Here is a 132,274-nt window from a genome sequence, read left to right as displayed (position 1 = left end):
GTACTTAAGTCACCAACCTATGTCAATAGTTTTTTCTTGGGACATCAAGTTTACTGATGAAACAAAGCCAAGTGACAACGGTGAGTGGCGATGAGAGCATGAAGAGGTTTCAAATGGATGCAGACCAGGAGCTTGGCAGATGGAGTACTAAGTGGAAAAGTGGGAACTCATCAAAGGGGCCTTGGTGTTGTAAGTAAGTCACCAAAAGAAAACAGGTAGCTATAGACAAGTGGTACATTGACCTTCACTACAGTATGCTATCTAAGATTACAATGGGATTCAATCTGATCTCTGTGAAATGGCAAATAGAGTTTAATGCAGATAAATATGAGGTGTTGCATTTTGGTCAGAATATCCAAGGCAAACTTACATAGTAAATGGTAAGGCCCTGGGAAATGTATAGAACACAGCGAAATTGAAGTCCATGTGAAATTGGCAACACATGCAGAAAGGGTGGTCCACCAATTGGGATATTCAGCACAGGAGCTGGCATATCATGTTACAGTTGTAAAAGATGCTCATAAGGCCAGATTTGGAACAATGTGTAGGGGCTGGTCACCCCGCTGTAGGAAAGATGTAATTAAACTGAAAAGGATGCATATTACCAGGAAAAGAGGTTTTCAGTTACAAGGAGAGGCTGGATAGGCGAGCACATTTTTCCCTGGAACATTGGAGACAGATGAGGTGACCTTATCGAGATTTATAAAATCATGAGGTGCATAGATGAGGTGAATACCAACAGTCTTTTCTCTAGGATGACGAGAATACATAGACTGTAGGTTTAAGGTGAGAGGAGAGGGGAAACTTTTCCACACAAAGGATGCAAACAACAGGAATTCTGCAGATGCTGGTAATTCAAGAATTTTTTGGATTCCAGACCTAATCAGTTCCCCTCTACCACCACTCTGCTCCGTCTAGCGGAATTAGTCCTTACTCTTAATAATTTCTCCTTTGGCTCCTCCCACTTCCTCCAAACTAAAGGTGTAGCTATGGGTACCTGTATGGGTCCTAGCTATGCCTGCCTTTTTGTTGGCTTTGTGGAACAATCTATGTTCTGTACCTATTCTGGTATCTGTCCCCCACTTTTCCTTCGCTACATCGATGACTGCATTGGCACTGCTTCCTGCACGCATGCTGAGCTCGTAGACTTTATTAACTTTGCCTCCAACTTTCACCCTGCCCTCAAGTTTACCTGATCCATTTCCGATACCTCCCTCCTCTTTCTAGATCTTTCTGTCTCTATCTCTGGAGACAGCTTATCCACTGACGTCTACTATAAGCCTACCGACTCTCACAGCTATCTGGACTATTCCTCTTCTCACCCTGTCTCTTGCAAAAATGCCATCCCCTTCTCGCAATTCCTCCGTCTCTGCCGCATCTGCTCTCAGGATGAGGTTTTTCATTCCAGGACAAGGGAGATGTCCTCCTTTTTTAAAGAAAGGGGCTTCCCTTCCTCCACCATCAACTCTGCTCTCAAACGCATCTCCCCCATTTCACGCACATCTGCTCTCACTCCATCCACCCGCCACCCTACTAGGAATAGGGTTCCCCTGGTCCTCACCTACCACCCCACCAGCCTCCAGGTCCAACATATTATTCTCCGTAACTTCAGCCACCTCCAACGGGATCCCACAACTAAGCACATCTTTCCCTCCCCCCCGCCTGCTTTCTGCAGGGATCGGTCCCTGTGCGACTCCCTTGTCCATTCGTCCCCACCGATCTCCCTCCTGGCACTTATCCGTGTAAGCGGAACAAGTGCTACACATGCCCTTACACTTCCTCCCTTACCACTATTCAGGGCCCCAGACAGTCCTTCCAGGTGAGGCAACACTTCACCTGTGAGTTGGCTGGGGTGATATACTGCGTCCATTGCTCCCGATGTGGCCTTCTATATATTGGCAAGACCTGACGCAGACTGGGAGACCGCTTTGCTGAACACCTACGCTCTGTCCGCCAGAGAAAGCAGGATCTCCCAGTGGCCACACATCTTAATTCCACATCCCATTCCCATTCTGACATGTCTATCCACGGCTTCCTCTACTGTAAAGATGAAGCCACACTCAGGTTGGAGGAACAACACCTTATATTCTGTCTGGGTAGCCTCCAACCTGATGGCATGAACATTGACTTCTCTAACTTCCGCTAATGCCCCACTTCCCCCTCATACCCCATCCGTTATTTATTTTTATACATACATTCTTTCTCTCACTCTCCTTTTCTCCCTCTGTCCCTCTAACTATACCCCTTGCCCATCCTCTGGGTTCCGCCTCCCCCCCCCGTCTTTCTCCCTGGGCCTCCTGTCTCATGATCCTCTCATATCCCCTTTGCCAATTACCTGTCCAGCTCTTGGCTCCATCCCTCCCCCTCCTGTCTTCTCCTATCATTTTGGATCTCCCCCTCCCCCTCCAACTTTCAAATCCCTTACTCACTCTTCCTTCAGTTAGTCCTGACGAAGGGTCTCGGCCTGAAACGTCGACTGTACCTCTTCCTACAGATGCTGCCTGGCCTGCTGCGTTCACCAGCAACTTTGGTGTGTGTTGTCCACACAAAGGATGCTGGGTACGTGGAAAGAATTGCCAAAGCAAGTGATACAAGTGGGTTCAATTGTGATATTTAAAAGGCATTTGGACAGATGCATGGGTAGGCAAGATTCAGAGGGATTTGGGCTAAAAGCAAGCAACAGGGACTGGTAAGTAATTTGATTGTCATGGATGCGTTGGGCTAACATCCCAGTTTCCATGTTGTATGCCTCCATGATTTAATGACAAGACGATTTGAGTAAAAAATGTCTTATACAATTCCACAGGATCTGGAGAATTGTGTACAATTTATGTTTCCTTAATTAAAACCAGTTTATATTTATTTTAGGTAGAGTGTAGTGATATTGGTTCCTGGCATAGCAGGTCTGTCATATGAGGGGAGATTGAATTGACTGACTTAAAGACTTTAGTCAGGAAGAATGGGAGCTGGTGTGATTTGAAACACACAAAATCACTAAAGGGCAGAACGGGGTAGATACTCAAAGGATATTTTCCCTTGAATGATGACTATAGAACTAGGGGTCAATAAGGAGTCCACATTCAGGACTCTTAGGGTAGTGAATCCTTAGAATTCTGTACTACGGAGGGCTATGGTGGCTCAGTCCTTGATTGTGTTCAAAACAAAGATCACTAGATTCTGATGTTAGAGAAACAACAGACAAGGGGATAAGACAGTAAAGCAGTGTACTTTAAAACTAGAGGGAATAATTGATTATGGGCTGGAGTTCAGACCATATATCAGGTCATTCATTATTAAAAGTCAGAGCGGGTTCAAGCAACCTATTCATCTCCCCATTGTCTTTTCACTCAACCCTGAAACATCTGGACAGCAATGATCTGTACATCAGGATGCTGTTTATCAACTACAGCTCAGCATTCAATACTTTCATCCTCTCAAAACTAATCAATAAGCTTCAAGACCTCAGCCTTGATACCTCCTTGTGCAATTGGATCCTTATTTTCCTCACTCACAGACCTAGTCATTTCAGATTGGCAACAACATCTCCTCCACAATCTCCATCAACACAGGTGCACCACAAGACTGTGTTCTTAGCCCCCTGTTCTACTCACTTTATACATGACTGTGAGCTAATCACAGCTCGAATGTCATATTTGAGTTGCTGATGACACCGCTGCCATTGGACAATTTGGGTGATTGGAATGCTGGTTGAGTGATGCCACAACAACAACCTCTCACTCAATGTCAGCAAGATCAATGAGCTGATTATTGACTTCCATCTGTCTGTCTAGGTACCATATCTGGTGACCATGGTTTTCCATATAGATCTATCCTTCATTTTTTGGATGACTTCCATTTCCTCAATGTGTAGCCACCTGGCAATGCTTTTGATGTACATAAGCCGAGGTCTTCCTCTAGGTTTACTCCCCTCAATCTTTCCAGAGAGTATGAGTTTTTCTAGCTCATCTTTCCACATGATGCGTCCTAGGAATCTGAGTTGTCTTTCTCTTATTGTTGGTATGAGTGATCGAACTGTTTGGGCTCTTCTGAGAACTTCTTCATTTGATGTGTGTGTGGTCCATGATATTTTTAATGTTCTCCTGTAGAACCATAATTCAGCTGCTTCTAGTCTCTTTTCCATTGCTGGAGAAATGATCCAGCACTCACTTCCATAAGTCAGGATAGAATAAATGTAGCACTGCAGTATTCTGTTTTTAGTGTACATGCTCATCTTTCTGTCTGTTAATATGGTCCTCATTTTTTGGAAAGCTTCTTTCGCCATTGCTATTCTGTATTTGATATCTGTGTCACACCTGCCATTACTTGTTATTAGGCTGCCAAGATATCTGAATTTGTTGACTTGTTTGATGTTTGTATTTCCGATCTTGATATTGTGGGATTATTGACTTCAGGAGGAGGAAACTGGAGGTCCATGAGGCAGTCCTCATTGAGGCATCAGATGTAGAAAGGGCTAGCAAATTTAAATTCCTCAGTGTTAGCATTTCAGAGGGCCTGTCCTGGCCCAGCATGTAAGTGTAATTCTGAAGAAAGGATGACAGTGCCTCTACTTCCTTAGAAGCTTGTGAAGAACTAGCATGACATCTAAAGTTGAGAAACATCTATAAATGTGGGGTGGAATTGACTGCTGCATCACAGCCCAGTTCGGAAACACCAATGTCCTTTAATGGAAAATCCTACAAACAGTACTGGATACAGCCCAGTCAATCACAGTTAAAGCCCTCCCTACCACTGAGCACATCTACATGGAGCATTTTTGCAGCGAAGCTACATTCATTATCAGAGACCTCACCACCCAGACCATGCTCTCGTCTCACTGCTGCCATCAGGAAGAAGGGACAGGAGCCTCAGGACTCATACCAACCACCAGGTTCGGGAACAGTTATGACACCTCAACCATCAGGCTCTTGAACCAGAGGGGATAACTTCACTTGCCTCATCACGGAAATGTTCCTACAACCTATAGATTCACTTCCAAAAGACTCTTCATCTCATGTTCTTAATATTTATTGCTTGCCTGCTTATCTTCCTATCCCTCCGTTTGTTTGCTTGGCTTTCTATTTATTTATTATGTTTTTTTTCCTTTTATTTTGTATTTGCATAATTTGTTGTCTTTTGCACACTGATTATCCACCCTGTTGGTACAGTCTTTCATTGATTCTATTATGGTTATTGGATTTATGGAGTGTACCTGCAAGAAAATGAATCTCAGTGTTGGATATGGTGACATATTTCTACTTTGAGAGTAAATTTACTTAGAACTTTGAACGGTTCTGTGTGTTCTTGGTGACCCACAATGGGTGGTTCCCGGTTAATCAAACTCTTGATTATAAAATTTTCACCTTGATTTCAATCCTTCCCACCTCCCAGTTACTTTACTCTTCCAATAGCTTTATTAACTTTATGATATAATTATCTTCATGTAACCCTCGTGTTCTGTCGGCTGTGAAAGTCTAGGGAAGACAATCTCTGGCCCTGCCAAATGGGTGAGATTGCGATGCAAGTCCACCCTGAAACCCACCCCCCCCCGTTTGTGTGGATGCTGCGTGATTTGTTCCTGTTACAAATCAGTACCACAAAATAACAAACAGTACGACACATAAAATTAAATGATTTAGCTTTATAATTTACAGCGTTAATGAAGAAAAAGCAAAAAAAAGAAAAGGGCACAGTCTAATGTGCACAAGTTGGAGTTCACGGTTTCCCCTTCGCTGATCCTCCTTCGGTCTCCCCAGCCCTTGTTGGGTCATGGACTCGCTCCGGCATCTTCTCTCTTCATCTCCTGCCGAACAAAAGATCCAGACCACCCTGGTGTCAGGCACACGGCACGATAACACCCTCCCGTCATTGGACCATTCACATTCCAAAGCACCCGTTATCTCTCACCATAACCCAAACACTGCTTCTACAGAAAGACCATCACGTTAGCAGTAAAACCTTTCCCAGGGTGTTATATTCTGTTAAAAAGATCTCACATTTAAGAAGAATACTGAACTGCCAAAGCACAGAAGGCTACAGACCAAGCAGTGGTAAATGGAAATAGCAGACAAATAATGACATAATGGGCCAAAAAGACCTGTTTCTGTACTTAACAATCAATGGCTCAAATTCTCAGGAATTAATCACTGCATAATTGATTATATCTTTAGCTGTAAAAGGTCAAAAACACAAGGTACCACACACAAAATGCTGGAAGAACTCAGCAGGTCAGGCAGCATCTATGGAAAGGAATAAACAATTGCCGTGTTGGACCAAGGGACAAGACACCAGAATAAGAAGACAATTGCAATGTTAGCATTCATTTCAAGGGGGCTAGAAAACAAGAGCAAGGGTGTGATGCTGAGGTTTTATAAGGCACTGATGAGGCCTCACCTTGAGTATTGTGAACACTTTTGGGCTCCTCATCCAAGAAAAGATGTGTTGGCATTGGGGAGGTTTCAGAGGAGGTTCACAAGGATAATTTTAGGAATAAAAGGGTTATCATATGAGTAATGTCTGATAGCTCTGGGTCTGTACTCACTGGAATTTAGAAGGATGAGGAGGGACTTAATTGAAACCTTTTGAATCTAGAAAGGCCTAGACAGAGTTGATGTGGAAAGGATGTTTTCCATGGTGGGGGAGTCTAGGACAAGAGGGCACAGCCTCGGGATAGAGGGGCATCCATTTAAAATAGAGAAGCAGATTTCTTTAGCCAGAAGGTGGAGAATTTGTGGAATTTACTATCAGAGGCAGCTGTGGAGGCCAGATCATTGGATGTATTTAAGGCAGAGCTTAATAGGTTCTTGACTGGACACGGCATCAAAGGTTACAGGGAGAAGGCTGGGGAGTGGAGCTAAGGAGGGGAGGATCATCCATGATTAAATGGCGGAGCAGACTCGATGGGTCAAACGGTCTAATTCTGCTCCTATGTCTTATTGTCTTAACAAACTTTGCACTTTGCTTTTTCACCATAAGTGAGTCTGCTCTGATTTGTTGAAAGCATTTATACTTTTGGCAGAGAGAAAAATAATCAAATGAGGTATGGCAGGCCAATAGCAATTTCAAGTCTGACAATTATGTAGCTGCTCCCCTTTTTGTAGTAATTTCAGAGCTGAGGAGGCAAAAAAAAGAATCAGCAGGGATTGAATGGTGGAGCAGACTCAATGGGCCAAATGCCCTAATTCTGCTTTTATGTCTCATGGTCTAAGAAGGTGGGGGTGGGGAAAGGAAAGTGTCACGTACGCCGTGACGGGAATAAAGAACCAGCAGAGATGGAAAACACTTTGGAGTCCAGTATTGCTATAAACTGACAATATTTATTAGTAACTATGCAATACAGTAATATCAATGTAAATAAATCACACAGGTTAGCAATGATTATATATAAAAGTAAGTGTGGAATATATATGTATGAAAACCAAGCTTTTTTAAGTCTAGGGGTAAAAAGATATAGACTTACGATGTTGAGTAAAGTTCAGTTCAGTTCAGTTCGTGGTATTTAGTTGAGTAGCGATGGGGAGAGAGAGAGAGAGAGAGAGAGAGAGAGAGTTGAGTCTTCAGGTGAGCTGATGCCGTCGATCTTCTCGTCGTCCTCCGAAATCCTTTACAGGTCACCGACTGTGACTTTAACCAGGGGGACCGGTTTTCCTGTGGTGGAGCTATCACCCAGGCAAGGGTGGACACATAGACAACTCCCCACCAGTCAACCCCTTCATCAGCGGTGGAATAGCAAGTTGGATCAATCCTCCAAAATCCACTTTCTCTGCGGGCACAACACTGCTCATTCAGTGTCCAGATCATGTGTCTGAGGTCTGTATCATCTGACCTCCCATTTACTTCACCAGGCTGAGCATCACCTGTCATTCAAAGAGTCCCTCCTTCCTTTGTCTGCAAAGAAATGCACAAGCAGGCAACCAGTCCTTGAAAGTAACATCAACAACCTGCTGAAAATCACAACATTGAGTCTCCATTAAATAACACCGCCTTCGGTCACCGTAGCAACTTACGAGCTGCTCAGTGCTGTCTCCAACTCCAAACTCGGTAAAAATCCAAAGTTACTTCCAATGCCTTAAAATGACAGTCCAACCGTTAATCTTCGTCTCTCTCTCTTTTCCAAACAAACCATCACTGATGAATGTCTCTCTCTGTCTCTCTTCAAACAGTTAATAGGGGCACTCCTGGATCCCCTCACAAAAGGAATAGGTGGAAAAGGTCTGTACTGAAGAAGAAGGAATCTGATAGTAGAGGACAGTGGAACAAGGGAGAAAGGGAAGGAGGAGGGTCGCTCCTGGGAGGTGATAGGCAAGTGAGGTGAAGAGAAGAGGCAAGAGGGGAACCAGAGTGGGAAATGAAACAGGGAAGGAGGAGGGGAAAATTACTGGAAGGTAGAGAAATTGACCTTCATACTATCAACTACAACAATTGTTCATCCCAGTTTGGCAAAAGAATAAATCAAGGAAGGTAGTGCACCCGTGGCTGACAAGAGAAATTAGGGATAGTATCAATTCCAAAGAAGTAGCATACAAATTAGCCAGAGAAAGTGGCTCACCTGAGGACTGGGAGGAATTCAGAGTTCAGCAGAGGAGGACAAAGGGCTTAATTAGGAAGGGGAAGAAAGATTATGAGAGAAAACTGGCAGAGAACATAAAAACGGACTGTAAAAGCTTTTATAGATATGTAAAAAGGAAAAGACTGGTAAAGACAAATGTAGGTCCCCTGCAGACAGAAACAGGTGAATTGATTATGGGGAGCAAGGACATGGCAGACCAATTGAATAATTACTTTGGTTCTGTCTTCACTAAGGAGGACATAAATAATCTTCCAGAAATAGTAAGGGACAGAGGGTCCAGTGAGATGGAGGAACTGAGTGAAATACATGTTAGTAGGGAAGTGGTGTTAGGTAAATTGAAGGGATTGAAGGCAGATAAATCCCCAGGGCCAGATGGTCTGCATCCCAGAGTGCTTAAGGAAGTAGCCCAAGAAATAGTGGATGCATTAGTGATAATTTTTCAAAACTCGTTAGATTCTGGACTAGTTCCTGAGGATTGGAGGGTGGCTAATGTAACCCCAATTTTTAAAAAAGGAGGGAGAGAGAAACCGGGGGATTATAGGCCGGTTAGCCTAACGTCGGTGGTGGGGAAACTGCTGGAGTCAGTTATCAAAGATGTGATAACAACACATTTGGAAAGCGGAGAAATGATCGGACAAAGTCAGCGTGGATTTGTGAATGGAAAATCATGTCTGACGAATCTCATAGAATTTTTTGAGGATGTAACTAGTAGAGTGGATAGGGGAGAACCAGTGGATGTGGTATATTTGGATTTTCAAAAGGCTTTTGACAAGGTCCCACATAGGAGATTAGTGTGCAAACTTAAAGCACACAGTATTGGGGGTAAGGTATTGGTGTGGGTGGAGAATTGGTTAGCAGACAGGAAGCAAAAAGTGGGAATAAACGGGACCTTTTCAGAATGGCAGGCGGTGACTAGTGGGGTACCGCAAGGCTCAGTGCTGGGACCCCAGTTGTTTACAATATATATTAATGACTTGGATGAGGGAATTAAATGCAGCATCTCCAAGTTTGCGGATGACACGAAGCTTGGCGGCAGTGTTAGCAGTGAGGAGGATGCTAAGAGGATGCAGGGTGACTTGGATAGGTTGGGTGAGTGGGCAAACTCATGGCAGATGCAATTTAATGTGGATAAATGTGAAGTTATCCACTTTGGTGGCAAAAATAGGAAAACAGATTATTATCTGAATGGTGGCCGATTAGGAAAAGGGGAGGTGCAACGAGACCTGGGTGACATTATACACCAGTCATTGAAAGTGGGCATGCAGGTACAGCAGGCGGTGAAAAAGGCGAATGGTATGCTGGCATTTATAGCGAGGGGATTCGAGTACAGGAGCAGGGAGGTACTACTGCAGTTGTACAACGCCTTGGTGAGACCACACCTGGAGTATTGTGTGCAGTTTTGGTCCCCTAATCTGAGGAAAGACATCTTTGCCATAGAGGGAGTACAAAGAAGGTTCACTAGATTGATTCCTGGGATGGCAGGACTTTCATATGAAGAAAGACTGGATGAACTGGGCTTGTACTCGTTGGAATTTAGAAGATTGAGGGGGGATCTGATTGAAACGTATAAGATCCTAAAGGGATTGGACAGGCTAGATGCAGGAAGATTGTTCCCGATGTTGGGGAAGTCCAGAACGAGGGGTCACAGTTTGAGGATAGAGGGGAAGCCTTTTAGGACGGAGATTAGGAAAAACTTCTTCACACAGAGAGTGGTGAATCTGTGGAATTCTCTGCCACAGCAAACTGTTGAGGCCAGTTCATTGGCTATGTTTAAGAGGGAGTTAGATATGGCCCTTGTGGCTACAGGGGTCAGGGGGTATGGAGGGAAGGCTGGGGCGGGGTTCTGAGTTGGATGATCAGCCATGATCATAATAAATGGCGGTGCAGGCTCGAAGGGTTGAATGGCCTACTCCTGCACCTATTTTCTATGTTTCTATGTTTCTATCAGTTTGGTGGCTACCCAGATGGAATATGAGGTGTTGCTCCTTCAACCTGAGAGTGGTCTCATTGTGTCAGTAGAGGATGCCATGGATGAACATGTTGGAATGGGAAAAGGGATTGGAATTAAAATGGTTGGCCACCAGGAAATACTGCTTGTCATGGTTGGAGCAAAAGTGCTCGACAAAGTGGTCCCCTGATCTACATTGTCTCTCACTGATACAGAGGATGCTGTATTGGGAGGACTGGATATGGTAGATGACACTGACAGATTCGTAACTGAAATGTTGCCTCACCTTGAAGGACTGTTTGGGGCCCTGAATGGAGGTGGCGGAGGAGGTGAATGGGCGGATGTAGCACATCCTCCACCTGCAGGGAAAAGTTCCAGGAGGGAGATTAATGGGGAGGAATGAATGGACAAGGGAATCACAGAGAGTGATCCCTGCAGAAAGCAGAGAGTGGGGGATGAGGTAAAGATGTGTTTAGTGGTAGGGTCCCATTGGATTTGGGCAAACTTCCTGTCCCAACTAATTCAACTCAATCTCATATGTTGTAGGAAACCTGTCATTTGACTTACTATTGGTCAACTGCCCTTGTGTGGAGGCTATCTCATGTGGAGTGACTTGACACGCTAGTGCCCTTGCTGTGGATAGTTTAAAGTGCTGCAAGTCTCAGTGATTGAAAGGGTTTGTTTAGTTGGATTAATTCAATGCATTATAATGGGTTGAGATTTGGTTTTAAATAATTCAAGGTTTGGTTTGTGATACTGGTAGAAGGTTTTTTTTCACAAGATTAATGTGCTGCATTATTTCTAGCATTTATTGGTTTGAGACTATTATCTCAGTATTACATATTCCTTAACTTGTGTGATATTAGGTGCTGTATTCATTTGAGATTTATTAGAGGTGTCTAGAAATGCTCCAATAGGTCGAGTTCTTACGGTAGAATTGCAGAACCATAGACGTACAAAGACCTAAAAAGAGGACATTTGGCCAATCAAGTCTGAGCCAGATCCTCATGGAACTATACAATCAATACCATTATTCCACTCTTTCCCCATTAACTCTGTAAAGTGTTTTTCTATATGTTACATTTTGTAACTTTAAAACATTAAATTAATTCAAGAGAAAACCCAGGAGTCCGAGAATGCAGGTTTAACTGCGTCTTTTACTTTAAGCGAGACATGTATGTATCACGTGGTAGCATGATGACATATGCAATTGGTGTATTTTTACACATAACCTGTAATTAATTATTTAAACATGAACCCTCAATCAAACTATATACAAGATTATCAAACATTACTGAAATATTAAATACACAACACTTAATGCCTCTTTTTTAAAGGTGTCCTTGGGATGGGGAGGGTTGTACCATGATGGGTCTGGCTGAATATACAACTCTGTGGGGCCCCTTCTGCTCCTGTGCATTGGAGGCTTGATATTAGTCTGTTATGCCACCAGCCAGAATGCTCTCTACCATACATCTACAGCAATTTGTAAGAGCTTAGCCAATTCCAATTGAAGAGACCGATCCTGTTTCCACCACCCATCAAGCACTGGATTCATATCTATTCCAAGTGAAAATGAAAGTCCTCACATCCCCTTTGTATCTTTCAGACAAGTTTTAAAATCTGTGACCTTGAAACAGCCACTTTTGGAAATAGTTTCCTTTCTTTACCCTTTCTAGCCTCCAGGAGGACCACAATCTACTGTAGTTTGGAGGCTTGTGCGACTCAATGACCCGGAGAGCTATATTGGCTGGAGTCAGGGCTTTATGCTTCAGCTCTTGGTAGGGTCACCCATACCAAATGGGTCCAAGGGTAGGGGCCAGACAAGCATGGTCCACTGGTCCTCCAGTTTTGGGCATTCAGCTCAGGATGAACAACTGTGAGGGGGAAAACAAAACTGTTACAGGAACACCAGTGAAGACTCCTTCTACTTATGAGTGCCCAAGGGCAGGCAGAGTTGGAGGACCTTCATTGCTTCCGTACACGCCAGTGGCATAACAATCAGTAAGTACCCTCTCTAAACCAGCTAAGATCTTTTATATCTCCATCCAATCCTCCTAGTTTCATTTAAGACATCACAAGAACATAAGAAATAGGAGCAGGAGTAGGCCACCTGGCCTATCGAGCCTGCTCCACCACTCAATAAGATCATGGTTGATCTAGCCATGGACTCATCTCCACCTACCTGCCTTTTCCGCATAACCCTTAATTACCCTACTATGCAAACATCTATCCAACTTTGTCTTAAATGTATTTATTGAGGTAGCCTCCACTGCTTCATTGGGCAGAGAATTCCACAGATTCACCACTCTCTGGGAAAACCAGTTCCTCCTCATCTCTGTCCTAAATCTACTCCCTGAATCTTGAGGCTATGTCCCCTAGTTCTAGTCTCACCTACCAGTGGAAACAATTTCCCTGCCTCTAACTTATCTATCCCTTTCATAATTTTATATGTTTCTATAAGATCCCCTCTCATTCTTCTGAGTTCCAGCGAGTACAATCCCAGGCGACTTGATCTCTCCTCAGAGTCTAATCCCCTCATCTCTGGAATCAACTTGGTGAACCTCCTCTGCACCGCCTCCAAAGCCAGTATATCCTTCCTCAAGTAAGGAGACCAGAACTGCACTTAGTGCTCCAGGTACGGTCTCACCAGTACCCTGTACAGTTGCAGCATAACCTCCCTGCTCTTAAATTCAATCCCTCTAACAATGAAGGCCAGCATCCCATTTGCCTTCTTGATAGCCTGATACACCTGCAAACTCTTGCCCACTCACTTAACCTATCTATATCTCTCTGGAGACTCTCCATATCTTCTGCACAATTTGCTTTTCCATTCAATTTAGTATCATCAGCAAACTTTGATACACTGCACTTGGTCCCCTCTTCCAGATCGTTAATGTATATTGTGAACAGTTGCGGAACTAGCACCAAGCCCTGTGGCACACCGCTCACCACTGATTGCCAACCAGAGTAACACCCATGTCTCCCAACTCTACTTTCTATTGGTTAACCAATCCTCTATCTATGCTGATATATCACCCCCAACTCTATGCATCCTTATCTTAGGGATAAGTCTTTTATGCGGCACCTTATCAAATGCCTTCTGGAAATCCAAGCAAATAACATCTATCTGTTCTCCTCTATCCACTGCGCTCATTATATCCTCAAAAGAACTCCAGTAAGATTGTCAAACAAGATCTGCCTCCATGCTGCATCTGCCTGATGGATCCATTTCTTTCCAGATACCTTGCTATTTCTTCTTAAATGAAAGCTTCAACTACTGTTGTTAAAACTAACTGGCCTATAATTACCTGCCTTTTGTCTACATCCTTCGACCTCATAATTCTACCTCCTTTCGTTATTTCATTCTCAAAAGTTTAGCTTTTATTTTGCATGACTTTAGCTCGCATTACTGTTGTTCCAGTCTTAGGTTGTACTTTACATCAGTGTTGTTTTGCACTTATTGCTGAATTTATTGTTGTCTTTGTGTACTGTTCAGGCTGTGAACTTCACATGAGCAAAAATTTTCATTGCACCTTACCATTACACTAATCCAAATCTGGGAACAACACAAACTTCTCCAGTCTAACCTCGGGGTTGAAACTCTTCAACCCTAGAAACATTTCAGCAATTTTTTTCTACATCTACTCCATGACAGTCATTCTTCTTAAGTCAGATGAAATACTCCAGTTAGGTCCAACCAGTGTTGGGTATAGTCCAATATAATTTCCATACTTTTGTCCTTTGTGCCTCTAGTTATGAATCCCACAATCCCAAAAATTTTTTATGCTCTTCATGCAGTCTGTCACTTTGACAGTTACGTAAACACCCGGGGAGTTTTATTCTCGTTCATTCTACAGAATTGTGTCATTGCTATTTCTTCATGTTAAGAAATGCTACCATGTCACACACGTCTGTACTTAATTTCACCTGTCTCATGACTTCTCATTCTGCCAATCTAACATATCACCTCTTGCAGTCGATCACTGCGGTTCCCAATTTCCAAGCATTTCTTTAAACTTTATTTGATCTTGAAAATTTAGATTGGATATCCATGAATAGAGAACATCACTGTCTATCACAGGTTGGGGGGTTTGGTGGGGTAATTATTTTACATTATAGATGAGGAGGAATTTCATAGATCTAGAATCTTAGAATTCTCCATTCCAGTGAACTATGGAGATGGAATTATTGAAGTTATTCTCAAAGCTGAGATGACATTTTTTAGTCTCCAAGAGAGTCAAGGACTTAGAGGAACAGCAAGAAGATGGAGTTGAGGCAAAAATCTGATCAGTCAGAATCAGATTTATTATCACTGACTTGCATCAAATTTGTTATTTTGTGGCAAAGTACTATAAATTACAAAAATAAATTGTGTAAAAAAAGAGGTAGAAAAGTGATGGCAGAGAGAAAGAAGCTGTTACAGAATCATTGACTGTGGGTCTTCAGGCCGCTATGCCTCCTTCCTGATGGTGGTAATGAGAAGAGGATATGTCCAGGATGGCAAAGGTCTTTAGAGATGAAACACCACTTCTTTAAGGGTGTATTTGATGGTGAGGAAGAATGGAGCTGGATGAATCTACAACTCTCTGGAGCCCCTTGTGATCCTGGGGGTTGGAGTCTCCATATCAGTCTATAATGCAACTAATCAGAATGCTCTCCACTATACATCTACAGAAATTTCCAAGAGTCATTGGTGACATACCAAAACTCCCCAGACTCCTAATGAAATAGAACCAATGATATGCCTTCTTTATGATAGCATCAACTGTGTTGAGCCCAGAAAATATCCTCTGAAATGTTGACATTCAGGAATTTGAAGCTGGTTACCCTTTTCACCCGACCCCTCAATGAGATGATACCATTGACAGCAGAACAGGCTCAGAGTGTGTATGTAGTCTCTGTTTGTACTTTTATGCATGTGTGCACATTCTGTGCATGTATGTGAGTGTGGATGAGTATACACGTACTTTTTAAGCACGTGATTATATTTCTGTTTGTGTGTGAATACAATGAATATATGGGTGTGTGTTGTGTGAGTAATGTCTTGTTTCAAATTTCAAAGATCAAAGTAAAAATTATTATCAGAGTACATACATGTCACCACATACAACCCAGAGATTCTTTCTCTATGGGCATATTTAGCAAATCTATAGAACAGTAACTATAAACAGCATCTGTAAACTGTAAACATCAGAAACTGTAAACAAACTGTGCAAATGCAGATAGTGAATAAATAGCAATAAATAATGAACATAAAATATCAAGATAAAAGAGTCCTTAAATGAGTGTAGTTATACCCTTTTGTTCAAGAGCCTGATGGTTGAGGGTAGTAATTGTTCTTGAATCTGGTGGTGTGAGTCCTGAGGCAATTGTACCTTCTACCTGATGGCAGCAGTGGGAAAAGAGCATGGCCTGGGTGGTGAGGATCTTTGATGATGGATGCGATGCTGCTTTTCTATGGTAATTTTTCATGTACACATGCTCAGTGGTTGGGAGGGTTTTACCTGTGATGTACTGGGACAAACCCACGACCTTTTGTAGGATTTTCCACTCAAAGACGTTGGTGTTCCCGTACCAGGCTGTACTGCGGCCAATCTTTCCACCACACATCTATAGAAGTTTGCCAAGGTTTTTGATGACGTACCGAATCTCCGCAGACTCCTGAGGAAGTAGAGGCTCTATTGTGTTTCCTTCGCAATTATACTTTTGTATTTATATGATGGGTCCAGTACAGGTCCACTGAGATAGTGACACACAGGAAGTTAAAGTTACTGACCCTCTCCACCTCTGATGATTACTGGCTCATGGACTCTGGTTTCCCCCTCCTGAAGTCTACAATCAGTTCCTTGGTCTTACTGACATTGAATGAGAGGTTGTTGTTATTACACCACTCAACCAAATTTTCAATCTCCCTCTTGTATGCTGATTCATCACCAGCTTTGATACAGCCACAACCATAGTGTCATCAGCAAACTTGTATATGGTATTGGAGCTGTACTTAGCCACACTGTCATGGGTGTAAAGCAAGTAGAGCAGGGGGCTAAGTACACATCCCTGCGGTGCTCCTGTACTGATGGAGACTGTGGAGGAAACGCTTTTACCAGTCCGAATGGACTGGGTCTACAAATGAGGAAATCCAGGATCCAATTGCACAAGGGGGTATTAAACCCCTGGTCTTGCAGTTTACTGATTAGTTTTAAAACGCAACAGTCAAAACCCAATTTGTCAACACCCAAACCCACAAACATCCAACCTGTCAACACCCAACCCATCCAAAACACCCAACCAGTAAACACCCAATCCCATAAACATCCAACCTGTCAACACCCAACCCATAAACACCCAAAACACTCAACCAGTAAACATCCAACCGGTAAACACCCAACCAGTAAACACCCAATCCCATAAACATCCAACCTGTCAACACCCAACCTGTAAACACCCAATCCCATAAACATCCAACTTGTCGACATCCAACCGGTAAACACCTAACCAGTAAACACCCAATCCCATAAGCACCAACCTGTCAACAATCAACACTCTGTCAAAACCCAACCTGTCAACACTCAACTTGCCAACATTGAACCTGCAAACACCAAACTTATCAATAATGAATCTGTCAACATCAATCCATAAACACCAAACCTGACATTAACCAAACAGTGACACTGAACCTGCCAAAACCCAAAGAGTCAACCTGTCACTATCCAATTTGTTACAATGCCCACTATCCCAATAATTGATCAGTCATCATGGACTTTGGATTTCAAAGGCAAGAAAATTAGAATGGAAAATTCTATGGAAGATGCTGGAAATTTGAAATAAAATGAATAATGCTGAAAATAATCAGATGATCATTCAGCACTAAGGAAAAGAGAAACAGAATTTAAAGTTTCCAATAAAAGGTTATCCATCTAAAATGTTAATTCTGTGTCCCCACAAATTCTGCCTAAGTTGGTACTTCCTGTATTTTTTTTAATACTGTCACTATAATTTGCAGCTGATTGAAGACTTGGCACAATTTAACCGTGTTGCGAGCTATCTTTTCTCGATATGTATGGTCCTAACTTATATGTGGGTGATTGGCAGTGAGGGAATACATCTGCTCTTATATTTCCTTCACCCAAGGATTCCACTCAACTTTCCTGGAGCAGAGCCATTGGCAATTCTGAATGAGTTTGTTCACAAGAGTTTGGCACTCTAATGGGATGCTCACTGCAGCTGAGTGCCAGACGCAGAGTGGAGTATTAGCCAGGACTCCTCTGCTCAATGCTCTTGGGTCAAACCAACGTTTGACTGATAGATTTCTCATTACTGAGCTACAAGTTTCCATATGTGGACAATTGGGATGTGACTGCCGAACTGAAGTAATTGGAATAATAATTCATAGCAATATAAAAGAGGGTTGAAGGAATGAGGTTTGCAGACCTCATGCGGGAAATCCTGGGGGTGGAGAGGCGATAACAGAGGTAAGGGAGGGCTGAGGTTGATGGGGCTTTTAGGAAGAAGGTGTGAATGTGCAAATTTGGGGTCATGGTGGGTGTCAGGTTTAGGATAACCTCAGTATTAATGGCAGTAACATCTGGAATTTTGAAGGGGTGCATGCACGTTGCCCAAGTAATGAAACAAACCCTTCTCCCTGTGTCCCCGCTCACGACGTAGAGCGAACAGCAAAATAAATCAAAGCATGAGAGAAACGGGCGCGAAGAAAACAAGGAGACAGCGAATACCACTTGGAGTCACGGACTACTACCAGGACGCAATCTGCGTGCGCGGGCTGACGGCGTGACGCAGGCGTGCCGCTATGTGCGCGGTCTGGCGGCGTGACGCAGGCGTGCGGCTACGCGCGCGGTCTGGCGGCGTGACGCAGGCGTGCGGCTACGCGCGCGGTCTGGCGGCGTGACGCAGGCGTGCGGCTACGCGCGCGGGCTGGCGGCGTGACGCAGGCGTGCGGCAGGCGTTCGGCTACGTGCGCGGGCTGGCGCTGTTGTTCCGGGAGCGAGGCAGTGCGAAGGCCGGGAGTGGCGCCGCTGCACACCGTGAACAGGCCACTGCATCGTTGCAGCAGCCACACTTTCTTCGTAGATCGGGTCAGTCCGCACCGGTAAGTCTGGCGGTGGGGGTAGAGATGGTGTGATTGTATTGCTACGAGCTGGGTTCCTGGTCGGGCTGAGGGTTGGGTTGGAGCCGCGAGTGCGAAGAGTCGTGGGGGATGGGCTTTGCAGTCCCGGGCCCGAACTCGGCCTCAGGCCCAGGCTCCTCCTCAAGCCCGACGAACAGCTTTTCCATAGTGGCTACTGTCTGAGGAGGCACCGCTAAACTGGCGGAGAATGGGCCTCGCGACTCCCGGCCGCCGGGGAATGAACTCCCCACCCCAAAAAAACGTTTCGTCCTGACCGACAGCGGCACTGCTTGTCGGTTCATTCGAGACAAGGTTTGGTCAGGGATGCGGGTGTCTGCAGACGTATCGCTTATTTTCAGAGCCGTGGCTGCCCTTACTTACATATTAGTTTTTTTTCTTGCCGGTGTGCCTGCCCTTACTTGTCTTATAAAAACAATATAAACATTCATTTTAATTGTAGTTAGAACTCGATTAAAAGTGCTTTGTATTTTTAGTCCCGCACTCTTTAATGCGACAGAAAAGTTTTTTTTCCCCTAATTGGGACTAAGCATTTCGCCATTTTGTTTGCTGTTGCCACAGTATTGAAAGGTTCACGGAATTAACGTTCCTACGGTGAAACCTGGCTCAATTCGATCCCTATCCTTCCCCACATTATTTTGTCAGTATTTACATATAATAAGACGTGAGTGACGAAGTGTCATTTGTGAACCCAAGTCAGACTTTTCAAACGTATCACACACGAATGATACGCTGGAGTAAAAGTTTATGGCAGTGGAGAACGATTTACTGCAACAAATGTGAATTGCTTTGTCAGATGTTTCGCTTTTGTCTACATCAAGAAAAACAGACTAGTCCTTACAAATTAACTTTATTCAGTGACGGGAGAGGGAGAGAAATGAAATTTGTGTTGTTTCTGGTTAATTTGATCAACGTGAACATTTATACCATTGTATCACTGAGAGTATGGAAACAGGATTGTAGATGATAAATGAGATCATAATTTTGTAAGAGCAGAGCTTGATCTATAAAATATTACAGGAAAGTAGGCTGCATTGGGGAATGATTTTCAAGATGGTGTTTCAGTAGAAGTAACAAATATAGAGTTCTAGTGCATCAAATTTATGACCTTCATCCTTGAGGGTGACTGGCTTCCTCTGCAGTTTTTGAGTCCTGAAAAATGGCTGATGAGACCAATGTGAAGACTTCCACTCTGTCAAATTGGAAATCTGTTGCCTGGAGCCTAAAGTAGAGTGTATGTTTGGTGTGAACAGTGAGGCCTGTCTGTCAGTTCAGTGACCAAGAGTGGAGAAACATTTCTTGTGTGGACGTGCTGAAATTGAACAGTTTCTAGTTTTTCCATTGCAGTTGGAAATTTAGAAGCAAGGTACAATATAGAAACAATAGTGAGATGGATATTTGGTCAACTAAACACCAGTCTGCCTTGAGATTTATTTGTGAACTCGTTAATGAAATCTGTGGCTTGTGCATTGCAACGTATTGTGGGAATAAAGTTCTGAGGCAGCTGAATTTGAGAAGGATAAGTTGCTCCTGATTCAGCCAAAGGTTTTTGGAGATGAAAAGAGAGGCAATTGATGTTCCTCCTTTGTGGAGCTGGAGTTGAAGATCTTTTTCCATTGTGTGCATTGATCTTTGATGCTCAGTGGAGGATCTCAAGCCATTTGTGGCTTTTTGCATATGGTTTCTAGCTCTTTGTCCTCGTTTCTTGTTGGAAATTTTGTCTATTTTGAAATCTGATGGCAGAGAGGAAGAAGTTGTTCCTAAAATCCTTGATGGTAGCGATGAGAAGAGGGTATGTCCTAGGTGGTGGGGTCCTTAATGATGTCACCTTTTTGAGGCATCGTCTTTTGAAGGTGTCCTGGATGCTGGGGAGAATAGTGCCCATGATGGAGTTTACAACTTTCTGAAGCCTTTCTGCTCCTGCGTAATGGCCCCTCCATACCAGTTAGAATGCTCTCCAGCTTATATCTGTAGAAATTGTGATTGTCTTTGGTCTCTTCAGACTCCTAATGAAATATAGCTGCTGTCATGCCTTCTTTGTAATTGCATCAAAATATTGGGCCCAGGATAGATCTTCAGAGAGGTTGACACCCAGGAACTTGAAACTGCTCACCCCCTTCAACCTCTGATCTCTCGATCAGAGAGTGTGTGTTTCCCCCTTCCTGAATCCACAATCAATTCTTTGGTCTTACTGGCATTGAGTGCAAGGTATTGGTGCCACACCAATCAACCAGCTCATCTATCACACTCCTGTATGTTGCCTCATCACCATCTGAAATTCTGTAAACAATGGTTGTGTCATCAGCAAATTTCTAGATGGCTTTTGAGCTATGTCTAGCTGCACAGTCGTGAGTGTTAAGGGAGTAAACCAGTGTGTTAAGCAATAATCCTCGATGTGCGCTAGTGTTGATGGTCAGTGAGGAGATGTGGCTGGTTTCCCTGTGAGGAAGTCAATGATCCATTTGTGGACAGAAACTCAGGTTTTGGAGCTTGTTGATTAGAGCTGAGGGTATGATCTGAACTGTGATTAATAAGCAGCAGCCTGATGTAGGTATTGCTGTTGGTGATGTAAGGCCTAGCAGAGAGCCAGTGGGATTGTATCCACTGTAGACCTGTTATGGCGATAGGCAAATTGCAGTGGGTCCAGGTCCTTGCTGAGGCCAGAGTGCAGGAGTTTATTCTGGCCATGGCAACCTCTTAAAGCCCTTCATTACAGTAGATGTGATAGTTGTTGAGGCAGCTCACCCTGCTCTTGGGCACTGGTATGATTGTCACCCTTTTGAAGCAGGTGGGCCTTTTGAATGCAGCAGTGAGATGTCCTTGAACACTCGGGTTTTCAGTGCCTTTACATGTACACCATCACAGACTGACGACTTATAAGGATTTACCCTTTTGAAAGTTCTTCTGACATCAGGATCTGAGACAAAGATCACGGTCATCGGATGTTGCAGGGATCTGCACTAGTGTCATTTTATTCTCCCTTTCAAAGTGTGCATAAAAGGCAGTGTGCTCCTGGGAATGAAGAATTACAGGCATTTATGATGTTAGGTTTCGCCTTGTAAGAAGTAATGGCCTGCAAACCCTGCCAGAGCTGACATGCATCCAATTCCATCTCTAACTTAAATCAGAATTGTTTTCTTGCTCTTAAAATAGCCTCCCATAGGTCATTCCTGGACTTCCTGTTTGGTTCTGGATCACAGATCTTGAATGCCACATATCTAGCCCTCAGCAGACTACAGATCTGGTTTTGTTTTGGTTCTGTCTGCTTGTTCTCGAAGGCACACACTCATACACGCGGGTCTTGATGTGACAACTGTGTCATATTCATTCAGATTCAAAGATGGGTCCTTGAATATTGTTCAGAACACTGACTGAATGCAGTCCTATAAGCACTCCTCTGCCTCCTTTCACCATACCGTGGCCCTCACCATTGGTGCTATGGATTTTAGTTTCTGCCTATACGCCAGGAGTAGAAGTACAGCCAGGTGATCAGACTTTCCAAAGTGTGGGTGTGGGGTGGTACAGTAAACATTCATGATTTTTGGTGTAATGGTAGTTAATGTGTTGGTAGTTGTTCAGAGATTTCCTCAAGCTGGCCTGGTTGAGATTTCCCGCAATGTTAAGGAAAGCATCCAGGTGCACAGTTTAGTTACTGCTGATCAGTGCTCAACTCCTCCAGTACCTGCATGAGGTTGGGCAGAGGTGGAATATACTCCGCTCCAGGGTGATGTCAGAAATCACTCTGAGCAGATAAAATGAATGACACTTGGCTGCTAGATGTTTCAGTTCAGGTGAACAGAATTGAGGCAGAACCACCACGTCTGTGCACCTCTGAGTTCATCATAAAGCATATTCCATGCGATATAGGAGCAGAATTAGGCCATTTGGCCTTTTGAGCCTGCCCCGCCATTTCATCATGGCTGATCCAACTTTTTCCTTAAATATTCGTAAAGACTTGGCCTCCATAGTTGCCTTTGGCAACAGATTCACCACTCGAAATATCTCCTCATCTCTGCTGTAAAAGGACACTCCTCTATTCTGAGGCTGTGCCCTCTGGTCCTAGGCTCTTCCAAACATCATCTCCACATCCAAATTATCAAGGCCTTTCAACATTCCACCTCCTCTACCTGTAGAAAACTCACCTTTAGAGTCTGCAGACAATTGTGAAGCCTTTGGGCTTCAGTGCTGCATCTAAAATGGTGGTCAGCCATGTCTCTGTGAGGCAATGTACATAGCAGTTCCTGATGTCCCTCTGGAGTCAGGAGTGCAAGTTTAAGGCTTCTGCATTTCAATCGCACCTATAGACCAGCACACCTTCCCCGCTTCCATTTTTGTCAAGATGAGCTGCACTCGCAACCCAAGAATGCAGTCCAAGATTCACTGATTTTGAGTATTGATAGATGTTTTTAGCATCTTAAAACGATGTGCTTACTGAAGTACCCATGGCTGTGATAGTGGATTTAACTGTAGTAGTCCTAAATAGGTCTTAATGATTCCCATCGGAGCTGCAAGCAAACAGTCACCACTTATCGGCAACACAAAATACTCTGCAGATGCTGGGGTCAAAACAACATGCACAACACGCTGGAGGAACTCAGCAGGTCGGGCAGCATCCGTGGAAACGAACAGTTAACGTTTCAGGCGGAGACCCTTTGTCAGGACTGAAGAGGGAGGGGTCAGGGGCCCTATAAAGAAGGTGGGGGGAGGGTGGGAAGGAGAAGGCTGGTAGGTGCCAGGTGAAAAACCAGTAAAGGGAAAGTTCAAGGGGTGGGGGGGGGGAGCAGGGAGGGGGTAGGCAGGAAAGGTGAAGAAGGAATGGGGGGAGCACAATGGGTAGTAGAAGGAGGCGGAACCATGAGGGAAGTGATAGGCAGCTGGGGGAGGGGGCAGAATGAAACGGATGGGGGAAGGGGATTACCAGAAGTTGGAGAATTCAGTGTTCATGCTAAGGGGCTGGAGACTACCCAGACAGTATATGAGGTGTTGCTCCTCCAACCTGAGTTTGACCTCATCATGGCAGTAAAAGAGGCCATGTATGGACATATCTGAATGGGAATGTGAAGCAGAGTTGAAGTGGGTGGCAACCGGGAGATCCTGTCTGTTGTGGCGGATGGAGCGGAGGTGCTCGACGAAGCGGTCCCCCAATCGTCGTCCGGTCTCACCGATGTAGAGGAGGCTGCACCGTGAGCACCGGATGCAATAGGTGACCTCAGCAGGCTCATAAGTGAAGTGTTGCCTCACCTGGAAGGACTGTTTGGGGCCCTGAATGGTGGTGAGAAAGGAGATGTAGAACTTAAGCTTGCAAGGATAAGTGCCAGGTGGGAGATCCGTGGGGAGGGACCTGTGGACCAGGGAGTCGCAGAGGGAATGATTCCTGCGGAGAGGGGTAGAGAGGGAAAGATATGCTTAGCGGTGGGGTCCTCTTGAAGGTGGTGGAGGATAATGTGCTGGATCCGGAGGCTGGTGGGGTGGTAGGTGAGGACAAGGGGAACTCTGTCACTGTTGTGGTGACAGGAGGATGGGGTGAGGGCCAAAGTGCGGGAAATGAAGGAGATGCGGGTGAGGGCATCATTGGTGGCGGCAGAAGGGAAACCACGATCCTTAAAGAAAGAGGATATTTGAGATGTCCTGGAACAGAAAGTCTCATCCTGGGGGCAGATGCAGCGGAGACAGAGGAACTGGGAATAGGGAATGGCATTTTTGCATGTGGCAGGGTGGGAAGAGGTATAGTCGAGGTAGTTATAAGAGTCAGTGGGCTTATAGAGGATGTTAGTGGACAGTCTATCTCCAGAGATGGAGACCGAGAGATTGAGAAAGGGGAGAGAGGTGTCCGAGATGGACCAAGTGAATTTGAGGTCTGGGTGGAAGTTAGAAGCAAAGTCGATGAAATTGACGAGCTCAGCATGGGTGCAGGAAGCAGCACCAATGTAGCGAAGGAAAAGTTGGGGAGCAGTACCAGTAAAGGTTTGGAGCATAGTCTGTTCCATATAACCAACAAAGAGGCAGGCATAGCTGGGGCCCATGCGAGTGCCCATAGCTACACCCTTGGTCTGAAGAAAGTGGGAAGAGCCAAAAGAGAAGTTATTAAGTGTGAGTACCAGTTCTTCCAACCAGAGGAGGGTAGTGGTGGTGGGGAACTGGTGAGGTCTATTGTCCAGAGAGTAGCGGAGGGCTTTGAGGCCTTCTTGATGGGGAATGGAAGTGTATAAGGAGTGGACATCCATAGTGAAAATGAAGCCGTCGGGACCGGGGAACTGGAAGTCATTGAAGAGGTGGAGGGCATGGGATGTATCCCGGATGTAGGTGGGGAGGAACTGAACTATGGGTGACAAAATGGAGTCCAAATAGGCAGATACAAGTTCAGTGGGGCAGGAGCAGGCAGAAACTATGGGTCTTCCAGGACAGTCAAGCTTGTGAATCTTGGGGAGGAGGTAAAACCAAGCGGTACGGGGTGTGGGAAATATGAGATTAGCGGCGGAGGATGGAAAGACTCCGGAGTTGATAAGGGCGGTGATGGTACGGGAGACAATGGTTTGATGTTTTTTGGTGGGGTCCTGTTCCAGGGGTAAGTAAGAGGAGGTGTCAGCTGCCGTTTGGCCTCAGTGAGGTAGAGGTCCGTCCGCCAGACTACTACAGTGCTACCTTTGTCTGCAGGTTTGATGGTGAGGTTGGGATTAGTGCAGAGAGAGTGGAGGGCAGTGCATTCGGAGGGAGTGAGGTTGGAACAGGAGAGAGGAGTGGTGAAATTGAGACGGTTGATGTCTCGGCGACAGTTGGAGATGAAAAGATTGAGGGCAGGTAGAAGGCCTGGGCGGGGTGTCCAGGAGGAGGAGGGTTGAAGACGGGAGAAGGGGGTTATCAGTTGGGGGAGGGGAATCCTTGCCAAAGAAGTAGGCTTGGAGACGTAGGCGATGGAAGAAGAGTTCAGCGTCATGGTGGGCATGGAACTCACTGAGGTGTGGACGGAGGGGGACAAAAGTGAGGCCCTTGTTAAGGACAGAATGTTCTACCTCAGAGAGGGGAAGGTCAGAGGGGTTGGTGAAGACACGGCATGGGTTGGGGCTGGGGTCAGAGTAGGGTAAAAAGTTGGAGGTCTCAGGAGGGAGGGGGGTTAGGATGTTCAGGGAGAGCAGGGTTAGGGGAGGATGAGGAATTAGAGGAATGGGGGGGAATGAGGGATAGAGTGGTGTTGTGCGCACCACTTACCGGCACCATTTCTGCACTAAAAGTTTAAACAGCATTTAAGCAGCGCTTTAACCACTTTTCACTAAAATGAATTTTTTGTAAAAATTGTGTATAATTTATTTTTCTCGTGAATGCTGCTTATATGATGTAATGTGACTGTGATGCTATTGCAAGAAAGTTTTTTAGTGCACCTGTGCATATGCATACTTGTGTATATGAAATTAAACTTGACTTTGATATTTAGTTTGATTGTATTTGTGATTTTGGAAGGGCATACACTAGTCATGTGTCTCCTGGTTATTGTGAATGTGGCTGCAAAGTGTATATTGTATGTACCAGTGTTCCAGATGGACAGGATCCATCCGTGTAGCTGTATTTTACTGGAACAGCATTCGTGGCAACAATCTTCCCCTTTACAGAAAGCAGCACAGCTTCTTCCTAGTTGGCACACTCAGATTTGTTACCATTCTTGAAGATGATTGCAGTTGTGATTGAGGACATGAGCCATGTCTTCCTCATCAAAGACATAAGAGATGAGTTTGTGGGTTGATATTCAAGTTCATTTCTGTTAAATGTTAGAACTTAGTCAACCTCACCATCAAACCCACAGACAAAGGTGGCGCCGTAGTAGTCTGGTGGACGGACCACTACCTCACTGAGGCCAAACAGCAGCTCTCTGACACCTCTTACTTACTAGTGATACCACCTGCCAGGCCTTTTTGTTTTTCATTCGTCACAAGGCCTCTTCAACATTCTTGGTCAAGGTTGACAGCATAGAATAATTTTGGGTGGTTTGCTGTGGAATAGAATTGTTCACTTGTACTAATGACAAGCCCATGGTTGATTTCTTTGAAAGCTACAGGCATTATTCGCCCAGACATGGGGAAACCTGAAGGGATTTCTGCTGTTTTTCAGACTGCGCAGAACTGGGACTGGAGAGAAGTTGCTCAGCTGGACTTGGGTACTGTTGAATCTGCAGGCTGTAAGATGGCTGTTTTTTTCCAACCATTGTGGTCAATAAAGATGATCTCAGAGTGACCAAGAGTGTACAGAGATGTTGCCTTTCATCCTTCCTTACTCTTCTGTAATAATTTGCACCAAATGACAGGATACAAGAAAGAGGGCAAGAAGGGTAAGGGTTAATCGGAAGCTGGGAGAAACTTGGGTAGGGAGAGATATTGAACAAGGAGAAATGAGAAGTCTAAGTAAAGAAGGTTCAAATGGAAGGACAAGGTAGAGACAGCAAGGATGTGAGCATGAGCTTAATATGTATGTGGAAGTGCATACATGATGGCAAATGTTGATGGGCAGGTCCACCCGTATTTGTGCAGTGACAATGTAATATAGTATGGTTTCCAGTCAAGTTGGACCCAGATAATTTACACTAAAGACCAGGATATACGTGGACACCCTCAACAATAATAGACTTAAGTTTCTTCTGTCATTTATTCCCAAGACTTTTGTTCAAAAAATTAAGTCACAAGTTAGGAAATTAGTTCCAAAATTCACTTGAATTTTGAAGACTAGGTAGAGGTGGAAGGATGCTTTTCTGACTGGAGGTCTGTGATCAATGGTGATTCGCATGGATTTAGTGCTGGGATCCCATGCCCATGCACACACTTGAATGGAAATTTGTAGCTGATATGAGAATTGGAGTTATAGACAGTTGTGAATGGATACAGCAGGATATAGATCAGTTCGAAGTTTGGATTAAGAAATGGCTAATGGTATGTATTCCAGACAAGTGTGAGATGCTACATTTTTTGAGATGATTGGCAGTCTCAGTGTTCCTGACAATTGTTGGTAAGCCTATTTCTCCTTCGGTTAGAAACATCTGCTTTTATAGCTACTCACGTTGTATTATTTCACATAGGCTTGCTATAATTTGTAGAATGTTTTATACAACTGCCAGAGCTGTTAGGTCATGTTTCAAATATTGTGTGTAGTTCTGGTTCACAGACTAAGGAAGTATGTGGAGGTTTTGGAAAGGTTCACCAGGATTTGCCTGAAAGAGAGACTGGACAAAATTGGTTTGTTTTCTCTCAAGCAGTAGAGACTGAGGTGGGGTGTGTGATGAGGTATATAAAATAATGAGAGGTTTCGATACTGTAGATGATCTTTTTCCCAGGGTGGAAATGTCATACTAGAAGGAATATCTTTAAGATGAAAGGGGAAATATTTAAGGGAAATTTGGAGGCAAGCTTTTTTTTTTATAACAGTAGTAGGTGCCTGCAGTGTGCTTTCGGGAAGATGGTAGATTCAGACACAATAACAATGTTTAAGAGGTGTTTGGACATAGAAGTAGAAGGATACAGACCATGTGTAGGCAGATGTGATTAGCTCAATTTGACATAAAGGTTGATGCAGATGTGGTGGGCTGGAAAATCTGCTGTACTATTTTGCACTCAGTCACAATTTGGGAACCCAGGCTCTTTCTCACTGCTATTGTGGCATCTAAATGGCAGAAAATGATGTACTTGGTGCAAGGCAGTGGCTGCATCACCTTCTGCAAGGCTGGAAGAGCAATGTCATCACCTTCAGTTGAGATTTTCCATTAAGATTCTGGTGTCCCAACAACTCTTGCTGTAGGATAAGTGCATATCTCACACAGAGCCAGCACCGCATGGTAATTGATGCGAGCTCCAGCCCTGGCAGCAGTAGATGAGACTGAGGAAGACCTCTGCTTTGACCTTGAAGAAAGGCCCTAGCTTGTGTCCCAGAGGGAGAGAAATTAATCCTCTGAATTCAGTGCTAGGTTTGGAAAGAACATAATCCCTTGGAGAGGGTTGCTTAACTAGGAAGAGGAAGTTAAATGAAGTCCTTATCCTGATAAAACACTTGAAATTTAATCTTAAAGTATAGTCACACAAACACAAGGCCTCTTGTAAATACCCATAATCAAGGCACTAGCATCTCTTACATTATATTTTTGGAGTAGTAGACTGCAAAGATGCCTGTGTTGCTCACTCTATAATAGATAATAATAACTGGCAGGCTGAACTCTTCCAAGTCTGTTCTTACCTGTAGCTGTCAGAGTCCAGACCACAATTAGGAGTGGAAAAAACTGGTCATGGATATCAATGTTTACGGCCCTGAAAATCCCATGAAGAAAGCTACACGCACAAAATGCTGGATTTCCAGCAGCATCTGCAAATTTTCTCATGTCCACAAAGAAAGCTGTTCACTTCAAAGTTGCTGGTGAACCCAGCAGGCCAGGCAGCATCTCTAGGAAGAGGTACAGTCGACGTTTCAGGCCGAGACCCTAGTCCTGACGAAGGGTCTTGGCCTGAAATGTCAACGGTACCTCTTCCTAGAGATGCTGCCTGGCCTGCTGCGTTCACCAGCAACTTTGATGTGTGTTGCTTGAATTTCCAGCATCGGCAGAATTCCTCATGTTTGCGTTTTTAAAGAAAGCTGTTCCCTTGTTTGGAGTATGATAATTGTCAAGGAAAATTTTAGTACTGTCCTTCCGTAACATTTACGAATGTATATTGAAATGTAAATTATATTCTTAAAAAGCATTCATATGTGAAATACTTGGGCTGTTTGTGTCAAAATATTGAGATGTGAGAGCCAAGCCCACTGAGTGGCACTTGCAAAGTAATGTTTAGTACATTTCAGGTTGCATTGGTAAAGAACAAGACAAACCATCAGTTTTATCATCAGCAAACAACAGGAATTCTGCAGATGCTGGAAATTCAAGCAACATACATCAAAGTTGCTGGTGAACGCAGCAGGCCAAGCAGCATCTATAGGAAGAGACACAGTCGACGTTTCAGGCCGAGACCCTTCGTCAGGACTTTTATCATCAGCCTATCCATGAAGGGAATGCCAAATATATACATTCCAGCAAATGGTATTCCAAAGGGCTATGCAATTTAGCAAGATGTATGTTACAAAAGACAGTTAGTGAAGCAAATTAAGTTTGGAATGGAAAAATTCTCAAGTAGATTAAGGTTAAAGGAAGTGAAAACCTATTGTGTTAATGGCTGCCAAGCTAATTTAGTATGAAAACTGAAAATGCTGGGAAGATTCAACCACTCAGGTCAAATCTGTAGAAAGTTAAATAGCATTTCAAATCAAAGCTCCTCCTCGCCATCACTGGAAAAGAGAGAATGGCTTAAGTTGAGAAAAAATGGGGGTTGGGGAGGTGTGGGAGAAAAATGGGCAAAAGAAAGGACTATTTGAAATATGGCTGGGTCAAATGGGTTAATGGGAGCAGTAGGATTGTGATTTGTGCTCCTGTCTGATTTGGCTAATAACAGGGCTACAGTAAGTGCCTAGTTTCACGGTTGGGATAACAGTGAACAGAGATGGTCAATTTTGTTTTAGTCACAGGAAAGCTATTACCTTAAGTTGGAGAATTTGACATCAAGCCTGGAAGGTAATGATATCCCCTGAAAATAGTGTTGCTCTACGTGCTGAAATTGGGTTTTGCCATAGTCATGTGGGAGGGTACAGACTGATGAGAATTGGGCACAGAATTAAAATAGTCAATAGCAAGAACCGCCTGTGGACTGAATAAAGCTGCTCTTCAAAGCAACCCTTGAGCCTGTGTCTGGCTTCTCTGTTTGTAGATCACATTGAGAACACCACATGCTCTACACAAGACTGGAGCAAGTGATTTGCTGCTTCAACTGGAAAGACTGTTTCGATGCTTGGATAGTAGGAAAGCCAGGGTTTCCATCACTATGGTTGCATGAGTGTGTGCTATAAGATGGAGACTAAAGTGAAGATATAACTCGTATCCCAAGTATTAGTACTTATAAATACTCTGATGAAAGGGGAAATGTAAGATATCCAAGCATGCTAATGATGCAAAATAGAGCATGTTGTGAGCATATCATGAATGATATATCATGAATTAAGTAATGGAGGAAAAGCTTAGCATATGGAGTTCAATTTGGGGAAGTGAGATCTTGCTGTTGGATAACAGGTTTCAAAATACAGATTATTATTAAATGGAGAAGGACTGCAAGTGAGTGATGTCAAGTCAAGTCACTTTTTATTGTAATTTCAACCATAACTGCTGATACAGTACACATTAAAATGAGACAACGTTTTTCAGGACCATGGTGCTACATGAAACAATACAAAAACTACACTGAACTACGTAAAACAACATAAAAACCACACTAGACTACAGACCTACCCAGGACTGCATAAATTGCACAAAACAGTGCAGGCATTACAATAAATAATGACAAGACAATAGGCACAGTAGAGGGCAGTAGATTGGTGTCAGACTAGACTCTGGGTATTGAGGAGTCTGATGGCTTGGGGGAAGAAACTGTTACATAGTCAGGTCGTGAGAGCCCGAATGCTTCGGTGCCTTTTGCCAGATGGCAGGAGGGAGAAGAGTTTGTATGAGGGATGCGTGGGGTCCTTCATAATGCTGTTTGCTTTACGGATGCAGTGTGTGGTGTAAACGTCTGTAATGGCGGGAAGAGAGACCCTGTTGATATTCTCAGCTGACCTCACTATCCACTGCAGGGTCTTGCGATCCAAGGTGGTGCAGTTTCCGAACCAGGCAGTGATGCAGCTGGGTCAGGGTGCTCTCAATACAACCTCTGTGGAATGTAGTAGGATGGGGTGTGGGAGATGGACTTTCCTCAGCCTTCGCAGAAAGTAGAGACGCTGCTGGGCTTTCTTTGCTATGGAGCTGGTGTTGAGGGACCAGGTGAGATTCTCCAGCAGGTAAACACCAGGAAATTAGATGCTCTTAATGATCTGTACAGAGGAGTAGTTGATGTTCAGTGGAGAATGGTCGCTTCGTGTCCTCCTGAAGTCAACAACCATCTCTTTTGTTTTGTTCACGTTCAGAGACAGGTTGTTGGCTCTGCAGCAGTCCGTTAGCCGCTGCACCTCGTCTCTGTATGCTGACTCATCGTTCTTGATGATGTGGTTCGAGCTGTGTGTTGCAGTACAGTCGTGGGTCAGCAGAGGGAACAGCAGTGGACTGAGCACGTAGAGGGATCCGAGTATTCTAGTAGATGAATCTCAAAGTTCACAGTCCAGCAGGTAGTTAAGACAAATGGCATTATTGTCTATATTGCAAGTGGGTTGGAGCTTACAATTACAGAGGTTTTGTTACAGTTGTACAAACAAGGTACACACCTGGGATATCGAGCCCAGATTTGGTCCCATATATTTAAAAAAAAAGATGGACTTGCATTGGAAGCAATCCAAAAAAATTAACGAAGCTAATTCCTGTGATGGAGTCTGAACAGTTTGGATCTGTGATCTTTGAAATTCAGAAGAAGAAATTTCTTTTTGCAGTAGTTGTGGTTCTCTGCCCTGTAAGATGTGGAAGGTAGATCAGTGGAACTACTTAGATACATATTTTGAAGGATCAAGGCCTTTTAGAAAGTTGGTACAGAGGAACTGGGGTAGCCTTGATCAGTGATTTCATTGAATCATTGCTGATCAAGGCTGGCTTCAGTTAGGTGCCTGCCGATTTTCTCCTATTTTGACCAGGGAGTCTCAGGGTGTAAACGTAACTACTAGATCAAATAACGACAGCACAAAAAGATCGTTACTTATCTTTTCACCCGTTTATTTCTTCGAGCTCAGCGGGCGAGTGAACTCGCACCCGACATCAGGGAAAGACCCTTTCTCATCTCCCCGGTGGTTCTACAAGTTCACTGCCCGATGTCAGAATTGTCAGAAGTTATAAGGCCACTGATACAAAAGAACAATCAGTTTGATAACCATTCCGATCAAGTCAATGGACTATTGATACAGAGAACAATCAGTTTGATAACTGTTCCGGTCAGGTCAATGGATTCGATACAGAGAACAATCAGTTTGATAACCATTCCGGCCAAGTCAATGGACTATTGATACAAAGAACAATCAATTTGATAACTATTCCGGCCAAGTCAATGGACTATTGATAGAAAAGTACAATCAATTTTTTTAGACACTCCAGCCACCTTAATTAAAGAAAAGAATGTCCTACCTGGTTTGCTGGAGCCACAACTTAATTACAAAGATGAGAACATCTGTCAAATTTATGCTTTAATTAAGAAAGGAATGTTCTGTCCAATTTCCATCAGGTACTGCTTTTTGTCAAAATCAAAAGGTGTGAAAAGCCCAGAGAGATCTATGTGGATCTGGGCGTACTTTAACCCTTATCTTGCTCCAAAGAAGGCAGCTGTGAGACATTATTCAAACACACTGCAGTCACAGACATGGTCAGTACTTAATTCATTGTTTACAGTGATCTGAGAATCCCCCATTCCCTTAAACTTTATCGGGGGGGGGTCCTTCAATGCTGAGGGTGGAGTATGTCTGCTGGTGGAGACTGCTGTTTGTTAAAACCCATATGTGTCAAAGGATGATTAGTTGAATGTGAAGGCTGGTGATAGTGGGAGCTTTTCTTACTCTGCCCAGGACAAAAAGGAATTAGGAGCAGAAGTATAGGAAATAGATTGTGGTCAGGGGCTCTGCACTCTGTGGTAGTGGCAAATTGACCATTTAAAAACAGGCGCCTGTGCAAAATAACTCCTCAGCAGATACATTGCAGACAGAAGAACTGGGCAAATGGAATGGTAGTCTTTGGGGAGATTGGTTGAAGTATGGTGAAGGTGACTGTGGGAGCCCGTAGATCAGCAATAGGTGTTTATTCTCTGAGATGAAGACAGGGATTCTGGAAGGAATCAAAATGGACCTTGTAAAGGTGGGATCAGCATGGTAATTGGGCATGAATGAAATAAGTTTTTGAGTTCTCTAAGCAGGAAGCATACATGTTTCTGTTACCAGTCTTCACTGTGCTCACTATCTTATGATACTCTCATGTCATGCTCGTCCTTTTGCCCCTACCTTAGCCACCATCCAGTGACTCAAACAGCCTTTCCATATGACACAGCTAATCATTTGCACTTCCAAGCTGGTGTATTACATTTGGTAAAATCACAGTGATTTTCTCAACTTGTCTGCAAGGGAGACCTTAACCTTCCTGTTGCCTGCCATGTTAACTTTCTATTCCACCTATTCTGACTTAACCATATAATGCCCAGTGAAGGTTTGTAGATTAACACCTCGTCTTCTATGGAGGCATGTTTCAACCTTCGAGACGCAATCGTCTAGCTTTGGGTAGTTTGCTTTCTGTGTGTTACTATTGTCATTTCTGTTGTACGTCATCTGTTTGTGGTTATGGCTTGGTTTTCTTCTCTCCATTAATAATCTGATTGTGCTGGGCATGTAGCACAGCCCTGCAACTTGCAGAATACTACACAAACAAAAGTGTAATCACCGTGTAACCCGACCTGTATGCCATGGAACACACATAAAAATTGCTGGTGAACGCAGCAGGCCAGGCAGCATCTATAGGAAGAGGTATAGTCAATGTTTCGGACCAGACCCTTGTCAGGACGAAGAGTCTCAGCCCAAAATGTTGACTGTACCTCTTCCTATAGATGCTGCCTGGCCTGCTGCGTTCACCAGCAATTTTTATGTGTGTTGCTTGAAATTCCAGCATCTGCAGAATTCCTCTTGTATGCCATGGATTTGTTTTTTATTTTCTTCCAGTTCACACAAGAGGTTTTTTACTTTTTTAAAACAAGTCAGTTTCTCTTTCCACAGATGCAGCCTGATTTGTGTGTTCCCAGCATTTTCTGTTTTTGTTTCAGATTTTCGGCATCTGAAGTATTTGACTTTCATTTAAGGTAATTTAGTGGGTGAGTACTTTTTAATATTCAAGATATAGTAAGGCTAACAAAAGTTAAAACCTTGGGACTTAATAAACTTACTTAGAATTGTGGTCTTTCACAGCTCATAATTAAACATGCAAATTACTAATATAGTACACGAAAGGTGACAGAGAATTTTGAATACCATATGCCTGTCAGTTTTGGGAAAGCCAGAAGAATCCCTCATTGGGAATAGAGTGACTTAAGTTGATTAGCATGGTTCTGTATTAAAATTAATCATATCTGCCTAATTGAAACTTGAAATGAATGTGGTGGAGGAATGCATCAGCAAGTTAGCTGGACGTGCATAAGGTGCATATTTGGTATGTGGGAAGCAACCAGAGCAGCTGAAGTTCAAGTTTAATTGTCATTCAACCCTAGACGTGCATACAGCTAAATGAAGCATAGCTGCATGGGATGTTGTCCTGGAGCCACGTTTCGCAAAGAACAAGCACGCAGCAGTTCCTCATCTCTTGCAACCAAATGTAAAATGCAGCTTGTCTTCTAGGGAGTGAACACTGGGAGAGCTGGGCTGCAGGGCCAACCCCCATCTCAGCATGGATGCCTCTGTTCTCTCCCATACTGCCACTGGCGCTTCCTCCTCTGGTTGGCTGCAGCTTGAGGGCCTGGTCCTCAGTCAACAACTGAGGCCACGCAGTTCCTCTGCCCTTGGTCTTGCCAATCAACTGGACTTACAGTATTTTGTATTACTAAATCCATCAGGGTCTTATGATCACAAGAAAAATGTTTAAGGCAAACATTTTGCCCCAGAAAGGCTGTTTGCAACCAAGTATGCCGTCATCTTCTCAGCAACTGAAGGAAGTCCATGTTATCACAGTAAAAATGTGCAAACTGCACTCAGCACCCACAGTCAGGGTTAAACCCAGATCCCTGAGCTACAAAGTAGCAGCTCTACTAACTGCACCACTGCCAAGCTGTCAATAGCCCATGGTGAAATTGGGGTGTGTTTTTACAAACATTTTGATCTAGAATTATTTTCCTTGCTGAAAACTGCAAGACAATTCAATTTTTCTAAACTGAGTAAGTTTGGAAAGACCAAGATAGGGAATAAAAATGAGCCAAATCAGAAGTATAATATACTGGAAGTAGTCAAAAGTTCAGGCAGGGTTTGAGGAGCAAGAAAAATAGAATAAATGTTTAAGATCAGTGACCTTTAATTGGAAAAATGAAAGGTTAGAATTGTAACATGTTGTAAAGTAGGTGACTGTGCAGATGGCCATGTTCTAAAGGCTCCATTGGTTTCTTACATTATTTTACCATCATAGCTTGTAATATTCCATATCTGCAGCAAAAATCCCCAAACCTCAGTTTCATTAACATGATCTTAAAAGTGACTTTTTCTGTTTCATTGTTTTCTTCTCCTTATTTTATTAGAAGTTGAAGTTTGAATGTGTCAAGAGTTTGCTCTGACTTGGTTGCAAACAGAAGTTACCTGCACCGGTTTAACTCTGAGCTCTGTTTTGCAGATGGTCCTTTGGTTGGGCTCTGGAACTCGTTGCTTAAAAAAGTGGTGGAAGGAGAAACCTAGAAAATTATCTAGATGAGCACTTAGCCATTGCCTCAGGAGCTATGGAATGAAAATTGGGAGTTGGGATCATCTTAGTACTTTTTGGCAGTGAAGCACAGTATGGATTGAATGATCTTGCTGGGTACTGTAAATTTGTTTTTCTATAATGATCCTGGACTTCAAATAATCTACCAGTGACCTGGGATTGAAACTAAGAAATCTTTTTTGCAATGCTTAGTGTTAACTAGTAGGGCGTATGTCTGCAGGTAGTAGTGTGCAGGGATGTGGAAGCTAGGAACAAAAGTGGAGTAAACAGTGAATCAGTGGGTGGTAAATATCAGGTTGCCCTTGAAACCAATGAAAAGGTTTATTAATACATTTTTCCTTTAATTTGTGCTTTTATGTAAGGAGTTTCAGTATTTTACCCGATAGTGATGAATGGATGGTAATATATTTTCAGTGGTGAGGTGAATTGCTTCCATGTATGTGTTGCTTTTTTCATGATCGATGGTGTTGATTTTGGGAGACACTGTTGAATTACCAGAGCTTAATTTAAAAGGTGTGCTTCAGTAGTTGGCCAAGATGAAGGTTTTGGTAGGTTTGGATCTCTGAAGCTCCATACAACAGAACTATAATTTTTAACAGCTGTTATTAATACTCTGGTACTCATTGTGGCTGACCTTTTAGCTTAATTCCCTGGAGTTCATGTGAGAAGTTATTTAACTGAGAATGTTTTTCCTTGTGCTTCCCAATTTTCTCCCAGCCCTACATTGTGAGTGGAGTTATGCCACTCATCTGCAAGGGGCAATCCATGTGAATATCATTCTGTCTAGCTTTGGCATCTATATAAATGCATGCATCTATAAATACCTTACTAATTTCATAAGAATCTACTGTTTCAGTTCTATCAGGTCTTCGTATTTTTAGGATCTGTCTTTAGCCATATTTACTTTTAATTGACCAGCCAATAATTTGCCTGGCCTGTCTCCATGTATATAAAATTGACTTTAGATTTAAGAAGTTGCTGCTCATTGGGAAAAGTCAAAAGCAAATCATGTTGTGCTTGGAGTTCCACCCTTTCCTTAAAGAGATCTTCACTAGGCATTACTGAATAAACTTTATCTATTTCTTTAATCCTATTAGTAATCGCTAAGAGTTCCGCCTTGGTCTTCCTCCTTAAACCTACTGAGTATGAAATTATCTGTCCCTTAAGAAAAGATTTCTTCGTATCCCAAATAACCAAATTTGACATTCCCTCAGTTGTATTTAATTCAAAAATTGAGGAATTTGCTCTTTAATAAAAATTTACAAAGGTTGAATCTTGTAGCAATGAAACATTAAATCTCTACTGAAGTAACTTCAGAATATTATCAGAAAACTTCAAAATTAGTTTCATAGGTGCATGATCCGACAACGCAATCACATCATAGGAACAATTAGCAACAGAGGGCACCAATTGCATCTCCAGCAAAATATAATCAATTCTTGAATATTTATGGTATACATGTGAAAAAAAAGAAAAATCTTTTTCTTTAGGACGTCTAAATCTCCAAATATCCACCAAACTGTATTCTAATAAAAAAGAATTAATACAAGTCGCAGCTTTATTAGGAGGTGAAGGATTGGTGGACGATCTCTCAATCGACGGATTGAGACGGCAGTTAAAGTCACCACCCATAATCAACTTATATTCATTTAAATTTGGCAGCACAGAAAATAGCTTCTTAAAAAATTCAGGGCTATCTATATTAGGTGCATAGACACACACCAAAGCCACCTTTTGACCACATAACAGACCAGTAACAATTAAATATCTTCCGATTAAATCAGTAACAGTATTAAAATGAACAAAAGGGATTTTAGAATTAATAAAAATAGATACCCCTGTTATTTTATTTACTGATAAAGAATGAAATAAGGGTCCCTACCAAAATTTTTTTAAAAATTGATTTTCATTCTGCCTACGGATATGCCTGCGGATATGAGTCTCTTGCGCAAAAATAATATCTGCATGGTGTTTTTAATTTCTTAAAAATCTTTCTGCGCTTAATAGGTTGGTTCATACCGTTCAAATTCCAAGATATTATATTAATTTTATTAAGATCCATATTTAAAGTTGAATTTTAAAAGTTTATAAAGTAAGCTAATGCGCAGGTGCAAACTAAATCTGAAGAAAGGAAAAAGCATGACTCGATCAGAAAGAAAAGCAAGATAATTGACAAAAAGAACCTCCCAGGACTGCCCAGTCAAAAAAAATCTAGTCTAATAGACCCACCCCTCTATCCTGAAAACCCGGAAACCATCCAATAGATGGACAGCATGCTACTCTAATGACCCTTGACCCCTGTTTCCAGATAGCAGCCCTTGCTTACAAAGTATACGTTACCACCACCAAAAAAAACATAACAAAGAGTACATAAAGAAATAAACAAACTCCAAATATGTTCATATTATGTCTAACAATAGTTAACAGGGAACTAACAACGGCCATCTTAAATCCATTTAAAATACGTACCCATGTATTCAGAAAAAGATAAATCCAACCAACTAATATACTACAACTAATGTTAAAGACTTACAAATCAAAGAGTATATATATATATTAACTATTAAAGCAAACAACAATAGATCTAAGTAAGTCAACCAAATCCATGTCTGGGCACTCATAAAACGTGGAGCGGACATTCATCGAAACCGTAACAAACAGCTCCCAGCTAAGGATTAACTTTTCAAATTGCTTGCAAGGTGGACTTAAACTCCTTTATAGATTTCCAACCGTCTTCCAACCGTTTTGGACGAGTATTAGGTAGAGTAACTATCAGACGAGCCAGATAATGCAAAAAGGGACGACAGTTAATCTTATAAAATTCAGCCATAACTTCTCAATATATAATTCTTTCAGCATAAATCTCTGGGGTAAAATCTTCAACTATACGAATCTTTACTTCATTATAAATTAGCTTATCCCTTTTCCTTGCATCCCGAAGAATAGCTTCTTTGGTTGTAAAATAATGCAAACACAGAATCACAGGACATGGTTTCATTTCGGCTGAAGGTTTAGGGCATCGAATTCGGTGGGCTCTGTCCAGAATTGGACAGGCTTTGAGAATGTCACTAAAAAGTGAATATAACATGTTCGAAAAAAACTTCAATGCCTGACCAGTTTCTGTATTTTCAGACAAACCTAGAATGTGTAAATTCATCCTGTGACTTCTGCTTTCCAGATCGATCATTTTCTTCTTAATTCTTGATAACTCTGAAGCAGCCTCATTAATTTTCTTTTCCATAAAAGACAACTTCAATTCTTGTTCTTTAATAGTTTGACTCATTAACTCCTGTTCTCTTTCAGTTCTGTGATTGTTCTGTTTAAGTGTCTGATATTGAACTTCCAGGTTCTTCAAAGATTCCTGAACAGCGAAAATTTTTTTTCCAGCTTTTCATGAGCGTTCGTCAGTTTATCGATCTTGGTGTCCACCATTCCGATCTTCGCATTAATAGCTTCTATTAAAGAGAGCACTCTTTCTGCTCTGATTTCTTTGTTCAACTTCAGGAAGAGTTTTGCCACCTCTTAATTTGATTCCAGATCGAGTATCAGCCATCGTAATTAAATCGTAGATCCTTCAGCAAAAATAATAAATCTTCAAACTTTAAACGAATCTAACAGTAGAAAGTAAGTTGTGAAAGATGGAGCTATGATAAAAACCTTTTACTCCATGAGCTGCCAAGAGGAGACTTCCAGTGGTTCCAAAGACTTGCCTTGATTATGATTAAAATTTAAATAGTCTGAACAGAGCATACACACAATGCTGGAGGAATGCAGCAAGTCAGGCAGCATTAATGGAGGGGAATAAACAGTTGATGTTTTGGTTTAAGACTCTTCATCAGGATTGGAAAGGAAGGGGGCAGAAGCCAGAATATGAGGGTGGGGAAAGGGGAAGGAATACACGCTGACGGGTGATAGATGAGACTAGGTGAGGGGGAAGGTGGATTGATCAGAGAGAGGGTGTGAAGTTGGGAGGAGATAGGTGGGAGCAGTAAAGGACTGGTGAGGAATCTAATAGGAGAGGGCAGTGGACCGTGTAAGAAAGGGAAGGAGGAGGGGAACCATAGGGAGGTGATGGGCAGGTAAGGAGAAGGGGTGAGAGGGTATCCTGAATGGGGAATAGAAAAAAGGAAGGTTGGGGGGAAATTTCTAGAAGCTGAGGAAATTAATATTCATGCTGTCAGGTTGGAGATTACCCAGGTAGAACGAGTTGTTGCTGCTCCAATCTGTTTGGTTTCATCTTGTCAGTAGAGAAGGTTGTGGACAGACATGTCAGAATTAAATGTGAAATTTAATTGAAATGGGGAGCTATTGGAAGATCCTGCATTTTGCTGAAGACAAGAACAAAATGCTTGACAAAAAGGTCAATGAAAATTCTGATAAAATGTTTTCATAAAGGCCTACAATTTTTGACTGTTTATCCTCCTCAATAGAATCTGCCTATCTTTCTGAGTTCCTCCACCATTTTGCATCTGTTGCTGAAGATTTTCTGCATCTGTTGCTGAAGATTTCTTGCATCTGCAAAATGTCTTGTGCTTGTGTGTAAATAATAGTTTGGACTGAAGTATAGTATCGACCCTGCAGTTTTGCTGTGGATCGTTGTTGTTCACCAGGGAAGAGATTTCTTTAACATTTCAATCTGAAGGACAAAACTTTAGGATAAATGTTGGAAATTCAAAACAGTAGAAGCTTAAAAGCTTACTATGGAGTAACCAGTCAATAGTATTCTGTATCTGGACTATTTGGAACAAGAAATTACATTTACCAATGCAAGAAAAAGGCAAAGGGAACAGGGAAGAAAAAGATAAAAGTAGGAGTTAGCAGTAGTATGATTGTTGGCTGATACTGATGGCCAGATTGCTCCTTAACATTGAAATGTCCCAAGCTACCAGCCTATCCCTTTCAATTTTCCATGTTATTCCCTTTGAATGCAGATGAGAAGTTTAATTTTTTCATTAAAATTAATTCTTTCTCGTACATCCAAGGGAGTAAAAATCTTTGTGTCGCAATGTACACGCAATGAAGGGGGGAAATGTGGGAAGATATTGCCCAAACACTAAGATTGTATACATGATTGTTTTGTGTACATGTATGTATAGTCATAGTCAGTCAATCATACCTGATGTAACTTTCTGCTTCTTGTATGAGAAGTGTAGAAAAAGTAGAAATAAGCTGAAAATGCCGATTCAGAGCACGCAACATGACTGCTGTACCCATTGCCATCTTCAACTTTATAGGGACCATGCCCAGATCACCTGACTCCACACATAGATTGCCCTTCGGTCTGTAAGGGAACCTGCTCTTTCCTAGCTTCCCTCTTAATCTTGATAACATAATCTACATTGGGATTCTCCTTAATTTTACTTGCCAATGATGTTTCATGGCCCCTGTTTGCCCTCCTAAATTCTCAAGTTCTCTCTTGAACCCTCTGTGTTCCCCATAGGGACATGCTTGTTTGTAGTTCCCAATACTTGTCATGTGCTTTATTTTGATCAAACCTTTAATATCCTTTATCATTCCAATGTTCTCCAGTCATGCTTGCCAGAATGTACTGGCATTGAAGTCTTATGCCACTTGTCAGATGTCATTTTACTTGCAAGCATCTAGGCCTAATTTATTTTCACCAGGTGTTCTCTTATGCCGTTGAAATCATTTTTCCTCCAAGTTATGATCATAATTTGAAGACCGAGCTCATTCCTTTCTGTGATTACCCTGAAACTCTCAGAAAAATTTCCACGGTTCCAAATGTGTTCTACCCCCCCTCCCCCCACCTATACTTCCTCTAGCTAATTGTTAAGAGGAAAGGTATTAAGTTCTACACAAATAGCCTAGCTGGATGATCCCTCCTAGGTATATTCTCTACATAACTCTGTGATGTTCTCTCTAATCAGAATTGTGATTCCACTTTGTATGCCACTCTGTCACATCTGAAACTTTTATATCCTGGACTGTTAAGCTTCCCTTCATTCAACCTTATTCCCACGTTGTAATTGTATTATAATTCCATTTAATCATGCTCCAAGTTCATATTACTTAGCTGTGGTATGTTAAAGCTGACTTAGTTGAGCTTGTTAGCCGCTCGTCCCCACGGCCCTAACCTCTGCTCACTGAATTTGCTGGACTTGATTAATCCTCTGCATTTGAGTCAAACTCCCCATGTGCTGCACTCTTTCCATTCCTCTGCCAAATGAGTTTAAACCCTCCCTTAGGAGTGTGCGCAAACCTCCCACCTACAATGTTGGTCCCGTTTCAGTTTCAGTTTGGGTGTAATCCATCCTCTTCGTGCTGGTCCCATTTGGCCCAGCAGTGACTCTAAAGCCCTTGCTCTTGCACTAGCTCTTAGCCATAAATTCGTCAGTCCTATCTTTTCTTTTACTTTTACTGGCACAGAGTACTCACAAAATTTTGACCCTGGAGCTCTTGCTTTTCTGCCTAACTTCCAAAATTCATGCTGCAGAACCTTTTTCTACCTGTCTGGTATGTACCAGTGTTTACCATAGCATCCAGCTATTCTCTTTCAGAATGTTCCATAACCTCTGAGACATTCCTGACCCTGGTACCAGAAAAGCAACAAACAAGTCTGGAGTATTGCTTTCAGGCATATAAATGCCTATCCCATTACCCTTCCCTAGTAATTCCCCACAACTATTGCTCATGGTGCCACAAGCTTGGCTGCTGCTTTCTTCTGAGAGGCTGTCCTCTCCAACATTATCTAAAATAGTATGTTTGTTTGATGTAGAAACATAGAAAACTTACAGCACAATACGGGCCCTTCAGCCCACAAAGCTGTGCCGAACATGTCCTTACCTTAGAAATTACCTAGGGTTACCCATAGCCCTTTATTTTTCTGAGCTCCATGTACCTGACCAGGAGTCTCTTAAAAGACCCTATTGTATCCACCTCCACCACTGTTGCTGGCAGCCCATTCCACGCACTCAGTACTCTGTGTATTAAAAAAAAAATTAACCCTGACATCTCCTCTGTACCTACTTCCAAGCAGCTTAAAACTGTGCTCTGTCGTGCTAGCCATTTCAGCCCTGGAAAAAGTCTTCTGACTATCCACGCAATCAATGCCTCTCGTCATCTTACACACCTCTGTCAGGTCACCCCTCATCCTCTGTTGCTCCAAGCAAAAAGGCCGAGTTCACTCAACCTGTTTTCATAAGACATGCTCCCCAGTCCAGGCAATATCCTTGTAAATCTCCTCTGCACCCTTTTATTGGTTTCCACATCCTTCCAGCATTGAGGTGACCAGAACTGAGCACAGTACTCCAAGTGGGGTCTGACCAGGGTCCTATATAGCTGCAACATTACCTCTTGGCTCCTAAACTCAATCCCACGATTGATGAAGGCCAGTGCACCATATGCTTTCTTAACCACAGAGTCAACCTGCATAGCAGCTTTGAGTGTCCTATGGACCTGGACCCCAAGACCCCTCTGATCTTCCACACTGCCAAGCGTCTTACCATTAATACTATATTCTGCCATCATATTTGACCTACCAAAATGAACCACCTCACACTTATCTGGGTTGAACTCTATCTGCCACTTCTCAGCCCAGTTTTGCATCCTATCTATGTCCCACTATAACCTCTGACAGTCCTCCACACTATCCACAACACCCCCAACCTTTGTGTCATCAGCAGATTTACTAACCCATCCCTCCACTTCCTCATCCAGATCATTTATAAAAATCACGAAGAGTAGGGGTCTCAGAACAGATCCCTGAGGCACACCACTGGTCACCGAACTCTATGCAGAATATGACCTGTCAACAACCAGTCTTTACTTTCTGTGGGCAAGCCAGTTCTGGATCCACAAAGCAATGTCCCCTTGGATCCCACGTCTCACTTTCTCAATAAGCCTTGCTGAAATCCATATACACTACATCTACTGCTCTACCTTCATCAATGTGTTTAGTCACATCCTCAAAAAATTTCAATCAGGTTCACAAAATCATGCTGACTATTCCTAATCATATTATGCTTCTCCAAATGTTTATAAATCCTGCCTCTCAGGATCTTCTCCATCAACTTACCAACCACTGAAGTAAGACTCACTGGTCAATAATTTCTACTCCTTTTCTTGATTAGTGGAACAACATCCACAACCCTCCAATCCTCCGAAATCTCTCCTGTCCCTATTGATGATACTAATATCATCGCCACAGGCTCAAATATCTCCTCCCTCGCCTCCCACAGTAGCCTGGGGTATACCTCGTCCAGTCCCGGTGACTTATCCAACTTGATGCTTTCGAAAAGCTCCAGCATATCCTCTCTCTTAATATCTACATGATCAAGCTTTTCAGTCCACTGTAAGTCATTCCTACAATTGCCAAGATCCTTTTCCATAGTGAATACTGAAGCAAAGTACTCATTAAGTATGTCCGCTATCTCCTCTGGTTCCATACACACTTTTCCACTGTCACACTTGGTTGGTCCTATTCTCTGACGTCTTTTCCTCTTGCTCTTCACATCTTTGTAGAATTCTTTGGGATTTTCCTTAATCCTGTCCGCCAAGGCCTTCTCATCGCCCCTTCTGGCTCTCCTAATTCCTTCCTGCTCGCCTTATAATTTTCTAGATCTCTATCATGACCTAGTTTTTTGAACCTTTCATAAGCTCTTCTTCTTGACTGGATTAACAACACCACGGTTCCTGTACCCTGCCATCCTTTCACTGTCTCATTGGAACATACCTATGCGGAACTCCACACAAATATCCCCTGAACATTTCCCACATTTCTTCTGTACATTTCCCTGAGAACATCTGTTCCCAATTTATGCTTCCAAGGTCCTGTCTGAAGCCTCATATTTCCCCTTACTCCAATTAAACACTTTCCTAACTTGTCTGTTCCTATCCCTCCGATGCAATGGTAAAGGAGATAGCATTGTGACCACTTTCTCCAAAATGCTCTCCCACTGAGAGATCTGACACCTGACTGGTTTCATTTCCCAATACCAGATCAAGTACAGCCTCTTCTCTTGTAGACTTATCTACTATTGTGTCAAGATACCTTCCTGAACACACCTAACAAACTCCACCCCATCTGAACCCCTCGCTCTAGGGACATGCCAATTAATATTTGGGGAAATTAAAATCTCCCATGACAGACCTGTTATTATTTCAACTTTCCAGAATCCGTCTCCCTATCTGCTCCTCGATATCCTTGTTACTCTTGGGTGCTCTATAAAAAACACCCAATAGAGTTATTGACCCCTTCCTGTTCCTAACTTCCATCCACAGAGACTCCGTAGACAATCCCTTCATGTCTTCCTCCTTTTCTGCAGCTGTGACACCATCTCTGATCAGCAGTGCCATGCTCCACCTCTCTTGTCTCCCTCCCTGTCCTTTCTGAAACATCTAAAGCATGCAACTCGAAGTAACCATTCCTGCCCCTGAGCCATCCAAGTCTCTGTAGTGACTGCAACATCATAGCTCCAAGTACTGATCCATGCTTTAAGCTCATCCGCTTTGTTCATAATACTCCTTGCATTAAAATAGAAACATCTCAAACCATCAGTCTGAGCATGTCCCTTCTCTATCACCTGCCTATCCTCTCTCTCGCACTGTCTCCAAGCTTTCTCTATTTGTGAGCTAACTGTCTCTTCAGTTCGGTTCCCACCCCACCAGCAATCCTGGTTGACATGGGAAATGGCCTCGGGCTCTTTCCTTGCTGTTCTTCCTGGTGGCCACCCACCTTCTTCGTTTCTTTTAGTGTAACTAACTCACTGAACTGACTGGTTATGGATGTTCCATACTAGCCCAGTTACAACTTGCACTGCTCTCTGCAGGCCTAGTCAACATGAACAATGGAAATATCCCTAATCTCCCATATCACAAGTCTCTTCTAAGAGAAACAATATAAAAAAAACTTAGTGAATCACTACTCACCATTTTACCAAAGCCCTGACTTTGATCTAAAAAATGGACAGCCTGTCACAAAGTGGATACTCCCATTCTATAGGGCTTTCCTCCTGGATGTGGCTCTCGACACTTCTGCAGTTATTGCCAGTCTCCGTGTGGCTTCCAGCTGATGGGACCAGACATAATCTTAGCAGGGCTGTGTTTTTCCTCCTGTACTTGAATACTCCTAGAATCCTTTTGCCTTCCTAATTGCTTGTTGTGCCTGCAAGTTAACTTTGACTTGTATGATTTGCATGTTTGGTGTTCATGAGTAGTTCAAATAACAATCTCAGTAGTTTAAACAATGATCTCAGTTTTTAGTCTGATGTACAGTGAATCATTGCTGCTTTAGTACATTTAAGGTACATTTCAAGATAAGTCACATCTTTTCTCCGGATCAGGCTTATTATCACTGTCGGATATTTTGCAGCAGTGGTACAACACAATAAAGTAAATACTCCCAAAAAAAAAGCAGTAAGGAGATCGTATTCATGGCTTCATGGACTGTTCAGAAATCTGTTGCCAGAGGGGAAGAATCTGTTTCTGAATTGTACCTCTCTAATGATGAGAAGAAGGCATGTCCCAAATAGTAAGCATCTTTAGTGATGGATGCCACCTTTTTGGGACACTGCATCTTGAAGATGACCTCAGAGGTGGGGAGTTTGGGTGTTGTGCCTGTGATGGAACTGACTGAGTGTACAGCCCTCTGCATTCTCTTGTGATCCTGTGCTTTGGAGCCTCCATACCTGACTGTGATACAGACAGTAAGAGCGATGATTTTCAAGATCTTTGGTGACATCCTAAATCTCCTCAAGCGCTAACAAAGCAGTCATTGGCGTAACACACATCAAAGTTGCTGGTGAATGCAGTCATTGGCGTGCCTACTTTTATCAATGTGTTGGCCAAGATAGATCCTCTAAGACGCTGAGACTCAGGAACATAAAGCTGTTCACCTGTCCACTGCTGACCTGTCAATGAGGACTGGTGTGTGTTCTCCCAACTTCCCTCCTGAAGTCCACAAACAATTCTTTGGTCTTGACATTGAGTGTGAGAGATTGTTACTGTGACGCCTCTAGATAGTCAGCGAGGAGGAGATGTTACTACCAGTCTGTATTGACTGTGGTCTCCCGATGAGAACATTGAAGATCCCATTGCAGTTGGTGGTATCGAGGCTTGGGTTTAGAATCTTGTGATTAATACTGAGGAGATAATGGTATTGAACATCGAGTATATAACCCTTGCTTCCCTCAGTTGCAGCTATGTGATTTGCCTTGACCACTCCAATTTTAAGTTCGTCCTCTTTTCAATGCAATTCAGAATTTGTTAGATCTCCTGAGTTTGTTAGTGTCTTACTAAATATTCATAATTCATCAGGTCAGCCCTGATCCTTATTCAGAACCCAGCCTGTTCACTCTTTCCCAGTGATTTTAACCTGTCAGATATAGATTCATCACTGTGTTTTCTCCAGTTCTTCCATACCCTCTTGTGCTATAGAAACCAGACCTCGTGGTTTAACAATAATATCTTTACAAAGTCACTGAGGTGCTAATAAGTTCCTTATGGAAGGTTAAAATAAAAGTGGACACCATGGAATTGTAGGAGCAGTATAGTTTTTTGTGATAACATATCCAGACTAGGATTTCCCACAGCTTGACAGGTAAGATTGCTAACATCTCATCATTGACTAACACTAAAGTCCAACATGCCTGAATTAGTTTTGAGACAATTAAAAATGTGCTTTTTACAACGTGAATTGTTCTTTAAGTATTGCCCTCAAAACATACCAAAGTTTACAAGTTTTAACTTTGATCAGTGTTGCCTATTTCAGGTTGGTGCTCGAGAAATGTCATTTCCACCGCATATGAATCGTCCTCCCTTAGGGATACCCCCATTGCCGCCGGGTATTCCTCCTCCACAGTTTGCAAGCTTCCCACCTTCTGTGCCACCTGGTATGTAAATTTGATATTTGTTAAGTAAGCTGTAGCGGAAGCTTATTAGTACAAGTCTCTATAAACTGTTACATCTATTGTGTTAAAATTGAGGGGATTGGATGGGAGAGGAAAGGCAAAGGTTTTCAAATTGATTTTATGCTGAAGGGGCCATGAAGAAATTAGCTCAAGTAAATCCAGGAAGGAGTTAACAACAAACTTCACTGCATGGAATGCTTAAGGAAAATAATGAAGAGAAACTGGTTTGATATATAAAGTAGAAGAGCATTAACTGAATTCTAATTCTCAAAGAAATTAGTTGGGTATTGCTACTCCTTTTTGATGCGCTTTCCTACTAAATGAGTAATATTGTGTTGGAGTATGATCTATTGATTATTGGGATATTTGGCTACATTAGTTACATCCTTGAGAGCTGGTTGTGAATACAGTAAGAATTATTAGTAAAAGGAGCCGGAGTATGCCATGTGGTTCGTTGAAACTTCTTGACCCTTGACACCCGTTATAGTTCAAAAATATCTTTCGTTCTTAGATAAGTTCATTTAGCCAGCCTCCCAGGATTCTAGATTCCCTGAGAGAAATTCCTCCTGATATCCATCATAAATAAGTGACCTTTCATTCTGAAACTGTGCCCCCCAGGTTCGAGTTTCCCCCATGAGAAACATCCTCTCAACATCTACTGTGTCAAACCCCTTCAGAATCGTAAGTTTCAATAAAATCACCTCATTTTTCTAAACTTCAATGAGCGTAGGAGCTACAGCAGCGTAATTGTTAAGTTACTGGGCAAACAGTCATGATTCTGAACCATTGATCCAGAGAAGTGAATTTGAATTCTGCATGGCAGTCAGGAATAAAAATCAACTGGTATATAAATCTGGAATTTTAAAACAAAAAAGGCAAATTACCAGGTTGCCATTGGGAATCTCCATCCTGCACGTGACTCAAGACCCACCAATACAGTTGATTCTTAACTGTATCCTTGGCTGAGAGGCAATTGGAATGGGCAATAAACATTGATAATTCCCATGATTGAATATATATCAAAGAAAGGTCTCAAACTGTTCTTCCTTCACAGTCATCCTTGCATCCTGTGAATCAACCTGCAAACCTCTTAACTGTTAATACTTTGTATCTTACGTAAGCAAACCGAAGCAACACAGGACTCCAGGGTGATCTCAACAATACCCTGTGAAGTTGTGTCAAGATTTCATCTATATATATATGCTCCACCCTTTTACAATAAATGCGATTAGCGGTCTCTATTAAGACAACACTTTTTGCTTTTCTGTTTCTTTCACCAAGAGCATAACTTCACCTTTCCCCACTATGTATTCTGCCTGCCACATTTTTGCCCACTAACTTAACCAATCTTTGCACCATCTTGACTTGCTTCTGACTTTTCTTTGTGTCGCCAGCAAGTTTGGCTGCAATGCACTCAACTCATTTAATGGTATAGATTGTAAATTGTTTAGGCCACAGGACTAAACCCTGTGGCACCTTACTAGCTGCAGCCTGACAATCTGAAAACTTTTTTTTTATTCCATCTGTTTTTAGAGTGACCTTGAATGCCTTGGGCTCTTAGTTCTTACCTTGTACCATGACCTTTTTATGTAGCACCCTATATTGAATATCTTTTGGAAAGCAAATACACTATATACTATGCTTGCACAGATTTTCATTTTCAGAGCTGTTGGTGCTGCTTAATTGTGTTACGATTTTCAAAGTTTTCTGCTATTTAATGGATTCCAGTATTTTCCAGTACCAGCCTACAGTTTTCTACTTTCTGTCTCCCCCTTCCTATAAGGGACATTACATTTCTAATTTTCCATTTCATTGGGACCTTTTGAAAAATATATGGCACTTTGGGGAAAATTCACTATCTCTGCTGCCACTTTATTAAAGACACCAAGATGCAGACCCTGGGAACTTCACAAGCATTTGTTTGCCTAGTACCGGTTATGAATAAGTAGCTTTGTTGAATCTGTACTTTAGAGCAGTGATCTACTTGACATGTTTACTCTTTTCTTTATTTTTAGGAGCACCTATGATTCCTGTTCCTATGGGGATAATGACTCCTGCCACAACTGTAAGTATGATATAATTAAATTGCATTTATAAGAACCAATGCATGTTTGTACCAGGGTTAGTGACTCTACCACATTTTCAGACAGTCCCGGGGGGGGGGGGTCACTGATTTTTCCATTCTAGTCCTGTGGGTTCTGAGTTGATTGACAAGGCCATTGTGGGGACTCTAGACTAGCAAGAGATCCTTGATGAGAAGGGTGGGTTATATTAGGTGACATGCACTCCTGGTGGTTTTATACTGAGCTGCTGCATGAATCCCAATAGTGGGGATTCAGGGTTTCCCATGCCGCTAGTTCATTTTGAGCAAACGTGGGCCAGGGAGTTTTAGAAGTTGATGGATACTTTATCAAGGAGGCTTTGAGAACATCTTTAAATTGTTCCTCTGACTTGACAATCTCACGATGACAAAGCTTAGAATATAGTGCTGTTGTAGGAGTCTGTTATCATCCATGCTTGCACTGGTGGCCTGCTCATGAGGGATAAGAGCTTCAGTCCTAGGAATGGTGGCCCGGGAGATGATGCCAATATTGTTTTATTTTTGCTGGTAGATAGATCTGGAAGCAGAGTTGGAAGTACATAGTGCTTTGAATTGCATTTCAGAGGTGGTGTGCTCCTCAAAAGGTTCAGAGGGCTATGTGTCAATGCCACCTGCTGCTTCATGATACTAAACAGGAATGTGCAACTACTAATGAATTTACTGAAAACTTTTCAGTACAGTACTTTGGTATTCATCTGCAGTCATTCATCCTGAGCTAGCATGCTTGATATTTTAATTGAATCATAGATACTACTATTACTGATGCCAACTAAAATGATATTTAGGCCAATCCACCTCCCAGCTCGTAGGCCTTTGCTCTGTTAAGTCGTTGTCGTAGAAAACTGTCTAGATGTTTAAAAATGGTAATGAGGGTTTCTGTCTCCACCTCCCTTTTAGGCAGCAAGTTACAGGCACCCACCACTCCAGGTAGATTTTTTTTTCCTCAACTTTTATATTAACCTGTCCTCTAGTTATTGACTCCTTTACGAGGGGAAATAGGTTTTCCTGTGAGTCTAGTCCTGTCCTGTCAGAATTTTATTCACCTCAGTTGAATCACTCTTAAGCCAACTTTGTTCTGAAGAAAACATCCTACACATTCCAGTGTTGTCTTATAACTATCATTCTCAAGCCCTAGCTCATAAGTACTTCCAATTGCTGGAATGTGCTGACCAGAATTATACACAAGTTATTTAATTGCTCCAGTAGTATGGAGACCAAAACTATTACTGCTGTGCAACTCTCAGTTTTCCTCCTTTTCAATGCAATGCCTTGTGCTATTGAGGTGTTTCTCGTGTATCTTAACCTCATCTGTCTGTTCTGCTATCTTAACGAATAACTTTTTACAGCATGAAAAGTTCTTGCCTTTGCTGAATTAATTAGCATAGTCCTATTATTCTTTCAATTTTACCGTGGTTGCCATGTGCTTCTATACTGATGTGCTATGAGAAATTTTGCCAGACTCCTTGCTAATAACCTAAGTAGACTACACCAAATGGCTTACCGCTTCAACTCTGCTTGATATCACTTCAAAAAAACATCCAAGCAAGATTCAGTTCTTTCTAATTAATTCTGATTGTCCTTAACTGTCTTTCTAAATATGTGTACTGCACTGAAGAAATGTTTCTAATAATTTACAAATTAATGTTGGTTGTTTGGTCTATAATTTCTGGTTTGTCAGTATGTACCTTTTGAACTAAGGAGACCTTATTAGCTGTCTTCATACTGTGGCACCAAGCCTTTTACTGAAGAGACTTGTAAAATGGTGGTAAGAGCCTCTAATTTCATCTCTGCGTTGAGGCCATGAATTGCTTTTTTAGGTTATAGTGATTAAAGGTGTTAGATTTTTGTAATATTCTCCATGGCCTGTGTTGCGTATTGTTAATTCTTGTTGATGGAGACATTTGCAAAGTACTTGTTTAGAACCATACCTGATTTTTGTCCTCACAATGAGATACCATTTTTAGCCCATTTCCCTTTGGTGATTAGAAATGACTTCTACTTCCTTTGATTTTACAAAGTGTTCTTTTATGCAATTTCTACAGGTTCCTGATTTTTTAAAAGAAATTTTGCCCTCTCATTACTCAGATTCCTCCATTAAGCTCTCTACCTGTCCATTTTTTTTTGCTGCATGCTAACTAACCTTCTCTCCCCGCCACCCCAGCTGTTGAGGTGAAGAGCTCACTTTGTAAGCTCTGTTCTTTATTTCATATTCCCTTGCATCACATGCTTGTAGTCCATTTCTTGAGACGGGCGTATATATGCTCTGTCCTCGTTTTCTCCAGCTCTTTCCATTGACTTTCTGTCTAGGAATAGTTTCCAATTCACTTCAGTTGAATCATATCTCAACACTGACTGTGGGTCTATATTTTCTCCAATATTCCTAATTCTAACTGAGTTATAAATGCTGTACAAATGTTTTCCAGTTGCCAGCCTTTTGTGTATTCTGTGCATTCTACACTTTGCACTGTTTCTGTCCCAATGCTGCACTTTTAGAATCCTGTTGTTAGGATATTATTGTTTTATATCTGAGAAATTTGCCTGCAAATTTGGTCTTTTGGCTCCCTGTGACTTTCAGTAACCTTCTATGCAGTGGACTGCTCATAATTCCTCTGCGCAATCTGTTTACCTCATTGATTGATTTTTAGCATGTCATTGTTCCACACAATGGTGATCATTTCCTAAACTAATATTACTACTAAAGGTCCTCCTCAGGTTACAAATGTGTGCCTTATGGACAGCCATACATATGAACAGGCGTTTGGGAGATCAGCAACATGGATGGAGATGAATTTGCTGGCTGCTGCAGGTATCTTCTGAGAGGTGGAAGCAGGTCATTTCTACATGCCTTCTCTGCTCTAGGCAGAGCTGGGAGCACTGCAGGCTCACTCAGTCATTGAGATGGTGAGGCCAGCTGACAGCCTCTCTTCCTGTGCCTGCCCTCTCTCCCACATGTTTTGTTTTCAATTTATGGATGGTCTGAGTTACAAACAGTGGTCAGGGACCCTGTTGTAACCCGGGGATTATCTGCCTTTTTAAATCTTCCCTTGTCTGAATGTAGGGATCCTGCCATTCTTTATTATGACTACTTGTTTTCATTGTAAACTATTACATATCCAGTGGTTGCCTTTTTCCCGGTCTTTATTTCCTCTGCTTCTCAACCATAACAAATTAATCCCCATCCAACTTTACAAATCTCTCTCCATTTAAAATAAAGATTTGGACGACTTGTTCTCTGTTCAGTCTAGATTAAATATACAACAGGAAACTTCCTTATAAGGGTGACATGACAGCTCTCTTAATCATATTCCTCCTTCAGCCCTTTGCCTTCCCACCCTATCACCTAGCTTCTCACATTATTCCCTTTTTACTCCCCTGCTCTGTCCTCCTGCCAGTCAGTTGTTGATCCTCTTCCTCCCCCTACTTTTATTGTGGGCCCCTCCTTTTCCAGTCCTGATCATTGCACAAAACTCAAACTCTTCATTTTCCTCTGTAAATGCTGCCTGGCCCACTGAGTTCTTCCAGCACTTTGTGTCTGTGATTTCTTATAAAGCAGTTCATCACAGTTTTGATGAAGTTCAGTTGTAGAGGTTCACCTTCCCGAAGACTAATGCCAATTCCTAGTCAATCAACAATTGTCCTCCTGCATTATTTGTCAGCTGTGAAGTAAATTTTCTTTGTCAATCTCACAAAGATAGGCACTAGCAGTAAATAGATATTATATGTTTTTGAGGTCTTCTTTAATCTCTCCCCAGATCTCTGTAATCCAGCTAGCTGCAGGAAGCCATCCACACTTGTAGTTGTGTATATCAGGCCCAAAACTTTGAGGTGCTCATTACTCAGCGTCTGCAACTGTTGTACTGCAGCTGAATGCCTACATCCCAAATGTTGTGCCTTTTCGGTGTCAATCCAATTACATTGTGTCAAAATAGGCCCTGCCCTGAACATCCAGACAATCAAAAGATATTAATTGTTGATGTTTGACATTCACGAACACAAAAACATACCTCTTTTCAGATTTCTTTAAAAGACAAATAGTGAAAATGCTTGAAGTTCAGCCTTATACTTTTGTTCAGAACTGAATGAACATGTGCATCAAAATGGTAGTGGAAAATTACTGTATTTCAAGCCTTCACTTTTGAAATTTCCAGTTGACAGCCCTCCCTTCCCAACTGTGGTAACGTAGGAATAAAATCATCATCTGCTGAGTGATTTTTTTTTTTAAACTGCTTTTGAGGAACACTCGTGCTTCAGCCACCATTTTAAAGGTTATGTTCAGTTCTCCATGTAGGGAATATGAATGTTTACCTCCAGCTCTGTAGAGATAGCTAATAATATTCCTTCAAGCCAATTAATGTGAGAATTTTAATCAAGATTTTAAAAATCCAGCTCTGCTAGCGCAAATTTTTTTTAATAAACTTGTGAATAAAAATCTTGTTGGCTATTAATAAGCTTATTTTTGCATGATTTGGTTTGTAGTAGATCATAAGTTTATAGGTATTTAGTGAGGGTCACCATTTCATGTTGACCAATATTTAGAAAGTGATGTTTGTTCTGTATTAATTGGGTTGTCATTTCAAATAATGCCGCTACACAAAAATTTACAAGGGATATACAAAACAAAATGTCAGGTTTTTTTTTGGACAGTGCTAATGTTTATTTGTGGAGAATTTATCTGATCCAGGCATAGAAAATTAATGATAAACTTCACCCAGGGATAATGTTATCTCTTACTTTTGAGAGGTAGCAATAATTGTTTTCTTTTTGCAACCATTTTCTTGCCTCTTCTGAAAGCATTGAATCCTTGTTGGATTGTTGCTCCTTGCAGCAGTTTGATCATAAAATGCTTACATGCAGTTATAATTGGTATTAGGATATCCTACTGTTCCTGAGGGGATTTGCATCATCTAGTTCGAGGAAAAAATACTTAGATTTAATCTAAACTGAAGCTGGTGCATATGACTGATATTTAGCCATTAAACTAAAAATGCAAAGCACATTGTTTTTATTTTAAGTAATCCTGAAATTAAAATAATCATGTTGGAGCAAGAAGGCTTTTTAATGACGTCTTTATTGTCTGAAGTATCAAGATAGGGAGGGGAAAATTGTTAAGTTACTAAATTCTTGAAGGACTTGGGGAAGTATTAAAAAATAGTGTCCCAGGTAGTTTCAGTATTGCTTTTTCTCATAACAGCTCGTCAAGGTTTCTCAGTGAAGTGTTTTGGGAATATTTTGCTTCAGGGTTTTGTGTTGGTGTTCATTTATGGAATGTATTCAGTGCAAAGAATAAACCTGAAAGCTCTGGGCATATCAAGGGATGATGGGACAGTGAGAATGTTGAATTAATTTTGAAGTTCAGCCATGATTGTATGAATAGGAGAGCTGTGTGGCCTACTGTTTAAGGTTTAAAGTGTTTTTCTTAAAACAAATTCTCATAAAATCTGGTCGTCCAAACTTGTGTAAGTGTTCAACCAAAAATGTTTTTGTGAAGAATGATATTGAAGTCCAACATAAAACAGTTGTAAATTTTTCACAGTTAAGAATATTTGCTTCAAAATAAGCCTATAACCATCATGAGATGGTTCCAAATTCAGTGTGGGTTATCTGGGACTTTTGCTTGGCGTATTCCTTCATCTGTAAGTGCATGAAAATTAGAAACATTAAATTTAAAATTGAAGTGTCATTTTTAAGTGTCTTCCATATGTGACAACTGAATCCCATGTTTCTGTAAGATGTATTTATTACTGTTGTTGTCTCCCTCCCCCTTTTCAGGTCTCCATGCTGTACACCATGAACCGTTGCCCAACAGAGGGCAAACAGGTAACCTGTTATGGGACCACTGCCAGTGGCAGTATATAACTAAACATTAAGAATTATATGAAAACATTTCCCATATTTTCTTTTCCTGTGTCCCAAGGCTTGCCATTAATTTTCAGTGCTATCCCAGACACTCATGCTGAATTTGGAGAATTCACATGGTGGTTATGAGCATCCCATAGCATTATGCCAAATATGTTTAATCTACAAAAAAAACAGTGGGCTTTCTAGCTGCGTATGCTTACGAAGTGAATGAGCGAAGCAGGGAGCATTTAAGCATGTATAAGTGAGTTCGGTGATTACAGCAACTGGAAGAACAGATTTAGCAGCAGTAGTGTAATCAGTCATTGGAAAAAAAGTACTGTTTTAACTTCAAAATACGACAATAGGGTGGAGAACCTGATGGCACCATATTTTAAAATTACATTTTAAAAGTTGCAATAATGTAAATCCAAATGAAACAAATGTTATATTTTTGCTATTTATTTTAAGCACATTTCTCTATTTTACAATGGTAGCCATGACTTTATTTTGATTTATTGTGCAGGTATAAACACTTCTCTTAATGGGAGTATGTAATATAATGGAAAACTTTACTAAATCCATCCCTGCAGTTGCCTAATGTCCACAGCTGTGCAGTTTCTAATGGGTCATTGGCATTATAGCTAGAATTGGAAGCCTGCATGTTTAGTTCCTGATTATCTACAGTCTGCAATGTTGTTACCTGGGACAGCATGACCATCTGCACTAGCAATGAACAGCTAATTTTGTACTAGAAACATTACATTGTAACTTTTTTTTGCCACAACAATTTGTCATCCTGATTTCTCCCTTTCCCATATTTTATGAAATATTATGTTCTTTTTGGGAATGTTTTATAGACACTATTGACTTAAGCTGGCTGCATATACTTGCATCTAGTGGAGGGAACGGGTAGCCATTAAGCCTCTTAACATGTTGCACCATTTGATGAGACCGTGGCTGATGTAACCCATTTCTGTTTACCATTACTCTATTAAGTATGTTAGCAAATCTGTGTAAATATGATCTTGTATCAAATACTGTATGTGGAAGAATTTTATGCTTCCACCATCTTAACATGTACTTTCGAACTTTACTCTCAAAAGATGTGCCTTTAAGTTTTTGTTCTATGCTCCTGTTAATACCCTGGAAACCTATTGCTCCATAATCTGCAAAGGCAATACTTTGCATAAGCATTCTTTGTATGTTAACCTTTGGAATTAAGATGTCATGCTGGTTGAGATGCACAGTTTTTTTTTCTCCAAGGGGTATACTACCTTTTGGCCTTTGCTGCTGTTTCAAAGCCAAACACAAATTAGAAGAACAGCACCTCATCTCTTATTCCAGCTCATCAACTTCCCAGTCCAGATAACCTCTACTCTGCTAATGCCACACAATCCCAGTTTTGTTCTCCTCCCCCACCCGATTCTTTCTACCCATCTACCACACACTGCTCGCTGGTTCCTATCTTTCCCAACTAGCTTCATCTGCCCATCATCCCTCCCTTGTCTGATTCCACTTATCAACAGCTTGATCGATAAGATTCCAAAATCTGCAGCTTTTGCTATTCCCTTTTCTCAGTTCCTTCACCTCTGCCACATCTGTTCCTAAGATGAGGCTTTCCTTTCCAGGAAATCAGAGATGTTCTGCTTCAAAGGATGGGGTTTCCCTTCCTTCACCGTTGATGCTGCCCTCACCTGCATGTCCTCCATTTCCCAGACATCTGCGCTCACCCCATCTTCTCCCCCCACCACTCTCTGCTTTTCACAGGGATCACTCCCTCATGACACCCTCGCCAATTTGGCCCTTCCCATTAATTTCCCCTTTGGCAAATTAACCTGCAAGTTACAGAAATGCTACATCTGCCCATTCACCTCTTCCTTTGCCACCATTCAGGACCCCAAACAGTCCTTCCAGGTGAGTCAACATTTCACCTGCATATCTATTGTATTCGGTGCTCCCAAGCTAGCCTGCTCTGCATTGGTGAGATCCAGCGTAAGGTGGGGAACTGCTTTGTCGAACACCTCAGCTCCATCTGCCAAAAGTGGATTTTCCCGGTGGCCAACCATTTAAATTCCTATCCCCATTCCCATCCCAACATCTTGGTCCATGGCCTCTTTTGACACAATCATGCTACTATCAGGTGGAGGAGCAACAACTTGTATTCCATCTGGGTAGACTCCAACCTGATGGCATGAGCATTGATTTTTCCAATTTATTTATCCTCAATAAACAGTTTATCCTCAATTTAGCCCTTCTTCAGTTTTCCACTCTGGCTCTTCTCTCATCTCTTCGCCTGTCACCTTCCCCAGTACACTCATCCTTCCCTGTCTCCCATGGTCCACTCTCCTTTCTGATCGGGTCCTTCTGCAGCCCTTTCACTTTCCTACCCACTAACCATTGTCTCCTGATTCCATTCCACCTTCCCCAACTGGCTGCACCAGCCCACCACCACCACCACTACCTCTCTTGTTCATACTTATCATCTGCCTTCTACCTCATTCCTTCCCCTCACCTTATACCCTCTCAGCCCTGATTCAGTGTCTAAATACTGTCGATCTCTGCCTCTGTGGATAATGCCTGAACTACTGAATTCTTGTTACAGGTTACAGCATCTGCAGTTTTTTTGCACCTCCAATTTGTGGTCCTTAATATTTTTTTCTCAACCATTTGCCACATCATTCTTGTGATAATTCAGTTCGTGAATACCTGTTTCCTAATCCTTTGCCTGTTGTCATTTAGCTCCTCTGTTTCACTTGTTCACTTTGCTTGCTGCCTTCAGTTTATTTTCTCCCTTCAAATTTTGGCTTTGTCACTTCCTCTCCACTCTGCATCTTTCTTCTGGTATTCTTTTATTTATTTTCTTTTGTTTTTGTTAATATCTTTTCTGCAACTCTGGATTGTTGAGTTGAGAAAGAATGGAGCATCCATGCTGGTGTGCAAACAGCAGTGGGTCTTGTGATAAAGAAAAAAGCTTTGTGTGATTGACAATAGCAACCATTTCAATAGAAACTACTTGAGCACGGCTGTGTTCTGCCATGTTCTAAAGTTAATTTTAGATCAATAGAATCTATGTTTACATCGTGAACTTTATCGTGTTTGGCTGTCAAATTGACATTTTTTTGACATTTCCACCATTTTGTGTAAACTTCCCTATTTACAGTATGTTGTGGTTTAGTGTAATGTTTAAATGAAAAAAAAACACAGATTATGTTAATATAACATTGAAATTTGAACAGGAACATAATCTCACGTGGACTTTGCAAGATCAATAGCTCCATACTACTGGCATCTCTGTTTATAATGAACTCAACTAATGCTGTTGCTTTGCAAGAATACAACAGGGTCATCTATAGCACTTTTCTTATTTGGGATAACGGATTAAAACATTCCAGTGTTTTACATAGGTATTGGTGCCAACCTCTGTGCCTCTGGTTGGAAAGCACATTGGACCAAGGAAGGACCATGCTGCTCAAAGGAATCGTGAAAGTGATGAAAGCAGTGGTCCGACTACAACAGTTTTTGTAGGCAACATTTCTGAGAAAGCTTCTGATATGTTAATCAGGCAGTTACTGGCGGTAAGTTTGCATTTCATCCTTCTGTAATGTATGTAACTTCTAAATATTTTTCCTTCCTTCCTTCCTTTCTAAGTTGGTTTAATGTGGTGGAGTATGATTCAACATCACAGTCTTTGGTCTAGGTAAATTATTTATTTATGAGCCTAAATATTTATTGTTGGTGAGCTGTATAACAGAATATTTGTTGTTAATATGGGTGCTTTGCAAATTAGTCTGTGAAGCATATAGCAGAAGGTAGTGGGCACAAAGTCTGGGCAGTATATTTCAGTGATCTCTGCCAGTCTGGCAAGTCATCATTCAAACTAAATGAAGTGTTTGGGTGGGTGTGTGCATGTTGCAAAGATATTTCATGCTTTAAAACAGTTTGTTTCAGACCCACACCAGGGATGTAGGTTGGAACATGGAGAGTTAAACCATTTAAAGTAGAGGATGCAAGGAAATTTTTGTTTTGACATGGGTATAGAGCTCAGCATCATGGAGGACTTGCCCTGATATGTGTATATTAGCATCCAAAGAGGCATGTTCTTTTAACCAGATCAGGAAGGTCAATGTAGTAAATCCATGTTATATCATGCACATCATGCTCTGACAACCTCAATGGCTACTTCTGTGAACTTGCTTGCATCAGCTTTCTGATTAACTGAAGAAAAGTTTACTTTTATGTGCTTTCAAGATTATTGACAATTTCACGAATTTCCCCATCCCATCTCTCCTTGTCCCCCTCCTGCCTGTCTCTGGGAGTCCCTTTCTCTGGGGTTTGTAGTGCTCTGCCTGTTGCCTGTCCGCCAGCCACTTGCCTTTCTTGGGGCCAGTGCTCAACAGCTTTCTATTCCATATCATTCAGATAGGCTGACCAGGTAATCTGTGCTGCTTCTAACCTGTGGGAAGAGCAGCTTGGCAAGTGTCAAAGAACTTAATTGCTTCATTGTGATTGATAAGGTAAGAAAAAGGCCTACTTTCATCAATTAACCAATAGTTGGATTGGGAGTTCAATTGGCACCAATAGTGACCTCACCCCCTATGCCTACGTGTCTGTCCTTTTGATACAATGTGTATTCTGGGATGTTAAGCTTCCAATTAAGATCTTTTTTCAGCCGCATCTCAGTGATGCCTACAATGTCATACCTATCATAACTGTTACTTTATTCTGTATGCTGCGTGTATTCAAATGTAACGCCTGCAGTCCTGTATCCGTCACCCTTTTCGATTTTTTTCCCCCCACACTTACACACTGCAGCTCATCCCCTGACTGGAATTTGTCCTATCAACTGCCTGACTTTCCTCACAGTCTCAGACATCCTACCTCTCCCGGAAGTCTCCCGCAAATTGATGGTGCTACCTCCCTGAAATCAGTTTTTGCAGGGCGGGATGTCTGCAGTCTCATTACACACCACAGCTAGTTGTATACCAACTGCTTCACTCAGCTTCAGCCCTAAAAAGTGGTGAAACATACAAAATTATACAATGGTTAGAACCATATCTGGAGGTCTTCAGCAGCCTCTAATGGAAATATGAGCATTTAATCCTATAGCTCTTTTCTCTGATGCTTGGTTCTCCCACCTTCCTTCTTCCCCACTCGCCCATCTCAACTTTTTCAGTGCTTGTGTTCTGTTTTTTTATGCTGGTCATGTTAAAGTGTGTCACTGTTCATCTTTAGTGACATTTTATTTAAAAACAAACAAACATTCAATTGAATTTACTTTGTGGCATTTATTGCAATAATTCTCCCAATTTACAGAAATGTGGCTTGGTTTTAAGTTGGAAGAGAGTACAAGGAGCTTCAGGCAAGTTGCAAGGTAAGTAGAGTTCAAAGTTTCATTTTATTATTTAAGTATGTATGGAGAATAGATCTGAGGTTTGTCTTCTCCAGACAGTCATAAAATGCAGAGCACCAGAATAGTAGTTGAAATAAAGACATTCATCCCCCCTCCCCCAAACCTCCTTCCGTGCACAAAACCCACATGGAGAAACATCAAACCCCAAACCCCAATTGGCCACAGAAACAATGAACACGGGGGAAAAAATAGAACTAAAAGAGGCCAATGAACTACAGTCCAATCCATAAATCTCAGAATTTCGATAACATCTCCAAGAGCATTGGAACTCAGAGGCAGTGACTCGAACCAACGTTTCACCAGCTTGAATGTTTCTCATATCAGGTTTTAATAGCTATATTTCTACCATAGGAATCTTATTATTTGTTTTAAAAAGTACTTCACTGAAATGTGTACGCAAGACTTTAATTTCAATGTCAAATGCTGTTGGTTAGATCCAGTTGCCTTCTCAGAATGTCTGTCAGCAACTTAATAAGCAAAGTATAACCTATGGCGAAGGGCAAATTTAATTACTGGCAAATAGAGTGGAAAATATTATCCGTAATTTATCTTCGTTTCTGTGTGAAGCAAAATGTGTGGAATTTGTAAAGAAGGTATAACATTGTTATGCCGTCCCTGCATAGTTCCTCTAGTTCTGTAGATTTCAACCCTCCCATTTACTTCAGAGTGTTAGAACTAAAAATGTGCTTATCCCTCTTTTTGCATTTCAGATCATAATTGAGAAAAATCTCTTGAGAAACTTTTTCTCTTGTTGCCTCTTATTCCTGCTTTGGTTCCCAACTCTTGCCACTGGAAATATTTCTACATTATTACACTGTTAAAATTAAATGATTTTGCACATTACATATTTTTATCAGAAGCTCATTTGCTCTGAACCTCTCCAGTTGCTGCTAATAGGTAGCAAAACAGGAAAACTCCTTTGTACCCTTTCTGATGGCGGTACTCAAAAAAATTGAGCGAATGCTCTGCCTGAGGTCAGATATTTTATGAAAATCTTAGCATAGCCTAGAATTCCATATAGTTTCAATAGCTTTCTTGGATTGCCTTTTCTTTTTAGAATCAAGTAGGTCTTTCTGCAGCTTCATTCCACTTTGTACTATTTAAGCTTTTTCTTATTTTCCTCACCATAATAACTTGGTTCATACTTTTATCTGCCATGTGTCTGACAGCTGGAGTTTGTTACTTCACTCATGTTTTGATTTTAACATTTGTGTTATGAAATTAGTGTTACTTGCAAATGTTAACATTAAATTAAGTGACATCTAGGTTACTCACTTTAAACCACATCTTGGTGTTTAATTACCAAGCCCTGTCATTTAGCAAATTGAGCAAATAATTGGTTAAAATTATATGATAGGCTGCATCTAAAAGACAGTACTTCCTACAACAGCATATTGAAGTGTCAGCCCAGGTTTGTATTCATGTGCACAATCTTTTGGCTTGCTGTCAACGAGGAGGTGTAATATTTTGAGCACAGATTCCAGTACTGATCCCAGGTGCAGCACCTGTATCTTCCTTCAAGTGACACAAACATTATTTCCAGTTTTGTGCATTACATAGAAACATAGAAACATAGAAAATAGGTGCAGGAGTAGGCCATTCGGCCCTTTGAGCCTGCACCGCCATTTATTATGATCATGGCTGATCATCCAACTCAGAACCCAGCCTTCCCTCCATACCCCCTGACCCCTGTAGCCACAAGGGCCATATCTAACTTCCTTTTAAACATAGCTAATGAACTGGCCTCAACAGTTTGCTGTGGCAGAGAATTCCACAGATTCACCACTCTCTGTGTGAAGAAGTTTTTCCTAACCTCGGTCCTAAAAGGCTTCCCCTCTATCCTCAAACTGTGACCCCTCGTTCTAGACCTCCCCAACATCGGGAACAATCTTCCCGCATCTAGCCTGTCCAATCCCTTTAGGATCTTATACGTTTCAATCAGATCCCCCCTCAATCTTCTAAATTCCAACGAGTACAAGCCCAGTTCATCCAGTCTTTCTTCATATGAAAGACCTGCCATCCCAGGAATCAATCTGGTGAACCTTCTTTGTACTCCCTCTATGGCAAAGATGTCTTTCCTCAGATTAGGAGACCAAAACTGCACACAATACTCCAGGTGTGGTCTCACCAAGGCCTTGTACAACTGCAGTAGTACCTCCCTGCTCCTGTACTCGAATCCTCTCGCTATAAATGCCAGCATACCGTTCGCCTTTTTCACCGCCTGCTGTACCTGCATGCCCACTTTCAATGACTGGTGTATAATGACACCCAGGTCTCGTTGCACCTCCCCTTTTCCTAATCGGCCACCATTCAGATAATAATCTGTTTTCCTATTTTTGCCACCAAAGTGGATAACTTCACATTTATCCACATTAAATTGCATCTGCCATGAGTTTGCCCACTCACCCAACCTATCCAAGTCACCCTCAGTTGAAGATTTTGTTCCCGTGTATTCCATTAAATGCTGCTTGGATGACAAATAGGTTTGTAAATCAAAGATGTGCTCCAGAGATTCAGTTATTGTGGAAATGCATTAATTGAACTTTCTTATATCAAAATATCAAAGGATTGCTGTTTAATCTTGATATGAAAAGTGTGCATTTCTCATTTCAATTCTGTGATTTCAGAAACTTTTTGGAGGTACTGCGGATAACTGGGCAGTGAAATTATTGTAGTTTTAACAACTTAAAATCCAAATGTCATATATTGCTTGTGTTAATACATCTGTTGTTTCTCTAGCATTCGGATTTTGTGAGTATAAGGAGCCAGAATCTACTCTGCGAGCTTTAAGGTTATTGCATGAACTCCAAGTAGGAGACAAAAAGCTGCTTGTAAAAGTAGATGCAAAGACCAAAGCCCAGCTGGATGAATGGAAGGCCAAAAAGAAAGGAGTCAATGGAGTAGGTTGGATTTTTATTTTTTCCCATTTATATTCAAAAACTTAAGCAATATTTGAAGTGTTCTTTTTTAAAATGCTGACTTGATATTTGAACTGAAAAAGTTAATGCTGTAGATATTCAACAGGTGAGTCAATGTTTGTGAGGAGAGAAATGGTGTGAATGACCTTTCATCAGAACTTGATAATATTTATAAATTTAAAGTGCAATAAGATTGGGTTCTGTGTAATTATGCATTATGGTGGTATTAAATAAGCATTATGTATAATACCAAATTTTACACTGTGGTTAGATTACTGGGTAAAGAATCCAGAGGCTTGAATTAACTTGCGAGACAATTATAAATCCCAATGTGGCAGATGTGGAAATTAAATTTAGGTTAAAAGTGTGGATTTGTTTATAACTGCTAGTGTATGTGCACTATATAACGGCTTATTAAAAGCCATTTTTACTCACTCATGTTCCCAGAGGAAAAAGAAATCTGCTCTAATCAGTTTGGCTTAATTGTAATTCCAGGTGCATACCAGTTGATCAGCTCTTGCCTGTCCGCTGTAATGGTGTGAAAATCCACTCAGTTCAAAACAGCTGCATTCAGTCACAATAACAGAGGCCAAAATCAACCTTGGCACTGGACCTTTCAAGAATCACTAGATTCTGGAATGATTCCAAAAGACTGGAAATTGCAAATGTCAGTCCACTCTCAAGAAGGGAGAGGGGTAAAAGAAAGGAGGCTATAGGCTAATTAGTCTAATCTCAGTGGTAGGGAAGATGTTGGAGTTAATTATTAAGGATGAGGACTCTGGGTACTTGGAAGTATGTGGTAAAATAGGAATTCCTTGAAGAAATAACAAGCAGGATAGGCAACGGAGAATCGGTTGATGTTGTGTACTTAGATTTTCAGAAGGCCTTTGACAAGATGCCACACGTGAGGCTGCTTAAGCTATGAGCCTATGCTATGACAAAAATGATTCTAGCATGCATAAAGCAGTCAGTGAATGGGAGGAGGCAAAGCATGGGAATAAAGGGAGCCTTTTTTGTGTTGGGCACGTGGCCAAGTGGTTAAAGCTTTCGTCTAGTGATCTGAAGGTCGCTAGTTCGAGCCTCCGCTGTGGCAGAGTGTTTGTGCCCTTGAGCAAGGCACTTAATCACACATTGCTCTAGTCTGTGCGAGGAGTGGCGCCCCACATAGACTTCCAATCTGCGCCTTGTAAGGCGTGAAAATGCCCAACGCAGGCCTCTCATGGTCTGAGTCGACGTTCCCTCGCTCCCTCCCTGGACGTTCCCTTCCTTTTTGGTTGGCCGCCGATGAATAGTGGTGCTCCACAGGGGTCTGTGTTGGGACTGATTCTTTTTACATTATATGTCAATGATTTGGATGACGGAATTGATGGCTTGTTGCATTTGATGGCTCGGCCTGTATTCACTAGAATTCAGAAAAATAAGGGGTGACCTCATTGAAACCCATCAAATGGTGGAAAGCCTTGATAGTGTGGATGTGGAGAGGATGTTTCCTCTGGTGGAAGAATCTAAGAGCAGAGGAGCCTCAGAAAAATAGAACATCTTTTTAAAACGGAGAAGGAGGAATTCCTTTAGCCAGAGAGTGGGTGAATCTGTGGAATTCTTTGCCACAGGCAGCTGTGGATCCAAGTCTTTATATCTAAGGCAGAAGTTGATTGTTGATTGTCAGGGCATGAAGGGATACGAGGAGAAGGCAGATTGGGGCTGAGAGGAAAATTGGATCAGCCATGGTGAAATGGTAGAACAGACTCGATGGGCCAAATGGCCTAATTCTATTCCTGTATCTTATGGACTTGTGGTCTTTTCCTGAGGAGTGTGGTAGGATCCATGGAAAATGTACGGAACTGGTTCAACTTGGAACAATGGGAGTACTGGAGAGCGATCTCAGCTGTGAGAGGAGAATACAGCCTTAAGTCTGGCCTTTCTTGAATTGGGGCCCTCCATTGGTTGGGGTTGACCGTGGATGTTGCATCCCAGCTGTCTACGTGATAGACAAGCCTGGGCAAGATGATATGGAGAGCAGGTGTTGCCCATGTAGCAGGCTCCCCCTCTCCACACAGCTGATGACTCCAAAGTAGTGGCAGAGACCAATACAGTTTGACACCACTATCATTGCAGGAGTTGCCAGTCAGCGTTGAACTGAACGTAGGACTCCAGCCTTGAATTTTTCCTCGGCCTTTACTCCCAAAGCTTTCCCCATGAGTGGGTACAGCCGCAAAGCGGCAGAGGTCTGAAATCAGACTTTTTCTTCTAGATGAGCTACCAACCGCAGCTGGTAAGCCCCATCTGTCTGGTGACTGGTTTTAAGGCACCACTAGCCCCTCATGGTCGATAGAAACAGTTTTGCTGGGCTTAGCCTAGCCACATGTGAAGGCCAGGAGCTGAACTTTGTAGTCAGAGATTGTTTGAGGTACACCATTAGGAACCAATAGGTAGAGGGAGCCTTTCCCCACCAACACCCCTGGCTATAACAACCTTTAGGAAGCACTTAGCATGGACAATTAACAGCCTCATTCTTTTCATTGGCAGAGCCCCTTGTTAAAATGCAAAAATCATATCAAATATTTGCAATGAAATTCAATCAGTGGTACTGCAGATCATCTCTTTGATCTGAGGTTGCCATGATCTGGCCTTAGGAGGGGAATTCATTTCCTCCTATTACCAAGAAATGGCCAAGACACTAGGTCTAGGTACTTCCTTGCTGCAGTCCTGAAGATTTGAGCTGTAGAAATAGTGGCATCCCTAGACAAACTTTTCTAGTACAGGTATAGCATAGCATCTACCTGACATTTTGTAAAATGGCCTAAGTATCTCTTAACCACACAAAAATCTAGAAAATCCAATCATCTTAACTGACCAATCAGCCTTTCCATAGCCAACAGCACTGCTACCAAGTAGTATTTGGTCAGTAAAAATGTGCTCACTGATTCACAATTTGTGTTACTTTCTAGTCTCCTTTTAGCTTTAGTTCAAACTTGAAACCCAGGTGAGGGGAGGATTATTTCCTTTAGATTAAGACAGCTTTTACCTATTGCATCAAGAAACACCACTAAATCCCAAGTCAATGGGCATCAAAGGAAAGAGAATTATGACTCTCACAAAAGGAGATTGCTGAGTGTAGAGTTTACTGTTATCTTCGCTTGCTACAACGTAAGGTTAGAAACAGGTGTTTGTTGAACAGAAGTGAACTTTTTACAGTCATAACTCGTGAAAATTGAGCGAGCATTCTGCTTCTGAATGCTTTCAACTTGGGCTGATATGACATATTACGTCTGTGCCATAGGTCAGGCAATAGCATGGTTCAGGCCTAGGTCTCTCTTTCCGCCATTACAGACATTTACACCACACGCTGCATCTGTAAAGCAAACAGCATTATGAAGGACCCCACGCACCTCTCATACAAACTCATCTCCCTCCTGCCATCTGGCAAAAGGCACCGAAGTATTTGGGCTTTCACGACCAGACTATGTAACAGTTTCTTCCCCCAAGCCATCAGGTTCCTCAATACCCAGAGCCTGGTCTGACACCAGCCTACTGCCCGCTACTGTGCATATTGTCTTGTTTATTATTTATTGTAATGCCTGTACTGTTTTGTGCACTTTATGCGGTCCTGGGTAGGTCTGTAGTCTAGTGTAGTTTTGTGTTGTTTTACGTAGTTAAGTGTAGTTTTTGTATTGTTCATGTAGCACCATGGTCCTGAAAAACATTGTCTCGTTTTTTCTGTGTACTGTACCAGCAGTTATGGTCGAAATGACAATAAAAAGTGACTTGACTTGACCAAATCCCAACCTTAACATTAACATCATTACCATTGCTAGCAACTTCCTTATTGACCAGAACCTTAGCTGTACTTGTCACACCCAGGAATGGGTCAGAGGCTGGAAAGTATGAAGTGAATCCTAAAATCCAGGCCAAAATAAGTACCCTTTTCACAATAAACATTTACTTACATAACTTGGTAGCTGTGTGCACCATCTAAATAATGCCCCACCATTATTCAGTTAGGAATTGGCAATAAATAGTAATTCCTACCAAGTACTACCTCATCCAATAAATGAATAAAGTAATAAATGAGTTTCAAAAGCTAGAAAACATTTATCATATGTAAAATGGAAGCAATAAAATGTTTCATTGAAAAGTAAATGATTATGTCCAAGTGGAGATGAAAGTTTGAAATTAATAGTAGTTGAGTTTATTTACATTTAAAAAATGAACGCTTATTTGATGAGATTCTGGGAAGGAGTGTTTCAGGATGGAATAGGTTGGCCTGTGAGGGAGCCCATTATTTATTTACTTAGGATGGCAGTTCAGCAGGAGTAATTGATCCCATTTTGTCCCATTGGATTTGGCATGTGGACTTCGAGCTATTACTGGTTCAGCTTTTTGCTATATCTAAGAAACCAGATTTGTTATTTAGCCCCAGTGGGTAAAGAAGCGCATTGTTGAAAATAAGTTTATGATATGAAGATAGTGGTTAAAATGATTTGCCAGAAAATGTATTTAAAGAAATAAATAGGCCATGCCATGTCATACAGGAATTTCACATTTGTATTGTGAAGCCTTTTGAGCAAAAGAAGTTATATTCTCAAGTTAGTCTTACAGTTTTTCAAATCCGGGCAGACAGTTACGTAGCGAGTTCATAAATAATTTCAAAAGTAAAAGCAAAATCTGGTCTCTTGAATTCATATTAATGCACTCTACAAGAATACCTAAGAGGCATTTTTTTCAGCTAGGAAATGCTTAACTACGTACTTGGCAGATTTTCAACATAATAATAAGTATTATTTTAATTGTTGCTGCATTCTGAAGGATACAAAAACAGAGGATTCGTCTGATGATGTTGTGGATGAGGAAACTAAGAGGAGAGATCAGATTGTAAAAGGAGCAATAGAAGGATTAATAAGAGAATACTCCAGTGAATTAAATGCACCTTCCCAAGATCAAGATTCACATCCTAGAAAGAAGAAAAAAGAAAAGAAAGAGGAGGTATTTCAATGTAGATATATTGTATATCCTTTATTTTAAATTCTCAATTGATGATTAACATAAAATTAAGTTCTAAGTTCAAAAATATTGATGACTGCTTGTTACAGTGGTATAAGGATATATTTTTCTTTTTTGAAGTAAGGGCAATTATATCATGGAAATTTTAATAGTTTCAATCAATAGATGAAATGTTGATTTATAGTTTAAATAAAAAGCTCTCTCTGAGAATTGGCATTGAATATAAGTGTTGCAATTTTTTCCCAAATAATAATTCTTATAGAAGAATAGCAGTGCATTTTGTGTTAAATGACCAAAAATTGAAAAGTGGTGTTCAGAAGAACCTGTACGTCCTTGTACTCAGTGGTAGGTTTAGCAAGGTAAATGGTATATTGGCCTTCACTGGAATTGGAGAATTGGGGAAAATCATAAATTTCTCATATTATAGTTGCATGGGACCTGCATCTGAAACAATGTATGCAGAGCTAATCTCCATACCGAAGGAAAGATATGCTTGTGACAGGAATGCTAGATGGGTTCACTGGATTGATTCCTCTGGAACTAGGGCAGTTGCTCAATGAGGGGGGACTTAAAGGTTAGATACATAATTCCTGTCATGCTTTGAAGCAAGGTAATTTTATTGGAACTTGTTTTTGAGATTTAACAGAATGATGCTTCTATTGGCTGGGGTGGGTAGACCAGGGCTATTTGGAAGTTGGTTATTTTGGAAGCTGAGGTCCCACTATTGTTCTACATGAAACTAATTTGAACTTTCAACTAGTTAAATTTCAAATGATAATGACATGGATATGAAAGCTTTAAGAGAGATGATAAGCAAGCTAAAAGATGGAAGAAGGAAATCAAAAATGTAGTTTATCTTGTGACAGTGTGCATTTGAAAGGAGCTGCAAGTAATAGCCATGTGTAGACTTGTCTGTGTATTGAAAACTGCAAATTATAGGGTTAAGGAACTGAACATTGTCAAGCTACTTTTGTACTAGAGCTGCTTGATTAAATGTGACAGCTGTGGTTAACTCCAACAGTCATGTGTTTACATCTATTATTTTTCTGAGAGTTTGGGAGTGTTATTAGATCAGAAATGAATACACTATAAAAGTTAATATCTAAGTAGAATAAGGTCTGTAAATTATTCTTGGACATTAGAAGAGGTTAAAGAATTGAATGGTGCAATAACTAACTTCATTTGGTTGGGTTGTGCAAAATGTTAGGAAAATAATCCTAGTATAAGTGGTATTGCATTAGGAAGCTATGAGAGTTAACTTTCAGCTATGAGAGTTAACTTTCAACTTTGCTAAGACTTCAGGAAAGTTTAGATTAGATCCTGTTGTGGACATAATTCAGATGTTAATGCAAGTAATTATTCAAATTGTTAAGTCTGCATTATAAAAATATGTAATACAGTATTAGACTAGAGAGAATGTATGCTCATTACTGGCATGAATGGAATGGAATCTGGAAATACATCAATTAATGCTTATCCATACATATCCATCCATTAATGTTTTAACAAAACTCGTGTCCATCAGTACCTCTTCATGTTAATTTTAATCTGACATGTTAGTAGTTAATGTAGGCTAGCACTTAAATGCATTGCCAGGACTCTTGAGCAGAGTCTTTGAAACTCTTGTTGCATTTAAAAGTTCTCAGGGCACTATTTGAAGATGATCATGGGGAATTACAGCCAAGTTTTGTCCTAACTTTTAAAGAAAGATGTATTGTCATATCAGGTTTCCTTGCATTAGTGGATGCTTACCATTACCAAATTTCTATACCTCAAATGCACATTACTGCATTTGCCAGTGTTCTGTGAACATCCAGTAACACCTCAAACCTTTTTCTTAATCATTGGATACTACAGTACCTATATTCCGCCAGCCCCCCCACCCCACCCCACCCCACCAGAAGTTTCCATGTTTTATTGTTTTACAGCACTGGGTCACAATGGATTTAATTTGGCTTTATTTGACACAGGTTCAAAGTGAAAACAAATTTCTACAAATTGGTCTAAAATTATTACGATTATTAAAAACAAAATAATTGATTGCATAATTATTCACCCACTTCAAGTCAGTATTTAGTGGACAACACGCACAAAATGCTGGAGGAACTCAGTAGGCCAAACAGCATCTTTGGAAAAGAGTATAGTCATGTTTTGGGCCAAGACCCTTCAGCAGGACTGGAGAAAAAAAAGATGAGTTAGAGTTGGAAGGTTGGTGGGGGGGGGGGGGAGGGCCTGTGGAAGCACAAAGTGATGAGTGAAACCTGGAGGGGGGAGGGGTGAAGCTAATAGCTGGGAAGTTGATATTTGGGAGAGATACAGGCTGGAGAAGGGGGAGTCCCATAGGAGAGGATAGAAGGCCATGGAAGGAAGAAAAGGGGGAGAAGCACCAGGGGGAGGAGATCGGCAGGCAAAGATATAAGGTGAGGGAGGGAAAAGGGGATGGGGAATGGTGAAGGGGGGGGCATTACCAGAAGTTGGAGAAATCAATGTTCATACCTTCAGGTCGGAGGCTTCCCAGGTGGAATAAAAGGAGTTGCTCCTGCAGCCTTCCTGTAGCCTCATCGCAACAGTAGAGGAGGCCATAGATTGACATGTCGGAATGGGAATGAGACAGTGGAATTAAAATGGGTGGCCATTGGGAGATCCAGCTTTTTCTGGCAGGCTTGGCGAAGCAGTCTCCCAATCTCTGTCGAGTATCACCGATTATACAAGAGGCTGTGCCAGACACAGTATATGACCCCAAAAGACTCACAGGTGAAGTGTTGCCTCACTTGGAAGGACTGTTTGGAGCCCTGAATGTTAGTGAGGGAGGTGGTGTAGGGGCAGGTGTTACACATATTCCACTTGCAAAGATAAGTGCCAGGATGGAGATCAGTGGTGAAGGACGAATGGACAAAGGGAGTTGTGTAGGGAGCAATCCCTGCGGAAAGCAGAAAGTGGCAGGGGGGTGGGGAGGGAGAGATGTGCTTGGTGGTGGGATCCCGTTGGAGATAGTGGAAGTTTCGGAGAATACTGTGCTAGATGCGGAGGCTGTTAGGGTGGTAAGTGAGGACAAGAGGAACCCTATCTGCGGTGGGAGGATGGGGTAAGGGTAGATGTTTGCGAAATGGAAGAGATGCAGTTGAGAACAGCGTTGATGGCAGAAGAAGGGAAGCCCCTTTGAAGGAAGAGGGCAGCTCCTTCGTTTTGGAATAATGCATCTTTGGCAGCAATTACACCCTTGAGTCTGTGTGCATAGGCCTCTATCAGCTTTGCACATCTGGACACTGCAGTTTTTCCCCATTCTTTACAAAACTGCTCAAGCTCTGTCAGATTGCACGGGGATCATGAGTGAACAGCCATTTCAAGTCCAGCCAGAAATTCTCAGTTGGATTGAGTTCTGGATTCTGACCTAGCCACTCCAGGAAAATAACTTTGTTGTTCTTAAGCCATTCCTGTGTATCTTGGCTTTATGCTTGGGGTTATTGTCTTGCTGGAAACAAATCTTCTTCCAAGTCATAGTTCTCTTGCAGACTGCATCAGGTTTTCCTCCAGGATTTTGCTGCAGTCCATAGAACCATAGAACATTACAGCACAGAAACAGGTCTTTTGGCCCTTCTTGGCTGTGCGGAACCATTTTTCTGCCTAGTCCCACTGACCTGCACCTGGATCATATCCCTCCATACACCTCTTATCCATGTACCTGTCCCAAGTTTTTCTTAAATGTTGTAAGTGAGCCCGTATTTACCACTTCATCTGGCAGCTCATTTCACACTCCCACCACTCTCTGTGTGAAGAAGCCCCCCCCCACCCCAATATTCCCTTTAAACTTTTCCCCCCTCACCCTTAACCCATGTCCTCTGTTTTTTTTTCTCCCTAGCCTCAGTGGAAAAAGCCTGCTTGCATTCACTCTATCTATACCCATCATAATTTTATACACCTCTATCAAATTTCCCCTCATTCTTCTACGCTCCAGGGAATAAAGTCCTAACCTATTCAACCTTTCTCTGTAACTCAGTTTCTCAATCCCGGCGACATCCTTGTAATCCTTCTCTGCACTCTTTCAACCTTATTAATATCCTTCCTGTAATTTGGTGACCAAAACTGCACACAGTACTCCAAATTTGGCCTCACCAATGCCTTATACAACCTCACCATAACATTCCAACTCTTGTACTCAATACTTTGATTTATAAAGGCCAATGTACCAAAAGCTGTCTTTATGACCCTATCTACCTGTGACGCCACTTTTAGGGAATTTTGTATCTGTATTCCCGGATCCCTCTGTTCCACTGCACTCCTCAGTGCCCTACCATTTACCTTGTATGTTCTACCTTGGTTTGTCCTTCCAATGTGCAATACTTCACACTTGTCTATATTAAACTCCATCAGACCATTTTTCCAGCTGGTCCAAATCCCTCTGCAAGCTTTGAAAACCTTTCTCACTGTCCACTACACCTCCAGTTTATGTATCATCAGCAAATTTGCTGATCCAATTTACCACATTATCATCCAGATCTTTGATATAGATGACAAATAACAATGGACCCAGCACTGATCCCTGTGGCACACCGCTAGTCACAGGCCTCCACTCGGAGAAGCAATTCTCTACTACCACTCTCTGGCTTCTTCCAATGAGCCAATGTCTAATCCAATTTACTACTTCTCCATGTTACCTAGCGACTGAATTTTCCTAACTAACCTCCCATGTGGGACATTGTCAAAGGCCTTACTGAAGTCCATGTAGACAACATCCACTGCCTTCCCTTCATTCACTTTCCTGGTAACCACCTCGAAAAACTCTTCATAGATTGGTTAAACATGACCTACCATGCACAAAGCCATGTTGACTCTCCCTAATAAGTCCCTGTCTATCCAAATACTTGTAGATCCTATCTCTCAGTACTCCTTCCAATAATTTACCTAATACCAACATCAAACTTAACTGTCTATAATTTCCCGAATTACTTTTAGAGCCTTTTTTAAACAACACAGCAATCATTTTACCCTCTACCTTCACAAGCCTTCCAGGGCCTTCTGCAGTGAAGCATCCCTGCAGCATGATGCAGCCACCACCATGCTTCAAATTGGGAGTGGTGTGTTTTTTATAATGTGTGGTGTTTGGCTTACGCCAAACGTAGTGTTTAGCCTGATGGTCAAAAAGCTCAACTTTGGTTCCATCAAACCATAGAACCTTCTAGACTTCAGAGTCTCTCATGTGCTTTCTGGCAAACTCTAGCTGAGATTTCATGTGAGTTTTTTTTTCAACAGTGGCTTTCTCTTTGCCACTCTCCCATAAAGCTGTAACTGGTGAGGCAGCTGGTCAGCAGTTGTATGTGCAGTTTCTCCCATCTCAGCTACTGAAGCTTGTAATTCCTCTAGAGTTATTATAGGTCTCTTGGTGGCCTCCCTCACTAGTCCTCTTTTTGCACAGTAATTCAGTTTTTGAGCTCTAGGCAGATTTACAGCTGTGTCATGTTCTTTCCATTTCTTGATGATTGGCTTAACTGTACTCCAAGGGATATTCGGTGACTTGAAAATTTTATTGTATCCATCTCCTGACTTGTGCTTTTCACTAACCTCTTCACGGTGTTGCTTGGAGTATTCTTTTGTCTTCATGGTGTAGTTTTTGCCAGGATACTGACTCACCTGCAGCTGGATTATTTAATACTACACAGGTGATCTCCATTTAACTAATTATATGACTTCTAAAACCAATTGGCTGCACCAGTGATTTGGTATTAGATATTAAAGGAGGTGAATACATATGCAATCAATTATTTTGTGTTTTATATTTGTAATTAATTTAGATCACTTTGTAGGGGTCTGTTTTCACTTTGACACGAAAGAGTATTTGATCAGTGTCCAAAAAAAAGCCAAATTACATCCACTGAGATTCAGTATTGTAAAACAATAAAACATAAAAGAACTTCCAATGGGGGATAGATACTTTTTATAGGCACTGTGTGTACTTCCAGCTTAATCCAATCATATTGTTTTTATATTAAAGGAAATTTTAAAATGACTTAGTTAGCAACTATTGCTTTGTTCTACAGGATGATATAAGTGCTATGGAAATGGAAGAGGATAAACGAGACCTAATTTCTAGAGAAATTAGCAAATTCAGAGATACTCACAAGGTAGTACCAAAATTTATTTTATTTCTATAAATATGAGCACAAGATCTACACACACTTGCTTTTTTTAGAAAGCTGATAGGTCTTTAAAACATTTGCTATCAGTAAGATTATCATTGTTAAATTGAGGTAGTCAGTGACTATCCCTTTCAGTCATTAATATATGGATGAATATTACTTTGGGCCCATTTTAAGTTAGAATTACAAAGAAGGACAAAATAAATTCATCCATACTGTATATTTGCACGTATAATCTGATTTTCTCAGGTGTACTTAGAAATGAATTGTAAGGGGGATACATTTTTTTGTTTTTATTTAGTTATTGGAATTCAGTATTAGTACTAAAACCATTTTGAGTTATCAGTTGATCAGTGGATGTTGATAAGTTTTAATGCATTGTCAGGTTATTGCTTGTGGTGCATTTAATAACCAAACTTAATAGTACAGGAATTAAATCTAGCAACTTAAGAATGCAAATTTGAGAAGGAAGAACAAAGTTAGAACCTTGCCTTCGAGCAATTGCCTAGTGGACTGTAAGTGGTACTATTGAATCGTTAGGCGTAGAAGAAGAAAATGGGGTAGGGAAATCCAAAACAGATACCATATAACATGCATGGAATAATGTACATGCCCTTAAAGCTAATCTATTCATTGACCCCCACCATTATGATAGAGATCATATGGTGACTAAAGCAAGATGAACTCAGAACTTGTGAAAATGCATGGATAGGACGTAAGTATGAGCTTCCGTTTCTTTTTTATAAAATTCATGGATGCCCCCTTAGAGAAATATGCAAAGGTGCAGCTGGTCATTCTTTAAAGTCGTTTGCTTTCACAATCTTGAATAATCTGTTTATCTCCCTACTTCTGGTTTAATGCAATTATTTTCAATATTGGGAACTTTTAATATGTGTACAGTCAACCTTTGCATGTTTTGACTCTTGTATTGTAATGTATTTGCTACAGTCTTTCAGACTGTTGCTGTCAAAAGTTCAGTTTAACAGGGGGTGTCCATTTAGAGTACTGATGAGTCTGAAGAATATGAGGTAAGACCCAATAAGCTTATCTTTTCCCTCCTTTCTCCTTTGCTTTTAGTTTATATTTGACATTTAAATTAAACTATTTAAATTTATTATTTTCATTCATTCCCTTTCTTTTTAAATCTAAGGCAGCTTGCATTGAAAAATATCCATTAACATCAAAGTAGTTGGAATCATTTGTAAGTCAGTTAATTTTTTAAGTTTAAATAATGATAGGAGTGTTAATTGCATTGAAAACTGAATTAAAATATTAAAGGTATGGTGATATAAAGCTTTTAGACCTACCTTTTAATATTTCTCCCTAGTTATGTCAAGCTTGTCCCAAGAAAATGTATTCAGCTATAAGGGATTTCAGAATTTTGTAAGTATGTAAAAGAGTGTTTTACTACTTGAAGAGGTAATAGTAAAGCTAGTAGCCTTTAGAAGAGGTAAGTTTGTACAAATCCTGTAACTCATTAATTGAATTCCTTTCTGTTGAAGAAATAGCCCTTTATGTGATATTTAAGTATTGTATATAGGTGGGGTGGTCTTGTAGTAACAACAGTTTTAACAATATAGAATAGCCTGGGAATTTGATGGCATGCATATTTGCCCTATTTCAATACATCTTAATACATTAAAACATTTCTCAAGCTAGATATGTGCATCTGCGCTTAATACACTTGGCATATTTGAAATCTATTTTGCACCTCTTCTACCATCAGTTATGGCAGTTACATCAGTATATCCAGCAGTAGGTGGTGGTGATAGTTATATTTTCTTATTGCCTCATACTGATTGGATAAATTGATGTGTTGTAAAAGCTTCCTTTTCATTATTGTTTGCTGATTTGATAGTCATTGATTGCCGATCGCCAACAAGAGTTTTGAGGTAAGAACCTGTGTTTACAGTTGTTTAATACTTTTTCAATTGTTGCATAATGTTTGTTTAATAATTTACTGTTTAATTGTAAACTAGGGATGATTTATTGTATGTAACATCTTGTATATTGTAAAAGTTGCTTTTTCTAATGTGTTGGCATCTGCTGGTGCTGACAACATGGTTATTCTATTACTTGTGAACAATTTACTTGCTCTTCCCAGACATTTAGCTTTTAGGCAATGTTAATCCAGTCTTGACGATCCAAGTCCTAGCAGACCACTGTAAGTCAAATCACTTCAAAGGATGGATTGTAGTCTGTTCATTTTCTAGTAGGAAATCTGGCATAATGTTTTTTTAAATAAAATTTTGATTGTTTTATCTGTATTTAAATAATTATATAAAGTTGTGTGTTACTGATACAGTTGACAAACTTTATGTCAACATCCTTTTTTATGATCTTGAGATTAATACATTTTTGTAGCATTGCAATATTGTAAATATCTCTAATGAGTAAGAATTTTTTTAATTTTTAGAAACTAGAAGAAGAAAAGGGGCGACGAGAAAAAGAAAGACAAGAAGTTGAAAAGGAGAGAAGAGATAGAGAGAAAGAACGTGAGCGAGAAAGAGAAAGGCGTGAAAGAGAGAAGGAACGCGAGAAAGAAAAGGAGAGGGAACGGGAGCGTGAGCGGGAACGGGAGCGGGAACGAGAGCGTGAGCGGGATCGGGATCGTGAGCGAGACCGGGATAGAGATCGTGAGAGAACGAAGGATAAGGAAAGAGAACGCGACCGAGAAAGGGATCGAGAGCGGGATAAAGAGAGAGAAAGGAGCCGGGACCGGGAGAGAAGCAAGGATCGAAGTAGATCCAGGTGATTATTTTAGGAAATGGTTCCTGTTTCACTAAGTTATATCTTAATCATTCACTTGCCTGAAAATAATCTTTCATGATACATTTTCACCGTCCCTGGTTATATTCTAATATTTATTTTTTCAAATAGTTGCTAGAAAGAGTAGTGACTTTTTGAAGATTTGGTGTCAGTTGCATGATCTTGAAATAAGATAATGGAAAATCAGCTTCTACCAAAGCAAAGTACAAGTTTACTATGGCATAAAAGCATTGACATAAAAGACATTGCTTCACCCGGGGGGGGGGGGGTGTGGATAAGAAAATAAACTGTGGGTACTATCGACTTTTCCATCCTGATCTTTGTATCTTACTACTTTTACTGCTTGGCCCGTTTATTTTCATGCTCTGCATACACACTACGCATTTCCTCTTCACTCTCGCTTTTTCTGCTGCCAGAATATGGAGATAATTTCTCCCAAGTTTCTTGGGCATCTGTTATAATTGTACCTTGCTGCCAGAGTTGGTTATTTAGAAACATAGAAAACCTACAGCACAATACAGGCCCTTCGGCCCACAAAGCTGTGCTGAACATGTCCTTACCTTAGAAATTACTTAGGGTTACCCATAGCCCTCTACCTTTCTGAGCTCTGTGTACCATTCCAGGAGTCTCTTAAAAGACCCTATCATATCCTCCTCCACCACCATCGCCGGCAGCCCATTCCACACACTCACCACTCGGCGTTTAAAAATAAATAAATAAATAACTTACCCCTGATATCTCTGTACCTACTTCTAAGCACCTTAAAACTGTGCCCTCTCGTATTAGCTATTTCAGCCCTGGGAAAAAGCCTCTGACTATCCACACGATCAATGCCTCTTGTCATCGTATACACCTCTATCAGGTCACCTCCCATCCTCTGTCGCTCCAAGGAAAAAAGGCCGAGTGCACTCAACCTATTCTCATAAGGCATGCTTCCCAATCCAGGCAACATCCTTATAAATCTCCTCTGCACCCTTTTTGTGCTAGGCTGTTTATATAATGTTGTAGTTTTCAGCCATAAGACCATGCTAACATTACTTCTGATCAGATTCTTACATTTAATGGAAATTTGCAGAGAGAAAAGCCGAGAAAAGGAGAAGAAAAGGGATAGGGAAGAAGATGAAGAAGAAATGTATGAACGTCGGAAACTTGAAAGGAAGCTCCGTGAGAAAGAAAATGCATACCAAGAGGTGGGAAGCTGAACTAGATGAAAAGTATTGCTAACTTAGTCAGGTTGGAGATAAACTAGAGGAACATATACAGGTTTAATTTGTCTGGGTGTATTTGATCTTGGCATTGTTTGATGTTCTGACTGGTGCTCAAAGTTGGGGCATCTTGTGCTCTCAGAATTTGATTTCTTAATCTCCATCTAGAAAGGATACTAGAAGTTATTTTAAAGGATTTGTGTAATTTAAGTTGATTTCAAAATTCTAAATGCATAATAACATTGATGGTTTGTACTGTTTGCTGAACCACTCGAGTTAGTACTGAATTTTGCCATTGGATTTGAAGCTGCTGTGTTATATTAAATTTGGATTTGTTTAATTAATATTTGGCCTTTTTATATAGCGTCTTAAAAATTGGGAAATAAGAGAACGGAAGAAGGCCAGAGACTATGAAAAAGAAGCTGAAAGGGAGGAAGAAAGAAGAAGAGAAATGGTAAGTGTAATGTACTGAAACACAAACCAAAATCTTATTAAAGATTCTGCGTCTGCATATGATTGTTTTAAAGTTTCATAATTTCTGTTCTCGTTTCTTGGTCACAATTTAAACACGTTACTATATCCCATTTCTATATTTAAATTTAAAGGTAAGTCTATAAAACCGCATTGACTCGCTAGGATTTGGATCCAAATTATTGTTAACCTAGGCTGAAACATATATATCCATTTAAAAGTTATAAGATATTTTGATAACTGAAAAAGACAAGTCATAATTCTATTTTTTTTAAATTTACAGACCATGGTAAATCGAAAACAGTTTGTGTTACTATTCTTCCCTGGCTTCCCGTCCCGTGATCCTCTCCCTTCTCCAGCTCTTAGATCCACCCCTCCCCTCCTGTCTTCTCCTATCATTTCGGATCCCCCCCCCTCCCACTTTCAGACCTCTTACTCTCTCTCCTTTTAGTTAGTCCTGACAAAGGGTCCCGGCCCGAAATGTCGACTGTACCTCTTCCTAGAGATGCTGCCTGACCTGTTGCATTCATCAGCATTTTTTGTGTGTTGAGTTTCCAGCATCTGCAGGTTTCCTTGTGTTTGTGTTACTATTGCCTGTTGATGCCTAACTTACACAAAGGCCTCCTTTCAAAAATCCTGGATTTAGATGATGTAGATTTGTACCTAATTTCACTTCAGCTGTTCCTTGCTTCTCTCCTGATGAATTTTAAGACTTGACCTTTGGGTTGAGGTACTCCAAGTGAAATGTCAAATCCATAGTTGCCCTTGTCAAATTGTACATTCAATGGGAAATTCACAATGCAAGACTGAATAAATCAAACCAGCAAAGGTAGTTCAGAAAATGAGATTGCTGAATGCATTTGAGACTGCCTGAACAGTATGTCATAAAATCAGCTAATGTGCAGACCAGTTTTGCAGTCATTCCTGGGTAAAATGGAATTCAATCTTGCACTTGTATTTAAACAAAGTCAATTAAATATGTATGATGAGGTGGCTAGAACGATTTGTGAAACTTGGTCTCAGGTTGTCATAATAGATAATAATGGGAACCATTTAAAAAATATTGTCAATGAAAATTAATATAAAGCTATTCAAATTGTTAACTGAAGGACCTTTATTGAAAATAGATTATAAGGTTTCTTTGAAGGGAAGGGAATTTACAACCTATATTGAGAACTGGAGGAAGAGATTGATTATAATTTTCTAGTTACCTGCTAATGAAGCTTTTAGGAAGACAAAGTACAAAAGAATGAGGTCCGATTGAGGAGGAAAGAAAGTGGAAATGCAAAGTTATTTATTTTGGCTGAGAAATTTAAAATATTAAATCTTGCACATTTGTGACAAAATATTAAATATTTTTAGAGAGACTTGGGTGTCATTTATATATGACAAAGTTAACATGTAAATATTTGTTAGATATTTACTTTTATTGCAAGTGTGTTGAAATGGCAGAATAAGAAATTCTTGCCTGTAGATGTCAAGAGATTTTTGGGGCCTTTTCCAAGAGTATTATTTGCAGTTTTTCCCTTTAAATCAGGGGTCCCCAACCTTCTTTGCACTGCGGACCGGTTTAATATTGACAATATTCTTGCGGACCAGTAGTCAAATACGTTGAGTTTACCCACAATGACGATGAAGCCTTGCGCGGGCACCAGTGCGCATGCGCATTGTGACCTGCCGATTTTTTTTTTCCCCTGCAAATACTTTTTGGCGATTCTGTACGGTGGTGGGGGGGGGCGGGGGGGTGTTAATCATGACCGGAATATAGGTGATAAGTGGCTAATACACTCAATTTCATTTCTAAAAGGGTTTATCTAACGAATTTAATATTAAACACACAGCGCATATTTTCCTCGCATGAATATAGTGATAAGTTAATTATCAGGGGAGCTTGAAGTTAAGTGTTGAACGAACTTCCAGTAGAAGTGGCAGAAGCAGGTTCGATATTATCATTTAAAGTAAAATTGGATAGGTATATGGACAGGAAAGGAATGGAGGGTTATGGGCTGAGTGCAGGTCGGTGGGACTAGGTGAGAGTAGCGTTCGGTACGGCCTAGAAGTGCCGAGATGGCCTGTTTCCGTGCTGTAATTGTTATATGGTTATATAAGTCAATAGCATCATCACATTTTAAGTAACATTTGGATATTAAACACACAGCACATATTTTCCCCGTATGAACATATAAAACCATTGCGACGCACCAATATCGCTGTATCAGTGGGAGCCCTGGGCTCGTTTCCCTGCAACAAGACAGTCCCATCGAGGGGTGATGGGAGACAGCGATACTCGAAGGGGCTTCCTTATGTCCAGTCTATTCCGCAATTTAGTTTTTGTTACATTCATCGCAGAGATAAGTTGGAAATGGAAGCAATGTTTTCAGTGCTTCCGTGGCTATCTCAGGATATTCGCCCTTGACTTTGATCCAGAATGCCGGCAGAGATGTTATGTCAAACATACTTTTCAGCCCGCCGTCATTTGCAAGCTCGAGGAGTTGATCTCCTTCCCGCTCTGACACGGATGACGCGCGGGTAATGACCTCACGTGTGTTCAAGCTCAACAGTGGGCGTGACAGGGAATGAGGAAAGGTGCAGCTGACTCATATCGCCAAATCATATCGTTCCCTCGCGGCCCGGTGGTTGGGGACCGCTGCTTTAAAGGGTGCTTTTCTTTCAGAGTGAATACAGTAGCATGATTTCATACATTAATTCCTGCAATCAGGAGTTACCTCAGGAGGAGAGATTGAATGGGAAGAACTCTACCACTACTGCCTTCTAACGGCAACGTAGAGTAGCCAATTCACCTACCACCCGATGCACCTTTGAGGCATGGCAGGAAACCTGAAGTGGAAGATTGAAGTGGGTCTTTGGTACTGTGAAATAGCAGCTGTACCTGCTGTGCTGCTATGACATCTTTACACTGAGGCTAGAAATTTGCTAGTTCAGGTGTCGTATATTCCAGCAATCTTGTTCCTCATATAGTGAGTAGATTGAAGGCTTGACTGACTAGTACTTGGGAATATAATCATTATGGATTTGTGTAGGAAAGTTTGAGAATAATCTCTTCAGGAGATGAAATAGCAAAATGGGAATTTTGGATAGATTTATGAATGACTCTATATACTGCGGCAATATTCAAAGCACAGTATAAACAATAGCTGTGGTTTGTGGTTATCAATGTGATTAAGGAATTGTACACACTACACAAAGTCTCTAAGTTAGGAAATTAAACTGTTCGATGGCTTTTTTTGTTACCTCTGCAATTACTTCCAACACAAGAGAATTCAAACATCTAGTCTTGATACTCAAGTGTCAATACTGTCACTGAGTACCTGTTCCATCAACATTTTGGGGTGTCACCATTGACCAGAACTCATCTAGGCTGTGAAAAGTGCTCATTCAGTCATATCTCAAAATCTTCGCATCATTCACGAGCCACAAACTGGTGTGATGGACAATCCTCCACCTGTGTGGGCGAGTGCATGGCCAACCAAACTCAAAAAAAAAATAAAAGTCACAGCCACATTCATGACAAGATAGAGCACATAACTGACATCCAGGCGACCAACCTAAACCATCACCGAGGCTAAATCCTGGTACTGCCTCCATAATTGCATTGTAGGTATGTCCCTACTATAGAACTGCGGTGGTTCACCATCATCTTAGCGAGGGCATCTGGGGAATGCTGGCTCAGCCTGCAAAGCCCACATCCTTTGAGTAAGGAAAAAAGCTATGCTGCAGGTTATTCTACTGGTGGAGTTTATTTAATGGTAAGTCTTCAGCTATAAATAGTAATTTAAATGTACCTTTATCCACAGACAAAAGAGGCAAAAAGACTGAAGGAGTTTTTAGAAGACTATGATGATGATCGAGATGATCCAAAATATTACAGGTGATTCTTGTGTTTAGATCTTCTGAAATATCCACAGTATATTTTCTCATCTTCAGTTTATGTACTTGAACAAAACTCTTGTCTTAATTTCAGAGGAAGTGCTTTGCAGAAACGCTTAAGAGATCGAGAGAAAGAAATGGAAGCAGATGAAAGAGATCGCAAGCGAGAGAAGGAGGAACATGAGGAAATTCGGCAACGTTTGTTGGCAGAAGGACACCCAGATCCTGATGCAGAGCTTCAGAGGGTAAATCGTGACTTGAAGATTTTTTTCAATGATTTAAAAACAACGTTGTAGTTGCATTTAAATGCATGTTATTAGATAGTTACTGGAAGGAGTTTTATATTACAGGTGATAGTGTAGCAATAGTCTAGTTATGTACCCCATTAGTCATATAAAAATATCACGATGCTACATTTGTCTGTTAACTTGTACTGGACAACAGAATCAGTTTACAAATGCAGCAAAGTAATCTTTTTTAGATTTACTGTCTATTACTGAAGTTCCATCTCAAGGAAGATGCCTGTGCATGACACTGCTCTGGTACCACTTCATAACCAACAAGCACACTATCTTTATACTTGATATGTGAATTTGTTAACATACATTGTATTTTATTTAAATCTGAGTCACCATTATAGCATTATATTTCATGACGAGGCATAATTTATTATACTGAAATGGAAGGAAGGCATTATTAACTTCGAGGGAAAATGTTTTTCGTACATTGAAATTATGAACAGAGTAAAATTAGAACAAAATGTTTGGCTCCTCATTGAAACAAAGATTAAAAAATCTAAAAGTACGTTAATACTTAGAAGCAAGTAATTCAATCCACCAACCATTATTTCCTCTTTTGTTATAGCTTTTCTGGACAGAATATGATATAAATTGATGTATCAGGCTGCTATAGGGGAAGCTTTGTTTTGTACCATCATTGGTAAATAGATTGCTGGATATTTGACAGAATCTATGTTGTCATAGCATTATGATTATAAGTATCAGTAAGTAACAGCCACCGAGGCTGTTGAGTTGTCTAATAAAATTCTTCAAACAAAAGACTTTGCAGGTCAGGCAGCATCTGTGAAAAGGAAAACAAAATTATTTAGGCTGATGATCTGTCATCAGAAATTTTTTATCCTGGGCTTTGAACTCTGTTTGTAGTGGAACTAATGCCAGTTGTTTATTATCACCAACAGATGGAACAGGAGGCAGAAAGGCGGCGGCAGCAGCCAATTAAACAAGAGCCAGAATCAGAAGAGGAGGAGGAGGAGGAAGAAAAGCCAGAGAAAGAGGAACGCCGAGTGGAAGAGGATGAAGAACCTGAGCAGAAACCCTGCCTTAAACCCACCTTGCGCCCTATCAGTTCCGTCCCATCTGTTTCATCAGCAAGTGGAAATGCCACACCAAACACACCTGCCGATGAATCCCCATGTGGCATTATCATTCCACATGAGAACTCTCCTGATCAACAGCAAGAAGAGCAGCGGCCTAAAATTGGACTGAGCCTGAAACTAGGTGAGGCAGTAATAAAAACGGTGAAATTGCATTGTGCGTATCTACTCCTGTTCTGTGTGTGTTTGTGTTGAAATTGCCTTTTCTTGTTCAGTGTACTAAACAGCAGGTTTCTTCTCTGGATTAAATATAATGCAGGCTAATAATACGGAAATCTTAGCCTGTAAGCTAAAGGTTATTCTGTAAAATGATTACCAGCAATCTAATCTGGTGGAGCTGGCACTAAAAATTGCATCCTTACTTATAGGGTGAAAAAAAACAGGAATGGATGTGATAGCAAATTAAAATATACAAAGCTTAGAGCTGATGGTCAAGAGTGGAAAAGGTACCCTGGATTTTGACTTCATCGGGTACTAACTCTTCAGTCTAGACTTCCATTTCACACCATGATTCTTAATAATGACAGAATAAAGTTGTCCTTGTGCCATGTGCAGTTTATATATTATTTGAAATTTGTGCTAATCTGTGAGTACTCTGTAGTCTTTGCACCATTCTGCTACTTTCCACTTTCCAATATTTGTTATTACTGTGCATTCTATGAACTTCCGCAGAACAAGGAATTTCAGTGCCTTTCCATGTATGACAATAAGCTAAGCTAAGCTACTCTAGTCTAATCGTGCTTTGGTCCCAACCATTACTGAACCTGATTTGTTTTTTCTCTGTTTAGGTGGTTCCAATAGCCCAAGTCAGCCAATTTCAGTCAAACGAAAGAAACTGCCTGTTGATAGTGTTTTCAATAAGTTTGAAGATGAAGATAGTGATGAAGTTCCTAGGAAGCGGAAACTTGTCCCATTGGATTATTCAGAAGATGAGAAGAGTGCCTCCAAGGGAAATGTCAATACAGAAGAAAAACGAAAACACATAAAAAATCTGATTGAGAAAATCCCTACAGCTAAACCAGAACTTTTTGCCTATCCTCTTGACTGGTCTATTGTGGATACGGTACGTATCTGCACTTGTATCTGTGAGTGTTTCTTACCGGTAAGAATAACTGTAACAAGGAAGTTTTGAACAGAAGTGAAGGGTATATTGTTTTGTCCTCCTTGCTTTATTATGGGACCGGGGAGTATTCAATTCATAATTTGTTTTCTGTTTTAACACAAGAGTGTTTCAAGTCTTAATGTACAAGTCTTCCCCAGCTTATGAATGCCTTTTTTCCTGCATGTACGTAAGTAGCCTGTAGACAAGTGCTTGGAAAACTAGTGAAATGGATTTGCTGGCTGCTGTGGTCACCTTCTGCCATATGAAAACTCAGTTCATAACCATATTTCTGACTTGTAAACTGATTGGGTTACAGACGGTTCATGGGAACAGAATCCTGCCGTAACTGTTCATTGTTAAATCATGCTACAATGATCTTGAATGTGAGCAAACTGGTGCTGACATCCCAGTCTACCAGCATTTGCAACAGGACCACTTCAATCCTATTTGGCCACTCTTCCCCCAGCTGCCTTAATCTGCCCAACCATTGGGAGGAATCCCCAGAATTGCCCAAATCTTAGAGATGCAGTTGTTTTAGGAGATGAGGGGTGCAGTACTGCTGGAATTCTCATGACAATGCAATTTCACAGAGTTCTTTTAAAAAGATTCCACATTGAACTTTTAAAAAAATTATTGTTCTAGCCATGGTTTTCCACCCACATTTCGCTCTGAGATAGATGTGTGTGAAATTGAAGCACACTGCTTATTTTGGGCAGGTATGGAGGAAGTAGGTGCAACTCTTATTTGCTGTGAGCTGCCTTTGGATGTAGTTTGGATTGTAAGTCTGCCTCCACATGTGTGCTATGCAATAGAGCAGACATCTAGTCAGCTAGTAGTGTTGGCTGCCACTGTACAGAATAGGTGTTGCCTGGGTATCAAAGGGAGGGGCAGTGTGGTGGTGCAGCAGTTTGTACAAGACTAAAAGACTTTGGCTCTAGCACTGAGCAAATTGCTGTGAAGAATATTACTGATGACCATCTTGGTAACTAGACGTGCACTAGGGCTTCTCTTGTCAGTTACATCAACAGCTTGGGTATGAATAGAAAATACGTGCTTCCGCCTGTACATTGCAGTAAGTGCTCCTTTGAATTATATGCTCACATGCAAGTGACACCAATTATGGCACTTCAAAGAAAAATTAGATCTGTCATTAAACTTTTTTTATATTCAAAGTTTCTTTAGCAGTTTCAGTAATGAAAGAAAAGACTTGTCCAGAGGAGAACTAAAACATATAGGGCAGGGGTGGCCAACCTTTTACATTCCATGCGTCAATTTTTTCATGCCCGAGTTCAGATGCGCCATACAACTCCTGTACCCCCATTCAATTCTTGTAAAAATATGTTAATATAGACATATTTAGCATTTTACATGATAAATTGATTTAATATAAAAACAAGATAAACATTACTTACCTTAATTTAACAAATATATTTTGTCTTCTTTTGATTTCTTCCTTTTTCTTAATCACATATTCTTTCTGTAACTCAGACCCAAGCACTAGCTTCAGTTTTCCTTCTATTTCAGTCTGATGTTGTGTTTTATAGTGTCTATTAAGATCCTGTCTTCTATTATGTGAGAAAGTGTTTTCACAAACAATGCACAACGGTTTTCCTGACAGACCGGCTATAAATAGAACTCGTTTCCCCCGTTCATTGAATTCACGCTTACTATCACTTCCTGCTTTTCTTTTGCACTGTGATGGGTAACTGAATGTAAAAACAAGGCTTAATTTTCGAAAAAGTACAAAACTGCAAATGTTCACAAAGGATGAACAAAGCACAACTCCGTAGTGCACGAGTGTCGATTGTAAACTGACTGGCAAAAACCAGCGACGCACCACTGGTGCAGACGCCTGGCGCCTCAAGATCAAACAAGTATCGAACGTGTATTGAACAGTTATGGAACGACTGCAGAACAAAAGTCCTTCTTTCCTAGTTTGACTCATTGAACATTTTTTTAAAATTGAAAACAGATTAATGTGAAAGAAGATAACATTCACCAAAAGATGTGCACGAAATAACATTGCTAAAAATAATTGCTAAGTTTTAGATTTATTCTCAGTAAAACCCATTTCTAGCTCTAAGCTACTTGAATTCCTGTTATAGATTTTTTTCTACAAATCCGATTTTAGTTAATACTTGTTGCATGAGGAGGCTGACTTTTTTATTATTATCACTGGGGTGCAATGTGCCACTTCTAATCATCCCATGCGCCATAGGTTGGCCATCCCTGGTATAGGGCAAAGGTATAAGCTGAAAGGTAAAAGATTTAAAAGGAACTTCAGGCAGCTTTTATCAGGGGGGTGGTGTGTTCATGGAAGTGGTTGAGGCATTTACAAGAACGATATTTGAATAAGTACGTAGATAGGAGGGATATGAGCTAAATGCTTGGAAAATGGTACTAGCTTGATGGACATTGAGGTTGGCATGGACAACTTGAGCCTGTTTCCATGCTCTTACTCTATGACTAAGAACATAATAGCAGGAGTAGGTCATTCAGTTAGCAGATGGGCAATTTTTTTTTTACCTCAGCGCCTCTTAACTGCACCATCTAATCACTTAAAGTTGCTCTTGACTTTGATAATTTGAGTCTGCATGCTCTCTTAAGTGGAGTATCCCAAGGATTTGATGTCCCTCTGGGTGAGAAATCACTTCTCTACTCACCTTGAAGGATTGACCCTTCTTTCGGGAATGTGATCCCTGACTCCAGGCACCTCCACCAAGGGCAATTTCATCCCTGCATATAATGTTCCAAGCTCTGAAAGAATTTGTTTCAATCAGATCAGTTCTCATCTACGCTCCCAAGACTGATTTAATTCTCCTTGGCACGTTCTTTCCACTTCCATCCCATGAACAAACCTGGTGATCATTTGTTGGGCACCTTGTAATTGGTTTCCATGTCCTTTGGTATCCAGAATTGCATACAGTACTCAAGTGTGGCCTAACTAAGGTTTTAATTTGCTGCAAGCCATACCTAGTGTTATCCTTAAGGAGATCAGATCTGTACATGGTATTCCAGAAGAACTCTCACAGATGTACATAATTTGCACATCTCCTACTTGTGCTCGCGCAAAAGTAGAAAATGAAAACTATATTACTTGAGTGAATTGCTTCATGCCAAGATATGAAGTGACTGGTGGAAAACATACAGTTTGAAAATCTGATCCTTTGTTTCTGGCTTTAAAACAATCATAGAACATAAAGCACTGCAACACAGGAACAGGCTCTTTAGGTTGCTATGTCTGTGCTGAAAACAATAGCAATCTCTTCTGCCTGCATATGATTCATGTCCCTCTATCCCCTGCATGATCATGTGTCTCTGTAAAAGCCTTTGAAATACCATGATCATATCTGATTCCAGCACCACCCCTGGTAATGTGTTAAGTCACCCAACATATTCTGTGTACAAAGAAAAATCAGTTTCCCTGGACCTCGCTCTTAAAGTTTGCTTCTATCACCTCAAATGTATGTCTTCTAGTATTTGATGAATTGTATCCTGGGGATAAAGATTCTGTCTGTCTACCCTACATATGTCTCCAGTAATTTTTACAAGCTTCTATCCAGTCTCCTTTGGTCTTTGATGATTCAGAGAAGTTTGTTTACTGCTCCCGCCCTGTAATACAGATGACATTCTGCTAAGCCACTTCCATACCCGTTCCAAAGCTTCTACATCTGTAAGGGGGAGGCCAGAATTGCGTACGATGCTCAAGTGTGCCCTAACTAAAGTTTTAATTAGCTGCAAGCCATACCTAGTATTATTTATTAACCACACTGTAATTTTGAAATGGATTTATTTGACTGGAAGGTGGGTTAGTAACAATGGTCTGATGCATCTGTTCTTTGCAAAGTGCTTCCACTTAATCCAAGATGTTGACTCGAAGTTGACTTGACCCAACTTCCCTTTTATTGCAGAGAGCCCTGTCAGATTAAACCCATTCTCTTCTGTATCACCTTGCATAAGTTAATTGTATTTATATTGATGACATTACAATCTAATTAGCATGCTTTACAGCTAAAGTTGAATAAATATTTGTGTACTTTGCCAATAGAACTTGATGGACCGACGCATTCGACCGTGGATCAATAAAAAAATAATAGAATATATTGGTGAAGAAGAGGCTACACTAGTAGACTTTGTTTGTTCAAAGGTAATTGATCTCTTCAAAAGATCTTTTTAAAAGAATGTATTAAACCACTGTTAAACATATTTAACTCTGCCACAACTAAGCATGTATTGAGGGCACTAAACAGGTGGAATCTGATGGAAATTTTGACCATGTAAGCATCCTGTGCAAGGAAAGTGGGTTGATTGTGTATTCTGTATACCTGGTTTAATTTACATTTTGGGTGAAGGTATCAGGTTGTGAACCCCCTGGGTATGATCTTAAGTATGAAGCTGTGTTCATTTATAACCAGAATATATTAATGGTGTGAGTTTTGTTTATCATACTTAAACTGTGACTCTTCTTTAATAGAAGAATTTTTAAACTACTGTTCCCTTTCTCTGTGCTTTATATGTGCTTAAACCATCAGGGTACTTGAAGTATTTTATAATGCCTGTTAATTTGAAAAGCAGTGGTACTGCTCAATGCCTGAGCATTTTTCATTTGGTGTTTGTATTCAAAATTCAAGCAGGGGCAAACTACAAGTTGGGAATCATACTCAAAGCTGGCACCATTTCTTTGTGACATGATTTCTTTTGTGTACAGTATTAGGCTACAGAATTCAAAGTTTTTAAAACAGGTGTAACTGAATAGCTTATCTACAAGTAAGTTGTAAAGACAACTGACTGTGGTTGCAATATATATTTTGTAATTGAATTATTTTTCTTCTATAGGTAATGGCACACAGTTCACCACAGAGCATTTTAGATGATGTAGCTATGGTAAGTTGCTCTTCCCCCCCCGCCGAGATTGTTTTGAGATGCTACATGTTCTCAGGTCTGCTTATTTGTGCCCTTGTTATTTGGTAGTTAAAATTCATTATGATTTTGAAGAAAACTTTACTTCATACTACTTGTAGACTGAAGCCACTTGATCTGATCAATGTGAAAGTTGCGTGTGGGAGTTTTTCCTTTTGTCTGCCAAATATCTGCACAGACATCTATTTGATTTCAAATGGGGTTTCCTCCCATTTGCTATTCAAAGTCACAGGACAGCACAATATAGTGAATTATTTCACATCAACCTGTCTAATTTTAACATTTTAAACTGGCCGTCCTCTTCAACATATCTCTCCTCGCAAACACCTAAACTCACCGTTAGCAGCAGGTATGTAACATGCCCTTAAATACAATGGAAGTACAGTTTAAATGTGCTGCGGGTTCCTGTCTCTTTCACACTATTAGGCAGCAAATTCCTTCCATCTTCTGGTTGAAAACATTTTCCTTATCTCCTTATTCTGCTACCCATTACCTCTAATCTCTTCCTCTTGGATTTTGACCACTCTGCTAAGGCCAATAAGTACTTCCTGTTAGGACACTTTATATTTTTATACCAAATTAAGTCTCTCAGCTTTCTATGCTCTTTGTTTTAAAAAGAGAAAATCGTACTTGATTCTTTTCTACAGCAATTTGTCACTACTGGCAGCATCCTCATGTGTGCCCTCATCAGTGCCATGCATTTTTCTTCTAATGCAGTGAGCAGAAGTGTGTTCATTTCTCAATCTCTCTGCTCTTTTACTTTGGCTAATAAAATAAATTATCCCATTTTTAACTATTTATTGACTATCTGGAAGTGCTGTAGTTGGGGGTAGGGTTAAAGAAATTGAACTCACTATTGATTCTTTTAACAGCTTGGGAGATGGTTACCTTGGCCTAACAATATATCAGCTTTTTAAGATACTAGACTTTTTATCTTCTATGTTTACCCAATCCAATACTTGCCAGATTTCAACAAATGCATTGGCATCATAAAACCTGGAAAGTGCTGAACAGTACGAGGATGGAAGTAGTGAAGGATTTCGGTAACCCAAATATTAACCCCAGTATGGTCAGTGTGAAAGATGCAAAGGTCCTAAATAGTACTGTATTTTATAGCCAATATGTAAAAGCTCCAATAAGAATAGTGGGACAATCTTGGATTTAGTTCCTGGAGATGAAGTTGGCAGCTGAAAGGTGTATCAGTCGGAGAGGATTTTTGATGGGAATGATTAAAATGTTAGGTTTAGCTCTTGGAAAAAGTGAAAGTGAAAATAGGGGTAATGTTTCAAAATTGGAAAAGGCCAATTTTAGATTATCCATATAAACTGGACATGAAGGTGACTCGGGGGTTAGAAGGAAATTCAGACCTCTATGTAGTAAGAATGCTGCTGGTCAGAATAAGGGTAAGATTCCCAAATCTAGAGCCTGCTGGATGTCATGGTCAATGGTGAGTACAATAAGAAAGCTTGTATCTCACACAAATAGCTTAATGGAATGGAATCCTAGAAGTGTATGGAAAGTGAAGGAGCATAATTGGGAAAGCAACATAAGAAAATAAAATCAAGAAAATCTAAAAATGTTTTAAGTTGTAATGAGCAAGCAGTGATCAGGGCCCAGTGGGAGCCAAGAAAGCCGTAAGTGAACTTGATTGTTAATATTCTGTGACAATCTTTACAATAAATAATGTGGACAACATGAGGTTGATGACAGCATGTGTAACATTAATCAGTTTGTTTCTCTTTGTAGATGCATGACCTGATGATTGTCGCATTGTTTCATTTCAGAGTTCCTGCAACTGCTATGTTTTGTATCACTGTTCCAATATTATACTTTTCTCTGTCCTCTTTAATTATGTTCTATAAATACGTCCAGATATGCACGATTTTTAAGCATTCACCTTCTGTCTCTATCCCATCACGGGTATCCCCATGTTCTCTGCACTCCCTACCCCTTCTTTGTAACATAATATGTTTGCTTCCTGATTTTTCCTGTTCCATTGAAACGGTTGGCGACCTGGGATATTAACTGTTTCTGTCCCTGCAAATGTTGCCTCACCCTCTTGAGTGTTTTCGGCAAATTCTGCTTTAATTTTTCTACTAGCTGGGATTCTTTTCATTGGAATGGAGAAAGCTGGGGTGGTGGGGGAACACATAAGCTGGGATTGGGTAAAATAAATGGGAACCCAGGTGGTGTTGATTTAGAAGGATCACAGATGAGGAAATTAGTTTTATCTCAGAGTGGTTTAGAACTCAGTGCCTGAAAGGGTGGTAGAGCTGGAAGGCTTTAATTCATGTAAACAGATGTGAAAAGAAGTTCCCTGCAGTGCTACGGTGCTGGGAGGTGGGATTGGTTGGGTAGATTTTGACTAGTATCGGTGCCATGAGGCTAATGGCCTTCTGCATTGAAAATCTACTGTGATTATGTCTTATGTTATTTATCCACCTCTTGTGAAGCCGGCTACAAAATGTTCAGAAGAAACTTTACCCACACATCCAGTACCTCCACGCAGGTTACCTTCGTCATCCATATTAGGCTTTTATTTTGTTCATCTTTATCTTTACTTGCTTAACATCTTTCTGTTTTCTTTGACATACCAGTATTTTCCACCCTTCTCTTTACTTCCTTAATTTTCCTTTTAATATCATCTACACCTGCACTCCCAGGTTTTCTGCTTTGTTATTCGCTGTGTCTCCTATAAGCTCCTTAGCTTTGTCTTGTACTCTGTGGATTTTGTCACTCTGGGGTTCTGGATTAGGCACTCCTTCAAAGGAGCTCATTTAGTTTGAGCCCCTTGAATGGCTCCCATCTTTCTGATTAACCTTTTCACATATTTTTCCTGTTCTTAACCAGTTTAGAACCTTCCCTTCTGTGTTCCCTTCCATTGCTATGTGCTGTACGATCACTATCAAAATATTGGTCTCCCAGTGCCACCTTTCCTTAAAATTAATGGTACAATCAGCATTAACAAAAGATAATCCAAGCTAAAGACCATGATATTTGGCATTGCCAGCATACTTTTTTTATTATTCCAGTTGTCTGGATGGAATAGGTTGTTCTAGATGTTAAGAAGTTCTAGGTTATTGCCTAGTGTCTTGGCCATTTCTTGTGACTGACCTCACCAGCTACTTCAGCAGCCTTGGTTCTATACTTGGAATCACTTCAGTAAATGTCTCCTCGCCATCCCTTTCAGCTTAACTTGTATTTGGGATCAGGTATTACGCCAAATATTATGCCTTTTTCCTTGGAGTTTTCTTTCATGCTGCTTGTTATGGTAAACATGCAGGAATAAAAATACACTTTCAAAATTGGTTGTGTATGAATTGTAAAATTCAGGATCAAAGTGCAATAGTACAGCAAATGAACAGACCCTTCAGTCTACGATGTCATTTCCAGCATTGATGCCAAATTTAAATGAAGCCCATCTGTCTGCAGATGATCCCCATCTCTCCATTCACTGCAGGTTTATATGCCTCTATATGCCCGTAAACACCACTATATTGTTGCTTCCACCGCTGCACCTGGCAGCCCATTCCAGACACCTATAATTCTTAAAATAAGCAACCCGTACATCATCTTTAAACTTCCCCCTTTTCCCCTTAAATATATGCCCTTTGGTATTTGACAATTCTATACTGGGGGATAAGATTCTGACCATATATCCTGGCTATACTGCTTATATTATATACTACTTTCAATCGTCCTTGAGCCTTCAACACTCCAGAGAAGACATTCCAAATTTGTCTAACCTCCTTATTGCTAACGCTCTAATACTCGTGACAAAATTCTTTGAGCAAGGCAGTAACTAAATGACGTGAAAATCACAAAAATTGCATTGCAATTAAATAGAGTTGATGTAAATAAATACTGTCCCCATCATTAAAAGTATTGCCGCTTCAGAACACATTGGAATATTTAAGGTAGGTGAGTTAGTGGTCACTGGATATGATAGCATTGAGCCGAGGTTTTCCCTCAATGCAGATAAAGGCAATTCCTCTGTAAAGTGGATCTGTATTTACAGTCCCAGAAAACCAAATGTTTGTTGTCTCAGTTCACAGCTGCACACTGTTTCTTACCACCGGGCAGCTGACTTCCAAGAATGGCTGGGGTAGGTGAGGTGAGGCAGAGAAGGCACGGCTTTGGCAGAGGGAGTTACTGTTATTCTTACCACAGTTAACACTACAATCAGAGGGACAAAGGACCTTGCCCTGTGTCCCATCATCATGTAGGTTTGCTCATACCACAGAGAACTGCACTTTCCGAGACTGAGGTCTTCATATACATCTATAAGGACCAGAAACCTTTCCTCTAAACAATATATTGTGTCTACAACTGTCATTCAGTCAGAGGTCCACCAGGTGTAAAACTACCTGTATGGTAGTGTAGTTGGGTTGAATGATGGAGAGGTGGGATAATGTCAGGAGGGTAAAAGAATGTAAGGGAGGGCAATGGTTCATGGTACATAGGTAGTATCGTATACCACTTGGATTGTATCTGCAATAAAATCAACACAACATCACAGCAGAGACAGAGTAGGGAAAACCGTGGAGAACTCTGCCTCTCAGACACTAATTCATCATATTTCATGCTACATGATCTTAATAAACATTTATTCCACTAATTTGAGGGTTAGTGCTAACAGCTAGCTTTTAAGCATATTTTTGTGCATGATGGTGTTATTTTTAGCAGATGTGCAATTTTTTTCAACCATCACAAAATACTGCTTATCTTATTAAGTTTTATTGAGTTGGTTATTGGTATGAATAAGTCACTTAAAAAGGATTGTCACTCTTATCTTTTCAGTCTGGTAATAGAGCAGCATGAGCAGGGGCTAGTATACCACGTGGCACTGAATTAGTCTTTATTAAAGACACTAATGGTAATGTACATCAGGCCTGTATGTAACATTGAAAGGTGGGAGATTTTTATTATTTATTTCAAAAACCTGTTTGGATAATAATGGCTTCAATTTAATGATTGTTTTGAAGACAATGATGAATTTACACTGCACAAAACTGATCAAAGCAATTTGAGCAGCCAGTGGCTCACAGTAAAAGCTGTAGTGAAATGCTACTGGGATATTATTGCAGATTCCACTATCTCTTGGCCAAAATTGAAATTACCTTTGCTTCTTTGGAGGTTCAAGTGGTATCAACTGTAAATTTGTTTTATTTTAAGCCTACTCAAAATATTATACTTGTAAATGTTATCCTGTCCAATGTGTCATATGTTTTAAAGGAATACTTGAAGCAAATTTTACATCTGGTGTTTATCTAAATAGGCATCAGTGTGGCTGCTTATGTGGAAGGTCGGAGATTACCCCTGATGTAGTTATATAAAAGAATCGGTGGTGCTTAGTTACAGCCTTTTATGTACAAGAGCGCATAGTTTAACAATAATTAATGTTGTTAACTCAGCTCCTGGTGTGACTTGGACTTGGGGTACTCTCTGGGTACAGAATTTGTATGTTCCCTCTGGTACTCCCGATATCCTCTCTTCTCTCAAAGGCATGCTGGTAGGTAAGTTGGCCACTTCAAATCGCCTTTGTGGGTATGTGGCATTCAAATCAAAGGGGGAATTGAGCTATAGGAGATGGGTTTTGGAATAGGTGAGATTCCTCTGTTTGGGAGCTGCATGGTCTCTCAGCTTGTTATAATAAGTTACTAGTTTTTAAGAGGTCATCCTTGTCTCATTCTGTGCTCTTGCTGCATGATGAGAGTTCTCCAGAATGCAGTGGAAAGACGGTAACTGTCTTCTTGCCCAAGTTTGAGAGGAAACCAGAGAATTACAGGGAACAATTGTAAAATCAACTTTGATTATATTAAACTAAATGTTATTTGTCTCTCCAGGTACTGGATGAAGAAGCAGAAGTCTTCATAGTGAAGATGTGGCGGTTATTGATATATGAAACAGAAGCTAAAAAGATAGGACTTGTTAAATAGATTGTCATATCCATAGGAAACGTCTTTGGGAAAATGTTTAAAACTGTAACTTTCATCTGTCCTCAGAGGCACTTGTGAAGCTTGTATTTTTTATTGTAGAGATAATGTGAAGTCCATTTTTTCTTCTCTCCTTCACCCCATCATTTGGTTGCTATGTCCTTAAAAGATGTACAGTTAATACAATCTGCCAACATTGGTTCTTCATTTCACCAACTGAGATAAATGACTGGGTTATTTTTTATAAACTGATTTCTTCTGCTGTGTATTTTCATTATCGACACACTGACTTGTTCATAACCTCTCGGTGTTACATTTATAGAAGGTTATGTTGCACCGATGCAAAATATTTGCACTTAATATCCGGGTTGTCCCTGTGATATGGAGGAGCAGGTTTAGAAATAAGATGTTTATACATTTATTGTTTCGAAATTAGTAATTTTGAGGGGGAAAGAACTTTGAAAGATACAGAGTTGTTTTCTCATCAACATTATGAAAATATTTAAATGTTGCATTTAAAATGTTTGCATTTCCAGCAGGTGACAGAATAGGGTTTAAATGTTTTTGAAATAAATAAATAAAGTTTGAGAATGTCTTAGTTGACTTTTTAAAGAGATCTGTATCCCCTTTAGTTGCCAACATCGGTTTAATTTAATGTTTTGAAATCAAATCTTTGTAATTTTACATTTATCATTTTTTATATAGTCAAAATTATTTTTGATGCAGGTTCAACAAGCAAGCTGCTGTCAGATATTGCAAGTACAAGGGGCAAGCTCTGTTTTTCATTTGTCAGTCTCATAGTTTCTTTGGGGTGAAGTTTTAATAAACTACAATGAGCTTTTTCAAGGGTGTGTGTTTAAGCTGTATTATGGAGGCTTGATGGTTAGCTTGGAAATGCAACCTTTGGCCCATTAAAGGAATGCTGTTTGTTTGGGTCGTTCTTGTCTTGGTTCACTGTATCCAGAGATGCATAATTCTAGAAAAGGAGGTATTGACGACATTCTACAAATAAATAATTGAGGCCAGTTTTTTTTATGGAAAGTGAGACTCTAGATCAGTGTTCCTAAACAGCTTTGGGTTACTGCCCTCTTGGTTCCCTGACCACATCCCCAGCGCTCCCCTCTCCCTTTCCAGCCATTTTATAAAACCTATAAAGAATTTTGATTTATGATACACAGAGAAAGAAAATGGGAACTGCAAATTCAAAATGGTGTCAAATAATTGCAAAAACTAAATTCAAATCTGTTTAAAACAAATAAAGTCACTTAACAGTAAAGACAATTTTCATCAGCAATTTTAGAGTATATATTAGTAGTTCATCTATTCATTACTTGTTATGTTTTCACCATTCAGTGGGATGGATGATTCTAGGAAATCAGTTCAACATCTGGTTAAATCTCACAAAGAAAGAGTCTCAAATCCCCATGTTCAGTAATTTGCATCCTATTTCATTGCTTTGAAAGAAGTTGGGCGACTACACTGAAACTGTGCTCCACTAAAGACGATGTTGGAACGGCAATAAAGAACATCTTCACCTTTTCCACAGTGCAGGAGAGCGTTCAGAGATTTCTTTCTGCAGCCCAAAGTCTACAAGTATTTTTTTTTGTACCTCTGCTTCTGTTCAAAATCATTTTGTAGCAAGATCAGTTCTTTCACCGTCCTTCCTATTAATTCCTCATATGGTTTCAGGAATGGATTTATTACCCAGTCTGGAATTTGGATTGAGAGAAGATCCTGAAATCTCTCTGACATGTCTTTGTGCAGCTTGCCCAGTTGGGCACAGTTTACTTGAAGATCATCTAGTATTCTTCCATTCTGCTACAACTCACTCAGAAATTTGAAAAGGTCACGGTGACCAATGTTGCACTTACTTGCGGTTATCTTGGACAGAAATCTGAGAGGAAGCTACTGACACGATAAAGGAAGCCCTGAACACTGCCACAGATGGAGTACTTTCATTACAGCCCTAAATACCAGCAGCATAATAGGCAGTAAGTTGGAGTGAAATATGGAGACAACTGATTTGACTTTGATAAGATTCACATCATTTCCGTGAAATTGAAGATCAATTTAATTAAACTTTGTGAATAATTCTGACAAATAAGCAATGCCATGCCTAATATTCTTGAGTTGATTTTGAAGAGGTGAATGCTTCTTTTAAAATAACATCAGATTCAAAAAATGCTTAAAAGCATCTCAGGGAATTTCCTTTTGAGAGCCATCTGACTTCTCTGTGCAACAACGAGCATTGAAACATTCTCAATACAAATCTTTTGAAACAGTTGAGAACTGAGAGCATGGTCCTTAATTTTATTAATTGCTGTGATGAAACAGAAAAAGACTTTCATGTCAGTAAAAACAGATCTCTACAAAGTGATCTAAATTACAAATATAAAACAAAATAATTGCCTAAGTATTCACCCCTTTAATATGACGTACCAAATTATCATTGGTGCAGCCAATGGTTTTAGAGGTCACATGAAACAATAAAACTGAAAACTTACACCGGGAGGGGGAAATATTTTTTATAGGCACTGTATATCAAAAAAAGTGTTACTACTTTTCAACAACTATAAATGTGCTTTGAGCAAAGTATAAGAGAAAGCAAGTGAAGTGATCACATGATTATTGTAATCAATTATGATGTACTGAGCTTATAATAATTCATTTCGCAAATTATACATATAATCCCTCAGTTCTCCCCCCGCCCCATGCCTCCTTAGAAACTCCCATTACCCTGGAAGTGGAGGGAGCGGGGAGCAGCGATATTGCCCACTTTGGGAACCACTGCTCTGGACCCTAAATTTACTTAATACCAAACCACTAGTGTATAACTGAATCCTTTTATATGCTGTAAATATTTGGTTTCACTTCAGAACTTCAAAATACTATTTCAAGCTCCATTCTTGCATGTCATGTTTAGATGTAAAGATCAATTTTGATTGCTAGATTTTAAACAATTATTTGCATACATGATGATTGCTAACATTTTCTATAAAGGATTTTTTTATTTTACACTAATGCTAAATATTACAATTTAAACTGTAAATATTGTATACAATGCCATTTAACTTCTCAAATAAATCTGTTTCCAATTTTCCTACGGGCCATTACTTGGGAGATGGTGGGTGAAGGATTGCTAAGAGTGAATCAGAATATGGGAGTGCAGCTCAGTACTGCAGTGATTTTTTTATGGGGGTGGGGGTTTGGCTTCCTGCTTTTTCCAACAAGTCATTGGAAGAATCATCTAATTTTGATAGATATTAATAGTGAATGTGAGACTGAGTGACAGTAATGATATTGAACATTGGTTTGGATTCACATTGAAGGTGGTCATTGCTTGATCCACATGTGGGAATGTTACCATCTACTTACCATTCCATAAGACATAGGAGCAGAATTAGGCCTTCTGGCCCATCAAGTCTGCTCCGCCATTTTTTTCTATGTCCTTCTCAACTCCAGTTCCCGCCTTCTCCCCATAACGTTTGATGTCATGTCCAATCAAGAACCTATCAATCTCTGCCTTAAAATACACCCAATGACCTGGCCTCCACAGCTGCATATGGCAACAAATTCACCACCCTTTTGCTGAAGAAATTGCTCTGCATTTATTTCCCCACTATCCTGAGGCTGTGCCCTCTTGTCCTAGACTCTCACACCGTGGGAAACATCCTTTCCACATCTACTCTGCCTGGGCCTTTCAACATTCAAAAGGTTTCAATAAGATTCCCACCTCTCATCCTTCTGAATTCCAGCGAGTACAGACCCAGAGACATCAAATATTCCTCATGATATTCATTCCTGGAATCATCCTTGTGAACCTCCTCTGGACACTCTCCAATGCCAGCACATCTTTCCTAAGATTAGGGGCCGAAAACTGTTCATAAGTGAGGCCTCACCAGTGCCTTCTAAAGCCTCAGCATCATCATCCTTGCTCTTGTATTCTAGACCTCTTGAAATGAATGCTAATATGGCATTTGCCTTCCTCACCACCGACTCAACCTGCAAGTTAACCTTCAGGATGTTCTGCACAAGGACTCCCAAGTCCCTCTGCATTTCAGATTCCTGGATTTTCTCCCTGTTTAGAAAATAGTCTGCACATTTATTTCTACTATCAAAGTGCATAACCATGCATTTTCCAACATTGTATTTCATTTGCCCATTCTCCCAATCCGTCTAAGTCCTGAATCCTACCTGTTTGCTCAATGCTACCTGTCCCTCCACCAATCTTCGTGTCATCTGCAAACTTGGCAACAAAGCCATCTATTCCAAATCATTGATATACAGCATAAAAAGTGGTCTCAAAACTGACCCCTGTGGAACACCACTAGTCACTGGCTGTCAACTAGAAAGGATCCTTTTATTCCCACTCACTCCCTCCTACCAGTCAGCCAATGCTCTAACCATGTTAGTAAATTTCTTGTAATACCATGGGTGCTTTACTTGGTAAGCAGCCTCGTGTGGCACCTTGTCAAAGGCCTTCTGAAAGTCCAAATATGCAACATCCACTGCATCCCCTTTATCTATCCGCTTTGTAATCTCAAAGAATTCCAACAGGTTTGTGGGGCAGGATTTTCTCTGAAGGAAACCATGCTGACTGTACTATCTTGTCCTGTGTCACCAAGCACTCCATCACCTCATCCTTAACAATTGACTCTAACCTCTTCCCAAGCACTGAGGTCAGGCTAACTGGTCTATAATTTCCTTTCTTAAATAGTGGAGTAACATTTGCAGTTTTCCAGTCCTCTGACACCATGCCAGAGTCCAATGATATTTGAAAGATCATTTCTAATGCTACCACAATCTCTAATGCTACCCCTTTCTGAAACCTAGGGTGCAGTTCCTCTGGTCTGGGTGACTTATGTCCCTTCAGGTCTTTCAGATTTTCGAGCACTTCTCTTGTAATAGTAACTGCACCCACTTCTCTTCCTTCACACACTACATCAGGCATACTGCTAGTGTCTGCCACAGTGAAGACTGACGCAAAATACTCATTTAGTTCAGCCATCTCCTTGTTCCCCCATTATTATTTCTCCTGCCTCATTTTCTAGCAGTCCTATATCCACTTTCATTTCTCTTTTATTTTCAACATACTTGGAAAAAACTTTTTACTATCCACTATATTTGCTAGCTTGCTTTCATATTTCATCTTTTCCCTTCTAATAAATGCTAGTTACTTTCCGTAGGTTTTTAAAAACTTCCTAATCCTCTATCTTCCCACAAATTTTTGCTTTGTTGTATGCCCTTTCTTTTGCTTTTACAATAACTTTGTGATTCCCTTGTCAGCCATTGTTGTACTACTTTGCCATTCACCTAAGTGTTGTATAGTTTTTACTATATGTATAGCTGGGAAATGCAAATTGCTTGTAAACATTCTTGCATCAAGCCTTTCTCTTGGGTAGAAGCAGACAAGGCAGTTTGGTAAGGATTTTACCTTGCACCTCTTGAAGTGATGTTCTTTTTAATGTTGCGATTATTGACCTCTAACAACAATCTCTCTGTATGAGGAATTTGATTAAGAAGCCATTGTTACCCATTGGCTGAAGTTTTCTCAGGGCTCCTGATCACACTTGGTAAAATGCTGTTCATTATCTTGAAGTCTGGTCCATGTTTAAACCAAGGATGCAATAAGGTACAATTAGGGGGGGGGGGCTTCTTCACACAGAGAGTAGTGGGAGTATGGAATGAGCTGCCAGACGAGGTGGTAAATGCGGGTTCTTTTTTAACATTTAAGAATAAATTGGACAGATATATGGATGGGAGGTGTATGGAGGGATATAGTCCGTGTGCAGGTCAGTGGGACTAGGCAGAAAATGGTTCGGCACAGCCAAGAAGGGCCAAAAGGCCTGTTTCTGTGCTGTAGTTTCTATGGTTCTATGATGGAGTCCATAATGAGAGGTGGGGTGACTAAGTTTTTGTTGTTACAGCACACTTTGTATGGTTGTCAATGGTTCCAGTAATGAGACACTTGGACAAGTTACAAAATAGTTTATTTATATATATATATATAAATAAAATGGTCTATGATGTAAATGCAGCTGACATTGGTCTCTGTTTAAATTCAAGGTGATGGGCTCAATATTCAAACTGTTGGCTGGTAGAATGGGCAGGTGGAAAGCAGATAGAATAATACTGAGAAATGTTGGAAGACAGATCAACATTATAGAGGGCACAGTTCATTGATGGAGGTACACAAACACGTTGTTATCAAGGAAGCTACTAATTCTAGGTGGAACCACCGAGATGGCAATAAATCAATTGAAGTCACTGGTTATCAATCCCTTAAGTGGCTAGCAGTAGATAACTTAATGGAACAATTAACTGCATATCCAGCAAAGCTGGTGGTACAGTTACAACACAGTGTAGTTAATGTGGGAAATTGCCCAGATATGTTAAACACAAACTAGTGCCACACCATGTCATCCAAGTGCTCTACTGTTAGAACTAAGGAAATACCCGGAGGTTGGAACAGAACATTTATCCGTGTAGCTGAATGTGTCTGCTTGACTTGTAGTCACCCGGAAACATGTTCACGCACACACAGGATTAGTATGTCAAGCGTTAATTGACAGATAGACGAGCCCTCAAATTCGACCAATCATATGTCACATGACAGACCAACAAACAGTCACACGGTGGGTAAGCCACCTCTCCACCTGTAAGATTTTATACAAAACCAACTTGATAATACTTAGCTGTTTTTCTGGTCTGTTCTGATCAGTGCAATCCGGAAGCCCCAGGATCAAGTGTTGGTCCTGATTCAGTGCTTTCAACCGGGGATTTTAGGTTATGGTGAGCTCACTCTGGAATGAGGGATTCATTTGACCGTCTCTTGATGTGGTAGATGTCGGCGATGTATACTAACAGCCTCAATTTCTGAAGTAACTTGCTGAGCCTCTTTCACCACAACTTCTCCTTTCATCCACCTTCAACTCCCAGGGTTCAGGCGAACATAAACTGGATCTCCCACCTCAAATTTCCAATGTTCTGTATTTGAATCGTACCGCATTTTCATTGCCTGTTCTTTGTCTGTTAACTCGGTCTTCCAGCTCTGGGTTCAATAAATCCAATCGGGAACGCAACCAGCGGCGCATCAATAGCTGAGATGGAGAGAAACCTGTGGTAATTTGTAGGATTATTCAGTACCCAAACAAAAACTCGTTCATCCTGGTGTGAATGTCACCATTTGACGTTTGTATCCCCTGCTTGACAAACTCTCAGCCATACAGTTTGATGGTCAGGTGGGTGTGCTGGGAGTGTATGTTACAAGCAATCTCCATTGTCTTGTAAAAATAATTTGAATTCCTTACTTGTAAATGTGGGACCATTATCACAGACCACAGTATCGGGGATTCCGTGCGTACAAAATAGTATACGTGATTTTTATGGTCGTAGTCTGGGTGGTTGAAGTCTCCACCGCTTTGGCCTCGATCTATATAGAATGCACATCGACGACTACCAACAGCATATGACCATCTAATGGACCTGCGTGGTCTACATGTAAACTTCTCCAGGGATGAGTTGGGCAATGCCAGGGAACCATGGGCACGGGAGTGTTTAAAGATTGAGACTGCTGGTGTGGGTCGCATGTACGAACAATGTGCTCAATGCCTTCATCAATTGTCAACCACCGAATGTAATTCCAGGCTAGCACCTTCATAGGTCATATTCCTGGATGCGGGCAATGTAACTCTCCAGGATAGGGAACCGTAATTGTGTAAGAATTACAATACAACTTCCCCACAGTAGACCACCATTGTACATGCTAAGCTCACTTTGACCTCTGCCATAGGGTAGCACAGTTTCAGGCACATTAGTTGGACAGCCACCTTCCATGTGCCTTTTTACCTGTGCCAATATTGCATCTCACTCAGTTTCCTCTTTTACCTGAGAAGTGGTGATCGGAGATGCGTTGACCCAGTCTATCAGTAGTACTAGTTCGCCTGGAAGTTCTGATACACAAGGATATTGATGTAAAGAAAGAGGTTTTGAGGCACCTGCGGTGTAGCTGTTTCTACCGGGAACTTAGCGGGTACTGTTGAGCGGCCCGTCCTTGGTGACATCATCTGCGGCATGGCCTTGCTCTCACTATGCAATCCCAGCAATGGCTTGTGGTCTGTATGAATCTCGAAATGTTAGCCGTACAGGTAATGGTGAAAACGCACAACCCCAAAGAACAACTATGCATGCTTCTTTATCCACTGTGCATAGTTTGGTTTGGCTGGGTTAAGGCTGCGTAAAGTGCATCACCGCTCGTATTCTGGGTTAGCAGCGCAGCAACACCATACGTGGAGACATCACAGTACAAAACTGTTGGTGCCCCAGGTCTGAAGTACACTAACGCTTGGGATTGAGCTAGCACTTGTTTGGTTTTCTGAACAGCAGGTTCCTCTGCCCGTTCCCAATGCCGCCTCACACCTTTCTTCAATAGATCGTTAAGCGGAGCAAGAAGCGTGGCTCTGGGAGGCAAAAACTGGCGTGATGATTGATCATGCCAAAAATGGAGCAAAGTTAATGGATATTCTCTGGTTCAGGGTCTTCAAGAGTGGTGAAGCTTTTCTTTGACCGGATGCATACCTTTGGAATCCAAGCAAAAACCAGGCATTCTACATGGTCTGCCAGGAGGGTGCATTTCTTGCGCTTTAGTCGTAAACCAAATTGCATCGTTTGGGAGGTGTTATCGAGATTATTCAGGTGCTCTTCTAGAGTCAACCAAGTATTCAGAAAATCATCTCAGTAAGCTATTGTACTGGGAAGGTCTTTAATGCGGGATTCGATGGTATGTTGGACTATTGCTGGAGATGAATTTATGCCCAACGGGAGCCTTGTATACTGGAACAAACCTTTGTGAGTTACAATAGTAGTGAGGCTCCTGGTCTTCTTCTTGCTTGAGCTGTTGGTTTGCATGTGCGAGATCAAGTTTAGTGAAGAACGTTCCACCTCCTAATGTTGCATGGATGTCTTCTTATCTTTGGAATCAGGTATGTCTCAGTGGGTAGTCATGAACTCACTGTGACCTTGTCATCTCCACATATTCTTATGCTCCCATCACTCTGGACTACGGGCACAGTAAGGGTTACCCAGTGTGAAAATCACAGGTTGAATGCTCCCATTTTCTTGTAATCACCTAAGTTCCATCTCAGCTTTCAGGCAAAGCATGCATGGCAAGGAACATACCGTGAAGAACTTTGGTTTAGAACATAGAAATCTGCAGCACATTACAGGCCCTTCGGCCCACAATGTTGTGCCGACCATGTAACCTGCTCTAGAAACTGCCGAGAATTTCCCTACCACATAGCCCTCTAGTTTTCTAAGCTCCATGTACCTATCTAAGAGACTCCTAAAAGACCCTGTTGTTTCCGCCTCCATCATTGTCACTGGCGGTGCATTCCACGCACCCAAGTTTTCTGTGTGAAAACTTACCCCTGACATCCATTCTGTACCTACTTCCAAGCACCTTAAAACTGTGTCCCCTCATATTAGCCATTTCAGCCCTGGGAACAAGCCTCTGACTATCCACACAATCAATGCCTCTCATCATCTTATACACCTCTATCAGGTCACCTCTCATCCTCAGTTGCTCGAAGGAGCAAAGGCCAAGCACACTCAACTTGTACTCATAAGGTACGCCCCCCCAATCCAGGCAACATGCTTTGTAAATCTCCTCTGCACTCTCTCTACAGTATCCACATCCTTCCTGTAGTGAGGTGACCAGAACTGTGCCTGACTCTGGAATACGTGCTTTGGTACCCAGGGTTGTGAAAAATTTATACCGCTTGAGTAAGCTTTTGACTAACATGTCCGTTTTCATCTGATACACACTCAGGACAGGTGGTTGCTGCAGCCAATCCCACCCGAGTAAATTTACTCCTTCTTCCTCTGTGATCTGCACTGGTAATTGGTGCGATTGATTTTCAAGCTGAAGAAGAGCCAAGCAGCTGTAACTGCTCCCCCGTGTCAGCCTTCGGTCTGTAATGCGGTGGCGTAAGTGTCAGGGCCAAGCATGAGCCCACCCACATGTTGTCACTGCATGGAGTATAGAACAACCAGAGTCAAGTTCAAAGGGAATGGGTCTGTCATTAATCTTTAAAACCATCCGTATAGGTCCTGATGAATTAGTAATATCGCCCTTGAAGGTTATGGAATTGAAAAACTTACTGATTTAATCAATGACATTTGTGAGACTGGAATAATACCAGAAGAGATTAAAAAAAATCAGTATTTATCACTCTTCCTAAGAAACCTGGAGAAATAGAATATGAATTACATAAGACCATAAGTTTAATGAGTCATATCACTAAGATACTTCTAACAATTTTGATGACAAGAGCTAAAAGTAAGATACAAGCTGAAATAGGTAAAGAACAATGTCGTTTTGTGAAAGACAAAGGTACAAGAAACACGATATTGATGTTAAGGGTACTATCAGAACGAGCTATTCAAGTGCAAAAAGATTTGTTTGTTTTAACGACTACACAAAAGCATTTGATAAAGTGAAGCACAATAAGTTATTTGAAATATTACAGGAAACTCTAGATCTAGATTTGAAAGACCTCCGCCTAATCAGAAATCTGTACTGGGAACAAACTGCCGCTGTAAGAATAGGTGGAGAAGTGAGTCAGTTTACGAAAATCAAGAGAGGCATTAGACAGGGGTGTGTTTTCTCCCCTGATTTATCTAATGTGTACAATACTACAAAAAAACAATATTACAAAAAATAATAGACATCTTGGGAATCAAAGTTGGCGGTGAAAACATCAATAATTTCAGATATGCGGATGACACTGTGTTAATTGCAAGTACGGAGGAAGAACTGCAAAACTTAATTGATATAGTTGTTGAAGAAAGTGAAAAAATGGGTCTATCTGTCAATCACAAAAAGACAATGTATGCTGATATCCAAAAACGAGAATCCTATCTGGAGGCAGAGAATAAACAGGGAAGACATAAAACAAGTACAGAATTTTTGTTACTTAGGAAGCTGGGTGACATCAGATGGCAGGTGCGACATGGGCATCAAAAGAATCGGGATGGCAAAAGACACCTTTACGAGAATGAAGAGTATACTGACCAACACTAAACTAGGCATGACAACCCATCTCAGAGTACTGAAATGTTATGTTTATCCAGTTATGTTATATGGATCAGAATGTTGGACAATATCTAGTAACATGAGGAAATGAACTGAAGCAGCAGAGATGTGGTTTTTGAAGAGGATGCAAAGAATATCATGGACGAAACAAATATCTAACAAGGATGTCATGAACAGGGCAAGCACAAAAAGAGAAATAATGTATGAGATCATGAAAAGGTAATGTAACTTCATTGGACATGTGATTAGGAAAGAGGAGTTAGAGTGCACTGTAATTATGGGAAAGATTGAAGGGAAAAAAGCAAGAGGAAGGCAAAGACAAATGATGATGGAGACAGCAGCCAGAGAACTGGAAATGAATACCAATGAATTGAACCACTTGATCCGGAACAGGAGTGTGTGAGCCATGACAGTCAAAACCCAAACTGGGCATGGCACCTGATGATGACGATGATAGGGGGAAACTCACCGCAATGGTAGCATCGGAACCCTGGAGTATAATTCCCTATTTTCTTAGCTAGGGATGTCTTGTTAACCTCAGTATAATCTGCTGCAGTTGTAGGTGATGGGGACGACACCTCTCCTTGCACTTTGCACTGTTGCAACAAACTTGCATGCTTTATCTGCTAATTTTCAATATCGAAGACTGATTTAAGTGTGATCTCTGACTGCCAACAGGCGAAGTTGAATGCGAACATCACGCTCACCGACAACCAAGCGATCCCGTATCACATCTTCTGGAAAAGTGCCAATCACAACAAAAATTCAGTCCATTTTCTTAATTCAGCAACTACTGCTACCGGTTCATTTTCTAACAGAATACGAATGTTGAATGTAAAGCGTTGCATACAGCTGATGGATTGTAGTGAGACCCAATTAATCTTACAAGTTCCCCATAAGATTTCGAAGAAGGCAAATCGGGACTCACCAAATTTTGTATGTTTTTGGACTGCATACACTGAGTGAGACGCTGGCTTTTTTATTTGGCTCAGTGATGTCGGTTGCTGCGATAGAACCGTTCAAACGTACGTTCTGGGGGTATTGTGAATCACCGTACTCCTCAACTTTTCCAATGGTGCTCATTCCAGGTGGAGGGACATGTCCTCCTTTTTTAAAGAAAGGGGCTTCCCTTCCTCCACCATCAACTCTGCTCTCAAACGCATCTCCCCCATTTCACGCACATCTGCTCTCACTCCATCCTCCCGCCACCCCACTAGGAATAGGGTTCCCCTGGTCCTCACCTACCACCCCACCACCCTCCGGGTCCAACATATTATTCTCCATAACTTCCGCCACCTCCAACGGGATCCCATCACTAAGCACATCTTTCCCTCCCCCCCCCCGCCGCTTTCCGCAGGGATCACTCCCTACGTGACTCCCTTGTCCATTCATCCCCCCCATCCCTCCCCACTGATCTCCCTCCTGGCACTTATCCTTGTAAGCGGAACAAGTGCTACACATGCCCTTACACTTCCTCCCTTACCACCATTCAGGACCCCAGACAGTCCTTCCAGGTGAGGCAACACTTCACCTGTGAGTCGACTGGGGTGATATACTGCGTCCAGTGCTCCCGATGTGGCCTTCTATACATTGGCGAGACCCGACGCAAACTGGGAGACCGTTTTGCTGAACACCTACGCTCTGTCCGCCAGAGAAAGCAGGATCTCCCAGTGGCCACACATTTTAATTCCACATCCCATTCCCGTTCTGATATGTGCATCCACGGCCTCCTCTACTGTAAAGATGAAGCCACACTCAGGTTGGAGGAACAACACCTTATATTCCGTCTGGGTAGCCTCCAACCTGATGGCATGAACATCGACTTCTCTAACTTCCGCTAATGCCCCACCTCCCCCTCGTACCCCATCCGTTATTTATTTATATACACACATTCTTTCTCTCTCTCTCTCCTTTTTCTCCCTCTGTCCCTCTGAATATACCCCTTGCCCATCCTCTGGGTCCCCCCTCCCCATCTTTCTTCCCGGACCTCCTGTCCCATGATTCTCTCATATCCCCTTTTGCCTATCACCTGTCCAGCTCTCGGCTCTATCCCTCCCCCTCCTGTCTTCTCCTATCATTTTGGATCTCCCCCTCCCCCTCCAACTTTCAAATCCCTTACTCACTCTTCCTTCAGTTAGTCCTGACGAAGGGTATCGGCCTGAAACATCGACTGTACCTCTTCCTAGAGATACTGCCTGGCCTGCTGCGTTCACCAGCAACTTTGATGTGTGCTGCTTGAATTTCCAGCATCTGCAGAATTCCTCGTGTTTGCGCTGATCAGCTGGACTCGTAGTCACATGACAGACCGATACACGGCGGATAGCGCACCTGACTCTAAACCTCTCCCTTCCCATTGGTTTCTCATGTGTCCGTCACCCGGCAAGTCCCGCCCACGCCGCTAAACCCCGCCCTTCCGCTCTGCTTTCCCGGCCCGCGCATGGCGGCCTGCCTCCGGCTCGGGGTTCGCGGTCGGGCGGCGGCGGCGACCGGGCTGAGTCGCGGCTACCGGAGGCCGGGTGCTCCAGTGGACAAGCCGCCGCCCTGGAAGTGGCTGCGCTGGGACTGGCGGGAGGGCGTGGAGTCGGTGCGGCGGCAATGGAGCCTGACGTGGGAGGAGATGGCGGCGAGAGTGCGGGGCCCCGACGGCCGCTCCCTCCGCCAGGAGCTGCTGGAGCAGAATCGCGTCGTCTGGCAGTTCCGCGGCGTCGACAGCCTGCGGCACTGGGTTGTGTCCAGCGACCAGGAGATCGGCGGCCGCAGCAGCGTGCGGCTCGGTGTCGGCAGCAACGGGTGCTCGGCCTTGGTGTCCGGACACCTGAGCACCGAGCCGCCCCGGGATGGCGAGACCCGCTACAGCGGCTACTGCACCCTGAGGTCCAGGCCGCTCAAGGTCAGTTCTCCTTCCCCCTTGTGACCCTACTCCCGCCTCTCGCCGCCCTTCCCACCATCTCGCCATTCTCTGCTCACCTGGTCCGTCTTGCAGGGGCCCTTTGACACGAAGAAGTACTATGACCTGTCGAACTTTAACACGCTGCACCTCCGTGTGAGAGGAGACGGGAGGCCCTGGATGGTGAACATTAGCAGCGGCATGTACTACACCCATCACAAGAATGACCTCTACAACTATTTCATGTTCACTCGAGGAGGTCCCTACTGGCAGGACGTGAAGGTGAGATACTCTGCCAGGTGGCGTCCTCGCAGGAAAACCATGAATTTATCCAGGGCGCAGGAGCCCAGTGGATGTTTCTGGATGTCAAAGCCAAGTTTATTGTCACATGAGCAACTACATGTATGCACAGCATCACAGACACCATTGCCGCATTCACAGCAAAGACATGCACTGAAACGTCAATTATTCCAGAGAGCACGAGTGGTTCTAAGATAAACAAAGTCGGTCTCAGAGTGAGCTGGTTTGTTGGGGTAGTAATTAGGGTAGAGCAGGTAGATTCAAGGGCCAGAAGGTGGCGGGGAAGTAGCTGTTCTTGAACCTGGTGGTGTGGGGTTTTGGGTTTCTATGCCTCCTGTCCGATCCACGGTCTGGATGGTGGGGATCTTTGATTTATTTATTAATACGGATAGATGTTACCTTCTTGAAATGGCACCTTGTGCCTTCAAAATCTAAGTAAAGTTATTATCAGGGTACATATATCATCATATACTACCTTGATGCATTTTCTTGCAGGCATTTACAGGAAAATAAAATACATGTAATAGAATTGATGAAAAACCACACACAAGGACTGATAAACATCAGTGTGCAAAAGAAGATAAAAGGTGCAAATAAAAACAAAACAATAACACAGAGTTGCAGAGACCTTGAAAGTGTGTCATTAGGTTGTGGGATCAGTTCAGAATCGAGCTAAGTGAAGTTATCCACGCCTGTTCAAGAGCCTGATGGTTGTAGGGTAATAAATGTTCCTGAACCTGGTGGTTTGAGACCTGAGGCTCCTGTACCTTCTGCCCGATGGTAGTAGCGAGAAGAGAGCATGGCCTGGATGTTGGGAGTCTCTGATCGGTGCTGCTTTCCTGAGGCAGTGTTCAACGGTGCGGAGAGATGTCAATGATGTATTGGGCTGACTCCACTACTTTCTGCAGCATGTACATTCAAATGACCATTCCAGGCCATGATGCAGCCAGACAGGATATATTTATAACAGTACACCTTCAGTATGTTCAGTGACACCTAGAACCACCTCAGTCTTCAAAAGACACAGGTCATCATAAGCTCAACCAGCAGCTTGAGCTGTCACCCTAGGTAAGGGGACACCCAGTGCTGAGGAAGGCACAGTTCTCCCCTTTAATAAAGCAGATATCTCAATTTTGACTGCAATAGCAGTCTGTCAGGAGCTTTCCTAGAGAGCTTCATTCCCTACTCAGGACAGGAGGGGGGAATCCCAATTTGGATAGAGTTGCTGCTAAGGGCAAATGGAGAAATCTCAGTCTCTTGCTTTTCCTGAAACCCAAAGGAAACTTTAAAGTCTCCCATCTGTTTGCTGGTTTTCAGATTCCATTCTCCAAGTTCTTTTTGTCCAGTCAAGGGCGGATCCAGGACCATCAGCACCCATTATGGCTGGATAAGGTAGGGAATCAGCATCCGATTGTATTAGTAGCCGGAATGTTTCTCTAAACCGTAGATTTATAACAAAGGAGCCTGTCATGTCTGTACCATTTCCCCAGCGCTAGGAGTGTAGCCGCACAGATTAGGGTCCTTCCATTATGCATTCCAGTTGAAATGTGATGAGGCTTTCCACTTCCAGCACCCTTTCAGGCAGAAGTACACAAGACAATAGCACCAGGAGTCAACCACACAAACCTGCCCTGTCGTTCAGTATGATCATGGCTGAGCTACCCCTGGCCTCCACTCCTCCGTGTCTCATCCCGATAGCCTTTCAAATAATGATCTACCTTCACTTCCAGTGATCCACCCTCCACAGTCTTTTGGGGTAGAGAATTCCAGAAACATTCTACCATCCGAGAGAAAAAATATCTGTGTACCTCATTTTTAAATGGCCAGCTCCACCCTCCCGACTCTAAATCCTTCCACCAATGAAAACAACGCAAAGTCTACACTGTCACATCCACTTAAGATATTGTATGTTTCAGTAAGATCACTCTTGTTCTTCTCAACACCAAGGAATATATGCTCAAACTGTTGAGCCTCTGATGATAGGATAACCTTATCATTCCAGGAATTAGCTTAGCGAAACTCCATTGGACTGCCTCCAATGTGTTCCAGATCTCTACAACCCTCTGGGTGAAGTTCTCCTCCTCCAATCCTTCTACCAAAGACTTCAAATGAATGCCTGCAGATTTATGACCCCATGTTAAGAGAAACGGATCATTTTCATATCTCTAACCACCCCCTCATAATTTTATGAAACTTATTTATCTCCCATTAATCACCTCTGTTCCAAGGAGAATAATTCTCCCCACTTAAATCCTGCTGTAAAGCTAGTTTTCTATATGCCTTGCATCCTCAGCAGCACATTTCACAAGGCCATAAGATATAGGAGCAGAATTAGGCCATTCAGCCCATCAAGTCTGCTCCGCCGTTCCATCATGGCTGATATATTATCCTTCTCCCCATAATCTTGTCCACTTTTACCAGTCAAGAGCCTACCAACCTCCGCTTTGAATATACCCAATGACTTGGCCTCCACAGCGATTTGTGTCAATGAATTCCAGATTCACCACCCTCTGCCTGAAAAAATTCCTCTTCCTCATGTCGTTCTTATCTTGGTTAAGTTCCAGTTGCAACACACAAGATGTTGGAGGAGTCGAGCAGCATCTATGGAGGGAAATTGAGTCAACATATTGGTTCAGATGAAGGACCTCAACCTGAAATGTTGACTGTCCACCGGATACTGCTTGACCATTAAGTTCATCCAGCATCTTGTGTGTTGCTCCAGATCCAGCATCTGCATTCTAGTGTCTCTGTATGTTCCATTTACCATGTGTGTTTATTTTTTCAGTTTACTAGGCTACTTGGAGTCTTTCTCAACTATTTACCCAACATTTGTAAAGTCTGCAAATGTCTCTGTTGTGCCTCAAACCCTGCTGTAGATACAAAATAAATTGTACTTGAATAAGGATCCAAGTTCTGAACATTGTGGAATGGCATTTAGAGCAGCCCTCTGGACACACAAAGCATTGGTGAACCTTTATTTTTAACTCATAAAAACAATTCCACCAGTCAGACATAGTGAATTGCATAAAAATATTTTATAAGTGGCAAAGTGGAGGTCTGCCTGTGAAACGTAACCGACCAGAGTTTGGGTCTTCAGTGCAATATACAGGATGGAAAGGCCTCTTTAACCCAGTTACTCTAATCCTACATTAAATCATTCTCCCCACATTCTCGTCAGCTCTTCCCAATTTATACCATTGGACTGAATATTAGTGACTAATCTGGGATGTAGAAGGAATCTGGAGCACCTGGGGAAAGCCACAGTGTCAGAGGGAGAATGTGCAAACTCCAAGGTTGGGATCGAACCTGAGTCACTGGAGCTGTGAAGGAGGGGCTCCATTAGCTGCATTCTGTGATGAACCGTTGAATCATTGCCAGAGCTACTGTGGGTTATAGACAGGAGAGAATGGGCTTTGAGGTGTGTAATGGAAAATGGCTGCGGTGTCCCATTTGCAGCACATCATCCTTTTTGCCATCCCTCTTCGGCAGTAGTCTGTAATTTTACAGTTAAAATTTCTGCCACATTTCTCCTTTAGCGTATTGCGATGTCACCAGGATTATTAGGAAGCCTCTGGCAGTAATCATCTGCAGTGTTGTAATTGCATGGAGAAGGTTGAGGTTGTCAAGAATAACAGCTTTTGGTATTTTGTGAGTATGAATAAAGGGTGGGAATCATCACATTCCTGTGTTTGCCTGGTAAAGTGATTAAGGTTAACTGTTGATACAAACCGTATTTGACTGGGGATCCAGACTTGAAGGTGATTGAAATAATAGTAGCTGATCACAAAGTCATGATAGGGAAGCCAGAGGGTTTGCACATCCTTACAGTAGAACGTACTGTATAGATGGCAATAGCTGTATTGCTTTGGTTTCTTCCAGATAAGTACCATTGGCTTCACGTTGGGCGATCAAGTGGATGGGCCGTTTCAGCTTGAAATTGATTTCATTGCGGTGTTCAATGACCGAGCTCACACCGAGGAGTTTGCCTATGAGAAGTACAAGAGGAATCCCGAGGTGTAACTGGGGTGGAGTGTGGAGAGGAGTGCCTCCACATGGTTCTGTTTGACAGACTAACTGCTGTTTGCTGAGCCTCTTTGAGAGCAGTGTTTAGCTCTGCATCCACAGAGAGCAACAAAACTCATCCGGCCTTGCAGGAGCAAATGTGTACAAAGAACTTGTAATAAAGTTTATTTTTTCTAAGCATTGTTCTACAAAAGAACCTTGTTTAAAAGAAAGCATAATCCTAAGTGAATTGAAGTAGATTAGTATTTGATCATGGTTTTGTATTTTTAGATCCTTCCGGAGTGCAGTTGACAAAATAAATTGCATCCACCTGATAATTGTTGACTGTAAAGGAGGACTGTACACCCAGTGACACTTCTGATGCTTTCCAATTAACCTGTCACATCATACCATGCAACAAATTCAGAAGAATACAGGGAAAAGTTAAGGGTAGTGGTGGACAGACTAGATTACTAAGGGAAGAGCGACAAAAGAGATTGATGCACTGGGGGGAAACTGGGAGAGGGAGGTAAATCCTTAATGTGGCTGTGGAGTTTATTCAGCACTGAGCAGTACAGAATGTAAAATATCAAAGCACAATATTGATTCTTGTCCCTTATGCAATGGTCCTTTCAGAATGTGAATTGGTTCACAGGGGCCTTAGTTTGTCTTTTTGCTTTGGAGCCAGGAGCTGTCAAGAGTCTGAGTCTGCCCTCTGAGTCTGCCTAAATCATGGGAGGTCCAGTCAGCTGATGCCCGCATAAGGAATACAAAGCGCTTTTTAAAATATGCAGCAATACCCATAATTAAGTGATAAAATTTTTATCAATCTATATTACTACTAATTTTTTTTCTTTTTAATTTGGTTATCAGAACAGAAGTACAATATTTAATGGGAACAAATCAAAACTGACAAAGGCAAGTTTAGAAAAATTGTGATAATGAAAACTTAATGAGCTGTATCTTAAAATAATAAATGAAAAATGCCAGAAATACTCATCAGGTAACAGCTGATGCTCTTGTAACGCTCAGCTATATTGGCTGGTATATGTCTAGGGGAAATCCCGCCCGGCACTGGCCTGGACACCTCCTGCTGGGTCAGTTGCTGGACCACTGCCTCCCAAATCAGTCCCGAACATCAATCATCAGCCAGCACACACAGTATGTTTTACCCACTACACTTTATAGATATTACTAAGTCTGTGAAATTAACATCAGTTTGATACAGAAAAGGAAGTAATGGAAAAAAAAAAGGTGCCGGACTTATCAAAGTCCAAGTTCTTCGTGCACGAGTTGGAGCTCAGTCGATTCCTGACGACCACCCGGACCCTGTCGACTCACGGCTTGGGACTCCCCCCACCCCAAATGATTGACCGGAGCCTTTCCGCCCGTCCGCCGTCCTCCCCGTCTCTCCTCTGACTCCCCGTCCGCCGTCCTCCCCGTCTCTCCTCTTACTCCCCGTCCTCCTCGTTTCTCCTCCGACTCCCTGCCAAAAACCCTGTCCACCATCCTCCCCGTCTCTCCTCTGACTCCCTGTCCACCGTCCTCCCCGTCTCTCCTCTGACTCCCCGTCCACCGCCCTCCCCGTCTCTCCTCTGACTCCCCGTCCGCCGTCCTCCCCGTCTCTCCTCTGACTCCCCGTCCACCGCCCTCCCTGTCTCTCCTCTGACTCCCCGTCTACCGTCCTCCCCGTCTCTCCTCTGACGCCCCGTCCACCGCCCTCCCTGTCTCTCCTCTGACTCCCCGTCCTCCTCGTTTCTCCTCCGACTCCCTGCCAAAAACCCCGTCCACCGTCCTCCCCGTCTCTCCTCTGACTCCCCGTCCACCGTCCTCCTCGTCTCTCCTCTGACTCCCCGTCCACCGTCCTCCTCGTCTCTCCTCTGACTCCCTGTCCACCGTCCTCCTCGTCTCTCCTCTGACCCCGTAAAAAGCCCCATCCACCGTCCTCCCCGTCTCTCCTCCGACTCCCCGCCAAAACCTCGTCCCCAGTCATATGATACAGCATTATATCCGAAAACAAAATGATACATGACCACCCATTGGCTAATAGCACCCTGCTATCTGTATTAACCCAAGCAACTGTCTAGGGAGAGACTTTCTCAGCACTTAACATAACATAGAAGCCACTTTAATCCACATACGCAGCAATTTAAAAGATTAACATAACAAAGAAGCCATTTTAAATTTAACATACAAACACTGTCTTTCTGAAATAGAAGTTCTGGAAACACTCAGCATTCAGGTAGCATCTAGAGAGTGGAAAAAACCTAAGTTAACATCACTAATTCATGCAGTTACATACAAATTACGCATTTCTTGAATAAACTGAAAGGATTGGATTCAATAATTTTAGAAAACCAACATTGAGTCCCTAAGGTTTCTAAAGATGCTGTTCCTCAAACTTTGGTTACACATCGTTGGAAGTGTGCAAAAAGAGTTGTATGTTCCTGTCAGAACAAAAGGCAAGCTTAATGATTTGGGGAACCTTGATTTTCAGGGGTTATTGAGCCCTGGTTAAGAAGGAGGTGCAGGCAGCAAGGAACAGATGATGTACTTAAGGAGTATGAGAATTGCAAGCTGGAAATCAGGAAGGCTAAAAGAAGGCATGAGGTTGCTGGAGCAGATAAACTGAAGGGGAATTCCCAGGACTTCTACAGTATATTAATAGCAAAAGGATAGCAGGGAATAAAATTGGCCCTCTTGAAAATCAGCGTAGTCTTCTATGCAGAAGCCAAAAGATACGGGGGAAGATCTTATTTTTTATTTTTATTTTTTTTTGTTGCGTCTGTTATTACTCAGGTGGTGCCTGTAGAAGAAAAATGAATCTGGGAATTAAAGGTTGACAAAAGCTTGAGAATAGCAGGGTAGGAAGTAGACGGGGCCTGTCCATTCATACTAATTAACCGTTTTGCGAGTGTGATGCAAAGGAATACAGCAGGCATCATCAGTTCAGGTGCTCAGAAGTGGCAGATTGCGGAGCCCATACTTCGTTGTTTTAAGTATGTACTGTTTATCTGATACCCATCATTTATATTTTGCGTAGTGTGGACATTGATGTGGAGGTATTTCAGAGAGAGGTTTTACCCAGATATTCCTGTCGCGATGGCACCTATTGAGGTCAGGCAACATCAGGTCAAGAACCCTGATGATCTGAAACAGCCCGTGACTCTGATTAAGACCATTCATAAGCCCTTCACCCCCCAGGGAGAAACAGGGCACTTTGTCAGAGTTGCCCTCACTTAAAGTCGAACGTGGGAATTCAGAATTCTGTCGTAAGCTTGAGGAAATGGCTGAAATTCACCAGATGTTTACAGATGTTGGTGAAGTGCCCGAGGAATATGGGGGACAGTATAGCCCGGGGGACCGGGAACGCCAACAATGAAGAAAGGTATCGCTCTTTTAAAGGGGAGGTGAGGCAGTGACTGGGGAACGATAATGGCAATGATTCAAAAAGCCATGGATCATGCAGAATTTAAATGCCGAGTGTTCCGGGTTGGATAATCCAGAGAGGGACGATCAAGTCTTCCTGAAAATGCTGAGGAAGAGCCTGAGCTCAGCCCAGCGGGAAGTTTTGGATTTAGGGATTGCGGTGGGGTTGACCGCGATAGTTTGCTGGGCCAGTGAGCTAGACCGAAGGAAGTGCAAGAGAAATTGTAAAGTGGCGATGGTGGATGCAGCTGCTGTGACTTGGCAGAGGGTTTGCTTGGTTTGCCAACGACCAGGGCAAAGGACTGCCGGACCAGGTATAAAATAGTAAAGGAGTTGATATGCCTCAGCCTATCGGGACATGGTTGGAGGCATTGTCCAAAAAGGAGAGAGAAAAAAAGCAGGCGAAAGTCACGGCAGACGAGCTAATGAAGACGGCTTCTTGGGCAGAAAAAGATCTGGTGGTGGCCCCCACTGCCAGCGCTGGTGACCCGCGGATATACACAACTACATTGTTAGGGGGCCGGCAATGCAATATGTGAGTGGACACAAGGGCATGGGTATCAATAACAGACTTACCCTTGCCAACAACCGGACAGGCCAGTTATTTCAGGGGTATAGGAGGGAAAACGGTAAAAGCAGAAAGAAGCGAGTCGCAAATACTAGAAATCGGGGGAGTGCAGCTTCCAGTGTATTTCTGGGTATGTCCAAATAATGAGGGCACTATCCCCGGAATAGACATCCTAAGGGAAGCAGGAGCTGTTATAGATTCGGGAAAGGGAGAAATAATATGGACAAGTCGGGAATGTGTACAACCAACAGAATACACAACCTAGATCGCAACTGCCCCGATAGATAGATATACTTTATTGATCCCGAGGGAAATTGGGTTTCACCAGAGACTGGAGCCAGGATGGTGTCTATGGGTTACTTTGTCAGCAGTTCCCAGCGGTGTGGGCTACACACAAGCAAGATTGTGACCGAGTAAAGATAACCCCAGTTACAACAGAGGAGGGTCTGTATTCGCCCTATAAGCAGTACCCTATAAAAACACCCGGGAATACTCAGAGAAACTGCGGCAACTACTAACTCGCCTATACGGCCAGTAAAGAAGCCCAGTGGATCACATCCATTAACAATAGGCTATACCGCCCTTAATAAGACCAAGCCGAGATTGTATCCCATCGTGGCGAGCCCTGCAACAATCTTGAATCTCCAGAACATAACGCTTATTTTCAGTCCTGGACATCGCTAATCGGTTCTGGGGGCTCCCCTTAGCACCTGAATCCCAAGACCGAGTTGCCTTCACCCGGGTGGGCAGCAGTATACGTGGACAAGACTCCCCCAGGGGTTCCACAATAGCCCGGCTATTTTTCATAAGGGTGGCGCAGACTTCGGAAAAGCTCGATTTGACACCGTACCGGTCAACCATCTTACTATATGTAATTTGATTTACTGATTGCTTCGGAAGATGAAGCAGGTCATTTAGGGGCGATGGCCAGTGTTATGGAGATACTGCGAGATGAGGGGTTTAAAATCAGCCCACACAAGGCTCGGAGAGGAAAGCAAACTACAGTACCTAGGCTGTGCCATTTCCCGGGGAAGGAAGGACCTGTCAGATGACGGACGATCGGCAATCAGCTTCATGCCCTGCCCACCAACACAAGGGGAGTGAGGAAGGTAAGGGTCTATTTAATTCCTGCCGTACCTTCATACCAGGGTTCTCAGCACTAGTGGCCCCGATTAAAGGGTTAAAGGAGGGAAGCCTCCGCTGGAGGAAGTGAGATGGGGGCCAGATGAGGAAAAGGCTTTTACAGCGATCAAGAAAGCCCTGGGCTCTACACCCACCCGAGGATTACCGGATGCGGCTCGCCCCTTTCACCGATATTGCAGCAATGAGGGAGGGCACCACAACGTAGTAGTGATGCAGGTCCATGGCGCAGCGAGGAGGCCAGCGGCCTATTATTCAACGAAACGGACACCCGTTGCTGCAGGACATCCCCGCTGTGTAGCAGCTTTAGACTGCGCCGAGTGGGCAGTGTGAGTAAGCGAACACGTTGCCATGGTGGCACAACACGTACCACACACACAGCCCATTCCATTGTAGAATTCATCAATACAGGAAGGCTGAGAGCAGTCAGGGTGTATGGGGTGTCTAGGGAGGGGTAGCACCTCTGGTGGGGGGGGGCTGCCGTACCCTTTCTCAGGGCAGCTCGTCTACCTTTGGTCCCCACCTGGCGCTCAGCTCTCACCTGTGGCTCCAAGTAGCTGTAACACGCGCAGCGGCTACACCCCGGTAAACCATCTCGGCAGAAGGGCCAAACCAGGTGAGAGTAGCCGATGGGTCTTCAACCCCCGGAGAGGGAGGGGATCTGCCTGTCCCAGCGTGTGAAGTCCGGCCCCGGCAGATTGAGCGGAGGAGACTGATTAATGGTCCAATGGTCAAGAAGGCAGGCCAGCAGGAGCTGGTGGAGCACTAACAGCACGACAAGACACTTAAACGTCCTGGACATCCACTGCAAGAGGTGGTGATCTCTTTAAACTCACTCGGCAGTAGGCAAAGACAAACCACAGCTGTAACCTGCCCAGTACATCATTTCCCAATATGTCAGAGCGGCGTGGAGGGAAATTGTCCGCCAACTGGAATTTCCAAATGCGACCTAAAGCGAGCGAGCGAGAGCAGTCACTGGCAGCAGAGGGGCAGATTGGGAGGTGGTTCTCAACCCCGATACAAATCAGTAGTAACAACAGTTAGGGGCACTGGGATGAATCACAGGAGCACCATCCTAACAGAGAGGGAGGCACACGAGAGCCAGATGGAAGTAGAGTGGGAAGGATATATCGGTGTGAAGGAAACGGCTGCGGAAGGGGAAGCAGGGGAAAATTTTATAGATGAGTCTCGGAAGCCGCGACTGGAGGGCTGTGGTGAAGGAAACGGATGAAGAATTAGCTTCAGGAGCACTGCCAGGGGCTGCTCAGCTCAGGTGGGGGAACTGGTGGCCCTGACAGAAGCTCTATGCTGCAGTGAGGGCAGGCAAGTAAATATAGAGTTAAAAAATACAGGTGGACTAAGATGTTAACTGTCCTGTGCTATCACCAGTGGGATCATCAGTTGATCTGCCACCTGTCTTCAGGAGTTTCGGCCCGCTTATGATCAAGACTCCCTCGAGGTGGTGGGCCAGCAGTACTAAAGCACCACCTCCCACTGGTGAGCTTAAAAACTTGGCATCTGCCTCTATCAGAGTTGTTGGTCACTTCCATCCAACAGATAGTCTGCTCTTCAGGTATCTATGCAACCACTGAAGGATTTGCGAGATATGTATACACTGTCTGACTATCTGCCCCTCTGGACATACTTGGTCCACACCCATGCTGATCCTCTCTCTGCTACCTCAGCTACAGCCCTGCTAGTTGACTTGATCTCTCTTCTAGTGAAGCCAAGGTCACGCAGCTACTTCTGGAAAGTGAACGCAATAAACCCACGGCAGCCTAATTCGAATGGATAGCATGAGACCTTCCACCCTCTGTCTCTGCACTCTGATCTTAATTCTGCATATTTGGTTAACTTGCGCTCATGGGCTTCATCAATGTTGTCTTCCCAGGGGACTGTGAGTTCACCAATAACCACTTCTCTACTGGTGTCAGACCATACGAATATATCTGGACGCAATGTGGTGAAAGCTATTTGCCCCGGGACACTGCCTTTCCCGTCCAGGTCGGCCTTGACACACCAATCATTGGCCGAAGAAAGTAAGCTTGATCGTGAGCCTGCGCTGTACACCCTTTACTTGGAGCCTTCTTTCACAATCAATATGCGATGTTCTGGGCAGCAAGGGGCATGAGATAAGTTGTGCTGCAGTACTCTCTGCTCAACCGCTTCTGTTACAACTTTGAGAACGTTGTAATGTCTCCAAGTGTACATGCTGCTGGAAAGATTGACTCTGCATGCACTCAAAATATGTTGAAGTGTTCCCTTCTCGCCACAAGCAGCACACCTGTCTGTCTTATCTTCATACCAGGTGCTGATTTTGGCAGGAGTTGGGAGCAGATCGTACACTGCTCTGCGTAGAAAAGAAATGCGGAGTGGTTCCATCTGCCACAGAACATTCCAAGATAGATGTTGTTGTTCAACACTTTCCCACCAGGTCCAAGCCCCTTGTTTGGCCAGGCCAGCTGTTTTAGTTAACCTCTTCTCCTCTTCTAGCTCTCGTATTTCCTGTGTTACAAGCTCATGGCGCTCCTTACCTGTAGATGATGACCGCCACTTGTATACATTCACATATTTACACACACACACACACACACACACACACACACACACACAGCTGGTACGCCTTCGATATGGTGCACGATTATCTGATGGCGTGGGCTCGACGAGGATTTGTAACTTCAACAGGGTCGGGTATTCAACACGGGCACCCAATATAACAACGGCTGGAAGCAGTGAGTCTGCCAGCCAGGGCAGCAGTAATTAAAGTAAAAACTCATCAGAAAGGGGAGAGTACGGAGCAGAAAGGAAATGAGTGGGTAGACATCGGTGTGATGGAGGCAGCAGAGGAACAAGAGGCAATTGAAACCGCGAGTGTCCACGAAGAAACTACTGAAGCCAGTTTAGTAAAATGATATGAAGAGGTGGATGCAGAAGAGGAGAAAAGGGGCAAAGGAGGGACTAGATGGGAGCTGGATACACAGGGAGGAAGGAGTCACGGTGGCCCCACCACGTATTAGGCAGATACTACTGAAGTTATATCATAGGGTGATGCATCAGGGAAGGCAGAGTATAATCACAATTCTCCAGCAGGGCTGCTGGCGGCCAGTGATGGGCAGGGATGTTGAGAAATTCTGCCGTGTTGTATCATTTATGCCCAGCATAACCCTGGTAAGGGCAGAAAGCTACAGCTGGCAACATTCAGATAGACTTCACGGGGCTCCTACCCAAAAGCAGGGGGAAAAGCTACTGTCTAGTAATTATGGATCACTTCACCCGGTGGGTAGAGGCTTTCCCAACAAGGGACTGCACCACTGCAGAGATTCTAGTTCAGGAAATCCTGCCAAGGCCGGGAACCCCAGTCCAAGTGGATTCTGATCAGGAAGCACGTTTCATAGGGGGAGTGATGTGCCGACCATTAGGGATTCGACAACGGTTCCGCCAACCTTACCACCCTTAGTGTTCAGGGATGGTAGAAAGGATGAGCCAAACAATCAGGAATCAGCGACAACCAAAGCTATAGCTGAGACGGGAAAGACATGGGTTGATGTATTTCCAGGAATCCTGATGAGATTACGAGCAACCCCAAATTGCACGCTGGGTTTCAGCCCCTATGAATTATTGATGGTGCGGGTAATGCAATTCCTCTGATGGGGTAATTACAGGGTACGGTGAGCCTGGGGCTTACAGGGATAGAATGACAGTGTGTGAAAGACCTGTGTAACCAACTTAAGGTGTTGAAAGACCGAGCAAAGCTACAGCAGCACATTGCTGATCAGAGAGAGCCAGAGGGAAAGGAGATAGTCCTCCCTCAGCCGGGTGACCAGGTCATGGTGAGGGTGCTGCCTGAAGGGGCAAGGGTTGCTCCCAGATGGATAGGACCAGAGACAATACTTTTAACAAGTAACTCTTGAGTCTGTGTGCAGACTCAGCGAGGCAGCCAGTAGAAACACTAGACCCAGGTTAGACTGTATGATTCACCTTCTTGTTGCTCTCACAGACAGTGCAGGTGCTCAAGTGCACCCAGTAAGGGTGTAATTACAGAGAATCTAAGAAATGAACACCAGCCGGTCACACCAGAGCTGATCACAGTTGATGGAACAGACAGAAGACACCCAGAGCATGACAGAAACCCGTGAATAGCACGCTTAAGTGTGATGGCAGTAGTACTCTGTAATGAAGGCTGGTTTAGAAGGTAGATGATTCGTTGAATAGCATAGAATAAAAAAGATACTGGGGAAAATAGATGGAGAGAGATTTAAGTTAAAGCACAGACAACAGGTTCCACAACTTTGATGACATGCCAGACTGAGAAAGATTGCACATAGCATCTGAAGGCGATCACCCCCAGCCTGAACAGGGAGTGAATACAAGTAACCCGGCCCCTTTCAGCAGTCAGGCCAGTGATCGATTGGACAGTTCGGAAGGGGGTGCCACCAGGGAGAAGTCCTTGCTGTCACTCAAATAGAGATCACCCCAACCACTTCCTGTACATCGATGAGAGGGCCTGTGAATCTGATGTACCTACCTTTCTGTTGCCTCTGGGAAGAGAGAGTTTTAACAACCGGAGAATGAAGGGGTGAAGACAGGGAATGAGATTAAGCTGCAATCATCCAGCAGGGCCTAAAGACTGTTGTTCACATTTCTGGAACAATCTCCCTTTTGTAGGTAGCGACCAGGGATGATAGTGTAGGTGCAGATGTGCATACATTAATGGTGGGGGGGGGGAGTGAGCAATTCTAAGGCAGGGCATTTGTTTGCTGCCCTATTTGAGTAGGTCCTCATTTAGGGTGGCATTCCCTGGTACAAATTTATTTTTGTCCAGGAGGGCCAAGAAGAGGGACTGTTAGAGCGATTTTTGGGTTTAGCAAAATGAGTTTGGCTACCAGTCTTCGCATGTGAATATTTATTGTGGATTTAATTTGGAGTGCATCTCTTAAAAGCTGTTACTCCCAGTCCAGGCAATGCTGATTGAAATTCATTTGGATGTCTATGGTGTAGATGTGAAACAGGAGATGTGAAGGTTGTATGTGGTTTCAAAGAAAGCATTGTCCATTCATTGTAAATATGGAAGTTGTCCTTCGATGTTTGGCACATAAAATATCGAGCCACGTTGGGCCAGCGAGATCTTCCGACCGAAAGCTTCTCCATATGATGTCTGCCACACCTCGTTTTGTCGAATAACGAAGCTGCTTTGTATCTACCAGTAATTTTCTCGGGTGACTTCGTTCACGCAACAACATCCAAGCGAACTCGGCCCGGGAAACTGGAACCTCGGACAGGGGAAACCGACCCGTGAGGCTTCCTTGAAAGACAGGAATCAAGCTCGGGATTTGGGGAGAGAGTCGTCCCGGACTGGCTGGTGACTAGTTCCTGAGTTCGAGTAGCGAACAAGAAAGGATTTGGAAGAGGGGACAAGACTCGATAAGACTAAAACCGGACCTCAGTATTTGGTTGGCCAACCAAGGGGAAGTTTCAGATAATAAGATAAAAGTACAAACAGTTCATAGGTGTGTGTGTGTGTGTGTGTGTGTGTGTGTGTGTGTGTGATAAGAATTTACTTTAACAGTTAAGTCCTGAAGTAACAGGATGGGGAATCAAAGAGTAAGTCACAGGCTGCAGAACCACGAGGCACTTCCGGAGGTGGACCCACCCAGGTACAGCCTGCTGATCCACCCAGGTACAACCAAGGCGCCAATGAAAGTGTGCGAAGAAAGGTCGAAAATTATAGGAAGACGAAAATGGTGACCCGTTGGTTCGCCTGTGTTCACCCGCCGACAAGGTTCGGTTGGAAACGGGCAGCAAGTACTCTGTAATATTCTCGAGTGATTTGTATGGGTGGGGTTGTGGTAATTGGCCTATTGTGGGCCTTTCGATCTAAAGAGAATTCAGTAATGGCAACAAGAAACAGAAGATGGAAATGGGGAGCTGTAGTAAACCATATATATGTTGTAACTGGACACGCCCCTCTGCTGACTGCCCCTGTGGCTCCTCCCACAGAATTCTGTATAAAGGTCTCCGCCTTGCCCCCTCCCCCTCAGTCCGGGGGCAGACGCTCAGCATGGAGCAGCGAGTAAAAGCCTTTCAGTATGTTACCCAGCTTCAGTCTTTTGGAGTTATTGAAGATGCGCTTCAGGAGCCACACTGGGACTCAGAATATACGATGCGGTGTTTTAGTAAGTGGGAGGAGGAGGCAGGACGGCATCGGCACCAACGATTAAACCTAAGAAAGAAGAAAACTCGACCCGTCAGGAGGCGGAGGAACCCCCCATCAGAACCATCGGCTCCGTCTGCCTCGGGCACCGGTCTGGGCCCTCAGATAACTTACCCGGAGCTCCCCGGGGGCATGGGAATAATAGAGGTTTAGCGGCTGTGGCGGGTCTCGGCATCCGAGCAAGCTGCTGCCCCCGCGCAACAAGGGGGGTAAGCCAAGGTGAGCGGGACCTGATAAAGGGAGACCCGGATAGGACGGGTGCTCTGGCCACCTGTACGGGTTCCTCGGGTAACAGCAGAGGCCGGGGCACCAGGGTCCGCTGACAGCCCGGGAATACCTGAGGGAGCGGCGCTTTATGGTAGGAGATATGCCCATACTAAAACCATGGACCCCGGCTGAACTACGGACTGTGATTAGTGACGCTCCCAAACTTCTCCGCAAGCCTCTGGCTTCTCACAGTTGGTTGGTCCAGGCCCGTCCAATGTTGAACGCGCTACCTGGAGACGTGCGGGCAATGCTTAAAGTAGTTTATGGAACATGATGCCCCCCGTCAATTGAGGACCGAGGGGCGACTGGGTTCTCCTGCAAATGGTACCCTCATAGATGGAATGAACAATTGGTTAGAAGGGATTAAATGCGCCATTCTCGCTGCAGCAAGACAACGCAGGGATTTTGGGGAAGCAGAAAAAGGGCGAAACCATTACCGATTTCATTGCCCGTTTCCACGGTACCTGCCCCCAATCAGCAAAATAGCCCGCTAGCTGTGCAAACGTTTCTGAACTGCCTTCGACCGGAGATGGCTCACTCTTTTAAATTAACTAATCTGAATCGGTAAACACAGCAAAGGAATGATATTGCTGCAGTACCTCCTTGATTAATATGGATAGAAACGGATTACAGTACACACGCACCAGGGAAAGGGAGGACAGTACGTGCGGAAGGGAGGAGAATGGGACACCGGTGCGCGACCGACGCGCCGGGACAACAGTCAGGAATTCCCTAAGGAAATGTGGTAGGAAAGGATACTGAGCTGGGGCATGCTGTAGTAAAGGAAGGAGGCCCTGGAATGAAGGACAGGGAGATCTTCAGAGGCTCAGCCCCTGATTCTATGCGAAATCCTTTTGGGACCCAGTAGCGGGGTCACGAAGGATGGGCGATATGGGCAGCAATGATCAGGCTTTCAGAACACCCCCCCGCCCCGAGGACCCCCTGTTAGAGATAGAGACAGGTGACGAGAGAATCCCAGACGAGGGAAAATCTGCAGAAGCTGGAAATCCGAGCAACAAACTCAGTTCTGGAGGAACTCAGCAGGCCAGGCAGCATCTATGGAAAAGAGTAAACAGTCGCTGTTTCGGGCCGAGACCCTTCACAGGACTGGAGAAAAAAGATGAGAAGTAGATTTAAAAGGTGGGAAGGAGATGAGAAAACACCAGGTGATATGAATTAAATAGCTGGGAAGTTGATTGGTGAGAGAGATACGGGGCTGGAGAAGCGGGAATCTGATACAAAGGACAGAAGGCCGTGGAAGAAGGAAAAAGGGGAAGGCGATGGGCTGACAAGGAGATAAGGTGAGGGAGGGAAAGGGGAATGGTGAGGGACGGGGGTGCGTGTACCATTACGGGAAGTTTGAGAAGTCGATGTTCGTGCTATCAGATTGGTGGCTACCCGGACGGAATATAAGATCCGACCTGAGTGTGGCTTCATCACAACCCCGGTCCTGATCAACTCCGGTGCTACAATACCGTCCGTACATCCTTCGTGGCGTTTCCAAAGGACAATTAAATGCCGTTAACCATTGCACCCCGAGGGCTTGTATCTTGAAATCCCGAAATTAGACTGCCCAAGCATTATAATGCTCCAGAGGAAAAAAGAACACTACAGACTACATAACGGATCAAGTGGCTCCTTATAGCTGCAAAATCATGAAAGCTATTTGGCTATGGGAAATTTTGGATGATTTAATTGGCACATGCCCTGCATCGTATTGCTACTTTTAAAGACCCAGACCCCGACAGTGACTACAGGTATCACGCGAATTGTTAAGAGGGGCAGGAAGAGCTAATTTCTCTGTCGGGGAAGGTAGTCTTTGGACCAGAGGGTATTGCCGCGGAAGCTGATTTACAGCGGGAAATTTTCTCGGGGGCCAGTACTCGCTTACCCAGTTAAACCCCCGTTTTAACCAAAAGACCTGGGAACTATGGAGAGGCGGGTGTTAGAGAACCAAAAGCCTTCTCACCAAGGAGGGGTGACTTATTACGGACCTGATGCCGGGGTGATAATATTACCTCCGTCACAAGTGGATGTGAGTTTCACAGACGGAGACCTCCCTCCTCCCCCCCCCCACTCCACGAACCTCAGTGGAGTGAACCTGACGATATTCGTCAGGTGGACCCGGTGTTGTGGGCACAACAGAAGAATCATGTGGGGTTAGTTAAATCCGTAGACCCTTATAGGTCAAGCGAAACGCCCGACTCCGTCCGCCAGGCAGCCCGCTTATCTCCAGAAGGCAACGAATGGGGATTGAAACCTTAAGGTGTTCTTCCAGTAACACAAAGCCCTGCTACCCACTCCCAAGCCAGGAAACTGGATGAGCGGCGGTTTGTGTGAGACTTGCCCATTTCATCCGGAGTGCAGGCACCAATGTGATATTGGCCTCTATCCCGTCAGGTAGCTGCTGGTATAATGAATCGATTTGCGTTCAGCCTTCTTCTCAGTACCCCTCCCTGCACGAAGACAGTCAGAACCCGTTCGCCCTTTTTTTTTACAAAACTATGAATGTTTATTTATATCACAAGGTACAGACATACAAGTCAGTATGTATACTTAGTTTAAAATATGGTTACAGTACCACCGTCCATAAAACAGTGAATACCCGGGGGTGGGGTGACCGCTGCTGGAAGACCCTCAGCTATTGGCCTTTACCTGTTAGGGACGGCAGCGGACAAGGTCACCTCAGGCCGTGCAGAAAGCCCAGCCTCAATGCGGCTGCTGTCCGTGATTTATCACCGCCCGGACCCGGAGACGGCAGGATATTGCAGTGGATGTTGGCCTCACAAACGTTGACCATCTGTAGCAAGGAGTCCGTGACTTTACGTAATCACTTAGCAGCTGGACAACACCGAGCACCGCTACCTAAACTGCAGTTCTGTCAATGTACGGCGACATGGCTGGCGGATGTGCTGCCGAAGGGACCCGCTGGCTGGCGCTGGAGCGCATAACAGCTATTGTACAGGCGCCCAGGCCGGCTACCCAGAAGCAGATGATAGTCTCTTCGGGCTTGACGAACTATTGCAGACATTGGGTCCCTAAATACTGGCTCTATGATGCTGCCCTGAGAGTCAAGCAGCCCCGGACTCCATACCGTGGACAGAGGATATGGAACAAGCTTATGAGGCATGGAAGGGTGCCCGGATACAGGCGCCCGCCCTGGGACTGCCGGACTACTGGAGGCCATTCCAGCTGTATGCGAACGAGAGGGAGGGCTTTGCCAGTGCGATACTGACCAGGAACCTGGGAGGCTAAGATGACCTGTGGCGTACTGGTTGGAGGAATGCCAGGATGTTTGAGGCCAGCGGCCGCAAATGCAGTGACGGTTGAAAGACTGCATCCTCAGTACTCGGCCACAGTGCTGACACCTCATGTGGTGATGCTGTTTCTCAACTCGGCAGCTGCACAATACTTTACCACAGCCCGCCGAACGGGTATGAACTCAAGCTGCTGATCAAATCGAACTTAACCTTCAGAAGGGCATCGGTCCTCAACCCGGCTGCCCTGGTCCGGTCTCTATGGTGGAATCCTAGCCTATTTCCCATCGAGTCTCCTCCGCCATTCCATCATGTAATCCTGGATTCCGCTCAACCCTATTCATCTGCCTTCTCGCCATAATCCTTGATGCCCTGATCGATCAGGAATCTATCAAATTCCACCTTAAATATACCCATGCACTTGGCCTCCCCTGCGGTCTGTGGCAGAACTTTCCACAGAATCACCACCCTCTGGCTAAAAGAAAATTCATCCTTGCCTCCGTTCTAAAAGGTCGCCCCTCAATTTTGAGACTGTGCCCTCTAGTTCTCGATATCCCCACCATAGAAAACAACCTCTCCACATCCACTCGATCTCGTCCTTTCAGCATTCAGTAGGTTTCAATAAACTCTGACCCCCACCCCACCTTCTTCTAAATTCCAGTGAGTACAGGCCCAGAACTGCCATACCCTCCTGTGTTAACCCCTTCATTCTCGGATCATCCTTGTGAACGTCCTCTGGCTGTCACAATGGCGGGGGCATAGGGAGCAAGGGTGGACCCAAATGCAGGACACACCTTGTGAGGTTAATTAGATTTAGTTTATTGTTCGATACCAGGAGAGCAAGGCAGGAGCAGGAGTAGCGAACTGGACAAGGATTCAGGACTACGACTAGGCTGGGACCAAGGGTCTGGGCTTGGACTCGGAATCGGCTCCCAGAACTAGAGGAGACATGAAGAAACTAGGGTATGGACTCCGAGCCCGAGACTGGACAAGGACCCAGTACCTGGGCTAGGGAGAGGAGGAACATGGAAAACAGAGCCTCAGTCTCAGGGAGCAGGTACATGGAACCATGGACACATGCACAGAACAGAGTCGGGACCCCTCCTTGGGTACAGGACATAGGGCCGGGACTCATGACTCCCAACTGGGCAACGGCAAGACAGCCTGACTTACCCCACGGAGCGGAGGGCAAAACAAGATAAGACCAGACCAGCACAAATGAAGACCAGACAGTACCTATCTAGCTCCAGTGATGGAACTAGACCAAAGTGCAGGCGGGGGCTGCAGACGAGGGCTAGAGGCAAGAGAGGCAGAGAAGGGATTCAGACGGGGGGGGGGGTGGACGGGAATCACAGACCTCCAGGGCCAGGACTTGACTCGGAACTGGGAAGCCGCCAGGACCAGGACTTGACTTGGTGCTAGAATGCCACCAGGGCCAGGACTTGACTTGGAGCCTCCGGGTAGTGGCGAGCTCTCGACTCGGCTCGGGAACAGTAGACAGCAGTTCTTGATTCCCTCCGGCGGGTTAACTGACGGACCCACCTCGGCGAGGAAACTTTGCAGGCTCGCTTCGGCGAGGTAACTGGACAGGGGTGCCTGGTGAGGAAGGGCGAATTACCGGCACTCGCTTCGACAGAGACTAGGCTTACTCTGGCCAGATGACATCAACACACTGTACCTTTAATAACTTTGCAGACGCTCCCACACCGAACGGCTGAAAGCCGGAGACTATAAACTACCGGTTCAGCCGAGCGTTAATTGCCTCTAATCACCAAAGTCGAGGGACACGGGAAAACAGGGAATCAACGGTCCGGATCGTAACATAAACAAGGTAAATTTAAAGGGACCCCGATCCGGACTACGACACTGACCTGAAACAGGAGTGACAGGGTTTGGGGTGGTCATACCAGCAAAATAAATTGGAATCAGCAGAAGAACATCTAATAAGTTAGGGGTGTTTACAGTGGAGATGCTGGCAGTGTTGGTTGCGTTGCAATGGGTGCAGAAAGCCAGACAAGCCAAAGCATTGATACGTTCAGATTCATCCTCAGTTCTAGCA

General features: G+C 42.4%; 2 protein-coding genes and 1 long non-coding RNA gene across 13 annotated transcripts; 2 read left to right on the top strand and 1 right to left on the bottom strand.

Annotated features, from left to right (window-relative positions):
* The first annotated feature begins 18,445 nt into the window (after positions 1-18,445).
* Positions 18,446-100,166, top strand: rbm25b (RNA binding motif protein 25b). 11 transcript variants are annotated; one of them, XM_063053565.1, is made up of 23 exons: positions 18,492-18,621; positions 26,758-26,824; positions 34,476-34,511; positions 47,838-47,958; positions 48,595-48,657; positions 49,992-50,041; positions 50,975-51,004; positions 55,847-55,894; positions 59,320-59,490; positions 61,229-61,286; positions 64,065-64,225; positions 69,050-69,226; positions 75,280-75,363; positions 77,795-78,129; positions 79,223-79,337; positions 79,717-79,806; positions 83,639-83,712; positions 83,806-83,956; positions 84,910-85,228; positions 85,893-86,167; positions 90,255-90,353; positions 91,043-91,090; positions 96,973-100,165. In XM_063053565.1, exons 4-23 carry the CDS (start codon positions 47,853-47,855, stop codon positions 97,063-97,065), a joined length of 2,547 nt encoding a protein of 848 aa, XP_062909635.1. In that variant the 5' UTR covers positions 18,492-18,621; positions 26,758-26,824; positions 34,476-34,511; positions 47,838-47,852; the 3' UTR covers positions 97,066-100,165. The 11 variants fall into 11 exon arrangements, with proteins under 11 accessions (XP_062909628.1, XP_062909666.1, XP_062909635.1 ...); XM_063053540.1 differs by having other exon boundaries at positions 34,476-34,523; XM_063053531.1 differs by lacking the exon at positions 26,758-26,824 and having other exon boundaries at positions 34,476-34,523.
* Positions 84,120-110,419, bottom strand: LOC134349394 (uncharacterized). The gene is made up of 3 exons (XR_010018662.1): positions 110,278-110,419; positions 87,619-87,683; positions 84,120-84,791 (listed from the first exon to the last, which is right to left on the bottom strand). It is a non-coding gene; the product is annotated as an uncharacterized LOC134349394 (long non-coding RNA).
* A 138-nt stretch (positions 110,420-110,557) lies between these two features.
* Positions 110,558-115,541, top strand: ndufaf1 (NADH:ubiquinone oxidoreductase complex assembly factor 1). Its single transcript, XM_063032324.1, has 4 exons — positions 110,558-111,044; positions 111,138-111,323; positions 112,659-112,733; positions 115,221-115,541. Exons 1-4 carry the CDS (start codon positions 110,592-110,594, stop codon positions 115,359-115,361), a joined length of 855 nt encoding a protein of 284 aa, XP_062888394.1. The 5' UTR covers positions 110,558-110,591; the 3' UTR covers positions 115,362-115,541.
* The last annotated feature ends 16,733 nt before the right edge of the window (positions 115,542-132,274 follow it).

Source organism: Mobula hypostoma, chromosome 1 (assembly GCF_963921235.1).
Source record: "Mobula hypostoma chromosome 1, sMobHyp1.1, whole genome shotgun sequence".
Lineage (NCBI taxonomy): Eukaryota > Metazoa > Chordata > Chondrichthyes > Myliobatiformes > Myliobatidae > Mobula > Mobula hypostoma.
This window is presented reverse-complemented; position numbering and strand designations above follow the sequence as displayed.

Coding starts and splice junctions, on each gene's coding strand:
- rbm25b (XM_063053558.1), top strand. CDS start 47,853: ATGTCATTTCCACCGCATATGAATCGTCCTCCCTTAGGGATACCCCCA. Junction 55,895..59,319: donor GCCCAACAGAGGGCAAACAG/GTAACCTGTTAT, acceptor TGTTTTACATAG/GTATTGGTGCCAACCTCTGT. Junction 83,713..83,805: donor GATGATCCAAAATATTACAG/GTGATTCTTGTG, acceptor TCTTAATTTCAG/AGGAAGTGCTTTGCAGAAAC.
- ndufaf1 (XM_063032324.1), top strand. CDS start 110,592: ATGGCGGCCTGCCTCCGGCTCGGGGTTCGCGGTCGGGCGGCGGCGGCG. Junction 111,045..111,137: donor TGAGGTCCAGGCCGCTCAAG/GTCAGTTCTCCT, acceptor TCCGTCTTGCAG/GGGCCCTTTGACACGAAGAA. Junction 111,324..112,658: donor CCTACTGGCAGGACGTGAAG/GTGAGATACTCT, acceptor GCTGGTTTTCAG/ATTCCATTCTCCAAGTTCTT.